Here is a 127127-nt window from a genome sequence, read left to right as displayed (position 1 = left end):
ACCTTACGTTATATCATTACTATATTATTTTTGGTCATTTCATTCAAGGATATATCCTTTTACCCTAAGAATTTATTTGATCTGTTTTGAATCAAAATCTGTGCATACTTTGAGTTGTAAAACTAACTGGAAGGAGTTGTTTGCAGCCAATGGCCAAAAGGCTGTTTTAGTAGTCTGTAGTATACAGTTTATTAATCTAATTATTATTTGATGAGCATTTATTGACCCACACCTGATGCCCATCACTGCCTTAGGTATAGTTATAAAGCATGACCTACTTTCAAGTCCAGTTTTCTGCCAAGTATTTATATTAGAGCGAGGCCAATACTTAACTCCTGTGAGCCTATTTCCTTGTAGGTTTATTATGAGAACTGAATGAAGTAATGCATGGAAAATATCCAGCAGTTTTTAAATGGCCTTCTCTGAGTTTGAACAGCTCTGTTTCATAATGGACACATGTATACAGAAAAACTAAAATATATCTGCTACACCACAGAGCATGTACCATTCCATAAGAGAAAGGAGTGGCCAATTCTCTCTGGACAAGGTTACAGGGAGGTCATCAAGGAAGTGTCCGAGAAGATGAATTTCAAAGACAAATAGAAAAGGGCAGGGATAGACATGCAGGAAAGCCACCAGTGTATCTCCCAAGGCCCTAGAAAATCCCTTTCTGCTAGCAGAAGTTCAGCACCTCAAGCCCATGATGTCGTCATACGTGGAAGCTAGAACTGTTCCCATGTAGAATATTCCAGCTCATCACTGCCCTCGGGCCTCTCCCTTCCCCCCACCCCCCTCTCTCTCTGTGCCTGACCCCCATAGCATGCTATGGGACTTGATTTCTTTACTACCAAGGCAGCAGTTTTAGAAAGGAGAGGCTAAAATCATCAGATGAGTCATGGAGGAAGGGGGAAGGGGATTATTGAATAAACCTAGAGTTGAAAGAAAAAAAGTAGTTAGGATAACACGCTACATCCAGCTAGTTCTCCACCAGTAAAAAAAAAAAATCTACTTGTAGCCTATTAGTCATCAAGCTGGGCATGGTAGGACATGCTTGTAATCCCAGCATTCAAAAGGTTGATCTTGGAGGATCATGAGTAGGAGGCCAGTCTGGACTTATGTAGGTAGACACTGTCTCTAAAAACTTAAAAAAAAAAAAAAAAGAACATAAAGGGAATAAAGAAAAGAAAACTAGTCACCAAATGCAAGAATAGCTATTTTACTTCTAATAGATAAAATATTCAATAGTGACAGGGCAAAAGTTTAGTGCTAATGAAACTATGATCTCTTGTGGAGATATTCTCTCTCTCTCTCACTCTCTCTGTCTGTCTGTCTGTCTCTCTCTCTCTCTCTCTCTCTCTCAGAAGGCATAGTACCCCCCCCTCTCTCTGCCTAGACAGGCATAATCAGCCAATTATGACACACTTTCCCTTTGCCCCTGCCCACATCATCAAAGTCTTTGCTTGCTACTGTGCTCAGCTAGCAGCTCCACAGGACATACACCGAAAACACAACAAAGGGCATTGAATTCCGTTGTACTGACAAGAAACATCAGGTTCACTGCTGCCTTGGTGGGCTAAGAGAATCACCCCGGCTGAAAGTTCTGCTTGCCGTGGACCTCTACTTGAAGCCTCTTCTGTGAAACAGAGCTGAGACACTGAATTTGGACATTGCGGAATTATTTCCTCAAGATGTAGGACCAACTCCCTTCATCTCTGGTTCACAGAAAATACCTCAATTTCATTTCTCCCTTTTCTTTGTTTTGCCAGCTTTTACCAACTCTGCCTTTGCATAATCCCCTTTTCCAACTCTTTCCCATGCAAATGCCGCTGTTATTCACCTGGCTCAGGCCCTTCTCATCTCATGCTTAGGCTGCTTAATATTCTACTACCTAACTTCCCTGTTTTCCAGGTGCTCTAACCACTTTTAATCCTCCCTCCACATATCCTCGATCTGGCAACCAGATCACTTCTAAAAACGCTTCTCATTTAACAGTTCACACGCAAACATTTTTCAGTCTTCCAGTACCTTAGAAAACACAAAGAACTTACCTTGACACACAGGGCATCTATACTTTCACTTCCAACTCTCTCTCCAAGATATTTCCTGCTATTTCCCTTCATAAACTTACCTGACAACCAAGGACAGCCACGCTGGCATCTGCACTTCATCTTCTTGCCAGCACACTATGTTGAAGGTTCAAGTCTCATATACCATTTTCCCTTCCTGCTGTGTCCTCAATCCACTTCTGTGCTTCATGTAAAACTGAGTGGAAAAAATTCAGAATTCCCTCCTCCACTGCAAGGGGAAAAGGAGGGGTCAGAACCCAGACGCTTTCTGAGTGACAAATAGAAATTACTAAATTAGGCAAGTAACATCTTAGATTACTTTGTCTCAGCCAACTCATTTTCAGATTTAAGTGGTACTTCAAAGATGTTGCAACCTCTGATTGGCCATATGATTGATTCTCCAGGTAGAAAACGTTGCTACAGTGGGTTGAAGCCATTGAGTGATCCACGTTGGATAACAAATAGTACCACTGACTTCTACAGTCGTCTGTTTTGCATGAGTATAATTGTGAATAAAGCGAGGCAAATATTTAGTTCACATTAGCCAAGTAAGTCACCCAAGAAGATGACTGATTAGCTGAAATTCTCCATTGCCACCATGTATTTTCCTCTGAGACAATTTTAGAATCTGCTTCAGGAATGCATTATTCATTTTATCTGTCTCACCAGATGGCTATGATTCTACACATCAAATGATGGAATGCTTTCCTTCTCCCTCATTTTCCCTCCAGTGCTTACAGCAGCAGGACAAAGGATTCCCTGCAGGTACTTAGCATCCTGACCTCTCCTCTTTCTGTGCTGGGCCCCTGTACTTCTCCATGCTGAGGCTCAGGCATAGAACAAGTGTATATATGAATTCACACTTGTTCGTGATGGCTCTGGCCTCATATTCCTTACCCAGTTTGCTCTCTCATTTGTATATGGTATCAGTGTTTACAGTTTCAGGTGTTATTTTGTGTGTGTTATGGTACTGGAGCTTAAAGTTGGGGTTCCTTAGCCTTTTTTCTTAAGGTCTTATATCAACTACTGGAGTCATACTTCCACTTTTAGTTGTTCTATTTTTATTGGTGGTGGTTAATTGGAGTCTCAAAGACTTTCCTGGCTGGGCAGACTTCCAAGTGGAATCTTCAGATCTCTGCCTCCTAAGTAGCTAGGATTATAGGCATAAGCCACTGTCTCCTAGCCAGGTGTTATTATTAAGTGCTCCTCTGCCAGTTTGCCTTTATCAAACCCTGAGAAGTTCTTATAGTCTTTTCATGTCAATAACTCATCCTTAAAGGATGAATTTGTAAGTTTGTCTTCTTATGCCCAACATAGATGGTAGAACTTCACACCAGGTAAGTACATCCTTTCATTCTAGTAAAAAATTTCTTGCCCCTAGGCCTAAAGCCCTTCTCCCCAGTAATTGCAATGCTGAGTTAGAGACTTCCCCTTATCAGATCCTATCCCAGTAACCAATTGTATGGTTTGAATCACTCATCCAAAGTCACAAAAGTTAATTGGGAAAGTGAATGCCAATTTTCCTCTGCCTCTTGTCTCAGTTTTGCTTCCCTAAATTATTATGGTCCAAACACAGTTCCGAGCCCAGGTCTTTTCTAACCAAAGGATTTAACAAGGATTTTAACAGTTTCCATCTCAACTGCTGTGCTGGGGAAAAACAAGGAATAGGCCACATCAAATCTACACAAGCCAAATAAAAGAAATCACAACTGTTGTTTGTTTTTTTTTTTCTCCAAAGGTTAGCTTTTCTCCAATCCTTAAAAGCCCTCTTGACTCTTCTAGTCAGCATTTCACTAGTGCCCCATATTGCCTTACTTTTCTTTCTCCACCTCTTCTCCCACTCTTGAGTTAGATATTGTTTCCTCTTAGAGAATACTATCCATTATTCTCAGGAGTGTTTATCTTACATCTTCTCCAAAACAGTCTGGATTCATACATGGGATGAAGAGGCTCACATTTACTGCTGATTTGCCTTTGGAAAAGATTTTCATTTCCTCTCCATCTTATCACATTCCTCTGCATTTATTTTCCTGACTCGGGTTTCAATTTTCTTCCACCTTGTTGCAACTTCGGATTTCTGGTGTTCCCTATTTCCTCAATTATCTACCAGAGTTTCCTATACTTTTTTCCCCCTCTTTCCTTTATTCTCCAGACCCCTTCACACTCGGTTCAAGATAGATGGCTTTTAGTTTCCACATGTCTGGTTCTTCCCTCTAGCAAGAAGGCACATAGAGCTCATTCTCCAGCTTGCCCCTAGCTCCATCTGTCCTCCTTGGAATCTGAAACACAGTCTTCATCCTTCATGACTTCTCACAACTGGCTTGATTTGCAGGACGGTTAGTCACATGCGTCCTGGCCAAAACAACTCCCTGCTATGGAACTTTCCCACGGTACTTCATTCATTTACTTTTTGGAAAGGCCCAGCCAGGAGTCCCAGGGAGTGCCTGAGAGTCCTTCATAAATGGAAAATGCATTTCTCTTCCACTTTATAAAGTATGATTATAAAATTAGAGAAGGGTTATTTAAATGATTGGATTTCATCACTTATGAGGCCTTTCTGAGTACCTCTGTCATGTGATTTCAAGGGAGGGAGCTTCAAAACTCTCTTCTGTTATTCTCAATTATTTAAGCGACACTGCTTTGCATCTGTATTTTAATATTGGCACCTATCATCACCTTCCAATTTGCTGCTTGTCAAACCCAAAATATAGGTGTCGGTTTACATCAGGTTTCCAATCATCACACTGAACACTCACTCTGTGGTACAGAGAGAGCTTGTAGCAAAGGTAAACAAGTTTGATGATGTACTTAGGCGTGTGTTCTGAATGCAGATGGGTTGATGTTCTGCAGGCGCCATGGGGAGCAGATGAAGGCTGTGTGCTTGGGCTGCAGAGTCATTGTAGATTATAAACATCCCTGCTCATGCCAGAACCTCCTGGGCAACAGAGCCGCCAGAGACATCTCAGTGGAAAAGGCTGCATGGCTTCAACCCTAATAACCTAAACCTGATGGAGGGCAATTAGTCTCAGGCTGTGGGCTCCAGGGAAGGCTTTTGGTCACCTTTTGATTGACTCTAGAACAACAGTGCACCATCTGTGCTCACCACTTCGCCTGCCCCAAACTATAACACATTAAACAATTATTCCTAGTCACTTAGGAAAATTTTTATATGTGCCCAAATCCTTCATTTTTTATTAAATATATTTTATTGTTCAGAGGGGTTACAATTCCATGAGTAAGGAAGGCAATGAGTACTCTTTTGTTTAGGAATTTTTTTATGACTTCTTGATTTTATTCTTAGGTTGTAGAAATGGAAAGTAAAGTAATGAAGTATCCTAGGACAACAGGGAACTAAATTCTAATCCTGACTCTGGCAATATCTGGTATTCTACTTTCATATAGTCACCTTTTATTGTTTATATTCTGGTTGTGAGAGAAAACATCAAAATCAATCAAATAAAATCGCCTAACATGATGATTTACAGTTTCATCATTCCTTTGCAAAGGACATGATTTTATTCTGTTTTATGACTGAAAAATATTTGTTGTATGTGTGTATATATAGATAGATAGATAGATACATATATATATACATATATATTTATATATATGTATATATATATACCATATTTTCTTCATTGATTCATCTGAGGTGCCTAGACTGAATCCATAACTTGGTATCATTAATAGTGACAAAATAAATATGGATGTGTAGGAATGTCTTATGTATGCTTATTTCATTGTTTCATTTCCCTAAGAGTGGTATAACTGGATCATATGATAGTTTTAGTTTATAAAGATACCTCCATTTTATTTTCTATAGTGTTAATATTAGTTTATATTCACCAGCAGAGTAATTTTAAAGCCATAGAATTTTAAGAACCAGTTGATCAATTTCTTCTTACCATTAAAATTCTGAGTCTAAACTTTAAAGTTTATTTTTATTTCATTTCCTCCTAATTATAATGATAAAGTGAATGGTTAGATTATATTTTACTAAAATATTAAAAAAATAAGTCATGGTCAGAATTGGGGTCTTTATTAATGGCATTATCATTATTTCTTTGTGTTTGATACACTTAATCATATGTCCCTGCATTTGGTCTGTCATCAGTTTTATGTCGTGGCATATCTGCAATTGGTTTGTTGGTTGTGTACTGTGGTATCATTGTACCTCCAGCCTTTGTTTTTTTCCTTATATTGGAGATTCAGAATAGACAGACTGCACAAATCCTCCACAATCATTTCATTGACATGCAAACTGTGATACCAAAGACAAAGGAGAATCAGAAGTCGAATGGTGTTTACAAGGCCTTGGGAAAGGTTCCGAAAGACAAGGATAAAGAAGGAAGATGGTGAATGGTACAGTTAGAGAGGAGGAATAACTTCCAGTGTAAGGCAATAATAACTGACAATGACTAACTGGGACTGAAAAGTCAGCTGCTGAGAAGATTTTAAATGTACTCACCAAAGATACATGATAAAAGAAAGTCTGAAGTGATGAAAATATCACAGTTACCATGATCTGATCACTAGACATTGTATTGTATGTACTGAAACATGATATTGTGACTTGTAAACACATAGAATTAAAAATGGAAACTGTGTATTGGGGTAAGAAGTACATATATATATTAAAGGATTGCCATGAAAGGATTCTGTACCTCATGTAAACAGAAGGAATTAAAATTTGAGATGTATTTTTACATTGACAACTCAGAGACAGGAAATAGAATTTCTAGATAAAAAGGATATTGACACAAGAGATTGTCAGGTTTTCGGTATAACAATGAAGTAATGAGCAACTATACTTAGAAAGTGTGGAATTCTTTTTTTTTTTTTTTTTTTTTGGTCGGTCATGGGACTTCAACTCTGGGCCTGGGCACTGTCCCTCAGCTCTTCAGTTCAAGGCAAGCACTCTACCACTTGAGCTACAGCACCACTTCCGGTTTTCTGGTGGTTTATTGGAGATAGGAGTCTCACGGTCTCTCCTGCCCGGGCTGGCTTTGAACCCGCGATCCTCAGATCTCAGCCTCCTGAGTAGCTAGGATTACAAAAGTGAGCCACCAGCGCCCGGCAGTGTGGAATTCTTTAATGGCAAGGAGCACGTTTATTTCATTTAATGATTCTCAATAAGTATTTAATTTCTGTGAAATTGCAGTATGATTTCATGTTGCAAAATGACTGACAGTAAACAAGAATGGATCTTACCAAGTATCTATCAAGAAAGGATAGGCTACATAAATACTCTCAAATAATTTTATTAATGATGTGTGTCTACATAAGCTTCTATAAAGGGATCTCTCCAGAATATACTACTGAATGAAAACAAAAAGTATAGATTAATTTTATGTTCATAAAAACTACACGAGGGTATTTTTTAACACAACATTTTGGAAGAACATGGGAGATTTGTTGATAGTGGAAAACTTTTAGGAATACCACTGCTTATTACAGGTGGGAAGAACTGTTGTCACAGTTGTACTTTAGGTATTAGATGTCTCCTCAAGACCTATGTGTGAAAGGCTTGGCCGCCAGCCACTGGTACTATTGGGAGGTAGTGGAAACTTTGAAGGGAGTAGTAGAAAATAGGAATTCTCTCTTACGACCTAACTTGGGGCTGTGACCTTGAATGAGGTATTGGGACCCGAGCCTCTTCCTCTCCTTTTGTTTCCAGTGCTCTACTGAACACTCCTTGCCAAAATGTGCTGCTTTACCACAGAACCAAACCAAATGGTACCAACCACCTGTGGACTGAAGCTTCTCAATTGCAAGCCAAACTTACCTCCCTTTAGGTTGATTTTCTGCTGAACTTTTTGTCATTAAAAAAAATATATTTTTATTGTCTTTAAATGGTTGTACAAAGGAGTTGCCTTGCAATAATGCAGCTTTTGAACCCAGTGCATCATAGTCAGTGTCATCCCTTTACCATCCTCACCCACCCCTTTCTACCCACCCCTTCCCTCACTTTCCTTATTTTGTAGGATTCTTATTGAATTATTTTTTTAAATTTTATTTTATTGTAAAGATGCTGTACAGAGGGGATACAGTTACGTGAGTAAAGCAATGGGTACATTTAACAAAGCAGTTCTGAATCTTCTGGTTTACTAATGTATTGACTTTTTTTTAATAAAAATCTTTAACATATAATAGAAATCAACTCAGTATCATCATGCATTCATCTCTTTTATGTATCATATCCTATTTAATGTCAAGAACACCCTATAGATGAGGAAAATTGAAGCTCAGAGTCCACAAGAGACTTACATAGTTACATAGATAGTAAATAACATATGTACTGCTTGACTCAAATGCCCATGCTATATTTCTGCTAATACTTTTCTCCCCACTCTACAGACCAAGCCCATATGGATGTTATACCATAATACATCTTTGTTTTTTTCTTTTTTCTTTTGTCATTTGTGGGGCTTGAACTCTGGGACTGGACGCTGTCCCTGAGCCCTTTTGCTCAAGGCTAGCCACATTGAGCCACAGCTCCACTTCCTGTTTTTGAGTGGGTAACTGGAGATAAGAGTCTCTTGAGGGCTTTTCTGCCCAGGGCTGGTTTTGGACTGAGACTCAGGTCTCAGCCTCCTGAGTAGCTAGGATTATAGGCGTAAGCCCCAGCATCCAGATTTCATAAATACTTCTTAAAAGAACTAAGTCAGTCTCATTCTATTCTTAGGCATGTTGGTTTGGCTATAGCTGAGGTCATAAATGTATCACATAAGGCTGGGGTGCAGTGACTTATGCCTATATAGTCCTGCCTACTCATAAAGCAAAGATTTGGAAGATCACAATTCAAGGATTTCTCATACAAAAAGTCTGTGAGACTCTATCTCAACCAATAGGATAGCATACTGGCATTCTTTTCCAGATACAGAACTTTCTTCCATCTTCCTACCTACCATCAATGCCTCAAAATAATGAATCTCTGCTACAAGGTCCTCTCTCATCCCTGAGTTTGGCTATTTTGATGCCTTTACCCCAAATAAAACTATTTCAAACTTGTTATACACTCTAATTTATAATTTTACCACACCCCTTAGTAGAAACTCAAGTTCACTTCTCTGACATTAAAATAAGAGCTAGCACACCTCTAAATTATTTTTTAAGCAACATTCCCATGATTGGTCATTCCACAGTAGTTAAAACAATTATTTCCAGGTCTCAGTTGCTACACCTATAATCCTAGTTATTCACATTGTTCAAAGCTATCCCGGACACAAAATTCTTTAAGATTGTAATTAACTGACAACATGGAAGATTGGAGGCATGACTCAATCGTTAGTGTACCAGTCATTACCAAGAAAGCTGAATGAGGGCTTGAAATTGTTGCTCTGGGGGAAAAAAAGTCTTTCAGAGCTGGAAGAGTGTCTCAAGTGGCTCAGTATCAGCTGAGTAAGCAAACCAAGAATGCTCAAGACTCTGAGTTCAAACCCAGTACTGGCAAAAAGGAATCAATGATGAATGAAAAAACAAACAGGCCTCTAAAATTATGTAAAGCTGGGTTCCATGCTTAGTTCTGCCAATTAACTATCAGCTTAGGAAACTAAAAATTATATTTCTTTCCTCATTTGTAAAAGAAGGACAATAGTCATCTGAGTGTAAGATAATATAAGCAAATCAGTTGAGAAATGAATGGGCTCCACACAGGTAACACATAACTGTTCCTTCTCTTGGCCTTAAGTCTCTGTCAACTCTTGACAAATCTTGTAAAACATGTCCTTCTCTTCCTAAACCCCATCCCAACTACCTCTCCTCCTTAAAACTCACCATCAGCACTGAGCAAATCAATCATATCAACTAAATCCTGTCATTTGAAGAGTTCATAGGAACAGTACCAATTTTCTCCTTTGGTATAAAATTATTAGCACCTTACCTTTTTAATTGAGAATTAAAAGATTTCCCCCCTAAATTATAAAATTCCCCTAAATGTAAATTACAAAATTAATCAAGTTGGGTGCCAGTGCTTCATGTCGATAATCCTAGCTATTCAAGAGGCTGAAATATGAGGATCACTGTTCTCAAAACCAGCCCAGACAGGAAAATCTATGAGACCATTATTTCCAAATAACCACCAAAACAAAGAGAGAAAAAAGCCAGAAATGGAGCAGTGGCTCAGGTGGTAGAGCACTAGCCTTGAGCAAAAAACATCAGGGATAGCATCCAGGCCCTGGTTCAAGCCCCAGGACTGGCAAAAAAAAATAATTTAACCCAGTTTTTTGAAGCAATTAAATTTTCCTTGTGTTATATTAGAATTCACAAAAGAGAAGCTATCTTGTATCCATTTACATTAATTAATGTGATTGCCTATAGCTGTGCCACAGAATATATTCTAGGCTCAAGTGCTATTTTTAAATGACTTCTGTGAGTATTACCAGACACCTGTCCTATTTAGTAACCAGAATATTTAAGCATCTGGTGCTTTTAAAATAGTAGATAAGCAATCCACAATGACACATTCTAAACCAATGTACTGGAGGCTACAATTCCAATTATTTCAATGTTATATTAGTGGAAATAATATTCATAGCTAAGTTAATATAAGCCTGACTTTAAAAAGTCAGATGGAGAAAATAAAAGGGTATTTCACTGAATATAAAAAAATCCTTAAGTAGTTGTACGAAGGAGTTTCAGTTCAACATATCAGTTTGTAAGTACAATGCATCTTGATCAGTGTCACTCCTTTCTTCATTCTCTTTATCGCTCTCAACCTTATCCACCCCCTCAATTTTCTTAGTTCCATTTTCACACGTATAGCTTGAATATTATTATCTCATTCTCCCAACTTCTCTCTTCGTTAATCTGTCCCTTTCCCTTGAGTTTACCTCCCCAACACCTCAAGTTCCAGTTCCCTTGTGTTTATTTTGTTAGACTGTAAGTTAGCTGTTCAAAGGAGTCATGCCATTGGAATTGTCCCCTGCACATACCACCCTTTACTTAATATGTTTGTGTATATATGCATGTGAGCCCATGTATGTTAGCACAGAAACAGTCTCTCTGTGAACTGGCTGACATGAAATGGACTTTCCTCCACCATGCCCTTCTACCATTTTATTCTGATACCATTTTATTCTGATATTCAGAAACACAGGCCAGTTCAACGTGGCCAGAAACCTCTGAAACTGTGATCTAAGACAAATCCTTCCTCTCTTAAACTGTTTCTAACAAGTATTTAACCACACAATGAAAAGTCTAACACACACAAAAGAAAGGAAGAAACATTTATAGCATAGTTTTAAGAAAGAAAAGAACGGATCTAGGTAACCACAAAGCCTCATGGGGATGAAAAGAGAATTTTTGAGAAACTGTTGACATACCAATGAGTTTTCTGAACTGAAAAGTCTACTTAGAGATTTTCCTGACCATAGGCCAAGTCTAGTCCCTCGTGTGTGTGTGTGTGTGTGTGTGTGTGTGTGTGTGTGTGTGTGTGTGTGTGTGTGTGTGTGTGTGTGCGCGCGCGTATGTGTTCCAGCACTGGGGCTTGAAATCAAGGTCTGGGCACTGGGCCTCAGCTTTTTCACTCAACACTGGTACTCTTTCCCTTTAGTCACAAATCTACTTCTGGCTTTTCGATGGTTAATTGGAGAATAGAGTCTCATGGACTAATTTTCCCCAGGCTGGCTTTAACAGGATCCTCAGATTTCTGCCTTCTGAGTTGCTAAGATTACAAGCATGAGCCAATGACTCTTAGCTCTGCTTTACAGAGCAAGAAATTGAAACTCACAAAGTAAAAGCTACAGCACCAATGTAGGTTCTAAAGACTGTCTTAAGAATCAAAATAATCAGATGCAAAATATTATGACATATCCATAAACCAGTTCTCTACTAATGAAGATGATATAAAACACAGTTGGCCTAAATGAATGTGGTATCATTTGGTTGGTAATGGGTTAGAAATAAGAATGTAATCCAGTATCAAACAGACACAAGAAAAGTTATTTTCAGAGGATGATTTTGGGGAGAGATTTTTGGTTTCTAGTAAAAAGGGACAGAATATGACCTGGCTGGAAATGCCATGGTTTGCAAATGTAATTCCTGTAACTACAACTGTATGTGAACTTCCAATGATGAGTCTTAGAATGGAAAGTCAATTCACTGATACTGTAGGAAGACACAGATACAATGAATAGTGTCATTAATGGTGTTGTTGAATTACTGCAGGTAATAAAAATAATACACTTAAAATCATCATAGGAGATAATGAAAAGTGTCCTAAATCTGAAATATTGACAATATCGTTTGTCAAACATTATATGATTTATACTGAAATGCATCCCTAATTTCTCTAGGGTTAAAAAACCAAGTCTATAACAATATAGATACCTTTGTATCAGACTATGAGCTCTTAAGAAGTAGGGATTAAGTCAGGCATAGCCATGCATGCCTATAATCCCAGTACCCAAGAGAAGCTAAGACAGAAATATCTTGAGTACAAGGCAACTCTGGGCTATACAGTGAGTCCCAGGCCAGTGGAACTATTTAACAAGATCTCATTTCAGAAAAAATCAGAGACTATGACACGCATTCAAAATTATAGAAACTAGCAGTCTAGAAAAAAATGAGTCTCAGAACATTTGTGTTTGTATGAATGTAAATGTTTTAGACACTTGGAGAAACACTTTACCAATTTCTTTTTGGAAAAATAGCATACTCTTACTATATGACCCAGCATTTTCATTTATTTCATTCATTCATTTCATTTAATTCTTCGTTTACCGAAGAATTAAAAACTGTACATGTTTCTGATAGCACTAATCATAATAGCCCCAAAATAGAGAAACAGTCCGAAATGCTCTTCAGCTGGTGAATAGTTTAACCAAAAGGAAATAGTCATAAAATTGGATGCTACTTAGAATCAAAAGGACCCAAACACTGACATACGCTACAACATTGATAAAAATTAAACAATGCTATGTGAAAGAAGACAGACATAGCCAGGTGCCAGTAGCTCACAATTGTAATCTATTCATGAAGCTTAAAGCTAGAAGATTGGGGTGGATAGCCATTCTGGCTGAAAAGTATGCAAGATCCTATCCCTAATTACCCAGCAAAACATCAGGCTGGAAATGTGGCCCAAAGGTAAAGTGCCAGCTGTGATTTAAAAATTGGAGTCAAGAGCCCAAGGCCCTGAGTTCAAGCCTCAGTATTTACACACTTAAAGCAGGGTGTACAACCCATAGACAAATAATTTTTTTAGGTTTTCTGAAGAGGTTTCAGTTCAACACCTCAGTTTATAAATACAATGCCTCTTGGTCAATGTCATCCTAGAATGAAATTACTAAATAAAAATTCTAGTACCTTAATATTTGTTCAGAAATTTAACACCAGCATTGGAACTTGATATCTATATTTCAATAAGTCTGCTGTGATCCTCAAAACAAATTCTATTTCTTTTTCTTTTTTTTTTTTTTTTTGGCGGTCGTGGGGCTTGAACTCTGGGCCTGGGCGCTGTCCCTCAGCTCTTCAGCTCAAGGCGAGCACTCTACCACTTGAGCTACAGCGCCACTACAAATTCTATTTCTTAACTGTGCAAACTTCCAAACAATCTATACAGTTGGAAAACCAACTTTAATCATGTACCTATCTGAGTTAGTTAAAATTCTGTATACATCCTCACCTTGATCGCAATTAGCTTCCTTTATTCTTTTAGTTGATTTAATTTATCTCTCACTGTTCAACATAACTCTGCAAATGTGGGTTGGTTTAGACTTGTGTTGTGAATGCCGCTTACACCTTTGTCTAACTCTAGACATAACCTGTTATCTTTTGTATGTGTGTGCTAGTACCAGGGCACATACTGTACTTAATGCCTCATGCTATCAACTTGCTTCTTCTGCTGGTGTTTTGCCACTTGAGCCACACTGCCAGTTTCAGGGTTTATGCTGGTTAATTGGAGATAAACATCTCAATGATTTGTCTGCCTGGGCTGTCTTTACTTGTTGAGTAGCTACGACAGGTGAGACTACTCTACAGTGTAAGAGTTCTCAGGATGGATGCTTGTCTGTCTTTTAAATTTTACCTTTAGCTTTGCACAGGCTCTAGCCACAGCATCCTTTGTCATTTAACAGAATTCTGGCAACAAAGAACTTGACAAGAAGCCTGTGAGGTCTTGAAACAGCACAAGTCATGGAAAGTTTAAGAAGGAAGATAAGCTCGTATTGGAAAAGTCATGCAAGCAGTCAGGCAGGGAATGAGTTCAAGGTGGTTAAGGAAGACTTCAGTGAGCCAGTGAAGGGATAACCATTCTCTGATGTAGAATAAATACAAAAATCACCAGCGATGATGGCTTTGGTTTTGTTTTTAAACTTAAGATGTGAAATCCAGTGTACCTTCGTGCCAGTAAATGGAAAATATACAGGTAAATTGATGTGAAAATTAGGTGAGTATAAAGTCTCAAAGTAGAGAAGCAGAAGGCCTAAGGTAGGCAGGAAACATCAAGAGGGCATGAAAAACTGCACCCAAGAGCTGCAGTTATCTGGTAAAGAGAAGTTGGAGCCCATGGGTTGGAGAATCCCTTGTCACCTAAGTTCTGGCCAACCAAGAACAACCCAACAGGATAGCTGCCTTTTCATTCCAAGCAACACCTCAACGTTCCAACTGCTAACAAGAACTGAAATAACAGTCTCTTTAGGGGCATAGATGTGAACAGCATCAGTGTGATTGACCGCAACATCAATCGAACAAATGTGTTACTTTTCTGTTGTCATTGAGACGGGATCTGCCTAGGCAGCCCAGGCTGGCCTTGAACTTGTGATCGCTTGCCTTCACCCTCCCTAGTACTAGAATTACAAGCACATACCAGCATGCCCACACTTACATTTTTTATTTTTTGAAAATATTAGCATTTACTTATGGAATATGTATACTACAAAGGGTCAAAGATAGATTAATCCAGTATCCCTGATTTGCTATATAGCTGCCTTTTTACAAATTCTTCATGTGACATAAAAATGAGTTGATCTAACAAAGTGAAGGCACAATTGTTAATTGAGTGACAGTCATATGAATAATTCAACAGGAGCATGGAATTTTAATACCAATGCTTTGACACATTTACAAAGCTAGAAGAAGCTTGTCTGTTGTCTGTGAAATTTCCCAGGTTCTGCTGAAGAAAACCCACCCAGCAATAGAATGAACATTTAACACTTTAATCTTAGATAATGAACTGCTTAAAGAATTTGGTGGCAGGTTATTAAATAATTTATATTCACTAGCTGAATATATCTATACTATGGCAAAAAAAGAATCTATTGGCCTTACAATTAAATGCAATATATTTGCTAATAGAAAACGAGTACAAAAAGCAAGTCTAGGCATTAGTTCATGCCACAACTCTTTCAACATTTTAGATTCTTTTCTTTATGACTAGATTCAGCATAAAGAAAATGACCCCCAAGTTTGATTTTTCTCCAGCTTTTCTAAAGCTGGATTACATCATGACAATGTTTCTTAACTATGAATGTTGCACATAAAATATGGTATTTACAAACTGAAAGCAGAGAGCTTACATCTGGCAATTATAGAAAGAACAATGTCTAATGAGCAGTGGTTCAGGCTGGATTTTTTTCCCTTGTGTCAGTACTGGGGACTGAACTAAGGACCTGGATAATTTCCTTTAGCTTTTTTGCTCAAGGCTGATACCCTGACACTTGAGTCACACCTCCACTTCTGGCCTTTGTTGTTGTTGTTGTTGTTTTTCTTGTTATTCTTGTTGGTCATGGGGCTTGAACTCTGGATCTAGGAGCTGTCCCTCAGCTCTTCAGGTCAAGGCGAGCGCTCTACCACTTGAGCCATACTGCCACTTCCAGTTTTCAGGTGATTAATTGGAGATACGAGTCTTACGGACTTTCCTGAACCATGATTGTTAGATCTCAGACTTCTGAGTAGGTAGGATTATAAGCATGAGCCACTGGTGCCCAGCTCTGTGTGTGTGTGTGTGTGTGTGTGTGTGTGTGTGTGTATTTAGAGATAAGCAGCTCTTTTGGCCATATCCCCACCAGCATCTGTTATTTGTTTTCTTGATAATGACCATTCTAACTGAGGTGAGGTGGAATCTCAATGTAGTATTGATTTGCTTTTCTTTTATGGCCAGAGATATTGAGCATTGCTTCATGTGTCTATTGGCTATTCTTATTTCCTTTCCAGAGGAGTCTCTTTTGAATTCTTTAGACCACTTATTAATGGGGTGGTCATCACTACTACACTGCTGGTGGGAATGAAAACTGGGTCAACCACTCTGGAAAGCAGTATGGAGGTTTCTCAAAAGACTACACATAGAGCTTCCCTATAATCCAGCAATCTTACTTCTGCATATTTACACAAACAATCACCAAGGCCACACTAAAGCTTACCAGCAAAACTATGTTCGTTAGAGCATTATTTACCACAGCTAAGATATAGAATCAGCCCAGATGTCCCTATGTAGATGAATGGGTTGAGAAAATGTGGTATATATACACAATGGAATTCTATGTTTCCATCAGAAAGAATTGCATCACCCCATTTGTAAGGAACTGGAAAGACTTGAAAAAAATCATATTAAGTGAAGTAAACCAGACCCAAAGAAACATAGGCTCCATGTTTTCCCTCATTTGTAATAATTAGTCTATGTTTAGAATAGTCCTAGCAGAGGATCACAATAGAACAATAGCTATGTACATATGACCATACAAAATGATAATAATCAAAATGAATTCCAAGATATGGAAACAAGAGGGGTTTATTTTTTGTATTTGTTTTTTATGTACTATGTGATGTTATTTCTTTTTTCTTCTGTTTTTCCTCCCTTTGGTTTATCCCCTGATATCACTGTTTTTGATTGTGGTACCCTGTGTCTTGTATGTATATCTGATTTGGGGAAGTTAAGGGGAATAACAAAATGGTGAGACAAAGGACAAAGGGTGAACCAATGCAACAGCAATACTAACAAAACACTATGTTGGAAATGAACTTTACAACTTGTAGAGGAGGAGAATTGGGGGGAATGAGAGTGGGAGAAAAAAGGGAGAGGGTAGCAATGTTTGACAAGAAATGTACTCATCGCCTTACTTATGTAGCTGTAACTCCTCTGTACAACACTTTTACAATAAATAAAATAAAATTAAAAATTAAATTTAAACAAGTCTTATGGATTTTTCTGCCCAGATTGGCCTTGAATTTCAGTCCCTCAGATACCTGCCTCTTGAGTGGCTAGGATTATAGGTGTGAAGCACCAGTGCTTGGCTATCAGGCATATTTTTGAACAATGTTTTGTCTATATATTTAGGTTTTCTGTTTATTTGTTTTACCCTTCTTCTTAATACAAGGTGGCCTCAATATCACAAAGATTTTTGTCTGTTCAAGAGGTTCATCATTGTTCAGCTTATAACTTCAACTGAAACCTGAGTTCAAATTCTGTCAATTATGAGCCCTCCCCAGCCTTTACTTATCTATATGTTACCTATCCCTCATGGCCCTATCTGTCAGCCAAAGTCAAGAAGCTATGTTTCTGTGTTCCAATGGTTTCCCTCCAAATAGTAAAGACAGCTGTTAAGAAGTCAGTAGCAAGCACTTTTCCCTTCACATATAAAGTATAATTTCTCCTTTTCTGATTTGTACCCAGCTGACAAATCTACACTGTTACTATCTTTTCAATAATATGGCATTTTATCTGCAGACTCATAAAGATCTGCACTGTAAATCAGGTGAGAACTAAGGAAGTAAAAATCCTGAGGCAAACTCAAAGATTTATTAGCTTTCTAATGCATGATTCTCATTTAGGCCAGTTTTTAATCAACTGCTTTTATGTATAAGTGGGAATTGATGATAAATTTCAGTTAAATCATTTAAAATTTGAAACTGATATCAATGTTAACTACACTAATTATACAACATCAACCATGGCCATAGACAAAATGTGACTAATTGACAGTTAAAATACACAGAGACTTTTGTGGGAGACAGACTTCTCCCTTGCAACGTTTGGACGCCTGTGTAGCAGTTGATGGAGAAGGTCAGAGTAAGCTGCAGTATGAATCAATGGTTCAGGTGAGGGTGGTCTGCAAAGGGAAGGGCTTAGGAGGGGTAAGAAGAAGAGTGGGTTCTTAGAAGGTGCATTGATGCTTTCTGAACAAGAAAAATAGAGTAACACTGGAGGCTACTGAAGTGGCTAATGTACAGTTTTTATTATATTATAAAATCTAGCTCATCCTTCTAATGGCTTTAATTCTAGTTTCTAATAATCTGCATAAAGACTTTTATTTGTTTTCCTATATTTTATTATCTTTAAGTAGCTGTACAAAGGGATTTTGATTCAACATGTCAATTTATGAGAACAATGCATCTTGATCAATACTACTCTTCCATCACTCTCCCATAGTAAAGATTTTTATAATGCCAATTTTATTGTCCAGAAACAACTGGTAAATTCAGAGTACATACTAGCAGAGTTTGCAACTCAAACACACACACACACACCACACACACACACACACACACACACACACACACCACACACACACACACACACACACACACACACACACACACACACACACACACACACACACACCAGTATTATTTTAGTAATGAATTTGCAGGTTTGCTCATTATTTAACTTACTCCAAGTATAACTTTGGATTTTTACTGTTTCTATATTCTGTTGTCATCAAATATAAAACAATCATACTCAATTCATTTCAGAGAGAATTTTCAAATACATATCTATCTCAAACTTCTACTAAAATCCATCCATAAGCTATTATTTTTTAACTGTATTATTTTTGTCTTTTCTTTTTTGGTACTGGGGATTGAACCCAGGATGTTGCACTTGCTAAAAAAAAATTGCCAGGGTATTGATGTCTCACACCAGCAATCCTAGCTACTTATAAATTTAAGTGAGTCTTATTTCCAACTAACCAGCAAAAACCATCACATCAGCCATAACCATAAAAGCTAAGGAATAGCTGAGTTCAGGCCCAGAATTGGTATAAAAAAAACCTTAATACTTTAGTACTATTGGAAAAAATGATCCAGTATTGGTATTATATTTTTTTTCTACAACTTTATTGAGTGTGAGTATAAGACAATCCAAATTAGAACACAGAAAAGAACATTAGGAGTGGCCTGAGAAGGGAGAAAGACATATATCTGACTGTGTGATTATAATTCTAGGAGAACTTATGGGACATTTATGGCTCCTGATATAAATCATACTTAAACAAATACAGTTGCTCTGGAGGGTTTGATTCAAGCCATAACAGAAGATTTAGGATTAGTGTTGCTACCATTATAGGGTGGTTGGATAAGCAGAAATTCATCAATGGTTTCATTTGGTCTTTCTGGTGAAAGATAGCCAACACTCAAATAATTTGCATAAGCCACTAAAAGAAAATGTTGATTCCTTTCATGGATTTTTTTTTCCAGTGTTCCTGTCCAAGAGAATTAAGAACTGTTTAAGCTCATTGCTTTCCAAGGCCTGGATGAAAAATGATTGGAGTGATGTTGATCCTATACACGAAACTTGATTAAGGCAACTGGTGGAAATGAATGCATTCTGTTATTGATATCTTTCTAAATTTTAAAAGGAAACTATAATTGCAGGCAATCTTACTTCATGCTAATAACAAAATATTTTCACTGTACAAAGAAGAGTCTTTGTTATAGAGATTGTTATAGCTGGTTTATAAAGTGCCTTAGAAGTCATGGCTTAACTAGATACTTTGGCCATCTTGTTTTGTTTTGTTTTTGTATGTGCCCATCCTGGTGCTTGAGCTCAGGTCTTCACTCCTGCTTAGTTTTTCCCCTTAAGGTGGCATTCTACCATTTGAGTCACACCGCAATTTCTGGCTTTTTACTGGTTAGTTGGAGATAAGAAGACAGTTTTGTCTGCCTATCCTGGCTTTGAATTTCAGTCCTCAGATCTCAGCCTCCTGGGGAGCAAGGTGACAGGCACAAGCCACTGGTTCCCAGTGTTTTTGGGACTTAACTCAAGAATTATTTGAGTCTGAATGTGAGTATAATTTTTTTTGAGTAATGCTCACTAGAGGAAAACAAGGATAAGAAAGACACTGTATATTTTTTCAGTTTTAAGCAGACACAATATTTCAGGGACTCAGAGAACTACATCTCAGAAAGAGAAATGGAGAAACTAGAATACAAAATGCAGGTGTTTCTTCTCTTCTACTGCAGCCCCAAGTGAATTATTTTACTTAATTTTTTCACGTTTATAATCTATTTTTATTTATTTTTATTGTTACAGAAGGTCTATTTTCAATGCTTCTTTAAGTTTCTCCTTATAGCACACAAATCTCTCTTGCCTTGCTGTGGATATAATTTTGATTTCTTACCTTGGACTGAGATAGAACATCTGGGTGGGGTCTGTAATATAGGATAGCCTCCAGCAGACAGGCAAGGATCAGTTCACAAACAAACATTCTGTGCTCTTAAGAACCTAATTGTTTTTCTTTAAATTGGATATATTATTGAAAGACCAGGACTGTTATTCTGATTGTGGACTGAAGTATATTCAACTCTCCAGCATAGTGTGGTCCTTTATTTAAATGGACACAAAATTCACTTTACTATCACTCCCATTCACCCTTTATTGAATGATATATAGAGACGATGACTGGATGGGGAGATAATAATGATTTATTTCTCTCACATCTGAGTCCAGAGGTAGTCAAACATAACTGCCACTTAGATCCCTTTATTAGGAGCTGCCGTATTTGTCCATACCCAACTGCAGGAGGTGCTAAGAAAAAGTCTTGATATTGGTACTCAGATGAATACCAAGGGCTTTATTAACAAACAGGAAGTGAAAAAAAATTGATATGGGGGAACTGGAAGTTACTGCTCCATGTCACAAACAATGTTAAAATCAGTTGTGCAAATTAATCTCAGTTACAGTAGGTTAATTTCAATTACATTACATTCAGAGAAAAAAATTAACTGGGTTCAAGTAAAATCTCTAAAAATTAGGTTATGTACAGTTTACAATACACTATGTTTAACTGATATTTAGAAGAAAAGAAATTTATAAAACAAATAGATTCCATTACAGGAAACTCTCTTTCCTAATTTATTTATTAAATATTTGGATCTAATCTTCTGTTACTGACTCACTGCAACTTCTCACAGGATTATGAAGTGCTATGTTAAAGAGACGGCAGGTCACAAGTAGCTTTATTTAGGAATGCCAAAATGTGGCCCGTTCATTATCATACCAGAATATTCCAAGGTGCACAATTACTTTCCAACTGTAATAAAATCTGTGGGCTCAAGATAAGGACTGAAAGCAGAAGGAAATGAAGTGAGTCATTACAACTATTGGCTTCTATTCTGGGGAAGATTCTAAGGGAATTGCCTGCCTTCCTATGTGCATATGCACAAAGAATGTGGGTGTGGTTAATAAAACAGAAGAAGTTATTTTAATACATTTTCATAACACCTTGCATGGGCTTTTGTTTTCTGTTGGAGACAGAATCTCCCCCATGTAACTCCAGCTGCTCTTGAACTTGAGATCATTCTGCCATGCTTCTGCAGTACTGGGATAGCAGGCATTTGTCACCATGTTGAGCTCTTAAATACACTTTTCAACTTGAAAGTTCATTCACTACAATTGGATCTTTTTTAAAAAGTACAAAATAATTATTTTAAATTTAAAGGACAATTCGTATTATTTTGCTAAGATAATTTCCTCAGCATTTATCAACATTTAGCATTATGACAATGGGGGTCTAATATTGTTAAGAAATAACAACATGCTATTTTCAACTCAATTGTCAACACTTTTCTTTAATAATAATAGTATCACTAGCTAACATTTATCAAGCATTTACTACATAAACTGTTAAACATAACAGGTTATTTACTAAGTAATTCTTCACAACAATCTTTACGGTAGACATCATTTTCCTCTTAGGTTTACTTACAAAGTGCCTAGACCACAAGGAAGTCAAGAATCTGTCCAAGATCACAAAGCCAGGGTATGGAAAGTCTCATTCTAGCACCCTTGTTCTTGCTCATCATACTAACTCATATTCCTTTTTTGCTCATAACCTAGGTGAAAGTTGCAAAAATATATTATTCCTAATGGTTCATGCCTGTTGGTTCATGCCTGTAATCCTAGCTAGTCAGGAGGCTGAGATCTGAGGCTCACAGTTGGAATTCAACTCAGGCAGAAAAACCCAGGAGACTCTTTATCTCCAACTGATGACAGAAAAAGCCTGGAGGTGTGGCTCAAGTGGTAAAGCTCTAGCCTTAAGTGAAAAAACTTAGGGACAGGACCCAGGCCTGAGTTCAAGTCCTAGGACAGGCATAAAAATACACATACATGTACATTTGTTTCTCAAAAATTTAAGACACATGAAACCCCTTGTAAGTTTTGTAGTTGTATCAAAACATTTGTATTGCTGATTCTTTTAAGGATAACACTTTCCTCCCATGCACATGGCTAAAGTAAGAAGGCCACGGTGACTTCTCTTACAGACGATAGTGCATTCATCCATGAATAGGCACCTGAATAAAACCACCAAGAACTTGTCCAAGATATCAGAAAGAAGTAGGTGTGAGTTCCGCTTTTAGTATGGCTAGTTTTAGGAACACTAAAGTGTACATTTGGAACTAGCAATAGATCAGCTAAGAAAGAACATTTATTGTTAAAGAAGAATAAAGCAAACCTTCTCAGAAAAGCAAAGTTTCTGAAGTTACTATGCAAGATTGCATTACTAGCCTTGATGGTTTACTTTCCTTCTTATGTACCATTGTCTTTAAACTATGGTTTTTGAGTCTTTTCTCTTTAATATGTGAAAGCCTAGTGAAATATCATGAATGCAGTTCTATGATTTGGATAAAGGATGAGTTTGAAGCTTAGACTACCAGAAGTTTTGTCAGCTTCCATGACTCCAGTAAAATATGAGGCCATTACATTTAAATAATGGAATTCTGGTTTTAGTTTATAGTTTTGAGGACCTGTGATGAGGCACACATGATGGCTGAAGCACCTGGCCAACAGGAGGTAGACAAGGAGAGGAGGAGAAGGAACAGTCAAGAAAAAGAAGGAGTAGGAAGAGGAGGAAGAGGAGCTGAGTTCTCATTATTCCCTTCAAAGGCACATTCAGTTACCTAATTTCCTTTCAGTAGGCTAACCTCCTAAAGATTTCACCATGTCCTAATAGTGCCACAAGCTAGGGAATGAGCCTTCAACAATGGGGCTTTGGTAGAGACATTCATGATCCAAACTATATTGCACACACACAGTTTTTCTCTTTGGCCCATCCAGTTCCTAGCTTTGGCCACTGTTTATCCCTAGCTAACTCACTGATGAGAAGAATAGCTGTGTTGCCCCAATCAAACTAATTTTGACAATCCAGTCCTTTATAATTTACCAGCTGACCAAAATGTCTAAACACCTGCCTGAGACCACCCACGCCTAGAGAAGCAGAACTATCCAAACAACTTTTAAAAAATAATACATGATTGTTATTATAAGGATGGGTTTGTTAGGCAACATTTCACTAATACAGTTATCTATACTGTTTCCATCAGTAATTCTGAAAGTATGGTTCAATAATTCATACTTTAGTGTTATAATACCTTTTTTTTTTTTTTTGTCGGTCGTGGGGCTTGAACTCTGGGCCTGGGCACTATCCCTCATCTCTTCAGCTCAAAGCGAGCACTCTACCGCTTGAGCCACAGTGCCACTTCCGGTTTTCTAGTGGTTTATTGGAGGTAAGAGTCTCACGGACTTTCCTTCCCAGGCTGGCTTTGAACTGTGATCCTCAGATCTCAGCCTCCTGAGTAGCAAGGATTACAGGTGTGAGCCACCAGTGCCTGGCTTATAATACATTTTCAATCGGCCTTATGTTTTCTCAACTCAATTGTATTTCTGATATTTGCAGCCATGAAAATTCTCAGAAGGATTTTACTGGATCTAGAATAGTGGGGATGGCAAGTTACACTTTTTATAGAGTCCCATAAGGAAGTAACTAGACCTGTGGATACTAGCAAGGCGAGAAAAGGGTGTGTTATTAAACAAAGTTAAGTATTAGTTTGGAAGATACTCAATTCAAGGATTTGGTTGCACAAGTAATAGAATTAGAAACTAGGGAAAGGAGATGGTAGATGATGAAAATAAAGAAGGATGATACTCAAAGAATAGAAACTGTTGACGGGGAATAGGCTTCACAAGCCTGAACCTGCCGCTGTGCTGAAGAAAACACAACTGCAGTCAGCTTTGGTGCCACCCTAAGCAGGGGAGGAAATTTTGGCAACAAGGTTACTACAGCAAATGCCATCACTACGGCTCAATACTGTGAGAATCTGGAGGCCACAGGTGAATCCCTTCTCCCCACTTTCTTCCTTCTGATGTCTTCTCAGTTCCTGTTGGCAGATTTAAACAGAAGTCTACGGGCAAGGGAGCCTGGAAACAGCAGCACCAACACTTCTAGATCAGAGCAAAAAAAGACAAGATCCAGTGTCACTCTCTTGTAAAGAATCCTATGGCTAAGATAAGGTGCAAAGAGACTGAACCACCTCCCCTCAAGAAACTTGGCAGGATTAAACAAGGAGCAATTAGTAGTCCTGTGTGCCCATAGGAGGACAGAGAGACCACCCTGGAAATGTGGATTCACGTCTTTAACAAGTTCTAGATTAGGGAAAGAAAATCTGAAAATGTAAAACTGACTTTCTCCCAGCCAGTAAAAGGGAACTCATAGAAGGTTAATTACTTGAAGAAATAAAAGTATGTAACATTTCTTATAACCTGAGCATTCAACTGAAAGCTATATATTTCAAGATGCCTTAAGCAAGGATATAATCTTGCCCAGGGTCGTTACTCTGCCTTCCAGATTATTCTTCCTACTGGAACATGCTTCCACAAGTTTTTGGTTCTAAATGCTCTAGCACCAAAGCATTTGATGTTGAACATATTCGTGGCAGGATCTCTATTTTTGTTTCATTGGTAGTGATGTTAACAGTGATTTTTGTTTTGTTTTGTTTGAACATATTTGTGGCAGGATCTCTATTTTTGTTTCATTGGTAGTAATGTTGACAGTGATTTTTGTTTTGTTTTGTTTGTATTGGTGATATTGGGGCTTGAACCCAAGGTCTGGGTGCTGTCCCTTAGCTTTTTGCTCAAGGCTGGTGGTGTACCACTTGAGCCACAGCTCCACCTCTGGCATTTTGAAAGTTAATAGGAAATATGAGCCTCCTGGACTTGCATACCCAGGCTGGCTTAGAACCTCATTTTTCAGATCTCAGCCTCCTGAATAGCTAGGAACAGTGTATTTTCTAAATTATGTCACTAACATATGAGTATATTCTTGTGATAACATAAAAATGTAAGTATATCTAAGCATGAACATTGGCTGCCCTCCATGCTGTCTGCTTCTGTAGCCAAGACTATCTTTAGAGAAAACAGGAGCTGTTCATCGGGGAACAAAGCCCTTGAACTTGTTTCGGTATTAAAACTTGGCCATCAAACTGTGGATGGAGAAGAAATAAGCATACAGAACTGTTAGAGGAGTGAACTGGTTTTTTATTGTTTGTTTATTTGTTTTATAGCTACTAGATCTACTTTTAGGGCATATTGTTCCTTTTGTCTGATAATCCCAAATACCCTGTTTAATGGCAAAAGTATATGAGCTGACTAGAAGGTGTTCTGAGATGGTGAGTTCCAAACCTTGATTATTTTAATACAAAGATGTTCACAACATAGAAAGCTGAAAATACAGATAAGCTAAGTGTTCTTACTACCTGACAGGTATTGTTATCTTCTATAGAACAGTTCTGCTTTGTATGTTTGGCTTAATATCCTACTGTTCTGAAAATATCTCTTGGTCTTATGAACCCAGTGTGTGCTTCTGCCTTCCTTACCCCCCACTCCTGCAGGCTTGCTTACAGGAGGCTGGTAACTGAGTCTGAGAAACTAAAGGACATGTTCATGTTAGAGTAACCACTCATGGCAATGCTGCTTTGAGACCCAAGAGATACTTGACAGGCTCCTAAGCCCAGTTATGATTTCTGTAAGAATATGTGCAAAGAAAAGTGCTGTGGATGGGCTGAGAAGGAGGCTTAGTGGTAGACTGCTTGCCTAGCATGCATGAAACCCTAGGTTCCATTCTCTCACATAAACAGAAAAAGCTGGAAGTGGAGCTGTGGCTCAAGTGGTACAGTGCTAGCCTTGAGCAAAAGAAGCTCAGGGACAGTGCCCAGGCCCTGAGTTCAAGCCCCAGGACTGGCAAAATAAAGAAAAGTTCTGTGGAAGACACACAGCAAAACTTATACAAGGCAATCTTTGAGTACTAAAATAAGAGCACTTACAGCCATTTTCATTCATTTGTTTTGTATACTTCCTAATTTTTCTGTATATACACTGACTAGATGTATTATTTAAACTAAGGACCTTGCAATTGCCAGGCAGATATTCAACCACTTGAACTACACTCAGTTATATAATATTATAAATAAAATGATTCCAGAGCTGGTATTTAGGGGTGTACTCAGTGGTAGAGTGCACAAGGAACTGGGTTTGAACACTAGCACTACTCTACAAACACACACACAATACATAAATACATATATATGCACATATATATAATTTTCTCCTTTAGCAATATATATGTATATATATAGTTGTGTGTATGTGTGTATATATAAATATTTCTTTAGCAATATTTTTCTTTACCACATATTTCCTGCATATATGTATTATATAAGGGGAGAATATATAATATAAATATATAACATATATAATCTAAACTATATGACATATACATTTATTCTATGATATATATATTCTACATTATATATTCTAGAGTATATAATATTCTAAAATGCATATTCAATATTCTATATATTTATAGCATATTACATATAATATATATTATGTAATATATGCACATGTGTATGAGTAATATATACGCATATATGTATGTATACATATATGTGTAATATATACATATGTGTATATATTACATAATAAAGAAAATTGTATATGTATATAATATTTTATATATATACACATAATATATATTATGTAATCTAGAAACAATGTTTGGTCATCACTCTGAGGCTTAGTCTAGATGTTCTTAGGGATAAAATGGCAGGACTGACTGGAGAATTCATCCTGGGTGAGCAGGCTTATAGGCTCCTGATGTTGCTTGTTTGGTCTTGTTTGCTACAGTCACCCATCCTGCAGGCTCCCGGAACTGCAGAGCAGTCACAGGAAGAAATATAGAGGCACCTGTGTCTTTGGGTTGCTCTATGCATTCTTACAACCCCTTAAAACTTGTTTGGACATTTTTTTGTAAAGTGTGTGTGTGTGTGTGTGTGTGTGTGTGTGTGTGTGTGTGTGTGTGTGTGTGTGTGTGTGTGTGTGTGTGTGTGTGTGTGTGTGTGTGTGTGTGTGTGTGTGTGTGTGTGTGTGTGTGTGTGTGTGTGTGTGTGTATTGAGCTCAGGGTCTCATGCTTTCTAGGCAGCCACTTTACCCCTTGAGTCCTGTCCTGGCCTTCCTGAGTATTGCTTTGGAAGAACATATATCCACAGGTTCTTAACTTCAAATCCTAAGTATATATAGGGTCACCAAGTATTTAGATTTACAAGAACAATTCCAAGTTTAGACACTATCCAGCTATTTTCCTTGAAAAGCAAAGTTGCAGAGGTTTTATACTGTCAGTGAATTGTGTGATAATTACATGCAATGTGTAAAATATATGTTAATAAAGATGTTTTTTCCCCCAAAGAGGAATAAGCTGAGCATGGTGACATCCAACTATATTCCCAGCTTCCCAGAGGCTGAGGAAAGAGGAGCCTCTTGACCACTCCTTTCAAGTACCTGCTTCCTAGTGTTTTATTTTGCCTTTGCCTTGCAAAGAAATTGCACTACTTGGCTTCTCCTTGAATCTACTGTACTTGGGTTTATATATTTGTATACACTTGCATGCCACCCACCATACTTACCTAGAAGTTTATAGGGTAAATCTAGCTTACACATATAAGGGAAAACATGCATCCTTTGTCTCTCTAGGCCTCACTTACTTCACTTAACGTAATTTTTTCCACATCTTTCCATTTCTTTACAAATGGTACAATATCATTCCTTCTAATGGATGAGTAAAATTCCAATGTATATATAAACTATATTTTCTTGATCCAGTCATTCATGGAAGGCATCTAGGATGATTCCATACCTTGGTTGTGGTGAATAGTGCTGCAACAAATATGATTGTGCTAGTGGCTACTGGGTAAATGCCTGGGAATGGAATTGCTGGATCATATGGTTGTAGTGAAAGTCCAAAGATAATTTAACTTTAAGTTGGTCATAATTTTTCTCTAAGTATTAAGTGTCCTCTTCTTAAATACTAGGAGTACATTTTCTTAGAGCAATCATACAATTCAATATGTAAGACACATGATTTTATATCTAAGTAAGTCCAGATCTATCCCTATCATAGAATTTTCTTTTTATAAAACCTTAACAATAAATCATGTAATTTAACAATAAATGATTCTTTTTTGTAGATTAAATTAGAAGCATAGGGGCATGGTCTAAATAGTAACCTACCTTCCTAGGAAAAAAAAGACAGAGTTCAAATCCAAGACTTCAAAATAATGATAATAATAAGGATGATAAGGATGAAGATGATGATGATGGAGAAATTACAATCTACTGTCAGATAAAATGAACACATTCTTTTAAAATATCATTCTTATTCAGAAAAGAACCAGAAATAATATTCTTTGTTTTGCTGGTTTAACAATGCCAATTTATGGCATCATATATGTGTAATTGAAAGATGGCTGTGGTGAGAGATAAGATTATTATGGCATTTGTAAGTTGTGACTTTAACCTTTTTTTCTTTGGAATGGGCCCTCACTACTAATTACATGATTTATAGGGTGATTAACCATTAAACATCAGCCCACAGCTCCTGGTAAACATCAACTGATACTGAAAATCTAGAATGCTGAGTAGTGGACATGTATCTGTCATCCCAGCACTTCAGAGTCTGAGACAGGAGGATCACCAGCTCGAGACCAATCTGAGCTTTAAAGTAAGACTCTATCTCAAAATTAAAGAGGGGGGGGGAAGAAAAGGGGATGGTAGATGCTATAATCTATATACTCTGTGACAAACTGTCAATTACGTTTAAAGGAGATACTTCAAAAATACTCAAAAGAGCTAGACTCTGGTGGCTCACGTGTATAATCCTAGCTGCTCAGGAGGCTGAGATCTAAGGATTGCAGTTCAAAGTTATCTCTGATCAACCACCAAAAGAGCTGGAAGTGAAGCTGTCAGTTCAAGTGGAAGAGCACTCGTTTTGAGCACAGTAGCTCAGGGATAGTGCCCAGACCCCAAGTGTTCAAGTCCCAGGACTAGCACTCACCCACACAAAAAGACCCAAGAGAAAAATTCAATAGAAAAGTAGAAAATGATTAAATTGCATATTGAATTTTTTTTTGCAAAAACAGTTTGTCTAAACTCTGATCATTCAAATACAAAAAATGCGTCTCTCAAGCTCTCTCTCTAAATACCTGCTTGGCATCTCATTCCTTCTGACCTATTTTATACCAAACAACTTCAATCACAAGATGGAGTTGGCGATATTTCAGAAATGCTTTTCAACAGTACAAAAACCTTTTTTTAGAAACTAGGATTAGCTTACCACAAATATCGGTATGCAATATTTATTCAAGTGGAATTCTTCCAATATTTTCTGGAAGAGAGGAACTAATCAGATATGCCATTTAGTGGACCAATGTCTTAAAGTGCATATGCATGCTCATATTTTTTAAATGAGTGCTCTTCAATATTAAAAATGCATAAATGTGAGAAAGATACATATTAGATTTTTTGTACACTGAATAATTTTAATAAAGCTTATTTGAAAATAAGATAAATTCCGGATTTCTTTATATGAAGGCTATCTTCTCTAGATTTTTACAAGATTTAAATCCTTTCTCCAAAAGCTTATACCTTAAATCTATAAGTTTCTAATTTTTGTCCTCCAGGTTACACTTAGTGAACTTGCTATTTGTCACAAGTGGATGATCTATCTCTACCAGGGAGCCATCTACACATCTGTCTCCATCTCGTCCCTGTCTTCTACTTCCATCTTGAGTTTCTACACTGCTCTCAGACTTGATGGTGGAACTGATTTATTTCTTCTCCCCACTTAATTACCATTACATATATCCTTAAATTCTTTATTTTTCTTCTCTCTGTTTTTACACTTGACTCCTTAAATCTTCTCCTTCTCTGAAATTCAGTCCAGAACCCATTGGTTATCTCGTTACAGTGTCTTTGAGGACATTCATTCATTCTCAAGACTTCAACTTCCGCTTAATTCTTGTGTCTCTGCTCCAACTGCCAAAGGAACCATTATGTTAAGGCCTCAACTAGAATAGAACTCATCATCTGACTGACTGTTCTTTTAGCATTTGACTAGATGTTTTTTCATTATTTAGTATCTACGCTTTGTCAATTCTTTCAGCGTCTATTTAATTTAGCTCTTCATTTCTGTTTGCAGTTACTGTTTTTAGGCAATAGCCTTATGGTCACACTGATTTCTCCAATCCTTGTCTGATACTAGTTTCCTGAAAAGAAGAGCTAATAAATAGGATTGAATGCTACTATTTGGGCAGTGATTTCAAGAAATATGATGATGATTCTGAGGAAAAGGGAAAGAAAATGAGAGATAATGAGTTCAAAGATGCCTTGTAAAACTGGCTTGGTCTTGCTTATATTAAGCATTATAAAATGAATCTCAGATAATCCAAATGGGAGATGAAAAGAAGAAATATTTAAAAACATCTCACTGGAAGATGTTGAATAGAGTAGGAGACAGGAAAACCAGAAATGGGGGGGGAGTAATTCTCATTAAAATATAATATATACCTATGCAAATAGCCATACTGAAATCATTTTGTACAATTCATGCACGTAAATGAATGAGACTAGAGAGTAAAACAGACTCTGTTGGGGTGGTGGATTTTGAGGATGGAGAGGAGAAGAGAGAATAACTTAGAGTGAATATGACCAAGTACTTCATCTGTACATATGAAAGTAAAACAGTAAAATCGATTGCAATTGTTTTAAGAAGAGGGTAGGGGAGAGAAAGTGATAGAAGGGATGAGACTGATTAGGTATATTATAAAATTAGATGTAACTTTTGATGAACTCCCCCTTATCCAATTAATATATATGCTAATAAAATATTAACGAAAATAAGAACAACCTATAAACTCCTGCCCCATGACTTTAGATGACTCCACCAACAATAGATGCACATTCTAATTACATACACATGAATCTATGCAGTAGTCTTCACCAGGACATTGGAGAAGCTTTGTAGAAAGTGACAGGCACATATTTTGAGCTTGAGTGTATCCAGGTGAATATACAAGATGTTGATCCAAATCTATTAGGACAAGCTGCTAGAACAAGAAGTGGCTTATGCTATGCCTTTGTACTTAATTTGGGCTGTTCTCTCTTCCATAAGACTCAAAATGTTTGCATGACATATATTCAGAACAATTAAAATACTTGTTAAATAAATCATTTCTTCACAATTAACTTTCTCATGATGTTAGAAAACTTAAACTTTTCTAGTTCTATTTTCCCAAAAAGTTGATGGATTTTATGTATGGATTTTATTTATGGATTTATGTTTCATATTTTCTCCTCTCTGGAATTTTACTTATGACTGCAACCATCCTTCTTTAACTCTGCCTCTAACATTTATGTCAAAGCACTCCCTAGTAAACATTATTGAACAATGAATCTTGAATTGTTTTTTCATGGTGCTGTGTTCCTACTTCCTTGTTTTTCTGGAGACCATGGGATACTTGTGTAGGTGATTTTTACCAGTTTAGCTAAACCATCTCTGACTAAAGTAAGTTGGAAGACCCAGTGTAGCCAACTAAGATAAAAATATAGCCATGTTTTGAAATCTTCTACCTAAAATCGAGATCAAATTTCTCCAGTAACCTAAGGTCAGCTCTCATCAGATTTACTTATTTTTGTGTCCTACAATTTAGATAGACACTTCTTTTGCAGTCTCTACTACAGCCCATCAGGAGGTGTCAGAATCTAGGTATCTATGGCCCACACCTGTAATCCTAGCTACTTATGAAGCTGAGAGCTAAGTTTCACATTTCAAAGCTAGAATGGGCAGACAAATTCTATGGACCCCTATCTCCTATTTACCAGTAAAAAATTGGAACTGATTGCATGATTCAAGTTCTAGAGTGCCAGCTATGAATGAAAAAAATCTGAGAGCTCATGACTGAATTTGAGCCTCATACCAGCAAAACAAAAGAAGGAAAGAAGGAAGGAAGGAAGGAAGGAAGGAAGGAAGGAAGGAAGGAAGGAAGGAAGGAAGGAGGGAGGGAGGGAGGGAGGGAGGGAGGGAGGGAGGGAGGGAGGCGAGAGGAAGAAAGAGAAAAAGGAAGAAAGAGAATCAGAAGAGTTTAGCGATTCCTGTTAGGTAAAAGTAAGATGAAACTGAATTTTTTTCTTCTTCACTAACACTTAAGTCCTTTATTGTAGAATTATTGACTTTTTAAAGAGATATGTTGACTTGTTTTTTCATAAAGTTGGTGACTTGTTTTTCCAGAATTTATCATCATGGGCCATGTTTTGTGGACATTTTAATCTTGTATGTCCAGTTAGTGATTTCCTACAGATCACTACAGATGAGGAACGTGGGTTGTGGCATATTTCCTGTTACTACATTGAAGGGTGTAGCTCAGTTGTCAAGTAGAGTAATCAGTTTCAATGCCCAAACCTATGCTTATATCCTGCACACAAAGTGTTTTGTTTTGTTTAGAATGTTTTAAAAAAGGACAAGGGGAAATAATATCTCCTTTGAGTAAAATATAATCTCCAAAGAATTTATCAAATTATTTCTTTTCTCATCAGAGTATTTCAAATATTGAAGATAAACTTTGTAGAATATCTCCTGAAATAAATATGACCTGAAATAAATGTCTTTAATGTTTTAAAAGCACTAGGAGAGAAGATACTCGTCCATTCAACAAATATTTATTAAGCATTTTATGTGAAAAAGCACTATGACACCTTGTTTATCACTTTTAAAAAATGGCTTATTTTCCCACATATATACAAATTTTAAAAAAATACTCTGAAAAGCAAACAGTAAGCTTGGAAAACATAAAAGCACCTGTTATCATATCACTCAAAGAGAGCTGCCAAACTTTGATGGATGTCTCCACTGCTTCTTGGGAGAAATGCTCACAAAAGCACTTTCATGGAAAACAAGTTGAAGGTTGGGAAAAAAAAAAAAAGACCTTTAAAGAGACTTTTTTCAAGTAGACTTCTGTTCTTTCCGTTCTTCATGTTATCAACACCACAACTGACACATATGATGTCCTAATAAAAATGTCTAAGGGGTAGTTCATGACTCTCATTAAAAACCAAATCAAAACAAAATACAGTGTTTAATGAGCTCAATTCCCCACAGTGCCTACTCTACAGTGAGACATTTAGAATACCCAGTCATATTAACTCTTTCTGATAATACAAGGGTACTCACTAACCGTAGATAGAGATTGCCTGTTTTTATTACAAGAGGATGAACTCCAGCATCTAATGGAATTTTGTGGCACAAACAAAAGAAGTCCACACTTAACCTGGCTATTAGAAATCACTAATGTGATATCTTTTGGAGCTCATATAGCAGCAAAGAGGACACATTCTCAGCACTCCTTTGTTTCATTTTGTCAAAGAACAGTTACAACAATTTAGCTTGGATCATCATATTGGCTTTGTTTTCAATTTTAGAGTCAGGCAACATATTACTACACCAAACAGTGGAGCCTCTTTGATGGGCCAAGCAACAGCAAAAAAGCAAACAAACCAAAAAACCTATTACTTTTCTGGTAAGGTAAGGACAGGCAGGAAAAACAATAGGAAAATACATTACTGGCTAACATCAAGTTACCACATGTTTTTGTTTTGAGAAGTTTAGAATTTGAGGGTTGTTATTGTTTACAGATTTGGGCTGAGGGAATTTTATTATGCCAACAGACACTGGAACTTTTGGGACAAAAGTTGGCTGTTACCTTCACTAATCCAGATTTCTCCAAAAATCAGATAAATAGCTTAGTTTCAGCTTGGTGGAACTTTATTGTAAGTGATCCCACTTTGACTTTTCCTCTAATCTACTGAGGCTTAGAGGACTTTAGTATAAAACAATGGCTCCTCGTAAAACAAATCAGTAAAGGCTGGTTTGTCCTGTCAGAGACAAAATTTTCACATATGACACAAGTGACAAAATAGTCATTTTAATACATCTCCTGAAGGTTCCAGTAATTAGTAACCAGTGAAAACTAGTGTGTCAAGCTCATTATTTTTCTTTTGCTTGGGAATGACATAGTGTTTTCGTTCAGAAAAAGAGTATGTTTTCAGTAGTTATTTATATGCTGGACATGAATAATTAGCTTATTTTAGTATGGAATTTTCCTGTTTGATTATAGTATTAAAAGGGAGATTGTAGGGCTGGGAAGGTGGCTCAGTAGTAGAGTGCTTGTCTTGTATGCATGAGGCCCTGAGTCCAATTCCTCAGCACCATAAGCAGAAAAAGCCAGAAGTGGTGTGTGGCTCAAGTGGTAGAGCGCTAGCCTTGAGCTGAAGAGCTGAGGGACAGGGACAGTGCCCAGGCCCAGAGTTCAGGCACCATGACCAAAAAAAAAAAAAAAAAAAGAAGTAGCAAAAAAAAAGGGGGAGGAGGGAGATTGTATAAATCTACAGGAAAGACTATCTTTTTACCTTCCCCATCCTTGTGCTTTCAGGACCATAAATAGTTCAAACTTTCAGAAATTAGGTCCCTCCATGTAATTACTACAAAGCTAATTTTTGAAAAGTTTTGAATTCTGTTGGTAACTAACAATTGAAAAAAATGTGAAATAATGCTTTCCAAGAGTCTTTGTTTTAAAGGAACCTCTTTATCTAGCACAAGGTTCAGAGTATCCCGAGGACAAAAAGCTGAGAGCATGCAGTGATGGGTGGGATAAGGGGGCCCTATGAAATCATTTATTCATCTCACTCCTTAAGGAGTAAGATTTCCATCCTTAAGGGCACTGGATCAAGGAGGGTCAGTGTTAAAGCAAGTCATTTAGGGTGAAGCAAGGAACAAACCTGTTTTGGTGATAAGGTTTGCCATCTCTGTTGACACTGGAACTTGACTGGCTATCTTAGGAAGCATGCAAAGCCTTCATGAGATGAGAATATCACTGGTTTTCAAATCTTCTTAAGGTTTTGAAGGTGAATATACTGACATTCCTTGTAATAATCATATTTCCCAAGGCTGCCAACTAGGTTTGCTTTGCTTTGTTTCATTGTGGTTTTGTCCCATGCATTTTGCCAACTGTTTTGTCAGTTTACTGGAGCTGGGTTATCTTTTTCAAATCTACTGAAGAGCCAGACAGGGATTCTCAGCTCCAGTTCATTCTGCTGGTCCCACTAACAATAAACTTGCTAGCATTAAGGAAATGCTACTACATGATTTTTCTCTCTTGGCAACTTAGTCTCAGAATTTAAGATGAAATGATGTTTCCATGTTAAATAGTCAACTCAAGGGTCCTGAAAATATATCTTTTGCAGAGTGGGGATATATAGTTCAGAGGTAGAGTGCTTGTATTTTATATATGAGCCCCTAAGGTTCAATCCTCGGCACTTGAGGAAGAAAAGCATTTTTATAAATAATATAAAATATAATTTTAGCAACTAGTAAATAATTGAACAGACTTTCACCACTTCTTTCCTGTTTAACATCATAATAATAGAGCATTAGCTAGACATTGTTGGCTCTGTATCTGTACTCTAGCTACTCAGTAGGTTGAAATCCAGAGAATTAAGTTCAAAGCCAGCCCAGGCAGAAAAGAAAAGTCTTTCTTTTTTTCTTTCTTTTTTTTTTTTTGCTTATGTGGTGCTGAGGAATCGAACCCAGAGCCTCATGCATGCAAGGCAAGCACTCTACCACTGAGCCACCTTCCCAGCCCCAGAAAAGAAAAGTCTTTAAGACTCCATTTCCTAAGTAACTAGAAAGAGGTGGGGGGGGGGAGGAAGAGAGAGAGAGAGAGAGAGAGAGAGAGAGAGAGAGAGAGAGAGAGAGAGAGAGAGAGAGAGAGAGAGAAAGAAAGAGAGAGAGAAACACAAAGCATAGATCATGTAATAGAACACCAACTAAGTCCTGAGTTCAAACCATCATATCAGCTAAGTGGGTAAGACATTTTTTGATATAAGGTAGCACCTTCTAATTTAAGAGTGGAGAATTAATAAGCATGTTTATACTCCACTGCATTTGAACAGACAACCTCTAAGGTATTTCTTGATCATGAGTAATTACATTCTTAAGTGAAGTAAAACTGACATTTATTTGTTGAATTTAGGAAGAAGAAATCATAGGCAGTTTATATGCGTCAATAAATCACACACTTCCTACAAACAATATAGCCTAATACCCAAATCATTTGCGTTAATCTGAGGTGTCAATACCAAAGCACCTTGAACTAGGTAGCTTCTAAATGATAGAAATTTATTTATCAAAGTTCTAATTTTATGGGTTGAGGATCAGAGTGCCAACATAGTCAAGTTCTGAGATAGTGCTCTTTTGGTTGCATTCCCCACATGTTACAAAGAGCTAACTAGCTCTGTCTCTTAGCTCTCAGAGTACTGGCTTTCATAGCTCCAAAGGCAAATAATCTGCTACCCTCAAATACTATCACAGCGAGATATAGTTTTCAACATTCAAATTTTAGAAAGACATACTCAGTCCAGTACGCATACTTTCTAACCCACCCCAAAGCTAGTAGGAAAAAGTTCATTCCAGCTACAAATACTTCATGGAAAAATCCATTCCATTATCAAATAACTAAAAAAATACAAACACCGAGATATGCATCGATAAGATGCATTTTTCCCACTGACCCGTGGTAGCCCTTTAAATGCTAAGTAATTATAAACAGCTGGTGACAGACAATTACAAAACCAAAGAGATAACTCTTCTGCTTCTCCTTGATGGGTAAGATGCTAAGTGAGGTAAACAGGACATAGTTTTTTGTTCTTGGTTTTTGTTTTTGTTTCGGAGAAAGACAAAAGCCTTGAGTGACATGTAGAGCATCATTCATGAGCAGCCCGGAGGAAGTCAGAGAAGGCAAACTATTTCTTAGCAGATGATCTTTATCTTGAGTCGCTCAAATTATTCAGGACAACCACTATGAACCCCAAATCAGACAGAAATTAATTTAGGAAGGTAGGGTTGAGTTGAATATGTGCAAAAGGTGATAAGGTGGATTGAAAAGGATTTACTTTGTGGTCCATGTTAGAACAAAAATCCTTCCTACCTTTCCATCCACTACTGGCATCAAGACAGAAAAACTAATTTTCAAATATCAATAATATAGGAAAATATTTACAAAGTGCTATGTACAATGAGTTACCAGATGACTTCAATTATATTCAGTCATCTCTGTGAACTCTCTTGGTATCCCAGAGCTGGTATCAGTATTTTAAATTAAGGATACTTGGGATTCAACAGGTATCGAACATTTTATTGACTAAAGCAAAAACTACTAGGAGTAAGATTGCTGTAAAGCTAGAGAAGGTGGAAGGACTTGCTAGCCAGAGGCAGGGAAGACTACTGGCATCGGTATAACAGACATTGCCACAAACTTTGTCTCTCTTTGACACTCATAGAATCTCATAGAAAACTTTTCTCCTCTGCCCTCTTTCATAGTAAGTAGACATATAAACCTCACCTTCGACTATCTAAAGAATCCCAGTTTTCTTGCCAATCTGCCTCTTTTCTTGCCCCCTAAACAAAGTCACCAGCTAATGAATCTAAGAGTGTAGAAGAAAATGTTTCCTTGTGGATAGACCTTATGAGACAAGTAGTCTCATCATCATTATAGAAAACTTATGTTAGGAAACTTATCCATGTTCATTGAACCAAAAGAGTGAAGATTCAAATGCACCGTTACTCTGATCCAGTATCCACATCCTATCACGTCACTCAATTGTTCTTTTTGGGTCTAGGGGCAGCCTCGTGGACACTAGGCAAGTGCTCTACCACTGAGCTACACACCCAGCCTCAAACAGGCAGATCTTAAAAGTTAGTCGTGTTAGGCTCCAATGGCTCAAGTCTGTAATCCTAGCTATTCAGGAGGTTGAGATTTGAGGATCTCAGTTACAGAAAACTCTGTGAGATTCTTATCTCCAATCAACCACCAAAAAAGCCAGTAGTATAGTTGTGGCTCAAGAGGTAGAGCACCAGCCTTGATGAAAATAGCTAAAGAATAGCACCCAGGCTCTGAGTTGAAGCCCCAGTATATCCCACCATAATTCTCAACGTCCTGGATTAAACCCATATCACAACAAAACAAAATTCTTATACTCATAGATAAGTCATTTCTTAGTGCTTTCATATTTACTAGGAAAGTTATTAAGAGGGACATTATTTGGTTGACTTCAAGTTTTATTCAAACTATTTGGTAAAAGTAAGTGAATAAATAAATACAGCATTTAACTTTATGTCTCTTCCTTCACAAACCAGTTTCTAAGGTTCATATGTGTAATTCACTAAGAAAAAAAATCCTTTTATGCAATGAAAACTGACTCAAGGTGAAAGAATCCAGTATGAGTAAGACTTGGAGTTTGTCACAGTCAGTAGAGGAAGTTGACCAAACAATAGACAGGGCATAGACTACTCCTGCTCTGAACCCTAGGTCTGCTCTCACTTTGCAGAGCTGAAGAAGCAGCCCCTAGATGGCCACTACCAGCAAACTCAAGGAAAGATCTAGCCAGCGTCATAGGGAGACCACTGCAGTGCAGAGGAAGAGGACAAAATGCACAAAGGTCTGAGCCTGGGAGCAAAAGGCAAGTGAAGGTTCAAAGAAAGAAGAAATGTCCTGTGATCTACACAGAAAAGCAAGAAACCTTAAAACACTACAATCTATAAGGTGTGTGTAATAGCAAACAGAGATCTAGGGATTGCAATTCAAAGTCAGCCTGGATGGGAAAATCTGTGAGAGTCTTTTCTCCAATTAACCACGCAAAACCATTTGAGCTTCTGGCTCAAGTGGTAGAGTTCCATACTTAATTGAAAATGCTAGGGGATAGTCTCCAGTGCCTAAGTATAATAACAGCACACTCACCCCCAAAGAAGTACTGTAGTCTGTAATATCACAGAGCTATGGACAAAACAAAACAAAACAAACAAACAAAAAAACAGAGCTGGGCTTTGGTAGTTCATGCCTGTAATTCTAGCTACGCAGAGGCTGAGATCTGAGGATTACCAGCCTAGGCAGAAAAGTCCCTGTGGGACTCTTATCTCCAATCAACCACTCAAAAACCACAAGTGGGCCTGTGGCTTATAGTGGTAGAGCACTAGCCTTGAGCAACATGAGGCTCAAGGACAGTGCCAAGGATCTGAGCTCAAGCCCCACAGCTGATAAAAAAAACAAAACAAAACAAAACAAAACAGGATAAATTACCACATTCCTCTCTTGCAAACAGTTGGGATGAATTAACATGGGGTAGATACCTAGAACATTATATTTTCCTTTGTTTCTTTATTCATTCCTTTAGTAATAGTACTAACACTTGAACTTAGAACCTCATGCTCTTGCTTAATTTTTTCCACTCACAGCTGGTGTTCTATTTGAGCCACACCTCCAGATTCAGTGTATTGCTAGTTCATTGGAGATGAGTCCCTTCGGTTCGTTTGCCCCAAGGGCTTTACCCTTGTTCATCAGATCTCAGCCTCCTAAGAAGTTAGCATTACAGGTATAGCATCTGGCACCTAACTTTTCTAGAACATTTAAACAGGACAGTTAAAATTTAGAATATGGTAACTACTTTTTTTAAGTCCACAAGTGGAGCTGGGACTACAGCTTAGAGCAGAGTGCTTGGCTCATGTGCATACAGTATAGCCTTTGGTTTAACCCCCAACACTGCCAAAAAAGATGAAAAATGTACAAAATTGTATACAACATATGTGTTTCCCAAGTGTACATAGGGAAGTGCAGCTATGTATAGTAAAAAGACTGGGAAAATAGCATAGACATCCAAGATCACCTGAGTGAGGATAATCAGAGGGTATTGATAAAGAACTTACCATGACCAAGGAATTAGATGCCATTGCCCAAGTTTGGCAGATTCCAAGAAGGCAGGAGAGTGGAGAAAAAGATAGGAAAGCTTATGTATGCTATCATTGGAAGTTACTGCCATGGGAAGCTCCAAATGGACTGACTAGAAGTAGGGTAGTAAGACATCTTATGTCATTGGTTTGGGAACCATATGTGCCTTTCTCTGATTAGTCCTGAGTTGTAATAATAACCATTGACCACTGACACTTCTGGATTAATTGCTTCTGATTAATTGCCTCTGGTTTAGTTGTTGGGCTGGTTGGTACAGAGGTTTTGTGTTATTTTTTAAATTAATATATATGATCTTTCCCTTGTCTATTTGTTATGCTTAGCTTCTTGATATTAGTGGGTATAGACACCGTGGGAAAAGGTATGGACACCAAAGAATCTACTTCTAATCTGCAATTTTAAATTTTTTTTAAATTTTATTTTATTTGTGAACATACTGTACAAAGGGGTTACAATTACATGGGCAAGATAATGCATACATTTCTTACCAAGCATTGCAGCCTCCTCCTTTGTTTACCCTTCACCTCCCTTCCCAGCCTCCCCCCCCCATCCTCCCCCCCCCGTTCCCCCCCCCGACATTGTAAAGCTCCTTTTTGACATGACAATTTGTACTTCTCATTGTTGCAACAGGTCCACCTGAATCCTTAAATGACTTGTTTTTCCCCATCTCCTCCATAAGTTGTACTGACATCAAATATGTTGAAAGCGGGGGTTATACTGTGGGGGAGGGACATACAAAGCAACAAAGAAATAAACTTATAAATGCCTTAGAAACACATGCATGAAAGAAAAAAAAAACATTAAAATACCTATCTAAGGATTCATTTTCCTAACATCACATTGACTTTTTCCGCTTGACTCATACATATACTAGATATGCAATTTTAAATTTTCAAATGAATATATTTGTGAAATTTCTAATTACAGTGGCAAAAGAAAAACACTACAATTCAAGATAGGTTGCATTCTCACTTAATAACTGAAAAAAATAGAGATACTAAATAGTTAACTTCATATGGAATTTAATCCAAGTACAACTGATCCTAGTCATTACTTGTCATCATGCTACAATTTACAGAATAATAGTGATGCTTTTGTAGATTAAAAAAAGAATAGGAGCCTGGAGGCATGGCTCAAGTGGTAGAGTACCAAGCAAGCAAGCAGGTGATAAGTTCTCACCCCAGTACCAATAAAAATAAATAAAGATGAGATAGATGGATGGATAGACAGAATGATAGATAGGATGACTGCTAGATGTAAGGACAGAATGACAGACAGACAGATATAGAGGATAGAGATGAAAGGTAGGTAAGCAGATAGATAGACAGACAGACAGATAGATAGGCAAGCTGATAGATAAGAAGGGCCAATTTGTAACTGTTTTACAAAAGGTAAATATAGGAAATGTTGAGCACAATGTTTTTTTATTTTTTAAACTTCAAAAAGGTTACATTGACCAATGTATGTGTTCAGTGTTTCTTGATTAGAGTTCATCACTCTTCTCATACTATCTGCCTCTTCCACCCAGCCTCAATTCCCATTTCCCATTTCCCTTATCACATATGTGATATATTCTTGCCCACTAGCCTCCCACTCACATTTGTTTCATCTTACTGATGTTTATTTTGTCAACTGTCTAGTAATTGTTCAAAGAGCAGTATTAACATCTATCTGCTGATATTAGAAGTCAGAATTGGCTGCAGCCCTTTGCAAATCGACCGATAGCAAGGTCTGTCCTGCCTGAACTGTTGTAAGTCTGGCACTCTGGACTTTTAGCAATGGAGCTTTAGGTTTCAAAAAAGAGATAGTTACACTTATTCTTTTATTTACATTTTCTCTAATATTGGGCATTAAACCCAGGACCTCATAAATGTCTGAAAAGTGTTCTATGACTGAGCTATCACGCGAAGCTAATAGAAAACATTTAATATATGGCTACAACCTCCCAGGTGTTGGGATTACAGACCTGTGCCAGCATGCCTATGCCCAGCTACATTTGTTAATCTTAATCAAATTTTCTAAAACTTTTGTCTTCACACACACACACACACACACACACACACACACACACACACACACACACTTTAAACCTGTTCTGCCACTGAGGGGTGTTATGACAACAATTATCATGATTTTAGATTTTATTCTTGTAGTTATACTAGTTTATGCTTTGTTTATTTTGATCCCATGTAATTAGTTATTATTGGGTCTTCAACTATTAGCTCCCCAAATATGGGGAGCAAATTGCCAAGCAATTTGATGTAAAAGGAAAAGTATCACAGTATAATTAATTCCCTTATATATCTAACTGCAGAAGGGAACAAAATTGCCTTCCATCCTTTCCTCAAAGAAGGAGGAGTTGCCCATGTAATTGTAACCCCTCTGTATGGTATTTTCACAATTTAAAAAAGAAAAAAAAGGAGGAGTGAGGGCTGAAATCACATGTGAACCAATTCCCTTACAAGAGAATGTCTGTCGCTTGGGCTCAAATTCCAAGGCGAATCGTTTTTAGAAGCTAATCTCTGTCTAACTTCCCTCATCCATCATTAACAACCCTCCCAAATTATCTACACTCCTCACTATCCTCCCCGCCTTTAAAAGAAGAATGTAGGCTGCTGAATGACCCTGGACTATTTGCCAAGCATGGGTTGACTTTTCTGTCCAAGCTAGGTTTGAAACTCAATCCTCCAGATCTCAGATTCCTTAGTAGCTAGTATTATAGACATGAGCCACTGGTACCCAGCAAAAATGGAAACTACGTTCATTTTTTAAATTATCTTTGAGTAGTTGTACAAAGGGGTTACCATTTAACAAGTCAGCTTATGAACACAATGCATCTTGACCAGTATCATTCCTTTCATCATTCTCCTGTACCCCTCCTCTCAATTTTCCTACTTTCACATGATACACATTGAATATTATGACTGCATTCTCTCCCCTTCCTCTCTTCATTCTACTGTTACCTCTCTCAGACACCCCGCCCCCGCCCCCCACATCTTCTGAATATATGTGTTTCTGTTTGCTTACTCCAGCTGCGAACCATGGGCCAGGCTCTTCATTTCTGTTACCCTGCAGAGGCTGAGACAAGAGGACCTTGGTTTGACAAAAGACCAGCCTGAATATATATTATGTCAGCCTCAGAACTAGAACAAAAACCAAATAGAATAGGAACTACAGCTAAGTGGTAGAATGAGAGCCTAGCATTCATTTGAGAGTCCCTCAGTTCAATACCTAGCTGTACAAAAATTTAAAACTGGGCTAGAAATGTGGCTTAGTGATAGTGCTTGCCTAGCATGCATGAAGCTCTGGGTTCAATTCCTCAGTACCACATAAACAGAAAAAGCTGGAAGTGGTTATATGACTCAAGTGGTAGAGTGCTAGCAAAAAGAAGTGCTTGAGCAAAAAGAAGCTCAGGGACAGTGCCCCAGCCATGAGTTCAAGCCCCAGGACTGGCAAAAAAAACCAAAAAAACAAAAAACCCTCAAAACTAAAGAAAAAAGTAGCATTTAAAATAAAAAATAACAAATAGACAACAATATAATATTTTGTGACATTCTGCCCTACATAAGTGTGAATTCATACAGACTAGTATTCTATCACATACATTCTATGGTCTCGGTGTTTAAAATGAGAGGCTAAATATGGAACTGTGTCAAATCATTGTCCCAAGAATAGATTTTATATTTAGATAGGAAGACAGAATTTCTAATTCCTTTCTCATTAGTAACTTTTTCCTCATTCCTAAATTAGGTACATTTCTTTTCAAGGATATTACATTTTTTGTGGGGGTGGGGTCCGGTTGTGGGCTTGCTTTGGGCTTGGGCGCTGTCCCTCAGCTCTTCAGCTCAAGGCTAGCACTCTACCACTTGAGCCACAGTGCCACTTCCAGCTTTTTTTTTTCTGCTTATGTGGTGCTGAGGAATCGAACCCAGGGCCTCATGCATGCAAGGCAAGCGCTCTACCACTGAGCCACCTTCCCAGCTCTAAAGAATATTACATTTTATAACCAATTTATTTCATAAACTGAAGATATTAAACAATTCTATTACTGTACCTTATCACTGTTACTCAAATTTACCTATCCTGTATAGAAAGAATCTGAAAGATGAAGAGCTTCAAAGCATGTGAAAGGCTTGAAATTATCTCCTTACTTACAAAATTGTTCCTCCAGCAATTAAGTAGTAAATGAATGCTCCTCAGACCAACACATGGTAATGGTGGTGAAGGAGGAGGAAGAGAAGTTTAGAACTGTTAAGGTACACACACACACACACACACACACTCACACACACACTCACACACACACACACACACCCCAGCACACGCACACACGCACGCACACACACACACACACACACACACGCACACACACACACACACACACACACACACACACACACACACACACACACACACACACACACACACACACACACACACACACACACACACACACACACCAGCACCTCCACTATATCATTTTTAAAGGGGGAAATCACTGTAATATGTTAGCTATGTGTTTATTTTCAGTTAACATTTGTAAGTACACTTTCGGATCCATGTTCAATGTAATTACTATCTTAATTCTAGCATTTAACATGCTTTATAATCCTTTAAAACACAGGTTGTTTCTACTCACCTGACAGGACTCATTATGAGGGATTGCAAAACTCTATGGGCCTCTGTGGGCCACTTGACTGACAGGTTAAAAAAATATATTTCCTTCCCAAGGCCCTAAATTCAATCCCTAGCACTAAAGACAAATAGGAAACAAAGCCTGTTCCATCCCTCAGAAAAGCCTATTCCATCCCTATGCATAGGCACAGGCAAATGCCTAACTTTTGGACTATAAGGCGAAGATATGTGTCAGTGTGTGTGACACAGGGTGGGGGGAGGGAGGGAAAAAGGGAGAGGGAAATAGAGAGATTCTGTCTGAAGAGGGAGAGAAGCTGATTGTTTTCCATTCTCTCACTTCTTCCTTGCCACTGATAGGGAAACAGCAACACATGAAGGCTTCCACTTCAAACCCTGGTGAGAATGGAGAGTTGTCATGTTAGCTTTGGTTACATAGTTTCTGGGGTGTCATATGAGTAAAAAAATAAATGTATGCAAGCACAGTGGCTGACACTTGTAATTCTAGTTAGTTTGGAGGCCAGCCCAGGCTAGCCTAGAACTTTCAATCTTCCTGCCTCAGCTTCCCTGTTCTGAGATTACAGTTACATACCACCATGTCCAGCTCTATATTGAATAGCTTTGTGCATGTATCTTTCATCTTTTTGAGATTATTGGGATTAAAGACTTGTATCAACATACCCAATACCAAGCTTGAGTTAGAGTATTTTTTATCCAGGATTAAAAAAATAATTAGCATACATTGGCTATACAAAGGGGGAATTTCATATGACATTTCTATGTATTTATACAAGCTATTATAATCAATACCCCCTTGAAGTAGACTTTTAATTAAGATCTTTAAATGACAAAAAAACTTTTATTGGCTAATTTATTTTTTGTTCTGAGAATCAAACCCTAGGCAAGTGCTTTAATACTGAGCTACATGTCCAATCTGACAAGCCAAAATTATTTTACAATTACTTAAATTATAAAACTTGTTTCATCTTTATAATAATCAGCTTTAAAAATAAATAGAGGAATATTAAGCCTAATAGTTTTGACCCACTTTTAAAGAAAGGTTAAATGACTTGGAAGAGGCTCAAATAAAATAATAAAAATAATTACATACTTAGCCCTTGGGCACCATAAATGACATACTAGAGGAAATCATTTGAGAAACCAAAAGTGAAGATTACCTTACACTTTATGGGGCACTATACTCTCTGAAGGACAGGACAAGAAACAAATAATTTGAATTGTTCTGAGAGTAAGTTTTGTCATTAGGAAGTATGTCATGTTTCTAAATACTTAAATACCTATTACATACATAATCATTGCTTTTGCTCTAAAACCTTGTAATCATTACAATGTGTTATAAGGAAAAAATCATCTTCTTAAAGTGTCAAGGTAAGAGTAAGTACTCTTTAATTGCTCTTTAAAATAATGTCTTGCTATAGAAGTATTTCAGATCCTTTCCAAGGGGTGGGTTGTAGCACAGCAGTAGAGTAGTTGCTTCGCTTTTCTGAAGCCCTGGACTCCATCTGCAGCATTACAAAATAAATAGAGAAAGATACTTCCCATGTGGATGGCTTTTGACTTCCATCCATCTTAGAACAATTATAAAACTACATCTGAAGTATACTTACAGCTTTTTGAAACTGAAAAATGGATTGATCTTAAGCAATATAACAGAAGATAAAGAGAGCTGTTTTTGTTCTCACTGGGTAATATGCTCACACCTGTAATAAAAGTTAGCCAGGACAAAGTCATCAGGAGGATGGTAGTTTAGGTTAACCTGAGCAAAACGTCAAGGAGACCCCATCTCCACAAGACAACAGAAGGGTGGTAATGCTTGCTGTCACCCCAGATGCTCTGGGAAGGCCTTAGATAGAAGAACTGTGGTAAAATATTAGAGCAAGGCAAAAATGAACACTTCTATCTGGAAACTAACCTAAAGAGGACGGGGCTCATGGCTCAAGTGGTGATAAAGCACCTAAGCACCTGCATACCTGCATAGCAAGTTCAAAGCCCTGAGTTTAAACCCCAATACAACCCCCCCCAAAAGCTTGCCTTATCACTATTTCTTTTCTGCATTAAACATTAAATGTTTAAAATACTCATTTAACATGTACAAAGAATAGGCTCTGGCATGTGTCAGGCACTGTTCTAAGGATGTTATGGGTATCCATTCAATGAATACTCACAACTCTACAAGGCAGTTATACTTCATTTCAGATGAAGAAACTGAGGCACAGAAATCATATCAGTCTGGAGTTACATGACTAGTAATAATGAAGCAGAGATTCAACTCTAGGCCATTGTGGTAGCACAGCCCATAGTCAGAAATACTGTGCTATTATGTAAAAGTATTTACTTCATATATTACTACTTGATCATTTTATACTTTGAAGGTTTCCACTGTCCATTTTGTAGAGTTAGGAGAACAAAAATAAATTGGTACAGAAGGGAAAATAACTTTCCAAATACAGAATTTAAATTGGAAGCTTTCCTTTTCTAGCTTTCTGACAAACACATGTGTAGGTAGAAGGTAGGAAAAGAGGAGAGAAACTATGTTTATTTTAAACTCATTTGTCATAAAACTTACAATTTGCATAAGCAAAAAATAAAAATTTTAAAAACATGGGCTTATTTTTTGAAAGACATTTACAATATGATTTTAAATATTGGGTTGAGGGGCTGGGAAGGTGGCTAGGTGGTAGAGTGCTTGCTTTGCATGCATGAGGCCCTGGGTTCGATTCCTCAGCACCACATAAGCAAAAAGAAAAAAGCCAGAAATGGCGCTGCGGCTCAAGTGGTAGAACACTAGCCTTGAGCTGAAGAGCTGAGGGACAGCGCCCAGGCCCAGAGTTCAGGCCCCACGACTGGACGCCTCCCCCCCCCAAAAAAATATTGTGTTGAAAAGGTATACTAAAGCCTTGATTATATAGTACTATGACTTTATAATCTTTATAATATTTTTAATGAAAGAAGAATATGATTGGGACTTAGGTAAGAAGACAAAATTACAACATTTAAATCACAAACAAGCTTCTCTAGGGTAACTATTTTTTTTCCATGATAGGATAATCACTTTGTTTCTCAAGGGAAATACCACTGACTTAATCTGTGTACTGCATGCCAGATACTAAAAATGCAAAAACCTCAATCAGGTAAAATGTCAGCACAGCGTATCTAACTCAAACCTACTGCAAAGGAAACAAAACAACAACAAAAATGAGGTGTGGTGGCATGTGCCTGTGATGCCAGCATTTGAGAGACTGAAGCTAGAGGATTGTGAGCTCCAGGCCAGCCCCAGTTACACAACATGTCTCTGTCTCAGGAAGGGATGGGAGGAGTGAGTTGATTTGAAAGGCTCTACAGTTTCACACTTTACATGCTCTAATATTACAGACACAAGGAAATGCAGACCTATCCTAATTTGTATTTCCTTTCAACATCTGCATGATGAGAGGCTTAGAATAACAACATAATTCTTTTCTCTCCCTAAAAACATTCAATTCATATTGCTAAGGTCATTGACACATCTACTGCTAAAGGTTGGTATTTAGGAAAAGTGAGATCTTTGATTAATAAGAGAGCAGACCTGGCATCTAGGAACTCTGTCCATCATGTTGAATGCTAGCAGTAACTAAAGGAGACTGTCTGGCAGTGCTTCTGCAAATCTCATGCCTACACTGATTTCTCCTGGAAGGCCAGCACATTTTGTTGGCTAATGTGTAACTACATTGGATATATATTCAACTCATCTTTCTATGTTTCTCAGGTAAATACTTTTATCTGATGTTCTTCTGGTCATTTGGACTACTCCTTCTACTTCTTCTAACTCTGCAGTCACCAAATGTTGGAATCACTTTCTTCTTTTACCTTGCCAAGTTTTGCATCTGCAGAATGAAGTTAATCCTATGATTTTCTACATAGCTTTTCTGGGAGAACTGTGTAAAACTCTGATGTGAAGAGTTTCTCCAGGATATAAATGTTAAGTTATTGCCATCATCTATGAGTAGTAAAATTATGTCCTCCATTCTTCTGTCCATAATTATAACTAGAATTTAATGTTAATCTGATTATGTTCTTGTCTCTCCCTATGTACCCATTAATGTTTTACTATAAAGATCTTTTAATTACTCTTGCCCTTTTAACAAAACTGATTTCAAGCTCCTTAGATAGGCTACATTTACTCCATGAGGATTCTTGTCCACAGTGTTTCCCCTGTTTGAACCTCTCTGCTTCAGTTTAATAGTGCCCATCAGACATCTGCGGAGAAGTCACTTCCTTCCTAAGTCTGGCCACTCTATTTCACCTTCTCATTGAAACATTCCTCTCCTAGAACTGAGTTTTCAATTACAGGTTCATATGAGTAACTGCCATTTATTAATTAATTTATTTATTGTCAGTCATGGGGCCTAAACTCTGGGCCTGGGCGCTGTCCCTCAGCTCTTCAGCTCAAGGCAAGCATTCTACCATTTGAGCCACAGTGCCACTTCCTTCTTTTTCTGCTTATGTGGTGCTAAGGAATTGAACCCAGGGCCTCACGCATGCAAGACAAGTACTCTACCACTGAGCTACGTTCCCAACCCAATTTACTTTTTCTATACACTTGTGTTTTTCGTTTAAAAGACTTTTCAGAATAAGCTCCTGTTAATAACCCTATCCAAATATTTCCTTTCCTGCAAAGGTTTATTTTATTGTGTTTGTGTGTGTTAGTACCGGTGTTTAAACTTAAAGAGTGTCATACTTTCTAGGCAGATGCCCTACCGCTTAAGTCATACCTCCAGCCCTACAAAATGCTTTTCACTGTCTCTATCTCAGAAAACACAGCACTATTTTTCCAGTTAGTCAAGCTACATAAACCCTTAGAGTCTTTCACACTCCACAGCCATTAGTAAATTCTATTGCCTACCCAGAATTCAACCACTTATCCCCCTTTCCATTGTTACATTGTGGTCAAAGCCACACCATTATTTCTGGATTGTTCTAACACCTCAACACATTTTGCCTCTTTCTTTGTCTCTCTACTACTTACTTGCCCATTTATGTGGTAGAGACATTGATCCTTTACAATCATGTGTCATCTATCCATGGGGATACCTTATGACATGGGTAATTTCTGTAGGAGACTTTGCCACTTGGAATTATCATAGTGATGATAAAACCCTAAATAGACGTATAGGTATAGGCTAATAGAAACTTGGGCTTTATAACACAGTGTATAGCCCTTGACAACAATCTGTACATCATGTAACTAAACTGAATACTGTTAAGTGTAATGTAATAGTATGTGTGTGCAAATATAGAAAAAGTAAAAGGAGCTAAGAATGTTTTCAGCTTCATTATGGATTTATAGTACTGCCTTCCTGAAACACCATGTGGCATGTAACTATACAGGTTAGATGTCGTTCTTACTGAGGTCCTCCAAGGACTTGACAAATGGTGTAGAATGAATTGTGATGCCCCAATATTGATACTGTTGCCAAGTGAGAGGCAAGAGTGTTCTCTCAGCCTCCAACTTTCCATGTACAATCACGGGTAATTGATATTTACAAATGTACAACATCACAAGGTGTCTTACAAAAAAAGTGTCTCAGAAGATAGTTCAGCAAGGACTTATTTCAGTATAGAAAGATAATGTCTGGAGCAATTAAAAAAAAAAGAAACTAAGCATTTCTTGCTCCACATACAAGAAATAGAAATGAAAGATTGTGCTTCAGTTTAGAAATCAGCACAGGCAGAAAGTTCCTGAGACTCTATATCAAAAAATAACCAGAAAAGTCTGGTATTGGTTGCTTACATCTGTAATCTTACCTACTCAAGAGGCTGAGATCTGGAGGATCCTGGTTCAACATTAGATCAGACATTAAAGTCCATTAGATTCTATCTTCAAAATAATGAGCAGGAATCTGAGCTGGAAGTGAGGTTCACATGATAAGAGCAATAGCCTAGCAAACCAGAGGCTGTGGTAAACCCGTCTTGCCAAAAAGCATATCAACAATAAAAGATGGAAATGTGATCTTGGCCTACCTAAAACATGGGGAAAATGGGTGATTTTAGGACTTTCTTTCTGCTAGGCTTATCTTCTAGTTCTACTTCATTATGGTGTTAAAAAGCTATGTAAGCCGGGTGCCAGTGGCTCACACCTGTAATCCTAGCTACTGAGGAGGCTGAGATCTGAGGATCGAGGTTCAAAGCCAGCCTGGGCAAGAAAGTCTGTGAGAGTCTTATCTCCAAGTGGGACAGCGCTCACCTTGAGCTGAAGAGCTGAGGGACAGCGCCCAAGCCCAGAGTTCAAGCCCCATTACTGACGAAAAAAAATAAAAAGCTACTTAACATCTCAAAGAAGGTTCTTTATGTCTCCCAATTCTTGAACTAACATTTGGAGAGGAGCTTGCTGCTTTTTATAGTCTTTTTTACTTTCTGGTTTTCATCTCTGATGCTAATCTAGCCCTTTTAGTATTTAATTTTAATTTCTTCTCTACTACCTAAGGTTACATGGAGAAGGTAGCTGTCTGCAAGCCAAAAAGAGTCTTCCCTGAACCTGACAATATTGGCACTGATTTCAGACCCTCTAGCCTCCACAACGAAGACAAACTTTGTGTTAAGGCACCTAGTCTGTGGTATTTGTTGTGGAAGCCTGCACTAACTATATTACTCCACTCAGACTGAAATGTCAAAGTACATTCAAATAGCCCTTTAAAGAGGTCCTGTACCTTTTGGCCCATCATGTTCCCTATCTCCAATGACTCAAATGCCTTTGATTCTCCGTGTGTGTGTGTGTGTGTGTGTGTGTGTGTGTGTGTGTGTGAGAGAGAGAGAGAGAGAGAGAGAGAGAGAGAGAGAAAGAGAAGGGGGGAGGGGAGAAGGGGAGGGAGGAGTGCAAGCTTCTCTCTCAGGTTAGAGATAAGGCTGCACCCAGATGTGTTTCTTCAGATTGGTTTCAAATCTTGATCCTGAGATCTCAGCGTCCCAAGTAGCAAGGATTACAGACATGAACTACACAAGCCAATCCCATGGGCAGCACAAGTGGGAAGATACCCTGTTTAAAGATTACCTGCTTTTTTTTTTTGGCTTTCTGCTATTAGACAAGCTCAGGAAAAGCTTCAGAAACTATTCTGGTTACATGATGCAAGAGTTGTTCTATCTCTGTCTTTAAAACGCAGATAATGAAATGAATAAGACAGTTGTCAAGGTAAAAAAAAGATCATGGCTACCTTAGTTTCATAAATATTGCCTAGTTGTTGTTCTCGGTCACAGAACTTCTGTATTTGCAAATTCTGCGGCGCCTTTGATGGTGCTGAAACGATTCAGTAGAAGATGTTTACCTCCATAAATTGAATTAAAAGACATATATATATATATACATACATATGTGTGTATATGTGTATATATATGTGTATGCATAGTAAGAACACAAATAAAGGGCAGCCAGGGGAAGTCACCAGTGGGTGGACAGTTGGGGAACGATGAGGATTTCCCTCCATGTTACAGAAGAGCAGTCAGGCCCGCGGAGGAGCAGCCTTCCCGGGACTCCCAGCGGGCCCTTCCTCACAGCTCAACCCCAGCAGAGATGTCTTCCCCGCGGCTCAAGCTCGGCTTCCCACCCGGCAGGCTGCGAGCTGTCCTCGACCCACCTCGTCTCCCCGCTCACCTCCAACCGTGTAACACGCAGGTGTGAGCTCCGTGCGGACACACCCACGGCGGCGCCCGCGGACGCGGCGGAGGTCGGCGGGGTGGGCTGACCGGGCCCGGGGCGGCCGGCCGGCCGGGGCAGGGTGTGACGGGGCCCGGGGCGAAGCCGGCCTCGCCTCCCCTCGCCGCGGGCGGGTCCCCGCCGACCCCCTCCTCCACCCCCCCCGCCCCGCAGGCCGCACGCTCCCGCAGCGCCGCGCACGCGCCCCGCAGGCGAGCCGCCGGCCTCGCTCGCGGGAAGGCGCCCGCCAGGCCCCGGGGACCACGCGCCTCAGGGGGGGGGGAAGGAGCCCCGTCGCCCCGCAGCGTCTCGCGAGATCTCGCCGGCGCAGCCCCAGGACCGCGAGCTTAGAACTTCCAACACCGAGAAATAAAGCGAGGAAGGCGAGCAGCGTCCGCTAAGCCGCCGCGGCCTCGGCGAGGAGGAGCACCGGCTCGTGGGCCCGGGAGCGCCCGCGGCTCGGCCCGGGGCGGGGCGGACACTCGCCACCGCCGCAGAACGTGGCGAGGGCGGGAGGCGGAGGGCGCGACGGAAGAGGGGGCGGCGGCGCGGCCAGCTTCCCGGCGGCAGCGGCGGCGGCGGCGGGCGCGCGCGGCGTAAGGCCGCGCCTGCTCCGTGAGGCCCGCGGGCCGGGCCCTGCCGCCCCTCCTCACGCCGCCGCGCGCTTTCGCGTGGGGCCGCCGGGGCGGTGCGGACGCCGCCGGGGAGCGCAGCGTCCGCCGCGCACCGCGGGGGGCGGGCGGAGGGCGGGCGGAGGGCGGGCGGGCCGCGGCCCCGCCTCCCGCGTGCTGCAGCCCGAGCGGCCGCCGCGGCCCCGCCGCGCCTTTAAACCGCGGGCCCGCCCCGCTCGGCGGCACTCGCGCGGGGCTCGGCGGCGCAGGTCGGGGGGCCTGCCCGGGCGGCGCGGCGGCGGCGGCAGCGGCGCCTCACCTCACCTGGCTGCGCGGTGCGCGGCCTCAGCCGGCCCGAGCGCGGAGCCGCGCAGCCCGCAACGTTCGTCCGACTCCGCGTCTCCACCGAGCGGCGGGCGGCGATGGAGCCGGGGCCCGCGGCACCCGCGGCGGGCTCCCCGCGGCGGGTCGGGGTCGGGGAGCCCGGCGCGGCCGTCGCCCGGGTGGACCTGCCCGGCGCGGCGGTGCCGTCGGGGGCGGAGGAGACGGCGGCGGCGGCCGGGGACGGGCCGGGCAGACCCCCGGGGCCCACGCCGAGCCAGAGCCGCTTCCAGGTGGACCTGGTGTCGGAGAGCGCCGGGCGGGCGGCGGCGGCGGCGGGCCGGGGGACCCCCGCGGACGGCAGGGCGCCGGGCTCCGAGAGCGGCCCGGCCCGGGGCAGCGAGGAAGCCAAGGGCCGCTTCCGCGTGAACTTCGTGGACCCGGCCGCCTCCTCGTCGGCGGACGACAGCCTGTCGGAGGCGGCGGGGGTCGGGGGCGACGCGCCCAACGTGAGCTTCCAGAACGGCGGGGACACGGTGCTGAGCGAGGGCAGCAGCCTGCACTCGGGCGGCGGCGGCAGCAGCGGCCACCACCAGCAGTACTACTACGACACCCACACCAACACCTACTACCTGCGCACCTTCGGCCACAACACCATGGACGCCGTGCCCAGGATCGACCACTACCGGCACACGGCCGCGCAGCTGGGCGAGAAGCTGCTCCGGCCCAGCCTGGCGGAGCTGCACGACGAGCTGGAAAAGGTGAGCCCGCCACCCGTCCCCTCCCGCACCCCCCCTGCACCCCCCCTGGGGCGCGCTGACCCCCCCGGGACGGGGCCGCCGACTCTCCCGGGCGAGGTGGCCGCAGTGGGCAGCGTCCGCCACTCTCGCTGGCATCTGGATTCAGCTGTCAAGTGTGGAATTGGACGAGGAATGTAACTTAATCTCCTCGAAGTTTGCGGCGGGCCGTGCTGGTTACGTGATACCCGAGAGAGGCTGCATTTCGCAGCCTTCACAAATCCAGCTCACAGACCTCCGCTGCTGCGCTGGCCTTTCTCGCCCACGACTGACAGCTCCCTACCTCTCTGCAGTTACACTTGTGTTTGGGGGGGGGGGGTGGACCCAGGAGGAGAGTGGGGGGGAGGAGGCTTAGGTGAGGCTCTCTCTTGGGAGAGGGTGGAGAACACCTACCATCTGTGTCCTTTTTAGATTTTAGATTGTGCCTCCTGTGAACCCCATTAGGGATCCCCAGAGTGCCAAGGTTTGTGAAAGAAGGAAAATCTTAATAGGTGTTTCTGTGGCCTGTGAATTGTTAAAGGTCCGTGTTTTGCAATCTTGAATATGCAAAGGATTATAGATATCTTAAATTCTGGGACGTGTTATTCCTGGTGGTTGGATGAATTCATTTATTTCTAACACAGAAAGGACTGTGTAAACACACACACACACAGGACTGTGTAAACACACACACACACACACGTACGTCTTTAAAGAAAACATGCCCAGGTCTTTTTCTCGAGAAAGTCCAGAAAGACCTGGGAAATTAACACAAGCAGTTGTGAATGCAGTGAATGCAAAGGCTTCCCTGAAAACTTCACTAATTGCAGGTTTTTTCAGTGATCACCAGAGTTGAAAAATCACTATTTTGAGATAGTGTGGATACATTTGATTTCCACTTTTTCTTTTGGTGGTATTGGGGTTTGAACTGAGGGCTTAGGCTTGCCAGGCAGGTGCTTTACTGCTTCAGCCATTGTCCTTTCCCATCCCATTCTGTGCTGTAGATTGATCTTTTGGAGGCTGGATTAATATTTAGCTTTTTTATGGGTTGGGATTACTTCTGCCTTACAAGTGTATAATAACTACATTGATGAAACTTGTAACTGCAGAGTTAGTATCACATAGATTGAAAAGAGGATAGGTTTAAATGTGATCAGTATATGGTTCTTTGGGTATTTATTTGATTGCACAGAGTCATTTCACAAGACTGTATTTGATAAAGTAACATTCAGAGCTGGAAGTAATTGCATAGTTCCCACCCTTACAGCTTATTGATTATTTAAAAGCCTGACATCATTTAGCTTTAAATGATACTACTCCCGTTGTTCTAGTGTGGTATTTTATCATATCAAAAGCACTACATCTTCTAAAACACTGTTTTGAGCTTTTGCAATTTCCTTCTTACCTATTTTTTCTTTTTAAAAATGTCAAATCTTAGTAGACTAAAGTAGGAATGGAAGTTGGTAATTTTCCTTTTCTTGGGGCATTCTTGCTATTGAAAATATTATGCAAGTATATTTCAGATTTATTTCACCAAATCAAGTTTTATCGGTAAAGCAGTCTGTATTTGTCTTAATCTGTAGATTTAAGATGTGGGTTGTTCAATATCTTGAGCTTGAAAGCTTTTGTTTTGATTTAAATGTTATCAGAAGCAATGCACTTCCAAGTTTTCCAAGGCTTTAGTTGTGTTTGTGTTTGTATTTGTGTCTTTGTTTTCACTCAGTGTAGAGCATCTACATAACAGAACAGTTGTATTGTTAGGTGCTGGGTAGTTTGGTGCCTGGAAAATGTGGCTAGTGTAGTTTTTAACTTTGCTCTTTTATTTGCCCTTCAGAAAGTACAGTTAAATTTTAGGATTTCAGTTTTAGATTTCTTTCATAGCTATGCTATAGATGAATATAGTATACAAAATGTTAAATTGGGACTTTCATTTGTACAACAGGTAATGTAATGAATTCTTTGTCTGTTTTTGTCTTTTATAGTGCTTGCTACACAAGAGCTCTACCATATAGTGAAACTCTCATCCTCCTCTCAGATGTCTGTTTTATATTTTACAAGTTATTTTTTTTTTCAGTGTTCTTCTGATAAGGATAGGAAGGACCTTGACATTTGTCAAGTACTTATGTGAGAAAGCTACCTAGTTAAGTCACTCTCTTTCCACAAAACAACTAGGGAAACTTTTGTCTATTTTACATGTTTTACCAGTATTTTAATTTGAACTCAGGGCCTTGTTCTCCATTTGCTTGCCTGTGGGTTGGCGTTCTACCTCTTGAGTGATACCTCAAGTGGCTTTTTGCTGGTTAGTTGGAGATGTACTCTAGAAGACTTTTTCTACCTGGATTGGTTTCTAGCCAGCCACAGTCCTCCAGGTCACAGTCTTCAGAAGACTGTTCAGAATGTTAACAGGTAGATCGAAGAAATACATGTGGTGTAGTACAAATATAGCTACATACCACTGTTGGAGGAGCAGACAGGAGCAGGAAGATAACATGGGTTTGCTAGATCCTCAAAAGTTGCTCCTCACCTTTTGAGATTGATAAAATGGTTCTCTAATATTTCTAGTCCTTGATTAATTTGTATTTAGAATTTTTACAACATTGATTCTAGCATTGGATTATCATTACACTATTTTAGACGCACCATGGGTCTTTAGTCTGTGCTAGGAGCTATGGAAGTAAAGAGATATAAGGGTTCTAGGAACTTGTTAGGAAAAGGACTCTATTCTACTTGGATTCCATTCATTGCTCATCATTGTGATCTTTTCAAAGTATTTTGTGTAAATGTTCAGCTACAGAGGTATGAATATCTTCTGTCCATCTTACCTGTATTATGCGGCAGGACTGAGATTCATGTGTTCTTATTTGTCAGATATTTTGGGGGAAAGGGATGTCTTAGATGCTGGACACATGGCTGTGTCACTGTGGAACGATGCAGTGATTAGTAAAACATATGCATTACCTAGACAGACATTAATCAAATGTTTGGACAAATGATGTAGTTTTTTCAGTGCTGTAAAAAGTAAGTTGTTAGTGACTTTAAGGGAACTCAATTGAACTGATGTTGAGACCTGAAGGATAGTTTGGTGATAGGGTGGAACAATATTCTAGGCCAGAGGAACTGCACGCATAATGATAATGAGCTGAAAAAGAGTGGCTTGTCCAAAGAACATAAACTAGTATATTTTTTATTATAAATGTAGTAGAAAACTATTGAAGGTTTTTGTGTAAGTGAGGATAAAGCATGGATTGCTGGGGTAACAGCAATTGCTGGGGTAACAGACTAAAACTATCCCCTTGATCTAGACTGGAGATAAGGATTTGTGGCCAAATGATGGGTTGGCTGTGGTTGAATTAAGATGTGGGAGTGCAAGAAGCCAACTCCCATGTTTTGGACTTGAGCAACTGAATAGATGTTGCTCACACTGAGAATACTTAAACTAAGGAATAGACTTGGAATGGTGGAGAGAAAACATGGTTTGTCTAGCTTGCATGATACCTTTCTCCAAGAGTCTTTAAGAGGGGGGTGTGCAAAAAATAGTGTGTATGGTTCTAATTATGGATAAAATAGTTTAGGGAGTGTGAGTGAGTAGGTAGGAAAACAGTCTGCAAACAGCTTGAGAACACCTAACAGTTGTGCTTGTGGTTAAAGTTATGGATGAAATAGTTTAGGGAGTGTAGGTGGGTTGGTAGGTAGGAAAACAGTTTGCAAGTGGCGTAGAGAACACCTAATGGTATATTAAGAGGCTGACCTTCCAACAGCCTTAGGATCAATGTCAGGAAGGCGAAAGAAAAGAACTTTAAAGACAGCAGGTACTAAATGTGTGGCACTATTTAGAAACCCAGCACTGAAGTCTGAGGAAGGAGGAGCCATCCTAAGCTATATAATTCCAGGACAACCTGGGCTGTATAGTGAGACAACTGTCTAATAAAAAGGCAACAATTTTTAAAACTGACACTAAGAATTGATTTTTGCTAAAAGACTGAAAAAAGTCAATATATTGATTTCTGCTTCTACAGGAATAAAAATTGGAGAGTACCAAATTAATAGACAACATTTTTCAAAAGAAGTTATGATTATCACAAGTAGAAAAGTTAATCCATGCTAATTCCTACTGGATTTACAACATCAACATCATTGTAGTACTGGATAGACCTCATGGATTGTCAGGAGATTTGGATATGTCAGGAGAGGCTAAGGCTTGAGAGCCTTAGACCAATGATATTTGAAGTCCTTGTATATAGCCTCTCTGTTTTTGCCTTTCTCAATAAAGGGGAAAAGTGTAAAGTAGGTAAATATGTTATCTGTCTTGGCTTATTGACATTTTTGATGTTTTCACATAATTCCTAAAAATAGGTCTTTTACATATTTTACTAATGATAAAATGGCTTTATAAAAACTGAAAATTGGTTTAATAGCCACTTTTACTGAAAGTGGTAGGACTACATATCATATTGGGATTTTTCCTGACTAATGCAGCACATTGGCGGTCACATTTTCATGACTCTCCCCCACCCCTGCTCTCACAATAAATAGTGAGGACATCAGAGGCAGACCCTAGAGTCTCACCATTCCTTCACCAATTTGACCCTGAGAGTTGAATTATTACAGAGAAGAGGAGAAAAGGAGGAAGAATACTTCAATGATAAGGTTATTACTTAGTTTGGCTGACTCTTTCCTTGAATCTGAGCATGTGTTTCATTAATTTCCATAAAGATTAGGCACTTAATAAATACTTGTCCAGTGAATGTGTCAGGATGTGCAGTTCCTATCACTTAACAAACACTTAGCAAACACTATCAACAGTTGTGGTACCTCCCTAAATACTGAGCTGTTTCTCTGACTGGGTTGATGCTGATTAAATTCTACACCTTGGTAACCATTTCAGATTATCACTTGATTTCTTGAAGGTCATCCTGGGAGGTATCTGGGAGTAGTTTTAGGACTGAGTAAAGGTGATAACTTAAAAATGAATACTTCATGTGATAAAGTCAATTTGTCTTATTTTACAGGAGCCAGGAATTTTATCTACCCTGCTAAATTCATACCTCTGACCACCAAAGCAGTAGAAAAGACAGATTTGAGAAACAGAATGTGGGGGGGCAAAACCCATGTATGCTTCTAATCATAATTGATGTCTTTCCTTGTATGTTCAGACTATAGTCCTGTGAGACTGGCACTTGACAAAAGTTGAGTTTCTTGGTTTTTCCATGTTACTATTTTGCTTTCAATGATTTTAAATTCTATTTCTCATATATGTGTTTGGGAACTCTTGAGGGCTAATGAAGTTACTTACTTCCATGTTGAAGTGAGATGAATGTGAATTCAGTTATTCATCAGATCCTTACTGACTATCAACGACAGTACTGTTCCAAGTGCGGGGGATATAGCAGTGAACAAAACAGTTACAGGGCTTTCATTCTAGTTGTAGGAGACAATAAACAAGTAGGTCAGATGTGAAGGTCAGTTTTGTGAAGAAATTAAAAGCAGGATAAAGAAAAACCTGTCTATATGACAGCTATGGTAGTTCTGTTATAGAGTAGTTGGAGAAAGTTTTTCTGATAAGGAAACAGACACTAGCAGTGACTGAAGGATCACCCTATGTAAATACCTGGAAGAAGTGTCCAGGCTGAGGAACAATGGACATCCAGATTCTGAGATGGGAACGTGCTGGTGTGACTGAGGGACAAGAGTCTTTAAGGCTCAAGTGAAAAGACAGTGATGGGAGGAGAGGAGGCCAGAAGATAGTAGAGACCCAATAGCATAAATCCTTCTAGATCATCAAAAAGGCTTAGGGATTCAGGGAAGAATCAATGATACAAGAAGGGACTTTTGAGCACAGATTTGATGTCATCTGATTTAGACTTAAAAATATCACTCACTGATAGCCATATTGGCAAGACTGGAAGTTAGGGCACTAGGTAGAAGCAAGAGATATGGTTAGGATGAAGAGGTGCCAGGCGCCAGTGGCTCATGCCTGTAATTATCCCGTGTACTTGGAGGCTGAGACCTGAGTACCTTGATTCAAAGCCAGCCTAGGAAAGACAAATGTGAGAAACTCTTATCTCCAGTTAACCAGCAAACATCCAGAAGTACAGGAGTAGCTGAAGCAGTAGTGTCAGCCTTGATCAAAAAAGCTAATAGAGCATCTGAGGCCCAGAGTTCAAGCCCCAGTACACACACACACACACACACACACACACACACACACACACACACACACACACACACACACACACACACACACACACACACACACACACACACACACACACACACACACACACACACACACACACACACACACACACACACACACACACACACACACACACACACACACACACAGAGTTATTCAAATAACTAAGTGTTTCAGAGGTTAAATTCTTGGGATTTACTGATAGTTTGGTTGAGGAATGTATGAAAAGAGTAATACTATGATTATTATCTCATTTAGAATGGAATTGATATTTCTGGAAATAGGGAAGAGTGGAAAGTAGTAGTTTGGTGGCGTTTGGGAGATAAGGAGTTTTATTTCAAAAATTAGTTATGGAACAAACACTTGTGTATGTTAGCTACTGATTAAACAAAACTTAATGGAACTTAAGAAAACAGCTTTTTGATGTTTTTGAAAGAAGGTCTTGCTAGGTTGCCTCAAACTTGTAATCTTCCAGCCTCTGTGTTTTGAGTGATAGGATTTCTGACTAATGAATTTCTTAAAAAAAAAAGACTCAATTAGGCACTGGTGGCTCAAGCCTGTAATCTTAGCTACTCAGGAGGCTGAGAGCTGAGGATTGCTGTTGGAAGCCAGCCTGGACATAAGACCCAAGAGACTCTTATCTTCAGTAAACTACTCAGAAAAAGCCAGAAGCCAGTAGAGGCTCAAGTGGTGTAGCATTAGCCTTGAGCAAGGACAGCACCCAGGCTCTGCCCTGACAAACCCCAGGACTGGCCAAAAACTAAAAAACAAAAACTCTCTCTCTAATATATATACTCTATATTATATATGCTACATAAATATCCATATAATATATAAAAGTATATAATATATATTATAATAGGATATATATATATTCTATACTCTGACTATATTAGTATTATATTAATAGAACTAATTTGTAGAATAAAACTCCTATCTCCCAAACTTCATCAAACTACTTCTTTTCACTCCTCCCTATTTCCATAAATATCAATTCTATTCTAAATAAGAAAATAATCATAGTATTATCCTTTTCTTAAATTCCTCAACCAAACCATCACTAAACCCCATATACTTATGAACGTTAAATTCTTTACTTTTTCTTAGTGTACTTGTAATTTTCAAATACATGATAAACCCAGTAGTATATTGTACTTTTTCCTTTCAAAAGACATATGCTTTAAAGGAGAAAGTATAATTCTAAAATATATATGTACACATGACACAAAAAAAGTATTGTCTTCATTCTTTAGCCATCTGCTTTCCATTTAGTACTGCTATTCTTCCTTGAGCACCTGTAATTGAGTTCAGCTCTCAGCAAAATCTGTTTTTGTTTATCTGAACATGTATTTATTTTACTTTTGATGAATAGTTTTGCTGAATATAAACTTTGGTTGACAGTTCCTTTCTCAGCCCTTTGAATGTGCTTCATGGCCTTTTATAGTGTTTTATGGCCTACATTGCTTCTGCTAAAAAGTCAGCTAACTGGATGTTTTTCATGGTGTGTATCCTATCTGGATTTAAGTTTGTGCTGTTCACTGCCTCCTTTTCCATTCTGCTGATAACTCTATCCCAGGAAAAATTTCATTTCAATTAGTATAGTCTTTAAAAATGTATTCTACTCTGTCTAGAATTTTTTAAATACCGCTTTTATTTCTCCATTGAGAAACTCTCTCTGTTTCTCATTGATAATTGTAGTTACCTTTGATTTTTGTTATCCTTTGATTGGTTGCATTGATTGATTGATTAATGTACTTAGTGCCAATAGTGGGGTTTGAACTCAGGATTACTCTTGCTTGCTTTTTTTTTTGTTGTTATTGTTTGTTTTTTACTCAAGGATGGTGTTCTACCACTTGAGTTTTACCTCTTCCAGATTTTTGCTGGGAAGATAAGAATTTCTTGGATTTGTCTTCCAGAACTGCCTTCAATCCTCAGATCTCAGCCCCTGAGTAACTAGAATTACAGTTATTTTGAAGTCTTTATGTACCAAATATATCTGGGCCCACTGCAGTAAGTGACTGCCCCCTACCAGCCCCCACCAGAATATGGTTTACATTTCCAGTTTATTTGCATGTCTAGTAATTTTGGAGTTGGCAACAGGACATGTAGCTAACTATGTTGTAGTGACTTTTTGAGTGATTAACATTTTTTTTTCTGAGATTTGTGGTTTTTGTTGTTGCTGTTTGTTATAAAAATCACTTGACTTAACTAGACTAGGCTATAAACAGCAATTACTGGTAACTGTTCTGTTTGTTTGTTTTTTTATGGCTTCCATCTACTTCTTTCTTAATTTGGTCCTTGGTGTTTCTCTTAAATTCATAGTCAGTTGAGATTCAGGATATACTCTTGCTAACATTCCATTTTTCCCTTAAAAATTCACTTGTAGCTGGGTGCCGGTGGCTCATGCCTATAAACCTAGTTACTCAGGAGGCTGAGATCTGAGATCTTGTTCAGAGGCAGCGTGGGCAGGAAAGTCTGTGAGACTCTTATCTGCAATTAACCAACAGAGTGGTACTGTGGCCCAAGTGGTAGAGCATTAGCCTTGAGCTGAAGAGCTCAGGGACAGAGCCCAGGCCCAGAGTTCAAACCCTACTTCCGGTTTTCTGGTGGTTTATTGGAGATAAGAATCTCACGGACTTTGCTGCCTAGGCTGGCTTTGAGAGCCTCAGATCTCAGCCTCCTGAGTAGCTAGGATTACAGGCGTGAGCCACCAGGCACCTGGCTACTTGTTAGTTTTAAACTAAAGAGAAAGACAATTTGAATGTAAATCACATAGTGATACTTAATATAAGGCATACGTTTTCTGTTGATTTGAATTAAAAATGCTTTACATTTTTAATTTATTGACATTAGCATGTTGTGTTGGATTTGAAGCAATGTATAAATTACATTATTCTTAATATATTCTGTTGTAACCCAATATTGAATGGTTAGTGGAAGACTGAATTCTTTACCTTTGGTCAGCAGTTTTGACTTGATTCATTGTAAACTCACATGGTCACACCATCCACTTTTATCTATGGTACTTGAGTTTTGGGCTTTGCATTAATGCCACTGGATATTAATAGAGCATTGTTACCCAGAGCAGATTTGATTTCTGTAAAACAATACTTTGTTTTGAATGTAGTCTGTACAAGGAAGAGGAGCATTATACCAATCACCGACAGCACGGACAGGAAATGTTGGTAGCTTTTGGATGATATAATTGGCTAGTACTTGATTTTAAAAAATTCAGAACAATTGGTACAAGCCTACCCACATTGGCATCTAAATGTACATACATGCATGTGCATATATTTTAGTTGCTAAACTAGCTGTGTCTTAGGATATTTAATATCTTGTCTTAATATTATATAGATGCTATTAAACAATAAGGAATTTTATACGTTAAGTATTTTATTAATGTTTTAATTAAAGTTTCTAGGATATAAATAGCCTTTTAATATTTTTAATGTTGATTTGGGGCTTATTTAACAGTAAGGTGCAATTAACTGTTAGTATGCTTCAATGATGCTGCATCTAGAAGTTTGCTTCTAGTCTCAGACATTAATAATATAACATTAATTTACATGCTGTCAAGCACAGGTCATTTGCCAGTAAATGTAATGAGAGCTGAAGGAATTTATCACTATGAAAGTAAAATTTTAGTTGCAAAATACTTTTGACTTACACCTGTAATCCTCAGGAGGCTGAGATCTGAGGATTGAAGCTAGCCCCAGCAGGAATGTTCATGAGACTCTTAACCTCCAATTAACCACCAAAAAACTGGAAGTAGATCTGTGACTCAAGTGGTAGTGCACTAGCTTTGTTGTAAAAGATAAGAACATAAGGTCCTGAGTTCAAGTCCCAGTACTAGCTAGCACAACAGATATTTCTAGTCATGTGACTGTCAACCATATACTTTTTACTATACCTGTGACTTGATAATGATGTTAGTATTGGTGGCATCATGTTTGTGAAGGTCAGCGCTTTTATTCTTACATGGGTATCCTTAAATTCTGTCAATGTTGAATTATAAGAAGTAGTGTAATAGAGTCTGCATTAATGATACTTAGTCCAGTTTTAAATTACAACATGGAAAACTTATAATCACTTGCCATTTGTTTCTAGTCATACCTAAAGTTTATTAATTGAGCTCTTACAGGAAGTATGCTAAGATTTTAACACTTTCTCAATTTTTTGAAAGTCTTGTTATAAATAGAAAATGTAAATGAATAGAATATGTGAATGAATATGTATGTATAAGTTATCAAGTGAATTCCTATGTAATTACCACCCAGATCAAAAAATAGAACATTGCTGCTATCCTAGAAATTCTCTATACCCCTTTTAGTAGTTCCTCCACAAAATAGCCACTTCCTTGATATGATAGTGATCACTTCTTTGGGTCTTGGTATCAATTTTTTTAAAATGATTTTATCTCCTTTATGTGCTTCTGAAAACTATTAGGCTCTTTTTACTTTTGCTTTAAAACTGAATGCGGAGTGCAGTAGCTCATGCCTATAATCGTAGCTAATTGAGGCATAAATGTAGAGGATTGTGGGATAAGGCCAGTTGAGGGAAAATTTGCAGGGTGGCATCTCAGTCAGTGATGCTGGGCATAGTGATATATGCCTGTAATCCAGCTACCCAGGAATCATAAATAGGAGAATCAAAGTGCAAGCCAGGTCAGGCATAAACATGAGACCCTGTTCAAGAAATAAAAGTAAAAACTGATTGCCTGACTTAGCTGGTAGATTGCTTGCCTAGCAAGCAGGAAGCCCTGTGTCTGACTCCTGTACTATGAAATAATCTCCAAGCCTTTAGATAAAAGGAATGCAGTTTATTTTTGTTGTTGGCCCAGGCTGGTCTCAGTTTTAGGGCAGTATGGCAGTTCATTTTACTGCTATAGTTTTAAGCAGTGCAATTTTAAGCAGTGCTGATGTGAACATTTTACACAATGTCTTCCTTAATAGAAGTATTGTACATTTCTAAGGATATGCATATCAGTAGAGTTTATGGACTAAAGCATATGCATCTTGTTATGGCTATTGGTTTATTTTGATAATCCTAAGGTTTGAACTTAGAGCCTTATACTTCCCAGGCAGGGAAACTACCACTTCAGCTAAGTCTTTGTTTTTTTGAGGCAGACACCCTGCAGCCCAGATGAATCTTGAGCTTGAGATCCTACTTCGTACTAGCTGACTCAGTGCTAGGAGTACAAAAATATACATACATACATACATATGTGTGTGTATGTATATATGTGTATATATACATATATATAAAGAGAGTTATATAGAGTGTGTGTGTGTGTATATATATATATATATATATATATATATACAGCCTTTAAACTTGAAAATAATGCCCATTCTCCCCTGTAATTCATCTGTTAAATGTATCACCATTAATGCATGAGTTTTTATGTTCTATATAATGATTATACTTTCTTACTTTGTATTTTCAAATTGTATGTGGTCAGTAATATTTTCCTGGTTTAACAGATGTGGAAATTTAGGGTCAATAGGAGTTAAATCTCAAAATGAATAAGTAGCAGAGCAGGGATTTGAACTTAGGTCTGACTTGAGAACTAGCAGTTCCCATTCACTATTATTTCAAGGCATCAAGTAGAAAACAGATTTTTTTGGGGGGGGTCTGATCGTGGGGGCCTGAACTCTGGGTCTGGGCGCTGTCCCTCAGCTCTTCAGCTCAAGGCTAGCGCTCTACCACTTGAGCCACAGCGCCACTTCCGGCTTTTTTTCTTTTTGCTTATGTGGTGCTGAGGAATCGAACCCAGGGCCTCATGCATGCAAGGCAAGCACTCTACCACTGAGCCACCTCCCCAGCCCCAGAAAACAGATTTTCTATAAAAGCGCAATAGTCATTTACCATGCTGTTCCAAACTTTCAATTTTAATAACATTGGAGGCATAGATTATAAAAAAATACCTAAAAAGTAATTACAGAAAGCAAAAGGAATATTAAGAAACAACAAAGTGTATAGCCTAGAAAAGATATTTTATCTAAGTGGACTTAAAAAATATGAAGGAGCCGGGCACCGGTGACTCACACCTGTAATCCTAGCTACTGAGGAGGCTGAGATCTGAGAATCATAGTTCAAAGCCAGCCGGGACAGAAAAGTCCATGAGAAACTTATCTCCAATTAGCCACTAGAAAACCAGAAGTAGTGCTGTGGCTCAAGCGGTAGCGCACTCACCTTGAGCTGAAGAGTGCAGGGATAGTGCCAAGCCCAGCGTTCAAGCCCCATGACCCACCAAAACTAAACAAATAAATTATATATATGAAGGAGCCAGCCCTCTTCAAAATGTATCATGATCAGAAAGAACAGTAAACCAAAAGAGAAAGTAGTTTAAAATCAGTATTTTAGGGGAAAAAAACCCTAAAATTATATCAAATTAACTATAGTAGCTAGAATTTGCAGTATAACTTAAAAGTTAGGAATTTAAGGAAGGTTAAAAATAGTTTCAGGAAAATTAATAGAAAATAGGAACACAGTATATAGAAAAATAAAAGGAACTTCAGTTTTGTAACAGTCTGACCAATGTTTCTCCTTAATCATGTCTTATCTTACTATTTCTGTTAACAAAATACTGGTGACAAATCCAAAGAAATATGTGTGGATAATTTTTATTTTTCAAGTCTTCCTCAGAAGACATAGGTGTACATATCATTGGACCCAGGGGTTGAGAGGGTTGCAAAAGGAAGGAACATAGAGGAAGAAAACCCTAGTATGATTTGGAATACTGATTCAAAAGAGATGCTTGAGCAGCTAGTTAATGAACATTTTAAATAGAAAAAAGTAGACCCTTGCTAATATAAAAACAGAATGGTTGGCTGGCCTATTTTACCTATCCCTTCAATCACAATAGCCTCCAAATAAACCTTCAGAATTAAGTAATACATAAACCTTTTATTTCATGCTTAAACCTTTTATATGTCTTCCCAAATGTACTATAGATTATAAAAATTAGCAATTCTTTTTCTTCCATATGGGTACTCTGTGTGTGTGTACGTGTGTGTGTATGAGTCTCTGTGAGATGTAGGTATATTGGACAGGTTTTTTTGTTTTGTTTTTGTGTCAGTTATAGGCCTTGAACTCAGGGCCTGGGTGCTGTCCTTGAGCCTTTTTGTGCTAGGGCTAGTACTCTACCACTGAAGCCACAGCACCACTTCCGGTTTTTGCATGGTTTATTGGAGATAAGAGTATCACTGGGACTTCTCTGCCCTGCCTGGCTTCGAACCTTGATCCTCAGATCTCATCCTCCTGAGTAGCTAGGATTACAGACATGAGCCACCAGCGCCTAGCAGGACATGGTATTTATAGACCCTATACCCTGGAGACATTTTTAAGAAGCACAGAGTTGAAAACAAAAGTCCTGTGGTAGCTGGGTGCTGGTGCCTCACACCTGTAGTTCTGGCTGCTCATGTGGCTGAGAACCAAAGGATGCAGTTGGAAGCCAACTACCTCCAAAATATCCAACAAAATGGAGTCAGGACTAAAGTGGCAGAGTAGAAGCTGAGCAAGCCCCAGGCCCTGGTTTAAAAAGAAAAATAAAACTTCTGAATTCCATCCAGTGTACAATTCTAATACCCCTTCTCCCCATTTTGTTCTTCTAGTCCTTTTATGAGAACCAAGTTAGAAGTCCTTAGAAACTAAGTCCTTGGAAACTAAGCAGTGAGGGAATTGAAAAAACAAGATCAATAACAAAAGCAACTGGGGAATTGGGAAGTTTGAGCTGAACAATTTCATTAGTTGGGCAATTTACCCATCTTTGTCACCTTGCCCAAAGTAAATACCCCAAATAGGTTATCTTAGTAAATATTTATTCTGCTTCATGGTTTGGGGTTTAAGGTAACCTCTCAATGCTGTTTCCTCATATGTGAAGTGGGGGATAATGCTGGCTTTCTCTTAAAGATTTAGGGAAATGGGATGTGTAGGAACTTTAGGGATATGTCTTATACACATAGTAGGCTTTCAGTAATTAGTAGTTATTATTAGAGTAAGCTAGTCAGGTTATTGGGTCTGAGATGCTAGGAATTATTTGGTTTATCCTGTAGGTTATGGGTAACTGCTTTGCTTTTATGTACCATTTTTTTTGTTTATTTGCTTAGTGCTAGTATTGGACTTTGAAATCAGGGCCTCACACTATCAGCTTTTGCTCAAGGCTGGTGCTCTACTACTTGAGCCATATCTTTTACTGGTTAATTATAGTTAAGTATCTGTTGGATTTGTTTTCCTGGGTTGGCAGTAGATTGCAATCCTTAGATCTCAGTCTCTATATGGCTGGAATTACAGATGTGAATTACCACTGGCTTAACAACTTGTTTCTTGAGGGCAGTATCTTTTTAGTGCAGAGGAAGCTGGTGTTTAGCAGAATTTAGATTTGGGTTGGCTCTTATGCCAACCCAATAGGTTCACCCTATTTCCTATATGAAAAGTCGTGTGTGTGTGTGTGTGTGTGTGTGTGTGTGTGTGTGTGTGTGTGTATGTGTGTGTGTGTTTTGTTTTTTTGTTTTTTCCAACTTAGAAGCCAATTCTACTCTAGAGCTGAACTCCTTAACTATGTTAAGGAAATAGGAGCAGCACCTGTCCTCCCAGACAATTCCTGAGTAAATCATCTGAAAGCCAGTCATTCTCTCACTGGACAAATCAGAGTGAGTGTGGCTTGAGAATTTTTTGATAAATGATAGTGGCAACTGATGACAGCTTTTACAAAATTAACTTAAAAACATTGCCCATTCTCGTACTCAGCTACTCTTTCTAACTTTTGTTGTTAGCAGTTTTAGATGGTAAAGATGACATTTTTAAAAACCATTCTTATCTTGGTCTATGGTCTTATGTTAATTTGACCTCAGTGTTACCTTGCAATGTTTGCATTTTAAAGTGGTCCTGTGCATGTGTTATTTAAGAATCACATTCAAGCAGAGCCAAATTAGATAGTCAGGAGTTCTCTACTCTTATACAGATGTCCAGGAACTCACACTAAAAGAAATTTACGTGGTCCTATATTATCCACTTACTCACCCCCCTACCCACCCACCCATCCATCCATCCATCCATCCACTCAAACCACCCACCCACCCACCTATCCAATAAAAAAAAGAAATGGTCTCCTGTACCTGTTGCATTGCCAAGTATTTATATAGGAAATAGTAAAGAAATATTTCAGAATCAGATGAAAATAAAAGTGTATTTAACTGGGAAGGCAGTTTGTTACACTATTAAATAAGCTTTCATCTTGTTTTTCATTTAGTGTGAATTTTTTCATTGGGAAAAATGTAAAACTTAACTCCTAGAAAGGCTTATAGTTTGGGTTTTATTTAATTTACTTAATGGCACTTGAATTTTGGTCTTATAATCATGCTGTAAGTTAACTTAATAGCTAAGAGCCAGAAATGTCAGCTGCTTTAGATGGCTATTTTGTTAAATACAAATTGATCTTTACTTAGAGAGTCTAGATCCCCAGAAGAATGATATTGGTAGGCAGGAATTACCTGCATATCTGCATTTTATGATAAGGAAACTGATTTTCAGAGAAGGATAGTATTTGAAAGTGAAGGGGATATTATTGCAGTCATGGTGCCTTTGATACTGGGTTGAGCATTTAATAGAAACTGTTTTGTTTAATTGGAAAATGTCATGATTTATGTGAAAGACTTGCCTTCCATCCTGCCTCTGCTGAAAAATTGCACCTCTGAGAGGGCTTACTTCTATGGTGCCTCATAAAAATTGGGTTAGTATACCTTTGTTCAGTGACTGAAAGGATGTGATTCTAGTTTGTTTATGCACAGAAACTATTTTTGCAAATACAGAATCTTCAAATTATAGAAGAATAATAGAAATTGCTTTGGACCTTTTCAGGCATTAAGTGTGGTTCAGGGGTTTTTAAATAGAGAAGTGTTTGGGTATATAAGTCTCTCTGGGGTGGCCTGGTAGACCTAAAGATATACTTTGGCAAGTTTTGATTTTTGTTGTTTTTTTTTTTTCAGAACCAATAAAAATCTAAATAGTCTAAGATGATTGTGGCTGCACACTCATCTTTCTTGGGTATTTCTGTTTGTCCAGTGACAACATGAAAACCATCTAATTACATTGTATGCTTCAGATAAACATTTGTGGACTTAATTGGGACATCCAAATAAAGAAGACCCATAACATCTTGCTGTATTGTATACTCACAGCTTTAAAAACTGCAAATGTGGGACTGGGAAGTTGGCTCAGTGGTAGAGTGCTTGCCTTGCATGCATGAGGCCCTGGGTTCGATTCCTCAGCACCACAAAAAGAAAAAAGAAAAAAAAAAGCAAAAAGAAAAAACCCAGAAGTGGCGCTGGGGCTCCAGTGGTAGAGCGCTAGCCTTGAGCTGAAGAGCTGAGGGACAGTGCCCAGGCCCAGAGTTCAGGCCCCACGACCGGACCCAAAAACAAAAACAAAAAAACCTGCAAATGTAATGTTTACTGATGAAGATACCCACAGAAGACAGTCTTACACTGTGTCACAGAGGTAGCTAAAGCTGGGCAGGTCTAGTCTGGATTTGAATTTAAGCTTTCACTCGTGACTTGAATAAGTAGTTGGTGTTTTAAGCTATTGGTCTGGTAAGGTAACCCATGAAAGAAAATGAGATGAATATAAAACTCAACAGTCTAAAACTAGCATCAGAAATCCAGTGAGAAAAATATGCAGTGAATTTAGTCAGAAGAAGTCATTGGATATCTTGTTAGAAATTATTTTGATATTTTGAAGTTGAAGCTAGGTTATTTTTTATGTATATGTGTGTTTTAGCAACTCTGGCTGGGATCATGGTTCAATAAAATGTTGGCAATAGTCAAAGAGTAATCAAGTTGAAGTAGAGCTTCTCTTTCCTCTACTCCCTGAAAAGAAATAATGACCATAAAAATCAGAGTTCCTTTCACTTTTGTATATTCTCCATACTGAGTAACATGTTTAGTTTTCTCTCAGCTTCATCACAGGCCCTTTCCCTAAGTTTCAGTCATTAACTTTCAAACTGCTTGACATTAATTGTGTCCTCGTTTATTAATATCAGCATATACCTTTCTAGGTTACCATGAATGTGTGTGTGTGTGTGTGTGTGTGAGTGTGTGTGTGTGTGTGTATGTGTGTGTGTGTGTGTGTGTGTGTGTGTGTGTGTGTGTACACTGCCAGTTCTCTCAGTTACTAAAGGTCAAACTTATCTGCATGTTCTAGCCTCTTTCTCTACCAATTTTCTTCTCATTCCTACCTCAATCCCTGCTTGGTAAGCTTAGAATCACATTATTACTTTTTGAAAGGTAATTCCCCCAAATAATGCTAAATTACCTTTTTATACAAAAAATATTTTAGGATGGGCAAATTGCCAGACCTAATATTCTTTTTAAAAATTTCTGGAAGCTATTATATATTAAGAAATAATGTTGGGGTTGTAGCTCAGTGGAACATTGTTTGCTTAGCATGTATAGGGATCTGGGTTGAACAACCAGCAGCCCCCCCTCCCAAAAAAAGAGGGCAGAGCAGAAATTAAAGATATATATCCACTTTGATTTCCTGGGACTTCAGGAAATTAATACAGTTATGTCCCCAGTGTATTTCTTAATTGAGCTATAAATAGCATGCTTATTTAATTTTAACTTCTGTAATTTTAGAGATTAATAAACACTTCAAAATAGAAGTAGTGGAGATGATTAGGAGAATTTTTAATTCTATATGATTGCATCCTTATTTTAAATGCTTTGCATATGTACAGGAAAATGTTTACTTTGCCGAGGGTTGAACTCAGGGCTTTTCATGTGCTAAGTAAGTGTTCTCTACCACTGAAGTATATCCTAGTCCTTGTGTTTGCTATGTGTAACAAAGGTTGACCTTAAACTCACTGTATACTCCAGGCTAGCCTCAAGCACTGGGACTGCAGATGAACATCACCTTGCCCAACTGTAAATGCATATTTTTTTAAACATAGTCATTCCTAGTATAGTAGAAACTAACATAATTGCTAGATAAACAGCCATAGCAAAAAAATTAGGATATCCTTATACTTTTACATTGTTAGGAAGACGACCATTTTGATATATAACCTTGGAAAAAGTAGAATTTTAAGTATATATCTTTAGTTTCCTTAAATATAGAGGGAAAGAGAGATGTTTTCTGTGTATATTATAGTCATTTTCTTGTATTACTTGGAAGTTAGATAATATTTCAGAATCTTATTTCATAAAATAATTGAGGAGCACTGTGTACACTAGAGTGAACACTAAAAATTTGTCTAATTATAATTACATCAGCAGGCAAACTTTTTCTGTCTAGTCTTGAGTGGTTGAATGTCAAGTTTGAGTCATCATTCCCTTTTAGGAGTCATTTTTTTAGTATTTGAGATCATCAGTGACTTTACTGTCAGGACTACATTTAACAGTGGGTAAAAATGAGTTTTTCTTCTGATTGAACTGCACAAGATCCATGGTCACATTTTTCACTTACCATTTATACCTGTTTCTAACAAGTTTAATAGTCATTGATAGTTACATTTATGCCAGATTCTAAACAAGGAAACAAACCACAATAGGCAGCCCAATGACAAAGAGAAGTTTGGATTATTGTATAGATTTTACTCTGTGATCACACTGAATTTACTGTAGCTTCTTTCTTTTGAAATTTACATTCAGATTTCACTTAACACTGTGAAGCACTAATAGCAGTTTTAGAAACACTTTGGCCTGGCACAACTTAAAGAAACAATGTCCAAAAATTATATTTTGTACTCTGCTGTTGAATATGAGTAGAGTAAGAACCATAGTGATAGGGGTTGAGGATGTGACTGTAGATTTGAAACATCTCTTAAGCCATTCCCCCCACCCCCATCCCCTTGGTGTTCTACTTACGGTGAAGATACTGGATTGGAAATGCATTGTATGTCATTAGTGCATTGGCACAGAACAAAAGTTGAGAACAACTGAGATATCAAAGGTAGAAATATCAAAGCTAAGAATTGTAGAATTAGCTATGAAACTTTACTGAAGAACTAAATACCACTTGTAAAAATGCATTGTGTCAACCATTTCATGCTTGAATCTGAGAAAAACTATAAAGGAAAATGCCAAGACTTGGTTGGCAAGGAATGAGTAAAGGGGCAGGATTATGAATGAGCTTTAGGGCACATAGATAGAGATCTTATTCTGTTGATAGGTGTTGAAGAAGAGTTTGTATCATTGATGTTGACGTTTTGGATATGAGAAGGTTCATTGCCTAGGAAATATAAATTTGTGGCTAGGCAGAAGAATGTTTGAATTTATTTATCTAGCTAGTTAGGCCATACATGACAGAATTCACTATGTGCTACAGACACCTTCAAAATGTAAAATTTGAATCATTATTTGAAATGAAGACATTGTATTGCCCAGGCTTGCTCAGACTCCTAGACTTGAGATGATTCTTGTACCTCAGCTTCCCAAATGACTTGGATTATAGACCTGCTTTACAATTTGACATTATTAGAATGAGTTTACTGTCAAAATTCTAAGAAATTTTAATAACCAAGGTTTCCTTCTACTTTATTACTGCTTTATATATTCTTTGGGTAAAATACAGGGAATCCTTCATTTTCATGGTGAAATACCTATGGCAGTCTACTTAGGAAAGGAATAAAGTTTATTTAGTGCTCTTTGCAGGCTGAAAGTCCAAATAGTGTAATGTAGCCTCTGACAAAAGCTTCCCCTTAGCTATGGGCTGTAGTCCCAGGAGCTGTGCAGGAGTGAGTATCTTATCACCCAGCAGGAATCTAGAGAGACAACAGCTCAGGAGGATTTACTCCATTAGACCATTATTCCTTTTCTCAGGACATCTTCCCTAGTGACCCATGAACTTCCCCCTAAGTCCTGCACTTCAAGCTTCCACACATCCAATACCATGGCCACCACAGAAGCAAACTTCCAATATGTGAACCTTTGTGGCTTTGTAGGAACAAATTATGCCCAAATCATAGCACATGATTCCAAATATGGTGAAATATATTAGTGATGTTTTTGTGAGGTTATTTTAAATTTGAAATTTTAAGCACAATTCACATTTCTTTTTGTAACAAGGAACCTTTTGAGGATGGTTTTGCAAACGGGGAAGAAAGTACTCCAACTAGAGATGCTGTGGTCACATATACTCCGGAAAGTAAAGGAGTTGTGAAGTTTGGCTGGATCAAGGGTGTATTAGTAAGTATATGTACATAGATAAATAGATTTAATTTGAAAATGGAAATATTTCTGGTGATTATAAAACCTATAGAATATTCTCAAAAGAATTTTCTTTCTCTGACTTTATCTTAGTACTGTGGAAGATCACTTGTACCTCTGTTCTTTTTAGATAGTAAATTCAGTGAAGAATTTGTATCTAAATCTCTATATATGTCTAAGACATAGGAGTATTAGACTCAAATCTATTTTTTTAGTATGTGAACAACTGACATTTTGTGTTGACAAACATGTGACACTTAAGTTTGTTGAACTCATGAAATAAGGATTTTATAAATGAATAAACAAAAACTTAAACCCATGTCATAAAGGAGAATGAAGTAATTTTTAAGCATTGGTACCTTCCAATATTCCTTGTACCTTTTTGTTGTGTTTCTTCTGGTTATGGTAATTGTGAGAAGCACATTTGCTTAAACACATATAGTTATGGTGTTTTAACATTAGCGCAATGCTGAGCTCTTACTATATTTGATTACTTTCCTTTAGCTGTAACTTGCTCTTTTTTCCTTCCTAGGTACGTTGCATGTTAAACATTTGGGGTGTGATGCTTTTCATTAGATTGTCATGGATTGTGGGTCAAGCTGGAATAGGTAAGTGAAGTAACATACTTCCTCGGAGTATGAGAAGCATAATAAGGCTGTGCCTGTCAAACTCTCGGCCTCAGAAAATCTAAGCAGTCAGCTGTTTCCCTTGTTTCTGAGGTTGTTATATTAATATATTGCTTTTTTAAACCTTCTGTTTTTTCAAAAATGAGACTCAAATCTGGGTAGTTTGTGAATTATAAATGTAATGTTTTCAGACCATTCCATTCTGGATAATGGCAAGTTTAAGTATTTTCTACATCTGTGCTTTTTTCTCTAAAGGTCTGTCAGTTATCGTAATAGCCATGGCTACTGTTGTGACAACTATCACAGGACTATCTACTTCAGCAATAGCTACCAATGGATTTGTAAGAGGAGGTAAATTCATCATGTTTCTATTACTAAATAGAAATTAAAATTTAATTTGTATTTTTGTCTTCATAGAAGACACATACATCACACATATATGTATGTTTCTATGTGTATGCATATATAAGGAAGTCTGTGCTGAGCATTTCTATTTATTTGAATGTAAAATTTTATTTGACCAATATGATACAATACTTCAGAATATCTAAGGTGTGGAAAGTAGCAAAAATGGAGTTTATCCCTTGTTTCTTATCAACTGGACTGCACCCATTGCTTTCTCCCAAGCTTTAGCCATTGTATCAGTAACATTCACTCTAGCATAAAGTCAACATTGTGTAAATATAATTTCATTTACCCCCTTTTCTTACTTTTTTGTTGTTGTGCCAAAATACCTGACAGAAACAAGGGAGGAAAGTTTTATTTTGGCACATGGTTTCAGAGGGTTCAGTCTATAGTTTCTGGGCTCTATGTGCTTCGAGAAACAGCAGTGGGAGCGTATAGAGGAAGAGGCTGTTGTTCATCTCATGGTGAAGAGGAAGTTGAGAAGGGAAGAAGAGGCTCAGGATAAAGTACAAACTTCAAAGGCATGTTCTCTCCCCCTTCAACTAGGCCATATCTAAAGTTTTCAGAATTTCCCAAAATAGAGCCACTAGTTGGGGACCAACTAGTGGCACACATTTCATGTTTAGACTGTAACATTCTGCTCTTGGCTTCCAAAGGTTCATTACTATTTCATAATACAAAATGCATTTAGTTGATCTTCAAGAGTCTCCAAAATGTTAGCAGTCTGATATTGTTTAATAGCCTAAGGTCAAAGTCTCCTTTGAAACTCAAGAAACTTTTAGCTGTGAGCTCTTGTATGAGAGAACAAGTTACATTCTTTTAACATACATGTCACAGAGTAGCATTTTCATTCTAAAAAGGAAGAACAAAAAAATAGCAAGGAAGGAACTGATCAAAAGCAATACCAAAATACATCAGAGCAAATGTGAAATCCTGTAGCTCCATGTCCAGCATCTGGAGCATGTATTGTTATATGAGCTCTAAAAGGCTGAGCATCCCTTCCCTTAGGGCCTGGCCAACTACAGCCCACATGGTCTCTTTTGGGCTGGCTGTACTCATTGCCTAAGGCTTTCCTGGGCAGATGTTCCACATTCCTGGTGTCTCCAATGTACTGGAGTCTCAAGAGCTGTTTACAGGTTCCTGACCCTATTATGCATTGCTTACCTACCTCCACAGGACTCCCTTTGAAATCTAGGTAGAAGCCTTCATGACTCTAACTTTCACATGCATCCTTTCAAAACCACTGTCATATGGATGTTGCTAATGTCTGCTGCCAGCTTGAATAGGGAGCCTTATCACTAAAACTGGCACTCCAGTGTCACTGCTGGGGCCTTTGAACACATATCTGTGTGGCACTGTGCTGGTATGCATGCTAGGCACCTAGAGCTCTCTTAAAGCAAAAGCTTATAAATGAGTGGAGAGCTTTACATCCTGATGCTGAGATTGGAGTATCTGGCCATACCTGAGGTGCCCTCAGTGTACCTTTCCTGTTGCCCTATAGATGTTAGTGGTTTCTTTTCAGTGTTTGGAATCTCTTTAATCATGTTGTCCTACAATTCTGTGTACAATGTTAAATGTATTCCTTTCTAGCCAAAGTACATTTTCAAGTAAATTTTCAAGTATTCTCACTATTGTTTTGTTCTTGATCCTCACAGTCAACTTGGTTAAAAACAACCATCAATAACTATAACTAACATATATTAATGGTGCATGGGGGGTTATTGTGACATTTCTACACTAACCCATTTTTAATTCAATTTCATTCAAAGTGTTAGAAAACAGACAAAATGTATTATTTTTGGTTTTTGCCTGAGTGAAAAATGAGTAGCTTCTAGTCTAATTCCCAGCAAAGTCCTCATTTCTTTCTGAAACTTTATGAGCATAGTCTATGAGCATTTCTGTCAGCATTTTCATTTTCTGTGTTCCCATTAGATTTCCCCTTTAAGCTCTGCTATGGCATTGTACGGTTTTTTGAGCCCATATTTCCTAAGAGTTCCAAATTTCTGGATTCAAAGGCATAATAACATTATCAGATAGTCACAGTCATGAACTTGCTTTTCTGGTACAAGTTTTCCACATTACTTTTCTCATCACTGTGACCAAAACCTCACAAAAACAACTTAAGGTTGGCAAATTTTATTTTGGCTTGGTTTCAGAGGGTTCAGTCTGTGGCTGCTTGGCCCGCATACTTGGTCAAAACATGTGACACAGGAGGCTGTTCACCTCTTGACAGACAGGAAGCAGAGAGAGCGAGAGAGGGCATAGGGACCAGGTACAGCCATTGAAGGCATTCCTTCAGTTAGCTACTTTTCCAACAAGGTCCCATCTCCAAAAGTTTACAAAAACTGAAAATAGCACCATCTAGTGTTCAATAAATGACTCTGCTGGGGCCCTTTCATATTGAAATCATAGCAGGAACCATGAACACTGGAGTAATAACTTCAGTTCTAGCCTTTTTTTTTTTTTTTAATATTGGAGCCCACGGAATCTGTCTTAAGAGATTTTACTGTGCAAAGGAATGAGAGCATGACTTTGGGACTCTAAAGAACAAAAAGAACTAAATTCTACTTTTCAAGTCATTTTCAAATCCATTTTTCAAGATCCCTGGAGAAATAAAATATTTGCCAGCACCTGCAAAGTTATACTCCATCTATTTTTTCATCTGCCTCAGTTATTTTGCATATGCCTAATTGATGTTCTATAAACAAAAGTTATGCTTTATCTGCATCAGGAATTGGAGTTGGGACAGGGAGCCAGATAAATTTTTCATTTTATTTCATTGTCACATTTCTTAGATACCAGAGAATCCAGATCCCAATGATCTAGGTAGAAGCTGGTATCAATATGATTATGCTGAGCATACACTATACACCACTGTTTATCAGGTTTTATATCTATTTGTTAGTCTCATCTGACATATATAGGAGTGTAAAGCATGTATATGTTCAACAGAGTTAATTAGACAATGCTGAATTTTGGCTCTTTTTACAAGGTACCCTATGCTGGGTATGTTAGGAAACATAAGTGGAACTGGAAGTGAATATTTGCAGGAAATCCTGCAAATCCTGTGAGACTTTTGTTTTGCACTGGTATTCATATTACCAGCTGATAGACATTCTATTTTAAGTAATGGGAAATCAGGCCAACTGTGATGTTAAAAATGTAGCTATATTGGAGAAGTTATGTATATTGGAAAATTGGGAGATGATCTTGGGATCTATGAATATGAGGAAGAGATTGTTGTCCATTAGAATCTAAGCTTTAAAGGAGAAAGTGAGGACTTAAATAGAGTGGATTTCTGTTTGATACAAGTTTTAGGAGTGTTAGTGTTTATGAATAGTTCTTTTCGGGTATTACTGGAAACACAGTTAATTTCACATTCCTGTTCATTTAACTTCTGCACTCTCCTTTGTGAATTCTCTTGTGAAATTAAGAAGATTGTTTGGCATTTTAAATCCTAACTTTTGTTGTATTTCCATTCTTAGGAGGAGCATATTATTTAATATCTAGGAGTTTAGGGCCAGAATTTGGGGGTGCAATTGGCTTGATCTTTGCATTTGCCAATGCTGTTGCTGTTGCTATGTATGTGGTTGGATTTGCAGAAACAGTGGTGGAATTGCTTAAGGTAATTAATGTTTCTTTTATTTACCAGTTTTTTAAGTTAAATTTGATTTGATTAGCATTATTGAGGATTTATTTCATTATATCACTGTAAGATAGGAAGAAATGGAAAAGAAACATTTCCACCTCTCTATGGAGGAAACAGGAGTTACAGGCTGAAAATGGTGATTTCTATCTACAACCTAAACATGGAGATATTATCTAGGCTCACCCAAAATATAGGGGCAATAGGTTATTTTAGGACTTCCTTTGCTTGGAAAGTTTTCTAGTTCTCTCTTTGCCTCCTGCAAAGAATTCAATAGATTTTTTTAAAATGCATCTCAAAGGAAAATACAGATTTAGATAGCCCTTTTTATGTCTCCTATTCCTGTGATTTAGCTTTAAAAAGCTGATATGGTAGTAACCCCTCTATATGAGGGGTTTCCTTCATGATGCTTCATGAGAAGAATCTTATAACATCTGTAGGTCTGTACATTACATGTCTTCTACTTTAGCTTATGATAAATTAGGTTCAGAAATCTGAAAGAACTGATAACTAGATTGACTTTGGCTTCTACCTTTGTAAACCAAAGGGTAGCATTCAAAATTTTGCATGTTAGCACATCCTTTTTTTGATACATTGAGTTCACTCATATGCCAGTGTTAATAACTTAATTGTTGGACATTAGATTTATCAACTGCTTGAATGATAGCTCATTAGTAAATAGTAATGCATTCCTTTTTTTTAGATCTCTCATTCATTTATCTCATAAGTTGCTATTCATAATATTTGCTTTTTTTCTAGGAACATTCGATACTAATGATAGATGAAATCAATGATATCCGAATTATTGGAGCCATTACAGTGGTGATTCTTTTAGGTATCTCAGTAGCTGGAATGGAATGGGAAGCAAAAGTAAGTCATGATAGGAATATCTGTAAATGTTTCCTATATAAACTTCAGAGCTTATGTTTTGGGAACACTAAATTATAGTAACATTTCAGATTCTATGACCCTTTAAATTTTATATATAAGGTAATCAATTTGGGACAAACTTTTTTTTAATCTTTTTTTTTTCAGTGCTGTGAATGAGCCACTGTTCCACTGATCCCTGAGCCATGTCCCTAGCCATCTTGTTTATAATTTTGTTTTGCTTTGGTTTAGTTCGGGCAGAACTGGGTTTGAATTCAGGACCTCATATTTCCAAATGCACTACCACTTGGAGATACACTTCTAGTCCTTTTGTCTTTAGTTTCTTTTTTTCAGATAGTCTTGTGCTTTTGCACAGAGCCAGCCTGGACTGGTCTCCTATTGTAACCCTCCTGATCTCTGCCTCCTGAAAAGCTATGATTATAAGTATATACCACAATGCCCAATAATTCTTTTAGCCAAAATGTATTGAGCACCTACTTCATGATTGGCAATTTGAGGCTTTAGGGAAACAGACAAATCCTTTAACTGAAGTTGTGTTCTAGTAGAACTGAATAAAATTATAAACAAAAAGTACCAATTTTGATTCTTATTGTTTGAAATTACAGGCTCAGATAGTTCTTTTGGTGATTCTTCTTCTTGCCATTGCTGATTTCATCATAGGAACATTTATCCCATTAGAGAGTAAGAAGCCCAAAGGTTTCTTTGGATATAAATGTAAGTAAAAAAGATTGAATACTTTTTAGAGGGGGATATTGTATTCTACTATTAAAGATTTTGTTGTAAAATGGAGTTTGATCTGTGGATTCACACTTATTCAGTTAATTTTTGCCACCTTTATAGGCTGAAGATTGGAGTGAAAATCATTTTTATCTTCATATTTTTCAAATATTAGCAATAATATTTGAATTCAGTACTGCTGAAAGAGGGCTGTTTTTCTCAGCTACTATTGGGAATTAGTTAATGGGTGATTTTTGTACTCACATGTCTATTTCTTTTTTTTCTGAATTTTTTTTATTGTGAAAATACTGTACAGAGGGGTTACAATTACATGGGCAAGATAATGACATGTCTGTTTCTTATTTTAGGTGCACAGTTGTATCTGTTGATGGGACCAAATAGTGAGAAATATGTGTTAAGGATATTTCATTGTTGTAGAAACATAGAATGTACTTAACTAACAAAGATGTACCGGAACCACTGTCATATATTTGGTTCATTGTTGACCATGTTATAAATCTCAGGTTTAGAACATAACAGTTTGAAAGTGCTGAAGATGGTAGAAGCAACTAGAAGTCTTTCTTAGTTTCTTGATAAGTTGAAACATAACTTTTGCTACAATTTACATTATGTGGGAGTTTTTCTTCTCCCTAATCTTTTTATTTTCATTAAATGAAACATAATTGTCTTTATTATTTATCAAAGTTTCCATCTGTATCTTTCTCACCATCTTCTGACCTAAGTTAGCAACCTTGACCTTAAAAATGATTAGTTGCTGAAGCATCAGAAACACTTGTCATCAACTGCCTAAAACCTACACTTTTTTTCTTGAGACATGGTTTAACTGAGTACAGTCTCGAAGGCATAATCAGACTCCTAAATTATGGAATTATAGTTGGAACTATGCCTAACAGTAAAACCTGCTTGAGTTTTTAAATTTTTATTATTAATTTTAAAATAATAGTGATTAATATTGTTAAAATAATATTAAAAATTTTTATTGTAGCTGTTTTGATGACATCAGGTTTGAACTTAGGTCCCCATGCTTGCTAGGCAGTTACCCTCTCAAGCCACATCTCCAGCCATTTTCCTTTTCAGATAGTCTTGCAGTTTTCTGGCCTTGGACCTTAATCCTTCTACCCTCTCCTCATGCATAGCTGAGATTACAGGCCAACTTGTTTATTGATGTGTGTGTGTGGGGGGTCTCACTAACTTTTTGTCTGGTTTTAAAGCACAATCTTCTCTATCTCTACCTCATGAATAGCTGACATTATAGATGTGAGATACCACACCTTGTTTTAACCTAATTATTATGGTCTAATCTGCTTATCCATTAATAGCCAAAAATATTTTGTTCTCTATAGCTGAAATATTTAATGAGAACTTTGGACCAGATTTTCGAGATGAAGAGACTTTCTTTTCTGTATTTGCCATCTTTTTTCCTGCTGCAACTGGTATTCTAGCTGGAGCAAATATCTCAGGTGATCTTGCAGTAAGTATTATCAAGTATCAGATCAATTATGTTAAATCATGTACATGTGTTTATTTTTCTCAGTGGGCTTACAAAAATTTTTTGTCCTGTAGGATCCTCAGTCAGCCATCCCCAAAGGAACACTCTTAGCCATATTAATCACTACAGTGGTTTACATAGGAATTGCTGTATCTGTAGGTAAGCCTTTCATTTCCTTATGTCTCAGAAACTTTCTGATATATATATATATATATACACACCAGGGTATAAAATGTATATTTTCATTGTATTTTCTAACTTTCAGGTTCTGAAATACTTCAATAAAAAGGCATAGTGTAGCCTATTTTAATTAAAAAATAGTTTTATAGATATCAAACTATCAAATAAGGATTTTAATTGTATTTCCTTCAGGATTTATTTTACTAAATTAGGAAGATAAAAATCATGTATAAATGTTTAAAATTCACTGAAATATATTTATTGAAAACATTCAGCTGTGGAAGTAAGTGGATTTTACTCTTGGATCTTTATAAATTTCTGAGTGGTTTATGGTGGTTTTTCTCTCAATATAATGAAATTATCACAACCATTAAGCAATACCTATCCTTGCTTATTATGCAAACACTAGACTTGAAGAACAGAGCATGCTGAGTCAAATAGACTCATGCTAAAATCTCTTAAATTAAAAACCATGATTTTGGAGCCACTTCATTGCACTTATGGGAACATAGCATCTGAGAACTGATGTGATTAGCTTGTTTGTAAATCCCTATTTATAGATGAGGGATGTTGAAGCTCAGAGATCTTGCTACCAAAGATAATTGTACCTTGCCATTATAATCATCACTTCTATGACAATATTTTTTAATAAAGGGCATTTATAATGTAGATCTTTTAAATAGACTGAAACATTATAGCCCAGGGAACTTTGAAGGTAAATTATTTTTAATTTTTATGTGATTTGGATACAATAGCTAAATAAATTATCTTGAGTTTATTATACTTTTTGAATCTATGCCTAGGAAAATGGGTTCCAGAAATGTAAACATTGTTTTAAATGTCCGAACTCTTACAGAAATCAATTTTTACAGTTAAAGATTTTAAACATAATGCAAAATAAATCTCAATTGAATAACAAAATTGGGCTTATTATGTCTGAGGCCCTAGGTTTAATCTTCAGGACCAAGCAACAACACAATAGAACAAACTCTCATAAACTCCAAATTCCTTGACTTCTTGACACAAGTCTCCATTATATTTCAGTAAGGTTTTTAAATTATTGACCAAAATGATGTAATAACAGAACTATACTTATTACAAAATGTGCTATTTATGTGAATTAGAATTTCTGACTACAGTGAAATTTCAGATAATACTGTTATGAGCTCAGTTGTTGTTTAAAATAGTATTTGGAGTTCCAATAATTCATGAATCTCTCAAATTTACTTGGAAAACAAGTAGCTGGACCACATACAAGTAGTAACATTGTTTCCCTGAAAGTTCTTAGCACAAGATAAATATGTGTGTGTGTGTGTGTGTGTGTGTGTGTGTGTGTGTGTATTACACAAATAAAATTTAGTTTTAAATTGAAAGAGTGCTATAACCAATTATTTTTCAACTTGTAAAACGATGTGTTATCATGAGTAAATTTCTGTTTTGGTCTGGTAGCCCTGTGTTCAGGACTGGTAGCCCTGTGTTCATTTTGTGCTGTGTGGCCCTTGAAGCCGTGGGAGTAGCTCTTTTTGTTTGATGTTCACTGGCTGTCCAGTAAGGGCACCTTCTGTCCCAGTGGTTCTAGAACTAAGGAAAAATTGGAGGCACAGAACATTGTAATATGAGGAACATGAAGGTATAGCTGCTTTATTGCTAATGAGCATCATAGGGCTACGTTCTCTCCTATTTCTTCATCCTTTAGTTGTTTTGGAGATATCATAAAATCATGGTTTTTAAAACTATTGAAAGGTACAGGAAGAAATAAAGAACTGTGTAGTCTGTCCAGTCATTAAAATATTCTCCATCTCAAGCTTAATTTTCTTTTGTAATAACTATTCATATTGTTTGCTCTCAGAGGATTCCTATATCTGACATCTCATCTTTGACCATATTTCAAGCATAATAATTTAGAATGCTGAAAACATTTCTCCTATTTGAGACTCTTTCAATGCTTTTTATATTGCTCATGGACATTTTAAACAAATAGACTGTGGAATGGTTTTGTGAATAGTCTATTTCTGCAACTACATATACAAGATTCTTGAGTATTTATATGTAAATACTATTGTTTAAGAAAGGTTTAGTTTTATTACTTAAATATTGGAGACGTAAGATACTTTCCCATTCCGTTCGGCATAAAGCTATCTTAACTTTAAATATAATGGATACTATTTTGAGTATATATCTAGTCAGTATTTGATTTCTTTATGAATATATAGAACCCTAAAGTGAATATTGATGTTAACTATATTATTCACATTGTCGTTTTGTGCTTCAGGCTCTTGTGTTGTTCGGGATGCCACTGGGAATGTTAATGACACCATTGTAACAGAGTTAACCAACTGTACTTCTGCAGCATGCAAATTAAACTTTGACTTTTCATCTTGTGAAACCAGTCATTGTTCCTATGGTCTAATGAACAACTTTCAGGTGAGCATCAAGTTGAATATGGTAAGGCTTTCTGGTTTTATATAGGGGATACACTTTTTGAATGGTCAGATCTTGACCATTCAGAATATAATAAATTAGAAAGGAAGGATTGTTACTCCCCTCCAAAAAAAAAAACCCTATTATTCACAAGGCAAGCAGAAATACGAAAGAGTAAATTGTGAATCTGTTTGTGAGCAAAAGATCTTTGAGAATAGCCATTTTATAATTTATATGTATGTGTGTGTATGTGTGCACATCCCTGTATGTATGGTGTATAGCGAGGATTTCAGAAAGCAGGAAAGCTTCTGAAACATCTCTTATGTGAGTCATATTTGGGTCATCATTTGTAGATTTTTCTTTGTTGGATTCCATTGAACTTTGTGTCCATCCTTTGTCCAGCACCACACAGCTTTGCTTATAATAGTTCTGTAATAGGTTTTGAAGTCAGGTAGCCTAATTCTTTCTACCTGTCCTTTTCTAAAATAGTTGTAGCTGTTTTACTTTATTTCTGATTAGCTGCTTTGTATTTACATGTACTTCTTTAAAAAAAATACTGACCTGTTACTTAGCATGATTATATAAAGTCCTGCTATACCAAACCACTTAAATAGTAAATTCATGGACTATATAGCATTATTTTTTATTTACTATTATGTGGTTTTAAGTACTTTTAGTAGTTTTAAATATTGGACTCAATTATGTAATAGAAATTTGTGTTTTCTAGTCATAAGACTAGACATAAGTATGGAATGAAAGAAAGTATTCATATCTACTACTGATGCAAGCCCATTCTGACGCTGATACTGTGTATGAAAGGCACAGTATCTGCCCAGTGACTGGGAATGCCAGTCTGATTCTGTGTTGTGCCTTACAATTCAAAACCTTGTTGTTTCCAAGTCTACTGTAGGCATATCCAAACACAGAGGAAGGCGGTATAAATAAAGCTCATTTTCAATTTGAGTAAATAATTTTATAATGCTTTGTCAAACTGTGAAATGGTGAAAAATATGTAGAAATAAAAATCACTTGTCATTGAGAGAATGAAAAAGGTGGTTAGAATATAAGTGGTTCACAAGTCGGATATAATCTATATGAACCACACTTTATAGTACTTTTGTATATAATTAACTTTTTAGGTTTAAAGTCAGTTTTCAAGATTTATGCATGCTTATGTTTCTACATCTTAATGTTCTGTCAAATATGTGACTCCACCATTGTCTAGTAAAGAAAATCTGAGCTGCTTTGTTTTGCTAGTTAAAGATTGTCATTCTTGAACTGTTCACTGCCTTTGGCTCATTCTGGACTCCAGACATTTGTGTGTATGCATGTCAAATACTTACTATGCTTTTCCTTCATTCACTTCTTTGTCCTGCTTGAAGCGCACCTGTACACCCTAACACACATTCATCTTGTTCACTTTTCACCTGTTATTAGACTTTTCTCTTTTTGTCCTCTGTGAGACAAGACCATCTTGTTTTGCATCTCTGGTTCTACTATTTAGTATGAGCAACATTGATACTACCTTTATTTACATTCAGTATTATTCTCCTTGAAGCTCATAGTTTATCACATTTTGGAAATACAAAAGGTATGAATACATGTTTAATTGGAAAACCAGAAGTTTAGTAGGCAATATACTGGCGGTTCCCTACTATACAGTATTAACATTATTCACATCAATCCAGAGCTGATAGGAAAAGGAAAATGTACTTGTTTCTTTAACCTAGAAGCTGAAAGAGGATACAAGTATGTGATGGCTTTGTCCAGCATGTGCTATGCATGCATTGTCTTTTTTATTTTGGTCAATCCCAGGGTTTGAATTCAGAGCCAAGATGAACACAAGCCTATTCAACTTGCTAGCTCATGGCTGTCACTTTACCACTTGAGCCTTGTAACTCAGCCTTTTTTTTTTTGCTTGTTAATTTAACATGGAATCTTGGGAACTTCTCTGCCAAGACTGACTTTCAACTGTGATCCTTCAGGGCTCAGGCTTTTGAGTAGCTGAGATTATTTAAGTATAAGCCACAGGTACATGACCTGATATTTTCTGTTCTTTATAACTTTATCTTTGGACTTAATATATTTGGAGGTTATCACAGATAGGCATGGAATTTTGTTGATACAGCAGAATTTAGGTCTGTTCATTTTTAGTCTTTGCTTACTTTGTCCTTAAAATCTTTTGTCCTTAAAATCTCTTTCCTAGCGGTTAGGCTGACAGTGCCAATCTAGCTACACTTCCTGTGACAATAGTGATTTAAAAAAAACCTGGAGGCATACATGAAACTGTGTGATTGTTCCCAGTGGCTACACAGAAATCCCTCCTCACGTCAGTGCTAATGTGCCTTATTAAGACATTTAGAATTCTTGTTTTTAAGTCTACTGGAAGATGCAAAACAATACATTTTAGTAACAGCAGTTTATGAACATGATAAGGGGCTTATGCATCATGGCCAAGAATTGTGCCCAAAACTGGTTTTATATCCATTATAAACTATTCAGTTGTACAGTAGTGTTTGATAGACACAAACCGCTTAAATCAATTTACCTCATTGGCCTCAGTTTGCAAATTCTTTGTCAATATAAATGAAAATGAAAGGTAAATATCCCCTACTGAAGCAATAAATCTTAAGTAATGATAACCATTTATTCCTGGAAATTTTATAATGGTGGGTTTAAATGATTTTGGGTTTTTTTTGAGGGGTGGGAGGGACTCGGTCATGGGGCTTGAACTCTGGGCCTGGGCGCTGTCCCTCAGCTCTTCAGATAATGGTGGATTTAAAATTAAATTTATTTGGTGGATTCGATACTTGAATGTTTTCACCTTAATTTTATATATTGAAGCTTTCAGAGATACTGAAGGGTTTTGCAGTGAATACCTGTGTTATCTTTCGGTTATATTTACTTTCTGTTTACATTTTGCCTATTTGTTTTGTCTGTCTAATGTACAATACTTTTCTCATCAATTATAAGAGAATAACACAGAATTACGGCATGACAATCAGTTTAAAGGGTTTATGGTACTTTGTACAATCACAGTATAGTTCTCCCTCTTCAGAAGTTTAACATTGCTAAGGTACTGTTAACTTTACTTGTTCCAGTAATGATCTTTATTTTTCCTAGGTCCAGGTTCCAAGGTAGGACTACGAATAGTGTTTAGTTCCTTGCCTCTTAATCTTGGCGATTGCTAGCCTGTCTTAATCTTTAAGACCTGCTGACTTTTTGTGCTGGCCAACAAAGTAGCTTTACATTGTTCTTCTTTTATACTTATCAATGTCTTCTCATGATCTGAATGATCAGTCTTTTTTTTTTTTAATTGAAGAAAGTTATAGAGAAAGGCTTAGTACACAGAGAAAGCATTGTAATGAATCTAATGTATACAGTGCATAGCCCCAACATCATCAATTCCAATAAATGACTAATTTTGTTTTATTTACAACTCCCTACATCCCAGATCACTTAGAGGGGATCTGGAGGCTTTCTTTCATATCCTTTGGTTGGAAATACTTCCATATTTTATTGAACCCAAGTACTTTTGTGTGCTAGCCAAGAGTTACACTACTTCAGCTAGGCCCCAGTCCCCACTCCCAGTTCATCACCCCCACTTTTTTCTCAGTGCTAGACTTTGAATTCTCTCCATCTTGAGAGGTGTCTACCACTTAGCCCCAAGCTCAGCAATTGTTTCTTAAACATAGTGTAATGCTATCTTAATATCACTAAAAGAAACAAACTTTCTGATAGAATCAGTGTAACTCAGTCTAAAGCAGTTCACTAGAAGTAGAGAGAAGTGGAACATAAACAACACAGTGGGGATGTAATCAGCAAACTCTAGAGTGTTGACCTCTAAAGGAGAAATGGCATCAGCACATAATGACTAAAATGAAAGTATTTATGAAACTGTCCACTGAAAAAGAGTCAGATTTGGCAAGCAAATATAATAAATTTTTTGTGGAGGAATTGTTTTAAACAAACGTTTAAAACTTACCAAGAAAAGAGGGATAATTGAAGGAATTTTAATGCTGCTGGGATATGAGGTACTATGAAGGAATGACTTAATTTTGTAGTGTGGAACAGTGGCATATGGAAACTTTAGGCATCAAATATCTATATTTGTATTAAAACACTGCAGAAATTGGCTGTGTTGATGATTGATCACACCTGGTGTTAGGTCATTATTACCTCTTTGCTATTTTGTGTATTTGAAAGTTTACAATTTTTTTTCTTATAATAAAGAGTAGTAGTAAATCTGTATTTAACATTTGTAATACACTTATATTATCCCTGGTATTAGTTCTTTTAAAAGATTAATACTTTTAAAGGATTAATACTGTGCTGTTTTTCAAGTTATCTGTAATACTGTCTTCTTCTTTTTGTCACTTTTATTTAAGGTAATGAGCATGGTATCAGGATTTGCACCACTAATTTCTGCAGGTATCTTTTCAGCCACTCTTTCTTCAGCATTAGCATCTCTTGTGAGTGCTCCCAAAATATTTCAGGTAAGTGGTTAAATGTTACAAGCTTTATTGAAGGGAGAATTAAAGTAATATTTTTAAATTTGGAGTTACTGCTATTTTCAATTAGTTATACCTATCTACTTCATATCTATGATATAATCACATATATGTGATAGGTAAATGCATGAATATATATATACTCATGCATATGGAATGTAGATTTTCATACGTATATGGAAGGACCAAAAATGTACATGTTGTATTCATACATACATTTGTGCATTTTCTGCTATCAAGATGTAATAGTTGAATTACCTTTTTAGAAATGATGAATTTTGCTTTTTGAAATACTGTTATAACAACATGCTAATCTAATTGTTTTGTTTTACAACTACTCAAATGTTTATTATGCACATCATACTGTATTAACTGCCACAAGTGTAATGATAAATAGGATGATCAGTATTTCTATTGAATAAACATTAAAAAAACACCAGCTAGTGACTAGGAAATACTTGTTGTTATTAAACCAAACAAAAGAAATACTGATTCTTCAGCATTGTTCTTAATCATAGTTGTCAGTACAATAAAAGTTGTTAATATTATAGTTGGTCAGTATAATAAAAGTATAGAATGTATTTCTTAAAATAATATTCAATGATGTTTTAAGGGAAATGGTTAAGTTTTATAATTAGGATTTTTATCTGTTTAAAATTTGGATTTGTACTTCATTTGCTTAAAAATATAATTTACTATGTCATCCTTATCAAGCTTACAATTTCCTTTCTATTGAACTTTTATATATCTGCCTCTTACTTCCTTCCTTATAAATAAAATGAATTTCAGTATTGTGTGAGAGTTAGAGATAAAAACTAAAGTGCTATGCTAAACCATCTGTTACTTCTGATGTTTGGAATGTTTGACAATTCTTTATATATTTTAGATTAAACAATGAAATAGGAAAGAAAGAGGAAAAGGAATTAAAAACTTGGGTCCTCTTCATGATTAACTTATTTTAACTGTAAGCAAATTTGTATGTCTTAATTTTAATATATTTCATCTTAATGTTTGTACTTTTTCATTAGGCTCTGTGTAAGGATAATATCTACCCAGCATTTCAGATGTTTGCTAAAGGTTATGGAAAAAATAATGAACCTCTTCGTGGTTACCTCTTAACATTCCTAATTGCACTTGGATTCATCTTAATTGGTTAGTTATAATAAATAGTGTTATATGTAGATTTGGTACATTTATGGCATTAATGCTAACAATTAAATTAGTACATTATTTCTTTGCTTGCTATGCTAGTTTGATTTCTTTCTAATCAAGTGAAAGAATGTGTAAAGTCTTACAAATCTTGGTGCTCAATAGATAATTGCTAAAATTATTACTATCATCAAATCACCATTGGGGCTAGATTCTTATTCTTGAAACAAATATGAAAATAATTTAAGGAACAGTGTGCTAATGTCTTCTCAGGAAGACAACACTTCCATTGATAGATTTTTGCCTCTGATCACAAGTGAGCCTGTAGGCCTTCCACTGCAGAAGAAGAGTACATGGATTTTGAAATACAAAAATCATGTCTAACCCCTTAGATTGTTGACATTGGAAATCTACTAATGCCAACAATTACCGTGTCATGTAGGAACTAACTCGTGTAATGTGGATAACAAATCGGCAATATCTGTCTAGTAAAGTATCCCAGTGTTTAGCAATACTTTTTTTGGAATGCACATTAGAGAAACTTGCAGCTTTGCCCAAAGTGCATACACAAGAGTGTTTCTGGTGTTGTAACAGTGCAAAATGGAAATAACCTAAATGAACAGAAGAATGAAACTTCAAAGTAATATGCAAGTTAAAAAATGAATTAGGGGGCTGGGAATGTGGCTTAGTGGTAGATAGAGTGTTTGCATGCATGAAGCCCTGGGTTCGACTCCTCAGTACCACATAAACAGAAAAGACCAGATGTGGCGTTGTGGCTCAAGTGGTAGAGCGCTAGCTTTGAGCCAAAGAAGCTCAGAGACAGTACCTAGGCCAAGTTTGCTGAGTTCAAGCTTCAGGACTGAGGGGAAAAATGAACTAGTTCAGTTTATGTAAATCAATATCAATGAATTTTAGGTATAAATATAGAAGATAAAATTGATTAATGACACACATGGTATGATAATACCACAAATAATCATGTAAGATGCAAGTGTATGTGTCTGTATATATATATGTACACATATACATATATATACACACATGTATGATTTTACTACAATACATATAATCCTACTGGCGGGAATATACCAGTTTGTAATAGTGAGGTTGAGGTTCATCTGTGTGCATATAGTGTAATTTATGAAAAGTAAAGTATTTGTACTTCTGGCAGAATAAACATTCAGTCTAGGTCATAAATATTGTGTGGTATTCATTAGGTTTTATCTAGAGATTTTAAATACTTTGTAATTTAAAATGTCATTAATATTTACCTCATATTTCTTTTGCAGCTGAACTGAATGTCATTGCTCCAATTATCTCTAACTTCTTCCTTGCATCATATGCATTGATCAATTTTTCAGTATTCCATGCATCACTTGCAAAATCTCCAGGTGATTTTTCATTGTTTATACAAGTTTTCAATGTGATAATATATTTGATTCCAAAAGCCACAAAATTTTACATAAATCTTCAAAGAGATTTTTATCATGAAATTCGCTGATATTTGATTTCTTTTTTTCTGAGCATTTAAGATACCATTAGTTGTTAATTCTGACTTATCAGTGTGAAAGAAATAGTCTCATTTTAAAGTCTGTTTTCACCGTTTAGCTAATTGTTTCAGTACTGTAATACTATTACTATGATACAGGTCAATATAGTTAACCTCCCATCCCTTTTGTATGTTGAGGATTTAACCCAGAGCCTACTAACCATGAGTTCTATCAGTGAACTTCAATCCTAGCCTTGAAAACGTTTAAAATATGATGAGTTCTATGGAATTCTAACATAAGGACACTGTACCAATTGAAAGGAACAGGAAAGATCTTATGAGAAAGTTAAGGCCTCTATAAAAGAAGGTAATGGTTAATTGGTGACAAACATCGAAACCCATTGTATTTCTTAGAGATAAGCCGGAAACAAGTGCCTATCAGGTGACCAGCTGGTGACCACCCAAAAATGAAGCCATGCAACAAGATTGTGTAACCTTTTGCCCTTTCTCATGAAGACTTCTGTTATAAAAGTTTGTTATCCTCTGCATTAAATTGCACTCAGCATCCACTCCTAAAAAAAAAAAAATAATAATGTATGGGGCTTTTGTTATAAACTGACAATAAAAAAATCACACTCTAGTACAGGAAAAACAAAGTATATGAACTTTGGACGCAAAAATTTCAGCTTCTATTTTTGCCTTTAAGATAAAATTTTATGGGGCTGGGAAGGTGGCTCAGTGGTAGAGCGCTTGCCTTGCATGCATGAGGCCCTGGGTTCGATTCCTCAGCACCACATAAGCAAAAAGAAAAGCTGGAAGTGGAGCTGTGGCTCAAGTGGTAGAGTGCTAGCCTTGAGCTGAAGAGCTGAGGGACAGTGCTCAGGCCCAGAGTTCAGGCCCCATGACCGGACCCAGAAAAAAAAAAAAGATAAAATTTTATTGAGATCATCCTATATTTTTTGGTGGGGAGGATACTGGTAACTAAATTCAAGGACTCACTTCTTAGGCAAAGGCTCTATCACTGCAGTCACACTATGATCTCTGCATTTAGTTTATTTTTCAGATATAGTCTCCCACTTTTTCCCAGATTATGATCTTCTTACATCAACCTTCTGCCTAACTTTTATTATAGTGATACACACACATATATAGTGATATATATATATATGTATATATATGTATGTATATGTATACCTGTGGTAGTTGGAAAGAAAGCTGTTTTGTGCTGGCATATGTATCTCTGTAAAAGATGATGAATAGGTGACTTTAATCAATCTGTTTGTTGTTAGGGTGGCGACCTGCATTCAAATACTACAACATGTGGATATCACTTCTTGGAGCAATTCTTTGCTGCATAGTAATGTTTGTTATTAACTGGTGGGCTGCATTGCTAACATACGTGATAGTCCTTGGGCTGTATATTTATGTTACATACAAAAAACCAGGTTAGTAGAATTTCTTATTTAGTGTTTCATGCTAGAAAATGTGTAAAAGTTCTTTATTACTTGTCATATTTTTAAGCATCAGCTTGTATATGTTGAAAGGTACTTCATATAAAATCTGAAGTATTTTCTAAGTTTATCATTTTCTCTTCAAATATGTGTGAGTTCAGTGAAACAATTAACCATAAGCTTTCTCCCTGTGGGATTTTATTCTTGTCCATGAATTAAATGACTGATTTTATTTTTTACTATAATTAACATTCAGAAGTACTGTACTAGAGTTCAACCTCAGGGCCTTATACATACTAGCAAGAAGTCCCTGAAGAAACATTTTTAATTGAGATATGAAATAAGATATAAAATGATGAGCTTTTGGGTTAGAGTATTAACTCTAAAATGGGACAAAGATGCTATTATTTTAACAAAATCTTTTTCTAACATACATTAAAAACTAATATGTCTGAAATCATTTTTTGGGATTTACTTGTTCTAAGCATGAGATTTTCATTGCCAAATAATCTGAACAATTCAGTAGTATATATGATCTACCTTTTTACCTTTGACTACATAAACAGTAAGTTAAATGTTGAGCTTTTGTATACAACGTAAATGCAACACTAGCATCTCTGCTAAATTATACTGTTTAAAGAGCATTAGAGATAAGATGACCATAGTCTTAATGTCATAGTATATTTGGAAACTATATCAAGTTATAAGCATGGTTCTTTATTTCTGCAATTGAGATGTTATATAAGAAATGATGCATTTCAAGTCTCTGTCAGTGTCAAGTTGATTATCAGTTAGTTGGTGATCATTGGTTTTTTTATGAACATTGTTCCCACAGATGTAAATTGGGGATCCTCTACTCAGGCTCTGACTTACTTAAGTGCTCTGCAGCACTCAATTCGTCTTTCTGGTGTAGAAGACCATGTGAAAAACTTCAGGTAGGTTATGATGTAAGATGGAAATATTTCCTCTCAGCTGGCCACTCATTTCTTTAGTTATTGCTAAGGCACATATTCATATGTTAACATTTCATAAAAAGGTCTTTAAAAGTATAGAACATATTAGCCATGTGCCTGTGACTCATGCCTATCATCCTAGCCACTCAGGAGGCTGAGATTTGAGGATCATGGTTCAAAGCCAGCTCAGGCAGGAAAGGCTATCAAACTCCTATCACCAGAAAACCAGAAGTGGCAGTGTGGCTCAAGTGGTAGAGCACTGTCTTGAGCTGAAGAGCTGAAGAACAGCACTCAGGCTCAGAGTTCAAACCCCATGACCAACACCCCCTCACTTACCCCCCAGAAAAAAAAAGTACAGAATATTCTGTTTTGTTTACTTGAACACGGGCAAATTTAATTACTAAAACTGTTTCTTTGAAAACTGTTAGAGTTTTGGGGCTCCCTGTCACTTTTAAGACTTAAATGATAGGTTTCATAAAGTGAAAGCTTTTTTTTTCTTTGTGATCATTAATATTGTATTACTTTAGATACACTAAAAGCTAATGATTTTTTAGCTCTTTATATTTAAGAAGATTTTTGAGATATCTTATTTTGTGACTTTATTAAGACTAGTATTTTTGTTACTGGCTTTTCTCATTAGTGAATAGCTGAATGGCTTTTGGTGATAAGGAATCAAGGCCTCAGGCCAGGCATAGTTGCTTAACACTAATACTAGTTACTCTGATGGTAAATATTGTTAAGATTGTGGTTGGAGGCTAGCTTGGGCAAAATCTGAAGACCCTCCTGAAAAGTACTAAGGTAAAAAAGGGCTGGGGACATGGCTTAATTGGTAGAGCACCTGTCTAGCAAGTATGAGATTCTGAGTTCAAACCTCAGTATTGATTGCCCCTCCTCCAGAAAAATAGAATTTATATTTTAATCTTTATATTGGTTATTTTAGTATATTTCTAATTGAATTCACTCCATTTCTAAAGCACTATTGGTATATACTCTGAGGGTCAGGAATAATACTTGTATAGATTCTTAGGACCTATTGGTTATTCGTATCTTAATTGTCATTTTTCAAAAAGCAGGTGATTGGACAGTGATTTATAAATTATATATTTTAATTGTAAATTTATAAGTCATTGAAGTTGAGCTGTGAGTGACTTTTAGTTAGGAAAAATTACCTCATTCACTTCTGTGTAGATTGTGTACTGCCTTCATCAGTAAACTGAAAGAAAAATGTTCAAAAAAAATTTTTAAGTGTTCTAGGTACTATGAAAAAGCTGGAAGTGAGCTGTGATTCAAGTGGGACACCACTAATCTTGAGCAAAAAAGCTCAAGGATGGCACCCAGGCCCTAGGACTGGCACCAAAAAAAGGTGTTCTGCCATATCTCTCCTAGTAAGAAGTAGCAAAGTTAATTTGTCACTAATAAAAACCTTAATTTTGTCATAGTTCTGTAACTGGAACATTTTTTAAAAATACATCCCAATTTATTTATTTAGACATAGTTTCACTGTATATTCTAGAGTGGTCTTTTAAATTCATAGCCTTCCCCTGCCTGAACTTCCAGGCATGAACATAGAGAAACCAATCTGTAAAATTTTGGCTTGAAAACAAGTACTTGTCTCACCCCTCATCTCTCTTTCTCTTATACCATAAATACCACTTTGAACTCTTTGCTGAATTTTTTTTCTTCAGTAATTAACTTCATAATCCCATGCTTGTCTTGTGCTTTGTGATTTTTACTTTTAGGCATTATTTCTTGATGCCTTTAATCTGTGCCTGACACATGGCATGTGACCTTCACTGTTACCCCCATCTCCCCATCTCACAATATACTACAATATATTGTTATCTTGTTATTTAGTATTTACATTTCTATGACTTTAAAAAATCAGGATGGTAATTTTATTATTATTTATTATCTTCAAAGATAGATAAAAGGATGGTAGACAAAGGATTTCAATTTAACAACTCCATTTATGCCTACTAGGCTTTTTTTTTTTTTTTTTTTTTTTTCCAGTCATGGGGCCTGAACTCTGGGCCTGGGCGCTTTCCCTCAGCCCTTCAGCTCAAAACTAGTGCTCTACCACTTTGAACCACAGCGCTACTTTAGACTTTTTCTGCTTATGTGGTGCTGAGGAGTTGAATCCAAGGCCTCATGCATGCAAGGCAAGCACTCTACCACTGAGCCACAATCCCAGCCCATACAAAGCTTCTTGAATAGTCTTGCCTTCCATTGTTTTTACTCACTTATCTCTCTGCTTTCTAGCAGTCAGCATTTCAATGCTATTTGCTCTGTCAGTTTTCTTTTGTCTTCATGCTTTCTAAAAAAAAAAAAACAAAAACAAATTTCATACCATAGAGATTTTCAAGAAAAGAGTTAAAATCAGACAAATGCTATTTGCTTTGTTCGTGCTATGTTTTCTACTCAGCAAAGATAAAGAAAAATTAAACTCACAAAACAGGTGAGGTGGCTCAAGCCTGTAATCATAGCTACTTGAGAGGCAGGAGACCAGGAGATTAAGGTTGGAGGCCATCCTAGGAGTGAAAGTTTACAAGACTTTATCTCAGCCAGTGGTTTTGTGTTTCACACCTGCCATCCCAGCTACAAGTGAAACACTGTGTTTGGGCACAGTGTTATGTGTCTGTCATTTTCAGCAACATGTAGTAGCACAAGTAGTATCAAAGCTCAGGCCACTCAAGAGCTAAAGTAAGACCCTGTCTCAAAAAGCAACAATGTAAAAGACTGTTGGAGGCATGGTTTCAGTGGTAGATCCTTCCTAGCTGGCAGGAAGCACTGAGTTCAATCCCTAGTAAATAATAATAATAATAATGTTGTTGTTGTTATTTAGGATACTTTCTAAATTACCATTAAAGAAAAACTGAAAACTATAGTAGCTGGTGTCCACAAGTAGATGAATGGATGGTTCCTAAACAAGTAGGCAGATTTAGTCATTTGAGATCCATACAGATTATATCTTGTCAGTCTCCCATTTTCTAAAATATGTTTCTGCCCATATGGGTCATTTATCACCACACCTGTGGTCTATCTTATAGGAAAGCAAACAGATAGAAGAGAGCAGCTTCTTTTTGAAGGACATAACCTGGAAATAGGAATAGGAGCTATCAGTTACTCACAGGAATACTGCTCCCTCCTAGGATGGCCAGTAAATGTCCTCTGTAGTAAGGGAGTTATGTAACCTGCTGTACTCAGAAACAGGACCATATAGTCAAAGAAAGAAGCAGTTAGCAGCCTTGACTATGTAGCATAGCACAGTGTTTGATTTCCCCAGAGGTACTATCTCAGACAAATTAGATTATTCAGCTAATTTGCACAATTCTAAAAAGTTAGTACTTTTAAAAAGTCTTCATAGGTTTTCATGATTAGTTTACATAATATCCTACAAGTTAATTGCGTAAGTTTGAAATTTTAGTTTGTTACTTGTTTAAAACTTATTAAAAATTTAATGATAGAAATTCTTTAAAGAATTATTATGACTAATAAAATGGATTCCTGAATGTTTTTGCATTAAATGAGATTTATTTCCACTTCTAGTCAGTAAAAATTAAGTTAAATATATATGAAATGCATGTCACTGTCTCATGTTTCTAAGAACAAATGAATTCAACACTCATCATTAATTAGAATTAAAAGCTTTGAGTTCACATAGAACTTTTAGTCTAAATCATCAGAAGTGATTTTATTTATTTGAGATTAGTCATAAAAATTAAAGAGACAGAGAAAGATGATAATATGCATTAGAAGTAATTCTGGTAAGATGAAGGTAACCTGTTTATAAAGGCAATACTCAAGAAACTTTGCAAGCTCTAGGAAAGAATTTGAGTAAGATTGCTTTTAGAGGATAAAAAATTTTACATCATTTTTAACAAGCATGATAATCTTTCCATAATACCAACAGAATCTTGATTGTATAATGTCACCTTTTGTTTGGATGTAGACCTAGTTTTTGTTTTACCTTAATTTCTCCTATCAAAAATGTGTGGTTAAAAGTTCTCTGTGAGAACCCTATTACCTCTGTCTTATGAAGACACAGCTAAAAAGTCATGTTCTTGTTGCTGAAAACACAAACTTCTTTATTTTTTAATCTCAAACTAGGCCACAGTGTCTTGTCATGACAGGCTGTCCAAACTCACGCCCAGCTTTACTTCATCTTGTTCATGATTTCACAAAAAATGTTGGTTTGATGATCTGTGGCCATGTACACATGGTAAGTGTCACTTCTGTTTTCTGAGTTAAAATAATTTTTGCATAGCTTGTCATTTGTATACCTTTCTAGATTGGAAATTAGTTGATAACCTGTTTTTTTTTAAGTTAGTATATATGAATTGTACAAAGGGGTTTATAGTGATAGTTATTACTATATTATATTTTATATTGATACTTATTATCACTATATTATTTCCATATTTATTAAAGTACCTATAATGTACTTGAATCATTTTCTGATTAAAAAATGGAAATTTTTAAATGTCAGAATCCTTTTATTAAAAAAAACACTACTTCGAGACTATTTAGAGGCAAAATATTTAGAAGAAAACAACTTCCTTTAAAAGAAAAAGAAAGCTGGTGTTGGTAGCTCATGCCTATAATCCTAGCTACTCAGGAGGCCGAGATTTGAGGAACATGGTTCAAAGCCAACTAGGGCAGAAAAGTCCATGAGACTCTCTCTAGTTTACCACCAAAAAATCAGAAGTACAGCTGTGGCTCAAAGTAGTACAGTGCTAGCTTTGAATAAAAACAGCCCAGAGACATTGCCCAGGCCCTGAGTTCAAGCCCCATGACCAACCAAAAAAAAAAGGAAGGAAGAAAAAGAAATTTAAACAAAGGGAGCATAGTCCATCCAAGTAGCAAGAGCTGAGCCCTGGTTTCAGCCCCCAGTACCAATGCTGCCAAGGCCCTGCAAGGCTCTGGGTTCAACCTCCAGTACCAAATCCCCAGTACTGCAAACAAGCCAAACCAATAACTAAAAGAACAGAAGCAAACAGTAACAAAAAGAAACAACAGTTGAAATATAGACCTTACAACTTCTTTTTAATAATCAATATAAAATGGGGACCTATTTGGGAGAGGATCAGCAGAAAAAGGAAGGAAAGAGGAGATGGGTAGGTGAATATTATTGAAGTACCTTATATACATGTGTGAAAATGTCATTGATAATGAAACCCATTGTAAAGCAGTGATAATCTGTGAACCAGTGGCTCATGCCTGTAATTCAACTATTCAGGAGACTGAGATCTGTGAATTGAGGCTCAAAGCCAGCCAGTCAACTACCAAAATGCTTGAAGTGGAGCTATTGTTCAAGTGGTAGAGCAATAGACTTGAGCACATATAGCTAAGGGACAAATACCCATACCCTGAGTTCAAGCCTCAGGACCAGCACACAAAGGAGTGGAGTGGGAGAAGAGTATAAACATGATAAGAAGTTAATAAAAGTTTTTTAAAAAAATTTTTGGCATCTTTAACTTTGGGAACAATCACTGGATGATAGTTCAACTATTCAGTGTAAAAAAAGTGGATAATTTATGTTTGGTGAGAGTTTTCTCTAAGCTCAGTTCACTTATTTTGTTGCTGGGAAAGTATGTTATATGATACATGTCTCCACTTCTGTCAGAGTTTCTGTTCTGCTTGCCTAGTGGCAAAGTCAAGGGGTATGTGTGTGTGTGCGCATGTGCACGCATGTGCGTAAGTGGGTGGCAAGATACAAGAGGAAGGCACTGGCCTCAATTGCGATGTTTGTCTCCAGTTTGTCTCCAGGCTGATCAATTCAGGTCAGGGTTGAGCACAAGATGTTACAAATGAGGCAGTTTTCCTACTAGAAAAGATAAATTGTATAAATTTTATTTTTCTTTTGCTTATTCATGCTAGGGTGTATATTCTTAAAATTTTACATTTTTGTTTTCTTTGTTTATGTATAACATTTTATGCGTTGCTTACAAGGGTCAAAATGGAATTTCCTTTCTTAGGAAGAAAAATGTATGAATATTATATAGTTGACTTTTATTTTCAGTAATGTTTTTAAGTTGCTGAGAATAACTCAGACATTGAAGCCAAACAAAAAGCAAACTTCTGGAGAAAAATAGAAGCTCTGGGTGATCTCTTCTCCATTATCAATTATCTCATTTTTTCCTAACTTGTCTCATTAATTGAGGATGGAATTGGTTTTTAATTTTTATGTCTTTTCCCCCCTTTCTTCCTCTCATCTTGCAGCACTTACATCTTTAATGCTCCACCAACTCTGTCTTTTTTTTGTAGTGATTTTTTAATGTTTTTTTTATTGTAAAAATACTGTACAGAGGGGTTACAGTTCATAAGTAAGGTAATGAGTACATTTCCAATCGAGCATTGTTACCTCCTCCTTTGTTTTTCTCCTACCATCCCTTCCCTCCCCATCTCCCCAACTCCTTCCTCCCCCACAAGTTGTAAAGTTTGTTTTCAACATAGTGTCTTGTACATCTGATTGTTACAATGGGTCAACCTGTCACCTTATTTCAGCATTTTGTTATTTCCCTTCCCCTCCCAAAATTAGAAAAAGGTATATATACAAGTGTTTTTTTCTTTCTTGCTATTGTTTTTAACATATTTAATATGTATTATGTGCTTTTTCTTGTTTCTCTTGTATGTTCTTCCCTCATGGTAGAACCCCTGTTTTCACTGTATTTGATGTTGGTGCCCAACTCTGTCTTTTGATAATTTAAATATTCACTATGATGTGAATTAAATACTAGTATAATAGGATGTTCATTTAAGGAGGTAAAGTTGATTAACTTTCAAGTAAAGGTCTTGTTAATGTTTTTTTATAATGAAGGGCCCTCGAAGACAGGCCATGAAAGAGATGTCCATTGATCAAGCCAAATATCAACGGTGGCTCATTAAGAGCAAAATGAAGGCTTTCTATGCTCCAGTACATGCAGATGACTTGAGAGAAGGTGCACAGTACTTAATGCAGGTGAGTTAGTCTGCCAAATGCCTATGTTTAAGTTGTGTATGAGCTTTTAAGAACTTCATTATTTAAATTTCATTTTTCATATTAATGCAAGTGAATGTATAGTAGATCTTAACTGCTAAGATTTTTGTAATTTAGAAATAAATATATTTCAGAAACTTTGTGCTGTTGACTGAAACAAAGCATCTCTTTGAAAGCTATCTTAGTTTCTCTTGTATAATATATTTTGTGCTTAAGTACTGCTCTACCTCCCTTGTTTTATTTTAGGAATAGTAAGCAAAATAATCCTTATTTAATTTTTTAAAATTTCTATTGTTACTATAAGGGTCATACACACAGGAGTTACAGTTACATAAGTCAGGTAAAGAGTACATTTCTTTTTGGCAGTGTCGTCCCTTCCCTCACTCTCTACCAGTGTTTCCCTCCTGTCCCCCTACAAGTTATATAGTTCATTTTACCACTGCTGCATTTGCTCACCTTTTGTCCCTCCATTTCTGTGCCTACCCTTACCCTCCCCAACGACAGATACACCAAAAAGATAAAAAGAAAACAACAACAAAGAAAACAAGCTCTTGTTTCTGTTTCCTGGAGTTTATTTTGATAAATATTATTTTATATGATCAGAGCTACATAGGCATGGTGTCTGAGTTTTTTGGTAAGAATGTTAAATAAAATAATCTTTATTTAATTAAAAATCCTAGCCCCTTGTATTCATATTCTGTAGCTGGATTCTAACTATAGATTATGCCATTATATGAACTAGTGAGAATTGGTTATTGAGGCCATCACTACTGGCTGACCTTTTAACACTTAACTATTCTGAATATGTAGCTAAAACACCTGTTTTCTTTTCTGTCAATGAATGTTAACGTAGTATAGATCTCATACTATTACTCAATTAAATTTAGGGAACCATTTTATTTGGGTATGTTTTTATAAATAGAAAGCTACATGCCATTGGGGAAGCAGTTGTTCCTGCTATTGTGAGAATGGCTATAATGATTCACAGAAAATTATAACAAGTTAAATGCATTTCTACTCAGCAAATCCTCATATAGTACATAGAAAACATTGCTTAAAAATGTGAAGAAATAACCCTGGTGGGATATTTGATTGAAACTAATGATAAGCTTCAGATTATTTTTTATGTTACAAGTTAGTTTCACATACAAAATGTTTTAAGAACTGATTTTCTATCAACCACTATGGAAACAAGTTCTGAAGAAGATATGTTTCTCATAACAAACTAATTTGTTTTGCTTAAACATATATAATGCTGTATGGAAACTGACAACTGTGCTATTTAACTGAATAGCTTCTCTGATTAGAATTTATGAATGATTAGTGATGAGAGAGGATGCATGTGTGCTTCTTTATCCACTCATTTCTGGGGAAATTATTGCAGTAAAGAAGTTGGAAGCAAAAGCACACAGAGTGTAACACAAGAAGTAAATTTTATAAAATTGAAACTTCTGGAGGTAGAGATATTAGTAGAAACATGAGACATATCTACATGTACAAAGCCACAAGTTCAATCCACAGCACCAAAGTATAGTGGAACTATAACAAATTTGTGATGAATGATACTATTTTGTACCATTGAGAAGTTACTAGTTACCTTATACAACTTAGGTTTTTACAGAAGCTTTAAAAGCTAAAGATAATTAATTCTTAATTTCCTTTTGTATCCTCCCCCAAAGTAACTAAAATATATGTGGCTAGTGGTTACCTAGAAAATAGTATGTTTTTAAAGAAAAACAAAAACGATCCCCTGGACTTGGACCTAAGAATTTACTCAGCTTACTTGCTTGGCTGCTGCTGAACCACTTGAGCTATGCTTCCAGCCTGGCTTTTTTTTTTTTTTTCTTTTTGTCAGTCATGGGGCCTGAACTCTGCTTGGGCACTGTCCTTCAGCTCTTCAGCCATAGACTAGTGCTCTACCTCTTGAGTCTCCACCTCACTTCCAGCTTTTTCTCCTTATGTCGTGCTGAGGAATCGAACCCAGGGCCTCATGCATGCAAGGCAAGCACTCTACCACTGAGCCACCTTCCCAACCCCAACCTGGCTTTTTTTTTTTTAATGGCTGTTTTGGAGACAAAGTTTCCAGGATCCTTCTGTCTGATCTGGCTTTGAACATTGATCCTCTTAGCTAGGGTTTTAGGCATATACCGTTGGTACCTGTCTAATACTGAGTGCTTTCTATCTGTCCCTTCAAAGCAAAGATGTTGGTTTTATTAATAAAGAGAAAAATGCTTTGAAATTTATGATGAATAGAATAGTTTTGGAGATGGATGTGAATTTTATAGGTTTAGAAGTGCTACTGCTCCTTAATTATCTCAAGATTCTTAAAATAATGGCATATGGTCAAATCTTTGCTAAATATTTGATTTAACCTTTTGCAGAAAATGATGTAAATATGCCACTTAGAACCATATACAAAAATAGGCTCAGAATGAATCAGTAACGTAAGAAATGAATATAAAACTTAGATGAAAGAGTTAAATCTTTGTGACATGGATTTGGAATCTTAGGTATGACACCAAAAACATGAATATCAAAGAAAAATAAGTTGAACATGTTAAAAATTAAAATACTCTATGCTGAGTAGAAATTATAAGGAAAATGAAGACAACCTACATTATAAATCTAATATAGAATAGCTATGGTTTATAGATAGAAAACATTATCAAAGAAGGTTCAAACATATATCTAAATATCAGAGTTCACAAAGAGTTATGCACAATAGCCAAATGCCCACAGCCCAAGTGTACACCACCAGGTAAATGGATAAATGAAATGTATGTGTGTGTGTAATTATTAAGTGTACATCACCAGGTAAATAAAACGTATGTGTGTGTATGTATGTATGTGTATGTGTATATGTGATTACTAAGCTGTAAAAGCTATGTATTGGTGCTATAGTATGGAAGATATTCTGCTAAAAGCAATAAGCTGGACAACAAAGGACAAATTCTATTATGAAATAACTACAATAGGCAATAATAGAGATGGAAGTAGATTAGATGTCACTGGAAACTAGATGGAAAAGAGATGGGTAATTGTTACTTTGTAGTTACAAGGTTTCTAATTGGGATGAGGAAAAAGTTTTGGCATTTTTGAATCTAATCAATAAGAGAGTTTGTTTTTGTTTTTGTTTTTTACCACAGTTGAAAATTTTAAAACCTAAGTGGTAACACAGTGTAAGAAAACAGATTTCCCAGTATTTTATTCCTTTTGGAGGGTTCTAAAGTTTAAATTAGAGCAATGTAGTTTCTAAGCGTACACTTTAAACCCACCAGTCAGTGCATAGCACCTGTCCTTTTTGTTGGTAGTTATTTTTTTAGGTAGAGTCTTGAGCATTTTTGCCTCAGGCTAGCATCAGACCACAGTCCTCTTACATTGGAGACCATAGTCTTGCATCACCCACACCTGGTTTATTGATTGAACTCAATACCATTCACCTGTGCCAGTCTTTCCACTTCTCCCTCTGGAGGACCTGGGATTACAGGTTGAGCCTTTGCTGCATCCTGCCTTCAGTGTATTTTAAAATCTTATAAAAGAAGGAACGACTTTGTGGCATATTTGTTAAATGTAATGATCCTGATAAAATTGCAAAATAAGCTGAATTTTAGAAGAAATGTTTACATAACTATGAATTGCAACTTCTTACTATTGATGTGATTCAGGACTACAGTCATTTGACTTTTGTTTCTAGGTACTGGTAATATGTATGAAAATATATAACTGAAACCATAACTGACTTATGTCTTTTTTTGTTATTTTTTATAAATTTTTATTTTTTGTGAACATACTGTACAGAGGGGTTACAATTACATGGGCAAGATAATGAGTACATTTCTTATCAAGCATTGCAGCCTCCTCCTTTGTTTACCCTTCACATCTCTTCCCAGCCTCCTCCCGCCCCTGACTTACGATTTTTTAATAAAATGTTGTGCCATATTTCTTTACATGAAATTTTGACAAATCATAGATGTTAAGCAATGTGCACTTCAACCTGTTAACTGTTTGTTTTTATAAAATCTATTCTTGTCTCTTTAATTGTTAAGTAATATATGATCAATGTACATGCAACTTGCAAGCCTATGTCTACTTATTAGATACTTAAGAATTTATGCTATCAGTTTGGAGAGTTTTATCTCTCAAAATGTCATTTTGTTCAATCGTATATAATTGGAATACTATTTATCATGTATTTCAGGCTGCGGGTCTTGGTCGTATGAAACCAAACACACTTGTCCTTGGATTTAAGAAAGATTGGTTACAAGCAGATATGAGAGATGTGGATATGTATATAAACTTATTTCAGTAAGTAGTAACTTTTTAATTCAGAAATATAATTGGCTTAGAAAATGTTAATTTTAAAATCTTGCCCTTGTTTTTTGATCCTTTTCTCATATAGTCTAACAGAAGCATAAAAATAAAAATAATAACTTGAATGTCTGGGGTTTGTTTTATTTTGTTTTGCTGTGTTTTGTTTGTGAACTCATGGTAGCTGTTGTACTTGCTAGGCAAGCACTTCGCCACTGGAGCCATGGCTCCAGTCCATGGGTTTTTTGTTTTTTGTTTTTTTTTTTTTTTTGGGTCCGGTCGTGGGGCCTGAACTCTGGGCCTGGGCGCTGTCCCTCAGCTCTTCAGCTCAAGGCTAGCACTCTACCACTTGAGCCACAGAGCCACTTCCGGCTTTTTTCTTTTTGCTTATGTGGTGCTGAGGAATCGAACCCAGGGCCTCGAGCATGCAAGACAAGCATTCTACCACTGAGCCACTTTCCCAGCTCTCCATGGGTTTTTAAATTGGAGATCTGTAACAGGTTTTCAATGTATCTATTATCTTTTTACATAGAGAAGGATACATATGCATAAGAAAGTGTGTGGGTACATCCTGGCATCCTTAATTTAGTAAGCTTTTTCCTCTTCCGAAGTTATTACCGACCAGAATTTCCAAATGTGCTCAGAACCATCACAGAATTGTGTGATTGTAGAATACTGTTATCTCAGACTGAGGAACAGCATTTGTTGTTCCCTTCTCAGATGAATTTCTCAATTAAGTCATTTGGTTCATCCATTATTTACTTTTCTCTTACTTATATGTACTTATTTCTTATAAAGGTAATTTCAGTGACCTTTATGATAAATTTAGTTTTGTTTTACATCATGTTGGTTCATGGATTTTTGTGTATCTTTTTAATCTACTGGTGATTTTTAGAACTGAGTTATTTAATAAAAAGGATACAACTTCTTTTCCTTTTTTGTCAGGTTTATTCCTTAAATTTAAGAAATATTTCCTTTTCATAATATTCTAAGATTTGCTTAGCAGAACTGTTCTGTTCACACTGAGGACAGGCGTTCCTTCGCATTCTGCTGCGTGTCATCATCACTGATGAAGCAGAACTGTTTGCTCCTTCTTGTGTAGCATTTCTTCCTATACAGACAATTGTCCTTTAAAAATTTTTGATCAACTGGGCGCTGCTGGCTCACACCTGTAATCCTAGCTATTCAGGAGGCTGAGATCTGAGGATTGCGGTTCAAAGCCAGCCAGGGCAGGGAAGTTCATGAGACTTACCTCCAATAAACCACCAGAAACCTGAAAGTGGCGCTGTGGCTCAAGTGGTGGAGTGCTCGCCTTAAGCTGAAGAGCTAAGGGACAGCACCCAGGCCCAGAGTTCAAGCCCTACAACCAACACACACACATACACACAAAAAGTTGATCAAGATGCATTATACTTATAATCTGGCTTTGGGAATTGAAACCCCTTTGTACAACTACTTAACAAAAAGCAAAGTCAAAAAATCAAAAACAGGTATGTAGCAAAGCTCCAACATCTTACATTTCTTTATGAGTATTGATCTAACAGTGCTTAATTCACTGTAGTTATCTCCTTTACTGATATTTTCTTTTTTTTTTTTTTTGGTCCGGTCGTGGGGACTGAACTCTGGGCCTGGACACTGTCCCTCAGCTTTTTCAGCTCAAGGCTAGCGCTGTACCACCTGAGCCACAGCGCCACTTCTGGCTTTTTACTTTTTGCTTATGTGGGGCTGAGGAATCGAACCCAGGGCCTCATGCATGCAAGGCAAGCGCCCTACCACTGAGCCACCTTCCCAGCCCACTTTACTGATATTCTTGTTGAGTCTAAAAAATAACCACATGATAATTTGTTTGTATCTTACATATAATGGCTTTATTTTTATAGATGTTTTTGAAAAGTTTTTGAGGAGATAACCTGAACTTAAGTTTTTAACTTTTCATATTGATTTGTAATGCACAATTATGTCTGAGGAAAATGTCTTAGCTCATGGTTAAATGCTTTTTAGAAGATTTTTGTTTTTGACTGCAGTTAGATTTGGGGTTTATTCTTTTTCTTTTTTTGGGGGGGTCATTTGTGGGGCCTGAACTCTGGGCCTGGGCACTGTCCCTCAGTTCTTCAGCTCAAAGCTAGCACTTTGCCACTTGTTTTTATAAGCAAAATCTATACTGTGCATGCTTGGGGACTAGGAAAAGAAAGACAGTGGAAAAAATGATCGGGTTATTTAGGTTTTAAGATATAATCCTAAAGATATTAGGATTACTGCATATTCTTCCATAGTTTTATTTGGTAGGATGAAAGACTGTTACTGCTTTAACCTGTCATGTCAGTACAGTCATGTGTCACTTAATGCTGAAGATATACATTCTGAGAAATTTGTCATTGGGTGATTCCTTGTTGTTTGAACAGAGTGCATACAGTTACAGAGACATAGATGGTATAGCCAACTACACAGGATGCATAAGATATGTGGCCATATGTGTATAGCCTCTTATTGAGGGAAATGTCATAGGTCGCATGATTATACTATAAAGATCTATACATAAGTAGTTTTCAGGAGTACTCCAGAATAACTGTCATTCATAGCTCCCAACTGATATTTTTAAACCTGTTAAAACAGTTTTTAAGCTTGGAATCATTCTCAAGCCTCTAATCCTGCTACTTCAGAGGAGGAAATTCTGGATCAAGGTTCAAGGCCTCCTTGGGCATAAAAGTCTACAGGAGTCCATCTCAACCAATGCTTGAGCTCAGTGGAACATACTTTGCTTGCTTGTTAAGCTATCAAATAGGAAAATACATGGTAGGTGCAGGACACTGCACCTGTCTTCCCTGTGACATCAGAAGGACAAGTAGAATGAGCAAGTCCTCAGCTGGCCTTGGTGTAAAGTGAGACCATTCCTTGAAATTACAGTGCAGAAAGAGGCTGGAGGTATGGCCACAGTGGTAGAACAGCTGACCAGCAAGTGCAAGGCCATGTGTTCAACCTTAGTACCACAACCAACTCAGATATTCCCAGAAATTTAAAGTTGCAAACAGTTGAGATCATTTATGAATGCCTTCACTTCATATAGAACATAAATAAGGTTTTGTGATTTCCATTCTCCCTCTTCATACTATAGTGATGCCTTTGACATACAATATGGAGTAGTGGTTATCCGCCTACAAGAAGGTCTAGACATATCTCATCTTCAAGGACAAGGTAAATAATGTTTGAATTACATTTTAATTTTAAAGGTTTGAATTACTTTGCTAGGAAAACTATAATTCTCACATTAGCTTTATTTAGTTATTTATTTTTATTGTGAAAATACCATACAGAGGGGTTACAATTACATGGGCAAGGTATGAGTACATTTCTTATCAAGCATTGTTGCCTCCTCCTTTGTTTCCCCTTCCCATCTCTTCCCATTTCTCCCCCTGCTCCCCCTCCAGCCAAAGTTGTAAAGTTCATTTTTCACCGTAACATCTCATTGTTGCAGTGGGTCCACCCCTGTATCCCTATGTAAACAATTTGTTTTTTCCCTTCCCCTCCACAAATTATAACAACATCAAATACAGTGAAAACAGGGGTTATATCATGGGGGAGGGACATACAAAGCAACAAAGAAATCATCTTATAAATATGTTAGAAATAATCGCAAGAAAGAAAAAAACATTTGAATCCTTACCTTGGGGTTCATTTCGCCTAACATCAACTTATCTGACCGTTTCTGCTTGTCTCAGACATATACCAGTTACTGCAAACAAATTATCTTTTTTTTTTTTTTTTTTTTGGTTGGTCGTGGGGCTTGAACTCTGGGCCTGGGCGCAGCTCAAGGCAAGCGCTCTACCACGTGAGCCACAGTGCCACTTCCGGTTTTCTAGTGTTTTTTTTTTTTTTTTAATTGGAGATAAGAGTCTCACGGACTTTCCTGCCTGGGCTCGCTTTGAACCACGATCCTCAGATCTCAGCCTCCTGAGTAGCTAGGATTACAGGCGTGAGCCACCGGCGCCTGGCTATAAATTATCTTTATAAATACCATTTTTTGTGTTACATATTCGCTATATGACATTGTATGATCACATCTGTTTGGAACCCACTATAGTTTGTATTTTCTCTTTGTACCAGCACAGATAATGGTTAGTGATTGTTAATGGCGAGAGTAAAATTTAATCTGAATCATGAGCTTTAGAAAAGACACTACTTATTATTAGAAACTTACCGCAAATTTGTAAAAATACATAAATAATAGTGTGAGGAAAAATGTTTAAGTCACTGAAGTCATATTAATAATGAAAGACTACACTTTATCATAATGTTTCCTCTTGTCAGAAAAGACTCAGGATTTTTGACATTCTCATTAAAACTATAGATTCATAGGAAATTGAAAAAAAAATAGATGTCCTATACCTGTTGCATATCTATAATACTGTAATTAAAACAAATTATACCAACATTGGAATAGATCACAGATTACATTCTGGTTTTACCAGCTTCACATACACTTGTAAGCATTACCAATCAAGTTGCAAATGGTTCCATTTTATATTTTCCTGTGCTCTCTCTACAGCCCTCACTATATGCTTTTCCTGTTTCCCATCACTAATATGCAGTTGTCATGTCAATAATATTAATAAATCCATTTTATTTTTAAAGCATTTTAAATGAAGGTTGAAACCTAATTAAAGTATTATTTTTGTTTTTGCCATCTTATCAAAACCTGAAATTTCAATATCCTTCAAGGAGTTCCTGGTACTTATATTTATATAATCATAAGAAATTTTGCATAGTTAGCATTTTCCACTTAGCAGTTTTTCAGATCGTTAGAATTAACCAATATTAAACAGGTAAGAGGCATATAATGAACCTTTGTTACCTCTTTATGTATTTAATCTGCTTCTGCTTTCCTGTCCTCCCTTCACTTTCAGCCTGCAGTTTTCTTTATCCATAACAGTATGACTTGAAGAAAATTTAGTTTCATATTTTTGCAGTAGGCCTAGTCAAAATAGTATTTCAATCTCTCTTGCTCAAGCAGTGATTCAGCATTAGAGTAAGTGAATTACACCTCTTACCTTTAGTAACTAGTATTCCATAACTAGTAATCCATTTCATCCACAAGTCACAGTTTGGCTAATAAAAATATAGTACTGTTATTTTCTGAGGTCTGAATAATGATTGTAACTTTAAAAATACACTTTATTCATCATTCTGACATGTTTTGTTCATCACTGGGATTTAGATGAAGTAATATTATTTGGCATAATAGTTAGGAGTACAAGTGTGGGAATCAAGAACATGTCTTTTAATAATCCCAGCCCTTTCCCTTAGGTTTCTATTTCAAGAAATAGAATTATCCTGCTTCATTCTCTTATTAACACAGCCACCTCATAGAGTTGTCATGAAGATAAATAATGATCACTTCTAGCAGTGCTGGATAGCACTTGAGCTGTTGTTTCTCCTCAGCCACACAAATAAGTGATGAGGATTGAGGATAGATTATCAATTTTGTTTTACATTTGTCTTCATCTTCACTGTTTATAGAAGTTAAATATGTATCAAACTGCTTGCTTCCTCAACTGAAACTTCTTCAAAACTGAAGCCTATATTTTCATTATGGTCTTATTAGGAAAAGACTACCTCGTGTCTTGGCTTTGTGTAGTTATGGGCAAACGAACATTTGCCACACTTAACATTTTTTATATTTGTAACTAACTTTGAAAGTACAGTTGGTTCACTTATTATATATCTCCTTTTATCTATAGATTCTAATACTACATGAACTTTACTCATTACTTATTCCCTTGGACTTAAATATTTTACTACCTAGTTAGGACTTACATACTTAAATGAATAGTCATATCAAACAATATCATACTTATTTTCTTAAGAAATCATTCATAATAAACTTGTTACTTGGTTATAAATTTTGATGAATTTTAATTCATTGTAATTATGAAACTAACACCTCTTGAACAGTTAAAAATGTGATCTTAGATACTGTTTTCAATACTGTTGTGTCTACAGAAGAATTATTGTCATCACAAGAGAAATCACCTGGCACCAAGGATGTTGTACTAAATGTGGACTACAGTAAAAAATCAGATTTAGATACTTCTAAACCACCTGGAGAAAAATCCATTACACATAAAGGTAATTTTTATTAAACAAGAAATTTTATTAATACTTATGCTTTAATTCCAGAGGAGATGGTTGTTATACAAAGTCACCTGTTCTTGAATATGACATTGTTTATTTCTAGTTGGTCAGGTAAAATTTATCACTTTCAAAAATGGGTTTGAAATGACTACCTGTGTTAGGTGTTTAAAGTGGGGCTTAGAAAAGACCATGTGAATGAATTAGCTAGTAACAATGTCCTGTGTGTTTTTCTTTATATTTGGTTTAAAGGAAACATTTTAGTTTGATGTATAGGTTAAAGACGGAAACAACATGGCAGTTTCATAGTAACAATCTCATGAGGCTTTGAGATTATTTCCATCCACAAGTCTATTTGTCATCTATAAAAAGGGAAGAGGGATGACTTCCAAATCTTACTCTCCCGTCCTCACTCTCCTACCTCTGTTCAGACTAGTATCTCCATCTTTCCTATTCCCAGCTGTTACGCAACAAGAAAAAAATCTGCACTGTAAATCATCAAACCATAGCATACTTTTGATTTCTCTAAGATGATCATTTTTAGACAAGCATGTCTCTCCACGCTTCATCTCCTTTTACATTATTTGGAAGAACTGATGATGCTGTTTTATTCCTTTCCTTCTTGTAGTCCTTGTTTGCTTAGAGTTAGAAGTGGTTGAACCTGTAGTTCTCACCCATTTCCCTTTGCAGTTCTTTGCTGGCTTGATTATAGTTCTTTTATGCTTTGCCTCTCAAAATGCCACAAACTGATTCTGATAACTAAGTTTCTGCTTTATTTGAACTTATGTATATATATTTTTTTACCTCTTCCTATTTTGTTTTGTTTATCTTACCTAGCCTAGATCCTTTCTCTACAATCTGTTAAGAATTATTACTGTAGTTGTGTTTGGGGGCAGTGTAACTTATCAAGCAGCTATTCTGTGTGCCCACAGAATTAGCTTATTAATATATATCACAATCTCATGATCTCATTAAATCATTAATTTTTAAAGAATAAAACCTAGATCGATACATTTCTCCTTGCTTTTCTATTGTAAAAACCTACATATTTTTAACCTACTTTAACCATTTTTAAGTGACAAGATTTTCTTGATGTTTCTGAGCTCTTTTAAATGAATATAAAATGTCAGTAGTTACAATTTTAATTATCAAAGGTAAACACTACTAAATTATTTTATAAAGACAGTAACATTTAAAATTTAATGTAATAATTGATCCTTTATCCATAATGTTAATAAAAAGTAGCACTCAGAGGTAGTATAGCTTTCTTTTAGATTTACTTTCTATTTGGCCAGTTCTCTAAATCAGCATAGATACTATAGAGAACCTATAAAAAGTCTTCAGACTTAGAAATATTCTCGTATAGTTATTATATAGGCACAGTATTATATATGGCTGTCTTGTTTATTGAGGTATATATATGCAAGAGAACAAAAAGAACACCCCTTAAATATTTGATGTGTGCCAGACTCTGAGCTCATTGCATTAATACTTACAAAGTAATAATCTCAAGAGCTAGTTACTGCTAACCCTTTGACAGATGAGGAAATTAAGGAGTTAGGTAACCAGTTTAAGCTCACATAGCTAGGAGAGTGGTAGAGGTAACATTGAAAAGCTGGTTTCTAACTCAAGATCCTTGTGCAAGTTCAGAGTTTGTGTTTTAAATAATAGAAAAATAGCCTGGTGTTGGTAGCTCACGCCTGTAATCCACACCTGTAATCCTGGCTAAGATCTGATGATTGCAGTTCAAAGCCTGCCAGGGTAGAAAAATCCATGAGACTCATATCTCCAGAAAATTGGAAGTGGCACTGTGGCTCTTAAATGGTAGAGGCTAGCCTTGAGCAAAAAGGTTCAGGGGACAGCATCCAGGCCCTGAGTCCAATAAAAAATAAGTGGAGTGAGGCAATCTATTAATTCCAGAAGAAATTGATGAATATTAAAATATAAATGGATTCCTTTCTGTACACATACATGTATACATATATAAATTTTGTTTGAAGAAGCTTAATCCAATGCAACCTTGCATTGAAGACTTGTATCTCTGATGAAATGCCTTAATATTTCCAGTAGTGATTAACTTGTGCAAAAACTACTCATGTCTTTAGTGTCTCTAAAATTGCTTTTCAGTTACCTGCACAGAGATGCAGTGGCATGTTTAAAACTTACATATTGTCTGCAAAGTCAGTATTTCATGTCACCCTTCTTCTCTACAAGCTATAGATTGGCATCTTCTCAACTGATTTCAAATATTAAAGTATAGAAGTTGGCAGATTTGCTAATTTTGCCTGGGTGAGTGTTAATCATTCACCGTGTAGTGTCTAAAATACTTGCTTTTTAAGATCTTGAGCACTCAATGTAGAAAATATTAACCTTCAGTCTTGATTATTTTTCATGGACTGTTGCTTCATGCTATGTTCTGTTTATAAAAATGTACTCTATTTACATTTTCATTTTATGAATATAAAGGCAATTAACTTAATATTTTGTGTTTTTTAAACATAATCTAGATGAGGAAGAGGATGGCAAGACTCCAACTCAACCACTGTTGAAAAAAGGCAGGCATTTTTCATCATTTTATTTTAATCCCTTTCTTCATACTGTTAACTCTTTAATTCCAACCTTATTATTTTCTTTTTTATTTTATTTCCATGGTGAGGTGATGTTACAGTTATTTATTAAATGCAGATTAGCAAAATTATTATTCCAACTAAACAGTTAAAGCTTCCTGGGGCAAAGTGACATATTACAGACAAGTTATTTTAATCATCGTAGCATTTGTGAAATATTCAAACCTGGAAAGTCAATTCTTGTTTTTCTTTTTATTTAAACTGCATGGTTTAGATGATAAGTAGGGACACTGAAATAGGTGTCACTTGAATTCTTTACCATCAGTTGTACCAAGCAGAGTCCTCAATTTTGATACTAATATATTTTTCATTTCAAAAATTATAATATTTCTCACAGTCGTGCTGCGTATGGGAGATACAGTCATGTCAACATACATGAATTTTATGAGCAGGAGATAGAGGTGAGAGTTTCGGAGCAGTGTGGTTTGGTAGCCATATTATTTCATCACACAAAATCATTTCATGTTTGCATACATCATGGCAGCATGAAAAGTGAATGACAGAGACATCTTGGAAAAGTGACCAGATTTCCTTCTATGGATTTCTGCTTTTAAAATTTTAGTACTGGAATTTTGTGATCGTCATTTGCTTGTTCACAGAGCTAAGGATCGATTGATCTATCTACCTATATCTATCTATCTATCTATCTATCTATCTATCTATCTATCTATCTATCTATCTACCTACACATGTATAGTCCTTTAATGTTATAGCACAAGGGTTCTCTTCCACAGAGATCCCATCATCTTTCTGTGATTTCAAGAAAGATGTAGGAATTATATGGCTTTAGAATTGGGTACCACATATTGAGAGAGCAAAAAATAAAAATGAAGGAGTTGATTCTGACACTAAGGTATTACTCATTACAAGATGGTATTGGTATATCTTCAATTCCCTTCTGTCATTTATTATACTTTTTTATTTTTTAAATAAAATGTTATGTGAGCTGTAAATCATTGAGATTCTGGATGACAAAAGAAATACTTTCACACAACTGGTGTAAACTTGATTTGTCCAGTTAGCCTAAAGAGTCTTCACTAGCAAAATGTAATTTTTTGAGTGGTATTTAAGATTCCACTAATATTAATCAGAATGCTTCATCATATTAGAAAGCAAGCAAGATAATTTGGATGAGAACGGCTGTTATAAGAAAGTATCAACATTTTAAAGTATATTGAAATTATAAACTACAAGTTTATGATGGATGCCATATGCAATTATCTTAAAATATGTAGGAAATTATAGAAATGTGACAAAAAGACTTTATTTACTTCTCACATTTTATTTTTTATCTTGATCCTTTAGAATCCAAAGGCCCTGCTGCACCTTTAAATGTAGCTGACCAAAAGCTCCTTGAAGCTAGTACACAATTTCAGAAAAAACAAGGAAAGAATACTATTGATGTTTGGTGGCTATTTGATGATGGAGGTAAGATCAATAGTATATTTTTTAGATAGTTTAAAACATATGCATATGTGAAAATAGTACTAAAAAATGTCATGTGCTTTTCAGGTATAGACACCAAGTTTTGTTAGCAGTCTCAAGAGCACATGCTTTAATTTCATATTGTCATGTCTTATTATTTGTTTTTGGCAGAAATATCATAGCAATGGTGCTGTGCTTTTCTTTCTGTGTCTTAGCAAGGTAGTACTGATGTCTGTGGAGTTACTTAAATCATTGAGTCAAGTGGATTTTTGGCCAGGTTTACCCACTGAAAAGTTGCTTTTATCTTCCTCTTTATGATTACAGAGGTTACTTGTGAGGTTACTTTGGGGTTATGTAAATATGCTATTTGTCTCTCAGCTAAACACATATATTTAAGCATCCACTGATGTTTCTAAAGCTATTACTGTTATGCTATTGTGTTGGTTGTCAAAAGGTGAATTGTCCATTCCTACCATTCTTTTTTGTTAGTTGGCACTTTACTGTAAGGAAAAACTTTCTCTTTTGTATTAGTGCTTGTTTATTGATTCTTATTGTAGAGCTTCAGTATGATACAAATTGTTACTCATTTATTTTGATATTCCAGTTGCCCATAGTTAGCCAGCAAAATGTCACTTAACTGCTATGTCCACTTGTCATGCCCACTCATTCTTGTAATTGCTTTCTGAAATAAGATAATGTTCCAGGATCTGTTTTGTAGTTTTATACTTTGTCAACATAATCCATGGAAGGAACCTTTAATCCAGAAAACCCTGGTTTGGTTTAGTGGAGAATAGTAAAGATCAGGGCATTACCTTGACTGTGGCTGGTAGAATATTACTGTTCCCAGACCCTCTCACTGGGCAGAGCTGGGAAATGTACTATATGCATATTTGTGTATATCTAATAATACTGGAAACACATCTCCAGTCTTGTTTATTCCTCCTGTCAGTGTGAAGCCTGACTCCTATTAGAATCTATCCATTTCTTCAATCCTGCCTGATTGATTCATTTTCTTACTGTCAGGCTACTATCCCATTTGATCACACTATTTGAAGATCACTAACTATTGAGTTTCCCTTCTTACTCCCTAATAACTTCTTGACTAAATTATCAAGACAGAGTTTTATTTGTATTGAATTGTTGTAAATATGCTTTTAGAAACAAAGTTGGAAATAGTTTGTTTGAGATACTATCATATTAGTAAATGATTTGTTATATTTTTGTAATTTAGGTTTAACCTTATTGATACCTTATCTTCTGACGACCAAAAAAAAGTGGAAGGACTGTAAGATCAGAGTGTTCATTGGTGGAAAAATAAATAGAATAGACCATGACCGGAGAGCGTAAGTTTATTTTAAATTAACCTAAGGAGTCTTAGTATACATTTGATAGGCGTAGTATCATTATCTTAGTATACATTTGATAGACTAAAACTTAGATAATCTAAGAAATATGAGTCACGTTGCTGTCTTATACTGAAGCATGTTTAATATATTGGTACTTGATTATCACAGTATACATTTTATAGGGTAAAATGTAAGACAGTCCAAAAAATACCAGTCATGTTGCTCTGTCGTATATTGAAGCAATATATGATAGACAATACCTTTGATGATCTGTCTACCTATTCCTTTTCCATTCTTACTTCCTGTTCCTTTTCCATTCTTCCTATTCCTCCAAATATGCCCTCTATTCAATGTGTCCTTCTGCGCATTTCAGAATTTGGTGGCTTTGCATTTACTCATCTCCCTCCTGTACACAGCTTTCACCACCTCACTCTTTTCTCTGTGTATGTGTGCCTGCATGTGTACAAGCACACATAACCCAGGGCCTGGCATGGTCCTGTAACTTTTTCACTCAAGACTGGCATTCTACCACTTGAGCCGTAACACCATTTCTGGATTTTTGGTGTTTAATGGGAGATAAGAGTCTCACAGGCTTTCCTGTCAGAGCTGGCTTCAAACTGATCCTCAGATCTCAGACTCCTGAGTAGCTAGGATTGTAAGCGTGTAGCTGTGATTACAAGTGCAAGCTACCAGCTCAGCTCCAGCTTCCTTCTTTTCCTTTTAAATGTTCATCCCTAGCCTAGCTCAGTTTTTTTTGAATGCGCAACCCTATTGTTCTGATTCTCTCACTCCCAACTAAGTCATGTTTCCACCCTGAGTACATGTGATACCACTTTCTGGCTTATATATATTTTCTTAAATTTGAATTTTTTGAAACCTAATGCCTAGCAGGTTGCATAGCAGGCCCTTAGGAAATACTCCCCATATTCAACTAGTAGTTCATTTACAACAGTGCCTTATGCAAGAAATACTAGTAGTGAATTTAACAGATAAATTGTTGTTTGTCTGTTTGCTATACCTTTAGTTGAAAAAAAAATCATTAGTCCTTATTCATGTAACTGTAACCCCTCTGTACAGCATCTTTACAATAAAAGAAAATTTAAAAAAATCATTAGTCATAAAATCTTGTTTGTGTTCTCTAATGTGTTGGAACGTTCCTATTGTCACCAGGGTTTTATTGCCATCATATATCCCTCCCTGAAAGTCAGTTTATTGATACTTCTTTTCCACTGTTTATTCCCACCAACCACCACCAAAAACAAATGTTATGAACTTCATCTTCCATCAGCTGTATCTTCCACTTGGCATAGGAAGTCACATTTGGACCTTGAGATAAGCATTCTTCTTAATTGGGATAATCCAAAACCAATTTTAAAAATATTTTTGCTTAAATTTAATGTTTATCAGTACACTTTGATGAATAAAAAAACTGGTTACAATGCAAATTTCCTCTTTCTCCATCTACCCATTACTGAGTACTAAAGAGAGATTCCAAGAAAGTAGAATAGAAGTAACAGTAGTCTATGGTCAGGTAAGTTAGACACCATCAAATAGATTCAGCCCAATATAGAATAAAAATACTTAACATTCTTCACATACCTGAATGCTGTTCATTTTTTGTTCTAGGATGGCTACCTTGCTTAGCAAGTTCCGAATCGACTTCTCTGATATCATGGTCCTAGGAGATATCAATACTAAGCCAAAGAAAGAAAAGTAAGTTTTTGGATACAGTACTCATACAAGTTTTCAGTTTATAGATAGACTACCTAATCATAGATAATTCAATTACACTAATTGCCTAAGTCAGGTGGGGTTTTTTCTTCCCAATTGTTAATTATATGTGAAGCCAACTGATAGTTAACAAACTAGTAGCAGATATTGAAGTAAGTCAATTTTCAAAGGGGATTTCATTACTAGTTTGCAGGTGCTTTCTGAAAGTTGTTAGTGCCACAGGAATTTCAGGTTTTTGTAATTTCAGATAGGTTCCATAGTTATCATAAGCATTCAACTCCCATTCTACATAACTTTTAACTTTTCATTGTTCATTTTATTGCTAGTATAGGAGAATCAAAGCATGTGCCTATAGTAATTCCATTGAGAATGTCCTGTTGCAGAAAATGTGTGTGTTGGGATAGTCCACCTGAAAACGGTGTTGACGTTGTAATTGTATTTGTTTTTTTATTCTCACATAAATGTTGAATAAGTGATGAAGCGCGGTAAAGATTTCATTTTAGAGTACAATTTGTAATGTTTTAATCAGGAAGAGATTGTTTTTATAAAACTATACAATAGTATTCAGAGGTGTTCTTGATATCTATAGCAGATTAGAGAGATATTCATGTTCTTTTACTATATTTTGTTTTGGTAAGCATATATGGATCATTGGGTTTTGTTTTGTTTTTTGTTAGGTTTTCTTGGCTATCTGCTCCTTACTTGTTTCAAAGTATTCTAGTGCATAATTGACAAGAAACACCTAAATTAGAATTCACGGTGTAATATCGCCCTGTTACAGAAATTAAAATGAGGTTATCAGTAGTCTTTCTGTTGTTTTAAGTATTGTAGCTTTTGATGAGATGATTGAGCCTTACAGACTTCATGAAGACGATAAAGAACAAGATATTGCAGACAAAATGAAAGAAGATGAGCCATGGCGAATAACAGATAATGAGCTTGAACTTTATAAGACCAAGGTATTCTTCTGTCTTCATTTATTCGTGTTTTTTTTAAAACCTTTTGTAAATTATGTTTTTATTATGTTTAAATAATGACACCAGGGTGGTTACAACTCAACATGTCAATTTATAAGTAAATGATCAAAGCCAGGCACGGGTGGCTCACATCTGTAATCCTAGCTACTCCAGAGGCTGAGATCTGAAGCTGTGGCTCAAAGTGATAGAGCGCTAGCCTTGAACAAAAGAGCTCAGGAACAGTGCCCAGGCCCTGAGTTCAAGCCCCATGATCGACAATAAATGAATTAAATACATAAATACATAAATCATGATCAATATAAAAATTTCCTAAGAGATAAAATCCAAGCATTATAATTTGACCTGGAAGATATCTTTTAGGTAAATTAAATCTGCTTTAAGTTGGACTTATATATGTTTCTAAGTGGGGAACAGATAGTTTTATTCTACCAAATTGCAATCATGTTTTGATTTTTTTGTTTTATAAACTGTGCTCCTTTTTGGTTTTTTTTTTGATGGCTTAAGGATTGAGCCCCGGACCTCAACCATGCTAGGCATACAGTCTCCACGGGCTCCATTCTCAGCTCTTGCTCTAACTGTAATTTTCAAATTAGGAGTGATTTTTGTCCTGTTTCATTTCAGACATACCGACAGATCAGGTTAAATGAATTATTGAAGGAACATTCAAACACAGCTAATATTATTGTCATGTAAGTACTGTCTATTAATATTTCTTGTTCATTTTATGAAAATGTACTTTCTGTTGTTTCAAGTAAGGGTCTCACTGTGAGTATACATTGCTTTTAGCATAGGGAGATATCAATTGTTAGGGGGAAAATAACCCCCAAAATCTCAAGTTATTCTATTTTTCTTTCTGTTCTTTTCTAACCCTTCAAAAATACCTTAACTTTGGAAACATCCCAACTAGACTTAGGCAGGTGTGGGATAGGAAGATCTCACATTAAAATAACCCCATAAGGCCAGAAAATTAAGAAAAGTAGTGATCCTGTATCTGAATCTTCACCCCCAAGTTTTCCAGACACTTTTTATTGTCCTTGTATTGAATATAGTAACTGGTGCTTAGTTTGGATTTTCTTCTGCTTAACTTGATTAACTAGGTATTAGTTGAACTCAGATTTGCCCAAGTCTCTAAAATCAGCAAATAATCAGCAACAAACTCACTACACCTTTAGTGTCCATTTATGTTGGCAATGATAAATAACCTCTGCTGTCAGTGTGAGCTGACAGTGTAGTTCCTACAGTTGATTCTCTGCATGGCCCTTCCAGATACTCCCTTCTCAACAGCCTCTTACGACCTATAGTGGAATTTTATAGCAAAATGCCCTGTGAGTCATTGAGTCATGATTGCTCCTTATCCTGAGACTCTAAAGTATCTCAGTCCTAACAACAGGCTGATGTCACACTCTGAGAAAGAGGAGCCACAGAATGCCTTTCTCCACCAAGGCTACCTTCTGAACTGGGGAAGCCAGTGCCTGACCAATCCTTGTACAGGTGTTGAGGTTTGCAAGCTGTTTGAGATTTTCCCACAGCTAGTACTGGCAGAGTATGTAAGCTACACTGTTGACTTGCCTGGGGAGGGCAGCACTTCACTGGAATCGTTTCTCTGCTGTTTTCTGCCTCCTCACCCCCTCCTTTATGGCTTCTTGCTCTGTCTTTTTCTTTGTGAACTACATATACTCTCTTTTATGGCCTCAGACCCTTCTCATTCATGGAGTGACAAAACCAGATGCTTCTAATCCTCCATCTTGTTGCCTACCTGTTTGTTAATCCTAATGAACACATGTTTAAAAATCTTTTGTTTGGCCAGGCACTGGTGACTCATTTCTGTTAACCCTAGCTACTCAGGAGGCTGAGATCTGAGGATCGCGGTTCAAAGCCAGCCCAGGCAGGAGAGTCCATGAGATGTTTTATCTCCAAGTAACCACCAGAAAACAGGAAGTGGTGCTGTGGCTCAAGTGGTAGAGGACTACCCTTGAGCTGAAGAGCTCAGGGACAGTGCCCAGGCCCAGAGTTCAAGCCCCATGACCAACAGCAATTATAGTGTGTGTGTGTGTGTGTGTGTATACATATACATATATATATATATATGTATGTATGTATATCTTGTATATCTTTCATTTGAAACCTAAAGACATGGGAATACTTCTAGAACATAGTAATTAATGTCCTACATATCTAATTTCCCTGCACTCAGAAGAATTTTGTAACTTATAGTTACTGTTTTGGAACTTACAATTTTTTTTTCTCAAATTGGAAGCCACTGTTCAATATCTTCTTTCTTTTGATACCAGGAGTCTCCCAGTTGCACGAAAAGGAGCTGTGTCTAGTGCTCTCTACATGGCGTGGTTAGAAGCTCTGTCTAAGGACCTGCCACCAATCCTCCTAGTTCGAGGGAATCATCAGAGTGTCCTTACCTTCTATTCTTAATTGTTCTACACATGACTGCCCTCCAGAATGGTACTTCAGTGCCTAGTGAAGTGACTGAAATCTTCATTGACACGCTAACATCACAATGGCGAACTGTGACTTTTCTCTCACTATTTCGTTAACTTGAAAGCACACAGGAAAGTTGCTCCATTGATATGTGTGTGGGGACTTCACTTGTAGTCAATTCCATATCTCAATCTTAATGAATGATGATTCTTGTTGGACTGAAGTTCATGAGCGTAAAGTTTTCCTTTGCTACTTGAATAGCAATAAAAGTGTGTTATTTTTTGATTGATGAAGAGTACAAAAAGCCTTTAGCCTTGAGGTGCCTTCTGAAATTAACCAAATTTCATCCCTATCTTTTATAAATTTATAGACTGTCAAACTGTTTTTTAGATACTTTAAGTTTTAGTCTCTTCCACCTTAAAACAAAATGGACACTGCTTTTCATCCTTCATTGACCAATTAGTGTTGAGTACTGTATGTTTTCTTACTTTTGTAAAGTATCTGTTAGATATTGACAGTGTGAATTAGGGCAAGTTAATGAAAAAAATTTTAATATATCCAAAAAAGTGGACCCAAGGTTAGATTTCTATGAATATATGAAAATGTAGAGCTAGGAGAAAGAGGCCCAAAATACCTGTATTTGAAACTTAAGGTTGAAAATTTACCTAAGTACTTCTGTATTCTATTCTGAAAAAAAGTCACATCATTCTTGAAACAAAAATCTTAAAGGTCATTTGTATTAAGAGATTTGTCCTGTTCTAGAATTTCCCTCAAATCTGAGAGACTTCTAAGAAACATATTTTTTCTGGAGGAAATTTAGACAAAGCAATGTCATGTAATAGAATATTTCAAGAACACTACATGGGATTTCACTCTACCATCCTTTATTAGTCATTAAAATGTCTATCAAATGGTTAAATGGACCACTGGTTTCTTAGTGAAATGTTTTCAGGCTTAATTCATTCAATTGTCAAGTACACTTGGTCTTAATACACTCAGGTTTGAACAGATTATTCTGAACATTGAAATTTAAACCATTCTTAATTCTTTAAAACTTGTGTCAAGAAAAACTGCCAGTTTGTATGTTTGAAATGTCTGTTTTGACATCATAGTCTACTAGTCTACAGTTTGGGCAGTGCATAAGTACTGTTATTAAAAGCTTTATATTCAATTATTAATGTGAAGTTTTTCATTTTTTATTCAAGGAAGGATTTCCTAAAAACATTTCAAGGGATTTATATTTACATATCTTCGTGTGTGCATATATATGCATGAATATGCATACACAGATGCATATGTGTACATATAATGAAATTTCTGTTGCTGATATTCTACATTTTACAGTGATCAGGATGCATTAAATTTTTCTGTTTTAGTTAAACATGTTCAAAATCTGATCACAGATTGTAGGTTTCACAGAGAACAAAGATGAAGGACATAGTGTTACTTTTCCCAAGGTTATCATTCAGTTACAATGTGGAGAATGTTTCATGTAAAGTACTACACAGTGTGTTCATCAGTAAGCTCCAATGGTAGAGAACTTGGGTAGGGCTCAAGAATCTTACTAGAAACCTATAAAATTGTTCCTAGTGGTGCAGTGTTTCTGCTGCATGAGTATGAACCACATATCAATTGAAGATCAGATCATTTAAATTCAGAATCTTCATAAAATGAAGTAATTGATTTTATACCATTTTTCCTACATCATAGCTAAGCATTGTTCCATTTATTGCAGGTTTTGCAGTGTTTGGAGGAAAGGCAGTAGATATGTCATAATTTTCATAAACATTGTTATGTGTGAACTTTATAAATGGATACTAGGGCATGGACTGAGAGCTGCTATCTTGCAATGTGCACAGGTACACTTACTTTTTATTGTTTTACATCTGTATTACAAGAACCAAATGTCATGCATCATGTGTGTATAAAGTACATAAAATATATCTAAACATGCATAATGCAGGAGAAGGTAATATTGTCTGAAATAATGTGCTAAGTTTTTCACTTATCAAAATGCATTATTTTCACTTAATACCAGGTCAAAAAATTTCAAAATTGTAGTGATCTAAAAATTTCAGTAATCATTAGAGATGCTAGCTAGTATGAAGCTTTTTTGCTTTATTTATGCTGAATTTTGATTAATGCCAGATTTTTATAGTACTAATTCTTGGTGATAACTGGGAAGTAAGTATGCCGTGGCATTTGAGTTCATTCTTGTAGGTAAAGAATTCAGTGGGCTCAGAGGGAATGTTGGTGTTGAGCTAATTATTAACAGTTAATTAAATCAAATATTTATTTGTTACATTGTTTCCTTTGTATTTAGGTTTCCTTTTACATCCTTTTTTATATTGCTTTCTGACATGACATTTTTTTAAACTATAGAAATAATTTAAAGATGAGCTCTGGTGGATGAATATCTACTAAGGTTGAAAACAATATTTTGATAATACTGTATTATAACTGTCACACAGATGCTTTTCTAATGTTTTAACCTTAAGTATTGCAGTTGCGGCTTTGTACAGAGGTTACTGCAATAAAGGAAGTGGATTCATTCAAACTGTTTAATGTCTACCCTTGTATTCTACCACTGCTATAAACTATGTTAGCTTTGTGATTTCATCTCATTTAGTTAACTTACATTATTAGTGTCTGAATAAGTTACTTTTAATATTTACACTTTGGAAATATTGTTTGAAATGGCCCTTGTAATAATCACTGTTGATTCAGTGATTAAACTCTATAATGCAGCTCATTGTTTTAGACTGAATTTAGCACTTAGCTTTTCTAATACTACTTGTCTTTGGACCAAATCCTTCATTTATACATGAGGAAGATTAAAAGGGATTCATGTTTGCTGAAATAATCTATTTTCCTAAGATTTTTTGGCTAAGCTGATTTAAAGTTTTACAAAGTATTTTCCATTTTTTTCATTTAGACCCTTTGGTAGGCATGTTACAGAAGAACTGCCAGTCTGTTTTTTGTTTGTTTTTTTCCCTCCCAGTATGGAGCTTGAACTCATGCCTCTTACATTCTCACTCAGATTTTTCGGCTCACAGATGGTACTGTGCCACTTGAGTCACAATCTCTACTCCACTTTTTTGATGGTTGCCTATGTCTGGGATTTTATTTATTTATTAGAAGCAAGTGTTAGCTGAACTCTCATAAAGTTTGCTTAACTTTCTGTGAATAATGTCACTTAATAAATGCAAGGTACTGAAGTACTTAGATTTTTTTTAAAGCTTAGTAATGTACAGTTTTGGCCCTGGGCTTTGTTAACCTAATAAAAATACTAGAAGAAAAGAATTCCAGTGAATCAGTGAATATGCCTGGTTGAGCCTAAAGGTCAGAAGAAGCTGGCATCAAACACCCCACCCAGTAGTTGACAACACCTTACCTGAGCACACCCCATCAGCAAGGACAAAAACTGAGCAATGAGTGAGATACTATCTGCTACTGTCAGGGTCAGTAAATTTCCTACCAGACATTAAAGGCCTATAATTAACCCCAAGTTTAAAAAACAAACAAACAAAAAAAAAACCTCGGCATAAAACATGTCTAAAAGCCAAAATAATCGTGTTAAACTTTAAAAAGCAAAAGATTACAGATAAAAGTAACCTTTAGCTGGGGCAAGTGCCTGAAGCCTGTAATCCCATCAGGACGATGGTGTGGATCATAGTTCAAAGCCAACTGAGACAGGAAAGGCCATGAGAATCCTATTTCTAAGTAGTCACCAAAAAGCCAGAAGTAGAACTGTGGTTCAAGTAGTAGAGTGCTAGTCTTGAGAAAAAGCTCAGGGACCCCACCCATGTTCAAACCTCTGGACTGGCATACACACCCAAAAGCAACCTTTATGTATCTGAATTTACAGTAGTGAAAACCCAAACTGGTATTACTCAATTATGCTTAGCCCCAACAAAGTCACGGTACAACAAAACTATTCACCCAAATACTACCAGAGTAAAGGCCAAAGGATTTGGCACTGTTTTATATCCCTCTTTAAAAGAGCCTGTTCTGTATTTAATTTACCACAGTAAATATTACCATCTCTTGACAACTCAGCCCATGTACCATCTTCAGCAAACCTTAAGATGACCTTAAAGTACAAGTGTTGACATGAAAATGTTAGACCAAAGGAGGAAGCTACAATGCTTGATAAGAGATGTACTCATTATCTTGCCCATGTAATTGTAACCCCTCTGTATAGTATTTTCACAATAAAAGAAAGAAAATGTTAGACCAAGAGCTAGTCCTTATACTAGGCTATGGTCTTGTACTTGAAGAATACTCCCCATAGTCACTCTTAATGAAACTGCATGAATGGATCAAGAAAATGTGGCATAAGAGCACAGGAATATCACTCAACCATTAGAAAGGATGATACTGTACCATTTGTAAAGAGATGGAGACTTGGAAAAAATTAAGTGAGGTAAACCAGGCTTGGAGAGACAAAGGATACCTGTTTTCCCTTAAATGTGGACGCTAGGTTTAGCTTACACACGTTAGCAAATACCTGGGGTGGTTTGCAGGTGTGCCCAGATGTATTAACTGAAATACAGTAGATTCAAG

General features: G+C 36.9%; 1 protein-coding gene and 1 long non-coding RNA gene across 3 annotated transcripts; one reads left to right on the top strand and one right to left on the bottom strand.

The window, feature by feature from the left end:
* Nucleotides 1-40809: 40809 nt before the first annotated feature.
* Nucleotides 40810-52727, bottom strand: LOC138835855 (uncharacterized). Its single transcript, XR_011374750.1, has 3 exons — nucleotides 52511-52727; nucleotides 52074-52156; nucleotides 40810-40950 (listed from the first exon to the last, which is right to left on the bottom strand). It is a non-coding gene; the product is annotated as an uncharacterized lncRNA (long non-coding RNA).
* A 790-nt stretch (nucleotides 52728-53517) lies between these two features.
* On the top strand, nucleotides 53518-126795 carry Slc12a2 (solute carrier family 12 member 2). 2 transcript variants are annotated; one of them, XM_070034484.1, is made up of 27 exons: nucleotides 53518-54245; nucleotides 74526-74645; nucleotides 75199-75274; nucleotides 75548-75643; nucleotides 79183-79322; nucleotides 80103-80213; nucleotides 80837-80945; nucleotides 82313-82440; nucleotides 82533-82617; nucleotides 84911-85062; nucleotides 89448-89555; nucleotides 90599-90722; nucleotides 92009-92110; nucleotides 93498-93653; nucleotides 94495-94594; nucleotides 98720-98831; nucleotides 101430-101570; nucleotides 105787-105893; nucleotides 109009-109088; nucleotides 111894-112019; nucleotides 114530-114577; nucleotides 115955-116077; nucleotides 117306-117417; nucleotides 119047-119133; nucleotides 119975-120110; nucleotides 120750-120817; nucleotides 122420-126795. In XM_070034484.1, exons 1-27 carry the CDS (start codon nucleotides 53586-53588, stop codon nucleotides 122553-122555), a joined length of 3543 nt encoding a protein of 1180 aa, XP_069890585.1. In that variant the 5' UTR covers nucleotides 53518-53585; the 3' UTR covers nucleotides 122556-126795. The 2 variants fall into 2 exon arrangements, with proteins under 2 accessions (XP_069890585.1, XP_069890587.1); XM_070034486.1 differs by lacking the exon at nucleotides 114530-114577 and having other exon boundaries at nucleotides 53571-54245.
* Nucleotides 126796-127127: the final 332 nt, after the last annotated feature.

Source organism: Dipodomys merriami, unplaced genomic scaffold (genome assembly GCF_024711535.1).
Source record: "Dipodomys merriami isolate MVZ:Mamm:240054 unplaced genomic scaffold, mDipMer1.0.p SCAF_24, whole genome shotgun sequence".
Classification (NCBI taxonomy): domain Eukaryota; kingdom Metazoa; phylum Chordata; class Mammalia; order Rodentia; family Heteromyidae; genus Dipodomys; species Dipodomys merriami.
This window is presented reverse-complemented; position numbering and strand designations above follow the sequence as displayed.

What these genes read in the sequence shown, in the direction of transcription:
- Slc12a2 (XM_070034484.1), top strand. Translation starts at nt 53,586, where the DNA reads ATGGAGCCGGGGCCCGCGGCACCCGCGGCGGGCTCCCCGCGGCGGGTC. An exon ending in GCTGGATCAAGGGTGTATTA is followed by an intron (nt 74,646 to 75,198) that starts GTAAGTATATGT and finishes TTTCCTTCCTAG; the next exon opens with GTACGTTGCATGTTAAACAT. An exon ending in ATAGACCATGACCGGAGAGC is followed by an intron (nt 117,418 to 119,046) that starts GTAAGTTTATTT and finishes TTTTTGTTCTAG; the next exon opens with GATGGCTACCTTGCTTAGCA.